Source organism: Corythoichthys intestinalis, chromosome 18 (assembly GCF_030265065.1).
Source record: "Corythoichthys intestinalis isolate RoL2023-P3 chromosome 18, ASM3026506v1, whole genome shotgun sequence".
NCBI lineage: Eukaryota > Metazoa > Chordata > Actinopteri > Syngnathiformes > Syngnathidae > Corythoichthys > Corythoichthys intestinalis.
Genome location: NC_080412.1, coordinates 35,347,732 through 35,454,456, shown reverse-complemented (window position 1 = coordinate 35,454,456; position 106,725 = coordinate 35,347,732). Strand labels below are relative to the sequence as shown.

The window sequence follows — 106,725 nt, the reverse complement described above, 5'->3', positions numbered from 1 at the left end:
GATTTTCGATTAGATTTTTTCGAGTAATCGATTTTTGAACGAGTAATTGATTTTTGAAAAATTGATTTTTTTAGCATAATTTTTTAAACGATTACTCGAGTTTTGATTAGATTTTTTTTGGATGATCAATTTAATTTCAATTAGATTTTTCAATTACTGGGCGATTTTCGATTAATCGCTTTTGAACGATTAATCAATTTTCGATTCGATTTTGAGTAATTGATTTTTGAACGATTAATCCAGTTTCGATTCAGTTTTTTAAAACGATTAATCGATTTTCCATTCAATTTATTTTTCCCTCAATTTTTTGATGAATCGATTTTGGGTGATTATTTTTTTTTTTTTTTTTAATTGCTCAGTTTTTGAAAATTTTTCGATTTTTGGGCGATTTTTCGATTGATTGATTTTTTAAACTATGAATAGATTTTCGATTCCATTTTTTCTCTTCGATTAATCTCTTTGGGGAGATCCTTCGATTTTTGATCGATTTTTCGATTTTTGATCAATTTTTCAATTTTAAGGGTTTTGTTATTGATTGATTTTGGGCGATTTTTAAAATGTATTTATTTATTTTTAATTTTTTTTTTTTTTGATTGATCGATTTTTGGGATTTTTTAAATTATTGACCCATGTTTCGATTTTTGGGCAATTTTAAGCGATTTTTTTTATTGCTGGGTGCTTTTTCAAATTTTTGAACGCTTTTTGAGTTATCGATTTTGGGTGATTTTTCTATTAATTGATTTTTGACCGATTTTTCGATTTCTGGGCGATTTTTTAAATTTTTGCACGATTATTCGATTTGTCGCTTTATCATACATTTTCATCTTACATGCGGAGGCTCAAGAATTCAACTCCCTCTCCTGCGAAGGAAGTCAATTAAATGAGTCATTCACCAATGTAAATTTTATGAACGTTTATTACGTGGCTTGAACTTTTAACATTTTGGGGAGCATTGCAATTGTGATTCAGGGCTGTATTTATGATTGGCAGGGGAGATGTTTTCCCATTTTCTACTTCAGTGTTTCATAAAAGCCTTTTAAGCACCATACAAAATTCATGACATAAATATGACTCAATATATTGTGAGCTTTTGTTGGTCTCCTGTTTTATAGCAGTTGACAGTTCCTCGGAGGTTTTATCAATTGCATCATGAGCAGAATGTGCTTGTGGGCCAAAGGTCCCCCCACACTTCTTTTGAATTATTAAATTCGTTTGGATATCCTCTCAAACAACAAGCTCCAAGTGCTTACATACTGTACTGTAGGCCTATACGTAAATATGATGCATCTTTTTAAAAGCTTAGACGTAACAACTATCCTCACTTAACACCCTAGAGTGGTCGCAAGAGAATTGTAGGGTAAGATAAAGTACATTTATCTTCATTTCTGTCGGTTCATAGCAATAACCGCAATGTTGCAGAAGATTCTATCACGCTGTGGGTGCAAGGTGGAAGAATTCCTATTTTATATATTTACTTTTTGTTGCAGTTATGTAACAGATGACTCAAAACAAGAGTGAACCGTACCAAGCGTACCTCCGTGCGTAGTTACAAAACAACGAGTCCAAACATACTGCACATATTTGAGACGCACAGTGTCCACTTGATGCTCGTGTAATACTAATCCCACCACTTTTGACCAAGAGGAGGCCATCATGCAAGGGCACATTGGGTTGCAATATCCACCAGAGAAGATCAAGATTGAACCCCCCAGCTGCTTGTACAACAGCAAGAGCGCTTATGGAGGCTTAATCCCAGATGATCTGTGCTTTCTAAAAGCGCTGCTGCAGAGAGAGCCGGACGCAGATGTGGCCCAGACACTAGTGCCATGCTGAGGGAACACAATCCCAGCATAAGACACATGCATGAGCGTATTCTCACATTGTCAATGATTGTGACTTTTCTCAATCGGTGGATTTTTTTTTCATTCATCTATCCCAGTGGTGGAAGGTCACGCACTTTGTTTAATCCTTCCTGTCTGACCTTTGACCAGAACAGGAAGTACTTGAAAAGATAAATGAATTGACGTAAAAAAAATTTTTTAAATGACCAGTAAGGGGAAAGCCGACTCACGTTGATCATGATGAACTTTCATGTTAGTCTATCAATTTCAATGTACACTGCTGGCCAGTATTGGCACCCCTGCAATTCTGTCAGAAAAGGCTCAATTTCTCCCAGAAAATGATTGCAATTAACAAATGCTTTGGTAGTAATATCTTCATATTACAAATGCTTTGGTAGTAACATCTGCATTTATTTTGCTTGCAATGAAAAAACAAAGAGAATGAAAAAAAAAAATCATTATCATTATACACAAAACTCCAAAAATGGGCCGGACAAAAGTATTGGCACCCTCAGCCTAATACTTGGTAGCACAACCTTTAGACAAAATAACTGCGAACAACCGCTTCCGGTATCAATCATTGAGTTTCTTAAAATGCTCTGCTGGAATTTTAGACCATTCTTCTTTGGCCAGCTGCTCCAGGTCTGTGAGATTTGAAGGGTGCCTTCTCCAAACTGCCATTTTCAGATCTCTCCACAGGTGCTCTATGGGATTCAGGTCTGGACCCATTGCTGGCCACTTAAGAAGTCTCCAGTGCTTTCTCTCAAACGTAAGGGTTGACACTGTTGTACCCTCAGACTGCAGGACAGCTTGAACTTGTTTGGATGTTAGTCAAGGTTCTTTATCCACCATCTCGCGTCAATTTTTCTTTTCCGTCCACATCTAGGGAGGTTAGCCAGAGTACCATGGGCTTTACACTTGTTGATGACACTGCGCACGGTAGACACAGTAACATTCAGGTTTTTGGAGATGGACTTGTAGCCTTGAGATTGCCCATCCTTTCTCACAATTTTGCTTCTCAAGTCCTCAGACAGTTCTTTGGTCTTCTTTCTTTTCTCCATGCTCAATGTGGTCCACACAAGGACACAGGACAGAGGTTGAGTCAACTTTAATCCATTTTAACTGGCTGAAAGTGTGATTTAGTTATTGCCACCACCTGTCATGTGCCACAGGTTAGTAACAGGTGCTGTTAATTACACAAATTATAGAAGCATCACATGATTTTTCAAAGGGTGCCAATACTTTTGATGATGCTCTGATGTAAACAGAGCTTTACCGGTAAAAATTCTTGTGAATAAATGCTTAAATCCCCCAATTATTCATATATATGGACGTAAAATAGTCTTGATTCTTGGTTAAAAGCAAAAAAAAAAAAAAAAAACAAACAAACAAAAACGCGCAGTTTGCATTCATTTTATGTAAATATTACTATAATGCCAATGCAGTCGTGGCTAATTCCTCTCATTGATTTTTTTCAAGTTTCACAATGCATGTATGGTGCGAAAAATATAATAATTACCTTCAATCCTCGAACAATCACTCCTGAGATAATCCTTCCTGTTCGTACGCGGTACAGCTTTCGAACTTTTTGCGTGTGTTTGTGAATAGCTCCTCTTGATGTGGGCGGCCCCCTACTTCCATGCGAGGCGCAGTGCATGACCGATCTGAGCTGTCAATACATTATTAAGTCTATGATTTAGCTTAGCATGGATAGGTATGAGAGTCATCTTTCGAGTGTCCCAAAGCTCGCAAAACTTTAAAAGAGCGTCAAGCAATCCAGTGCCAGAGGCATAAAAGCAACCCCAAAACATCAGGGAACCTCCGCCATGTTTGACTGTGGGGACCGTGTTCTTTTCTTTAAAGGCCTCATTTTTTCCCCAGTAAACTCTATGTTGATGCATGTTCCCAAAAAGCTCTACTTTTGTCTCATCTGACCAGAGAACACTTTTCCAAAACATTTTTGGCTTTCTCAGGTAAGTTTTGGCAAACTCCAGCCTGGCTTTTTATGTCTCTGGGTCAGAACTGGGGTCTTCCTGGGTATCCTACTATAAAGTCTCTTTTCATTTCGACGCGGACAAATTTTGAGTTGACACTGTTATACCCTAGGACTGCAGGACAGCTTGAAGTTGTTTGGATGTTAGTCGAGGTTCTTTATCCACCATCTTTTGTTGAAATCTATTGTCAATTTTTCTTTTCTGTCCACATCTAGGGAGGTTAGCTACAGTGCCATGGGTTTTACACTCACTGATGACACTGCGCACGGTAGACACAGGAACATTCAGGTCTTTGGAAATTGACTTGTAGCCTTGAGATTGCCCATGCTTCCTCACAATTTAGCTTCTCAAGTCCTCAGACAGTTCTTTCTTTTCTCCATGGTCAATGCGCCGGTACACACAAGGACACAGGACTGAGGTTTAGTCAACTTTAATCAATTTTAACTGGCTGCAAGTATGATTTAGTTATTGCCACCACCTGTTATGTGTGACAGGTAAATAACCGGTGCTGTGAATTAAACAAATTAGAGAAGCATCACATGATTTTTCAAAGGGTGCCAGTACTGTTGTCTGGCACATTTTTGGAGTTTTGTGTTAAATGATAATGATTTCATTTTTTCCCCCATTCTCTTTTATGTTTTTTCATTGCAATATGGCGAGCAGTGTACGTACACAATGAATGGGTTGCCGTGCAACCCTTCACACTAGGGTGCTGCTGGTTTGAAACGGCCTTTAGATTTCTCCAGATTTAAATGCTTGGGATTTGTTATGCGAGTAGACCATTTGCATTCATAGTGCAAACATTAAATGAACAATAAATGATTGAAATAATTAATATGTTAAGTCCATGACCGCCTATATCGGTATCGGTTTGATATCAGTATTAGATTTTTTAAGTTTGACAATATCGGAAGATCAGGTATCAGTTAATGTCAGGTTTGCGATCAGGCAGGTGGTGTCTGGACCCAAGTGCAGGGAAAGGGAAGTGAGGCAAAAAGGTTGTGGAAAAGTAATTTAATTAAAGCCGACAGAAAAACAAAGTACAAACCAAAACTGAGGTGATCCCAAAAACACAGTTGCAAACAAAACCCAGGGTATTGGCAAAAGACTGGTCTCAAAAACTTACTAGGCAGAGGAACATGAGGGCTGTGACGTAGGAAGAGGCAAAATTGACGCTGGCATGAACGAAGACACTGACAATGACGCAACAAGAAGTGAAAAGAAACTGGGTGCTTACACAGACACACACACAGACAAGGCATAATGAGACAACGAGGAACAGCTGGGTAACACAGGAGGATGCAGGTTGGAGGATACACTAGGAGCAGGCAGAACAGGTGAACTCAATAGGCAATCACTGGGACAAGTCACACTAGAAGGAAACCAACACAAAACCTAACAGTTAAAAAGTGTATCGTGAGCTACCCAGAGGTTTCCACTCCTACTCATAAATCTTAAGAAACCACCAAAACACTTCATTGTTCAGTGATTCAAAGATAATGGTCTCCAAACAAAAATGTTGAATTGTTTTGCTTGTTAGCAGCTCATTAACTATCCAACTTTCACGAAATTGTTTCCAAAGGTGAAGGTCAGGATGCTGAGCTGCATCATCTTCGCCTCTTGCAGATTACACGATGGCCGCAAGGGAAGAGCTACTTCATCTGTTTGGTAATCTGAACAAATGTAAGCTGGTGGGGCTTGAGCACAAATCCCTCCATGTCCCTCCTTTGGGAGATCAAGAGAGAAAGATGCGGATTGCTTTTATACCGATCCATTTTTTTATTCAAAGAGGCGCCTCACATCAGCGCCAGCCATTGTTTGCCACTGACAGGTGTGTACTTTGTTGTATTTTTGTCCCAGACGCCGCCAAGGAGCAACCCGCCACTATTTGATGTCTTACAGGGCCTTTAAGTACTTCTTCGCAGACATTTTGATGCCCAACATCCTCCAATCTTCACAAATCTTCATCAAGACAGCAACGCCTTGTTGTTTTGGTTCACTCTCACAAGCTGCTTTTGCCTAAAGTAGCTGACACAACTGAGCTTAAGACTGATTTGTTCCAGTATTTTGCTTCAGGATAACGATGTTCGCAAGTCGCGGCGGCACTGGAGGAGGCAAGGGAGGGAAGTACTCGGTGGAGGACCTTTATGGCATCAGTAAGAAGCCCAAAGCATCTTCCTCCTCGGGGAGTCTTGTGGCCAAAGCGGGCGGAACTCGGAGCAGCAGGACCAGCCCGGACCAGAAGAGTGAGTCTGAGGCCCTGGCGTCGCAGATCCTGGTAGCGGCGCATAGGCTGGTGGAGCGCCGGCGATTGGAGCTCTACCTCAGAGAATGTGGCCTCTCGCTAGCTGACTGCGAGGCGGAGCGCTCCGCCATGTCATACAGGTGAGAGTGGCCTTCTGCCATAACAAAAAACAAAGAACAAGTATTCCAAACTGCAAATATTATCAAACTGTGCCTTACTGCTCTTTGCACTGTATAATTTTGCTTTCTTTAGCATAGATTTTTCTATTCAGTTTAGATTCGTGATAACAAAAACTTTGGGGTTGCAGATTCTGCATACAATAATGTCAATGAATGCATTAAAATTTAATTTGATACATGTAACATGCATTTAATTTTGTTTAATTAGTGCTGTTAAAACTTTTACTCTGGAGAGTAGACGTAAAGCCATAGACTTCACCATCAGTTGACAAGACAGCTCCTGCAAACATTGCGCCACGCCTTCCCGTTGGGGGCCGACCCAGGCGGAGTTGAGATGGGTTTCACTGTGATAAACTCAAAACACACGCTGCGTTCAAACGCCGGATTTAGGTGGAAAAAGGATGAAAGTTTTACTGCATACAAGCAGGCAGGGGTGATTCAAGAGTGATTTGGTTGAGGATTCAAAGTAATTATTATATAAAAGAGCCCCATGAATGCACTTTGAAACGTTGTGAAAAAAAATGCATGGAAAACATAGCCTAAATTCAGCTTGAAATTAGGGTTGTTCCGATCATGTTTTTTTGCTTCCGATCTGATCCCGATTGTTTTAGTTTGAGTATCTGCCGATCCCGATATGATTGCTTTTTTTTTGCTCCCGATTCAATTCCAATCATTCCCGATAATTTTTCCCGTTCAACATACAGTACATAAGTACTGTATTTGTTTATTATGACAATAAATCCTCAAGATGGCATTTACATTATTAACATTCTTTCTGTGAGAGGGATCCATGGATAGAAAGACTTTTAATTCTTAAAGGATGAATGTGACCTTGTATATTGTGACTAAATATTGCCATCTAGTGTATTTGTTGAGCTTTCAGTAAATGATACTGTAGCCATTTAACTTCTGCCCAAATGCACGATGGGAAGTGCAACCATGACTGTGTGTAGTGGTACCAAATGATATATCTTCTCTGCGTTTGGAAATAAAATAGGGTGTTAAGAAAAAGATCAACTACTACCTTTCTTGCCCACATTGCTTCCCACGATATTTCTAATTGATGACAGAGGGATTGTAAGGCTTTAGCCAATTAAAAAAAAAAGCTTCAAAGGCTGCCAAAATTCTCTCTACTCAATAAACGTTGCCTTTTAACTCTATGTATACGTAAAACGGTGCCATTATAGATTGAACGCGACAATGCGTGAGTGGGTAGTGCAGCGCATGCATTAATTGCGTTAAATATTTAAAAGTTATTACCGCCGTTAACGCGATAAATTTCATAGCCCTAGTTTAAGCCAAAACTAAAGACTCTGGATGAGTGAAAGACATTTTGTCTCTAACGTTAAATACAATTAGGAAATGATTTAATTGAAAAAAATATATATATATATTAAAAAAAAGGCATGTCCGATATTTTTTTGCCGATTCCGATACTTTGACAATGACGTGATCGGACCCGATCAATCGATCGATCAGGACATCTCTACTTATAATATTTTGCTCCCAAAGCTGTTGTGGCGGTGAATAAGCCCTCTTTTTCATTCACTTGGACTCGCAATGTTATGCACTGGTGCTAAATAAACAAGTAACATTGTAAAAATACATTTTTACGGTGAAGACGTGAACAGTGAGAGAGTGGGCGTGCAGTTGTTGTGTGCAGCTAACATGACAGGATGTGTCTGAGGAGAACTCTTCTACATGTCCGTCCATGATCAAACGTAAGTAAATATTCTTTTATTTATAGAAAGTTTGTAGTGTTTACTTTGTAACCACTGTATTCACACTATAATTTCTGATGGGGTGCAAAACAAAATTTGACAGCACACCGGTGGCGAGAAACGGGCACGCAGAGAGGGGAGAGAGGGGAATAAACGCTGAAAATAGCGTGTTCTCGGTGGACAAACCAGCGTACGTCGGAGCGGGGGGCTGCTCGGGGCAAAGCCGAGGAAGCATGAGGTCCAAGGGGGGTGTGCGACAAGCCGCCGGTTGTCAACCATGTGGCCTTTTCGGTGGACAGGGAATATTGTCACCCACAAAGTGCAAGCCACTTCCTGATTAAAACATGTGCCATGATCCCAGTAGTTGACTTAATACAAAACACGTAATTTACTCACTTCGTCGGTTCAATGGTCCCACAGTTGTCAGACTTATTTTGGGCATTCTCCATGCGGTGATTGGAAACTTTTTGAAACCCAAAAAGGCTTACACGCCTCTCCCTAGTGCAGCAACAAAACCCTGCAGCACATTGGGCTGGCGTGATGTGGAAAAATAAACAAATTAATCCACAAAATCAGCTGAATCCGCAGCCCTTCTGCATGCTATGGCTGTATTATGAGATGGTGACCTGGATGACGTCACAATCGCATTCTTCCTCCATCCAGGAAGTTACTCATTTTCATGGCAAGGGATTAAAAAAATTGAATAAGTAAATCGATCGCTTCCACACACATCAAAGCAGTCCATTTTATTCAGGAGCATAAAATACTGCGTGAAATACGAAATAAACATGCTTTTTGGCTGTCATAGGCACTTTAAGACTCCTGCACCAGTCATGTTATCTAATTCAAATGCATCTTGGCTGTAAACATTATTTGCATGCGGCCATAATGTTGCGGCCGAAGGGACAGGATTGAGCTGACAGTTGGCTAGTAGGGGTGTGACAAAATATCGAAATGGTGATATATTGTGATACTTTGTATCCCAAAAGGTTATCGATATGCTCCTGTCAAGAATCGAGATATCGTTTTAAAAAGATGTCAATTTATTCATTCATTCATTCATTTTCCATGCCGCTTATTCCTCACGAGGGTCGCGGAGGTGCTGGAGCCTGTCCCAGCTAACTTCGGGCAATTTAAAAAAATAAAATAAAAATAAAAAAGGCTGTCATTGACGGTGCTCGACGCCCAATCCATTTAGACTGGGAACGTTCATTCATTCACAACCAGAGCATTCACAGTCATTCGGTCTGATTTTCGGGGCATTTACAGGTCACTTGCTTTTCATTTTAGGGCATTTACAGGTCATTTCCTGTTGAGTTTGAGTCACTGCCTATTCATTTGGGTGATTCCCAGGTCACTTCCTGTTCTGTAACGCAAAATAAACAGCAAGTGACCCATAAAATACCCCAAAATCAACAGGAAGTAACTGAAAATCAACATGTAAATGACCTTAAATGGCCCAAAATTACTCATTGCCTGGCATTGGCTGCCACTGACGGCCATAGACGTTCAATCCATCGTTCATTCGCTGCGAGATTCGCTGCCACCCTCCCAGTTCAAATCGTATCGTATCGTGAGGTACCAAGAGGTTCCCACTTCTATTGGCTAGTATGACTAAAGCATGACTGTTGCGTGTTTACTGTGGTGGTGGGTTGCGTGGCTGGGTTATAATGGAAAGTTGAAGATTTAATGCAGCTCTGACCCAGAAAAAATCCTCACACGTTTGATGAAATTTCCAAAGCTGAATCAAAAGAGTTTTGATACTTTTTGAAGATGGCTTGTGCTGAAGACTGCTCCCCCATGGTGATGTTCTCACATCACCCTTCCCTTGACAAGCTTGACAGGGTCAGCATCACCCAGAGTGGGGGTGGAGCTTAGTATTTGGGTTTAGTCATACTGGGGGTCAGTGACGCATGTTTTGACAGGCACTTGTAAAGGCTCACTGACTCGCTTGCATCTCTTTAAAGTGCTCAGTGAAGCTATTTTGGGATCTAAGGCCAAACTGTTCTTTTTCTTTCTATTTTTCTTTACTTTCACTTTTTCAAACCTAAAATAAACCTTATACAATATTGGTGGTGGGGGGGGATGGAGGCTTATGGGAACATATTCAAAACAGATGGATGAAATACAGCCAGCATACTTATTAAAATACTGTCCATATTCTATTTTTAAACTTGCAGTACAGTGACGATCAAAACAGGAGTTAAACTGATATAACTATATATGTTACTTTCGCTAGGTGGCAGCATTATCTTGCGCCATCCCTGCACTACTGCTGTGCATTTTTGTCATATCATGAGCTGAAAGTGTAATAGAGTTGACAGTGTAAAGCAAAAAAAAAAAAAAAAAAAATACACGAATGAAATCCAGTAGAAAAAGTTGGCATCCTTTTGTTTAATTTGGGAAACATGCAAGCCAGCTTTTCTCCTGTTAAAATGAACTCAGTGTCCAATTTCATTTGGAACGTAGAGAGAATTCTCCACATTCTTTATTCCAGTTCAAGTCAAAAGCGGTTGTTGAGAGATGCCAGGAGAGTTTCAATAAATTGCACCTGCATTAGGCATGTGCCGGTATGAGATTCTGACGTATGATAACCTTAAGCCAAAATATCACGATTTCACGGTATTGCGTGAAGGAAAAGAGTCGATTTTTCCTTTTTAACAAACAGGAGATGACGCGCACAATTCAGGAACAAAGAGAAAGCATTAATCACCTAAGATATAGACATCCATTAAGGAAAGAGACATTTAAAGCTGACATCTCCCAAAACATCACGAGGTGACCCAAGAAGAAATTGCCCGAATCTCGCAGCGCATACCAGTTATATCGCTGTCTAGTGCTGCCCATATGGCTAGACAAAACAACAAGAGCAGAAGTCCTTCTACTGTAGATAAAAAAAAAAATACAGCTTTGAAAATATCATGTACAACCATTCAAAATGAACAGATATAGTGGTATAAAAAAGTATCTGAACCTTTTAGAATTTCTCACATTTCTTGAAATCACATGCGATTTTCTGCTCTTAGTTGGGGGCTAGAGCTAACTGTTACTATCAGCAGTGATAAATACTCACTTTTTTGGAAAATTCACGCTCTGCTTTGTGTGCGTCAAAGGTACACACACACGCCAGTAGTGCTGTACGGACTGCGAGCAAGGTGTCAGGGAAAACGCAGACCGGATTTTCAGTGATGTGGGCATTCTCTATATGAACAAGTGGAATGGATTGGATAATGACGCACTAAAGGGGCTCTCTGCCTCACCCTATGAAATGAGGGGAAACTAACAGATTTATGATTATATTTACGTTAATAATGATAGGTTATATCTAGGGCTGTCAAAATTATCGCGTTAACGGGCGGTCATTAATTTTTTAAATTAATCACGTTAAAATATTTGACGCAATTAACGCACATGCTCCGCTCAGACAGATTTAAATGACAGTACAGTGAAATGCCCACATGTTAATTGTGTTTTGTGGAGTTTTGCCACCCTCTGCTGGCGCTTGGGTCGACTGATTTTATAGGCTTCAGCACCCATGAGCATTGTGTAAGTAATTATTGACATCAACAATGGCGGGCTACTACTTTATTTTTTGATTGAAAATTTTACAAATTTTATTAAAACGAAAACATTAAGAGGGGTTTTGATATAAAATTTCTATAACTTGTACTAACATTTATCTTTTAGGAACTACAAGTCTTTCTACCATTGATCGCTTTAACAGAATGTTAATGTTAATGCCATCTTGTTGAGTTTTTGTTATAATAAACAAATACAGTCCTTATATACCATATGTTGAATGTATATATCCATCTTGTGTCTTATCTTTCATTCCAACGATAATTTACAGAAAAATATGGCATATTTTATAGATGGTTTGAATTGCGGTTAATTGCGATTAATTACGATTAATTAATTTTTAAGCTGTAATTAACTCGATTAAAATTTTTAATCGTTTGACAGCCCTAGTTATATCATTATTGATTCGAACTAATATCCTGGCAACTTTATAGTGAAAATGTCAGCATTTTTTTGTATATATATATATATATATCCCCAACATTATTCAAAACAATTCTTTAAAAAAAAATCTAGCACTATTATTATAGTTTACTACTATACAGTATTTTTTTTAAAATGCCTTCCTGCTCAAAAATTTTCTTCCCCCAGAAAATTGAGATTTTAAGCTTTCCAATGATGTATCACATATGCATATCGGACAATTTTGAAAGTTGGCTAAATTGGGAGTCTCAGAGCGGAACTTGAAGTCACCTGAGTGTTTTCCGCCATATATATTATATTATTATATTAAATATAAACTTTATTTGAAATATTTAGTATGTTAAAGTTTTCAAAGTATATATCGAGTAGAAAATAATATTTAATCAGACAATGATTTAAATAAAAAAGAAGTATGTGAATACAAAGTAAAATAAATTAAGGGTTATTCAAGGGCCCCTATGGTCCTGAGGCCCGGGACAACATACCCGGTTGCCTCCACCCCCGTCGACGGGCTTGAATATATGATCAGTCTTCGTTATGTCGTTCACTTACAGTACATCCTGTGCATCTCCAGGGGGCTAAGGCCCCCTTGTTCTTAAAACCTAGCGACGCCCCTGCCGTCAATGGCAATCAAACTCCTGGAACAAAGAGTGAATTTCATGTGAGTGGAAAGTTACCAGCCAAGCAAAGTTCAATGCAATCTGCTATGACTCTGCAGAAGGCTCCAAAGCTATTCGTTTGGTGGAAGCAAACTGGCAGAAAATGACGCATGTGCGCAATTTTATATGCAGATGAAGATGTTTTTTTGCTGTTCTTCTGCGCAGGTACTTTACAATAAACGTGGCACATCATTCGGAATATGATGTACCCGCAGATGTTGCAGTGGAATAGTGATGGCTGCTCGTTTAGATAAATGGGTGTGGTGGTGCTGGTGGAGATAATCAGCGGATATGTCTGCGCTTATAGGAAAATAATGTTCACAAATCATGACACGGTTTCATTTATTTCCAATTCTGCCAAGAGGCAACATTGCATAAGCAGCATACACATGATGTGAGGAAATTTGTTCACCCGTGTGATGAATGGGAGAGGGAGGGCGAGAATTGAGAGACGGAGAGAGAGCTTGTGCGTTGTGCCATGAGCATTTTTTGGGGGACCTTCTGGAAAAAGCAAAGAGCAGGAAAAAAAATATCAATTTGAAAAGAATGATGACGGAGTGACGCTGACTATGGGCTTTTGCAGCTGATTTGCGGCTTCACGATGCTTAGTGCGTTTTGCGCTGTGCCATTCTGTGCCAGGGGAACAAGCAGGAGAGCCGCGCACGGCTTGTACAGCTGCTGCCGGCATGTTCGCAGCTCCACACACTGAACAAGGTAATTGGAATAAAATACATCGATGTGGCGTTCCTCCATCGTCTTATTTTTCTCGCCTCGACCCGCTTTACGCATGACGATGCGCTGATTTTTTTTTTTTTTTCTTTTTGATGGAAGCTCGTGTTTTCCCACCTTGCGACAAAAAGATATTGAGGAAAATGCCGTATTTCGACGCCGAGTGTGAGGATGTGTGTGTCGTCGCTGCAGCACGCCGGCGTGCTCTCCGGTTCAAGGCGGGAACGACTCAGCTCAGCTGAAGAGGAGACGCAAACCCCGGGAGCTCATGTTTGGGGTGTCCCTAAAGAGCAGCAGGCAAAATCTACAAGCAAGCATCCTGGTGTGTGTTTTTTTCTAAAGTGGACCACAGCCCTGATGCGGGTTGAGTGTGTGAAAAGTCAGCAAGCCTTCTGCCAGGTTTGCCTCAGCAGACAGGCAGCTCTGCATGTCTGATGTTAGAGGCTGGACATTTGGCTGCACCCCCTCCCCCTGGAACTCTCAGGCAAAATCTTTAACCTGGGCGCGAGCAGCGTTACTGATTCAATTGGACATTAGTGAAGCCAAAGGTTCCACTCCCAAAGTCAACCCCCGGAAAGCAGGGTCAGGATGCAGGTGTCCTTCGCCTGCACCGAGCACAACCTCAAGAGTCGCAGCGAGGACCGACTTTGTGGCCTTCGCACCGCTCCGCCCCCTGGGGGCAGCAGCGGAGGAGTAGGAGGAGGTGGCGGCGGAGGAGGAGGCGGCGGAGGCGGTAGTGGCGGAGGATCAGGCGCGGGAGGTGGCGGTGGAGGAGGAGGGAGCGGGCAGGAGCGCAATGGCAACTACTCGTCCCAAGGGTCAGTCAAGGCCAGGGAGGGACCCGGGTCCCGACAGACCCCTCAGGGTCACGCGCACATGAAGGAAGCTATTGGGCGGCACACTAGTATGAAGTACAGGTGAGTGTGCTACAGATGGAGATGCTTCGGCTTTCAGCAGCGTGTCCTTTTGACCTCCAAACAGTCAACTAGTTACATGTTTGTAATGATGCATTTGAACTGGGCGGTCACTTCCCAGGTCAAATCAATTGAAGTCTATTGCCGTCATCGGCAGGGAATGAATGAAGCTCATAAGTCCATTCAGATTCATCTTTGGAACTCGATATGATCTCTACTGAAATTATAAACTGGCACAATTCAAGGACCTCAATTCATTGAATATTATATAATATTTAACACATTCAGTTGTATTTCACTTAAAGTTACAAAAGAAATACAAAGCAATCTTGAAGTTTTTGACAAGAAAATCATTCTTTTAAACTTAACGGAATACAGTAGTACATCTAGATACGAATTCAATTTGTTCCTGGACTTGTTTCGTAAGTCTAAGTGGTCATATGTCGAGCGGGATTTTCCAATAAGTGTCAGAATGTGGGGTCAAGGTGGACCCAAAAGCAGGGAAACGGGGAGGAGGGCAAGGTGGTGGTGAACTCTAAGAATGTTTTAATGATAATAAACCAAAACACCAAGTACAAACAAAAAGACTGGGGATCACAAAGGCAAGGTTAAAAAAGAAATCAGGTGTACTAACGACAACAGTGAATCAAATTTACTTAATCTAATCAAATCAGAGGACCAGGAACACGAGGGTTTGGACAGGATATTAAGGCTGCAGCTATCGATTATTTCAGTAGTCGATTAATCAATGAACTAGCTTATTCGAATAATTGAGTAATCGGATAATGAACACAAAAAATTAAAGCTGAGCTGAGCCGCAAACGGTATAAAAAAATATTAAATGCAATAAAAGAAAATTGGCTGATTTACATAGCAAAACCGCTAGCTTAAATGCTATAAGATGCTAACCTTGTTTTTTTTTTTTTTTTTAAATTTTTTTTACAATGCTCTTAATACATTTTCCCACAAAAAATGGCTCAATATACCTGCAAAGATAAATTATGAATGCATTTGAAAAAAAAAACATTAGCTTAAACAAAAACTTAGCTTATGTTGGTCTTAACATAGCATAGCTGGATTCAGGCATGTGAAATGAGTTATACCATATTCACTGTTGCCATTAAAGGGCAGTGTATCCACCCAAATCAATAAAACTAAATGCAAACACTTTCAAAACAAACCATTACAGCGCCACTTTAAACGGATAATCAAAGCAGCAAAATTGAATTAAAATCTATTTTTTAAATTGAATTACTCGAGTTAATCGAATAATCGTTGCAGCACTACAGGATATCGACATAGGATAGATACTTGGATTGACAATGACCGAACAAGAATAGACAGCACATGGGGAACTTAAATACAGACATGGGGTAACAAGACAATGAGGCACAGGTGGGTGACACAAGTGGCAGCGGATTGGTCAACACACAAGTAGCAGGCCACAACAGGTGAAATCAATGGCCAATGACATGACAAGACACGCTACGGCACAAACCTAACACAACTTTAATTCAAGCCATGACAATAAGAGTACATTTTATTTCAATTAATTTGTTCAACAGCCCAAAAACCTATGCTAAATCCTTAATAAATACTGCTGGTACAATTACAAATGGCAATTGCACATAGCAAAACATATAAATGATAAATACAAATCAGAACAATAATAATATAATAATTATTATGATAATATTAATGTAACGAATCGGGTTCTATTGTGGCGGTTGTGTTTTGCATGCTGTTCCTGAACGCACCGTGTGACTGACAAGCGTAAGAGAGGTGCGGAAGTAAATTTTTACTTTTTTTTGGGTTGTTGTTGCCATCGGCAACGGTGGACAGTAGCCGTGTTGTGTTGCACAAGTTCTGAAATAAATGATTAAAAACTTGACGAAGTTGGCGACTTCCTTGCCGATGTTACATTAATAATAAACATAAATTCAAAATAAAAAAGCTTTTTTACCATCACCTTAACTTATAGACACTGGCGAACGGAGGTCGGAGGAGACTGGCCATATTGTCGAGCCAGTTCACTCACACGCACACCAAGCACATATTTTTCTATCCTTCTTAATTTCAATGGCAAGTCACCTTTTTCACCACCTGCACTAACCTTCTTGGGACCCATGTTGATTTCTCTCACAATAAAATCAGCCGTGCTGTCATAAATCTTCGTATTTCGAGCAGGTCGTCATATGTCAAGACAAATGACAAGTCAAATTTTACGTCGGATGTCGAAAGGATCGTATGTCTTTTGATCAGTTACAAGGCAGTTGTGCTTGATAATTGATCCAGATCAATGTTTGGTTGCACCCGGATTCTAACGCACAGCAATTTCTATCATACACAACAAACAAATAACAATAAATTCATCGCATTGTGCTTTGTTACCGCTTTGACAGAATGTGGTTTAGTGGGACCACAGCACACAAAGACAATCATGACTCAGCCAGATTTTCATAGGTGTGTACTCTACTGATATCTTCCCTACTTTTCTCCTTGTTATCTCTATTGTGTATTGGAGGATTTGCTATTCAAACGCCCAGCTTAATTAATTGCTCTTTCTTCCTTGAATCTGGCAACAGCACAAGCTTGCATTGGCATCTTGCCGTCACCAATGACGTCCGAGACGTGACCGTTCTCGGTCCTGACCAAACACAGAATAACCTAGAGTAAATATTGAACAGGTTTAACATTCATAATTAAATCCTTTTCACTGCATGAGCACGTCTGAATTTGTGTGCACTAGGCTAAAGGCAAAAGCAGTGTTGTTTTGGCATCCCCTTCTAATTTAGTTTTTGTACGAAAATACTTATTAGTCTAAGTCATATTTTATTTATTTATACTTTTTTTTAACCTGTCCTGTTCAGCTGCTTGACATGGAGAAAGGGAATCTGAGTGTCCTATTCATAGGCGGCTCTACTATTCAGGCGAAGTAGGCGATCGCCTTAGGCCCCCAACCAGTAGGGGGCCCCCAACCAGCTGCCCTTGCCTTGCCCCAACGAGCAAGGGCTTGGGCCACCGGAGCCAGCAGCACCCCCAACTATTCGTCAAGTATAATTATGTCAGCATACCAAAGAAATAAATAACAAAAAAAAAAGAAAGCCATTTGAATGCTGCATTTATATTATCTCTCCCCCACACACACGCACTACAATGGACTGTTCCATGACGACGGACTGAGTATCAATCGCTTAGCTTCATTTAGCGCTGTTCAGCTTAGCTTAGCTCCGTTTAGCATCGCTTAGCTCCGCTTAGCTGTTCGTTCGCTTCACTTAGCTCTCCTGCATTTTTCACGCCACTAAGCTCGCTATTTTTACAGCTCACTTGCTACTTTGCACGTCGGCTATCGTTTATTTCGAACACATGAGCGAACGTGCTCGCCATTATACCCAAAGTGCAGTGAGGGAGAAGTTGAGAACAGGCCACTAATGCCTCTTTCAACTTTCTTCTTCTTCTTCAAAACGAACATATAATACACGGCAGCACACCCTGTGGCGAAACAATGCAGTACAGTTCCAATCAGTCATACAATAATACTCAACAGCTGGTTAACAGCATTTGCTTACCATTTTAAAAAAAAATCTATTAGTGACACCACAAGCAATGATGAACAATGTTTTTTTTACGGAGTGTAAAGCTTTCGGTTAGCGGTTTAGCGAACTTACCTCCAGTGAACATTTCAAAATAAAAGCACGTCCTGTTCGTCATATAAATAACAATTTCTGGAGTTAATCCCACATACTTCAAAATTAATATTAGAATATGTTGAGTAAATACTACAAAATACAGATTCTTCACTAAGAATAGCTTTCAAATGACACTCTTTATGACAAATATGACTGGCAATGAATAATTATTATAATTAGTATACTACTATTATATATAGTAGTATACTATAATAATAATGCTAGATTTGTTTTTTAAGAATTGTTTTGAATAATGTTGGAAAGGCAAAGTGGGTGTTCTGAATCTGTTTACTTTCCATTCTTTTGCACTAGTAAATACTATCAGCATTTAACCTCATTGTTTATTTGTGATTAATTATTGTTATTTACATGATTATTTGTACTTTAATAAAGAATTTAAGTGTTCCAAAATGGTTTTGTGAATTAATAAGTGTCAACAAAAATTTCATTGCTAAATTAGTAAAAAAAAAAGAAAAAAGAAAATTATTAGATTAGTCGACTAATCGTAAAACTAGTCGGCTGACTAATCAGGAGAAAATTTGTCGTTTAGGACGTTGCGAAGTCAACACTCAAATGAAGTAAGGTACAATGAACCCAGAAACTACGGCGTCAGTCGAGGGGCAAAACGCACTCGTTGGCTAGATTTCTAATTAATTTAAAACTTGCCATTGACACCTTGTGGTACATTTCAATCACTACCTTACGTAGTTAAAGACACTGTGGAAGTCCGGCAGGGAGCCCATGTGACGTCCCTCTCGGCGACGTCAACAATGGCGAGCTATTAGTTTATTTTTTGATTGAAAATTTAACATTAATATAAAATTACTATAACTTGTACTCACATTTATCTTTTAAGAACTACAAGTCTTTCTATCCGTGGATCCCTTTAACAGAAAGAATGTTAATAATGTTAATGCCATCTTGTGGATTTATTGTTATAATAAACAAATACAGTACATATGTACAGTATGTTGAATGGATATATCCGTCTTGTGTCTTATCTTTCCATTCCAACAATAATTTACAGAAAAATATGGCATATTTTAGAGATGGTTTGAATTGTGATTAATAATGATTAATTAATTTTTAAACTGTGATTAACTCGATTAAAAATTTTAATTGTTTGACAGCCCTAATGAAAATGTCACACATTGTGAATATTTGATGGAAGCTATGCCGCATTTTCGTCTCGTCATCTCGTCTGATGAAAACGGGCATTTGTCGCATAATGTTTTACTCCCAAGACACGTTTTTAACAAGTTATCGTCTTGTTCTTTGTTGACAAAATATTTTCGTTATCGTCTTTGTTGATGAAAACAACAATGCAGTAATATTTTTCCCTGCCTCAAGGCTTCTGAGTGTCTACGTTAGCTTTAGGGGTCAGAGCACCAGTTGTTCATTTTAAGGGCTCTTGACAAGCTGTGAATGCATTTTACGTGGCCAGATTATGTGGAAATTGTAGTTTTTCTTCATTTTTATGCAGGAGAATAATTTATATGCTAGAAGGTGACATTGAGGTCACCGTCAAGCATTGTGGAACATATTGTGCGGGTTGTCGACATGTGCATTTAGCTCAGCCCCCACAGCACTTGAGTTACACAAAATGTGTACAAAATAAATAAATAATACACTTCAAGCCCCTGCTGGACATGAGCATGTTTTTTAAGCCACACATTACTGAAATGTCCGCCTCAAAGAGGTTTCTCCCAAAATGACCCGCGCCTATCTTGGAGGCTTTAAAAAGCTTTTTGTGTGGCAGGAGAGAAAAAAAACACAACATCAGGTCTGAGTCATAATGTATAAAAACACAGCAACATCCTCTTCTTTTTAGATTGGAGCTTGTTGAGTTTTATTAACCGAATATGTTTGCACGAAAATAATCCCATTTGAGTGCACAATGCGCCGTAGAATCCAATAAGTAGAGGGGGTTCTCGTGATCGTTTTCAATCAGGATGATTGAACTGCTTCCATCCTCTCTTCACTCCATTTGCTTTTCATGTATGAGGTTTTGAAAGGGGAACCAAGCACACAATGAAACCCACTCATGCGTCATGCGCACTTCTTGGATTATTCTTGCCAATTCCTGGGAGAGCGTCACCAATTGCGAGCGCCGTCATCGATCTGGCATATGCTCGTGAAAACACATGGCAATGACAATGATTGTAGTTCATGACATTGCTGTTTTATCAGCCATGAACTGACTGCACAGTCAGTGCCGAGTGTTTTTATAGCATTATGATAGTAATCATAGCTCAGCTACTGTAGACTTTGCGCCACTGACGACGTGTAGCAGAAGTGAGGACTCGGGGGGTACAGATGTGACACGATTCGCACCTCCTCGCAGATGGCACCTGTCATTACCACTGTTTGCTCATGTTTGCTCATCCCCACAGGTTTCCTCATTAACCTGAGTAGCACTTAGCGACAGTGACACCGACAGCATTTTATCATCTCCTTCTGGAATTCGGGTGAATTTGTTGATTTATCATGTCTTGAAACTGGTAAGAGGCGCCTTGAGATGCAATTTAAAAGTTTTTCAAGGCATCATTAAGCTGGTTTTTACATTGATTTGGGAGAAAAACCCTCAAGTGCAATCGCGGGTTATCTGTTTTTTTATTACAAGGCCCATTTGTCAAACTATACATTTTTCGCAGCAGATATTACAACACAAACAGCTGAGCAACACATGTAGACAGAAAATATAATAATAGTTCAGTGGTTCTTAAACTGGGTTCGATCGAACCCTAAGGATTCGGTGAGTCGGTCTCAGGGGTTCAGTGGAGTCTCTGCTGCTGAGGTCGAGACACACCAGCTCATCATGTCTATACGTGACGACATGCCCCGCTTGGCCATCACTAGCTGCAGATGATCATGTGACATTGCTTGGCCAATTATTGCTGCGAAGAATTTAGTGCACTCAGGAGTGATACAACATCTGAAAGTCATCGTAGTACGTCGTATAATTTTTTTTTTAAAGCAGCGAACAGGAAGGGGTTATGGGGGAACAGAAGAAAAGAAACACAAGAGAAGAAAGAAAAACACAAACCACAGCAAGAAATACATTGAACATGTAGACCAATTACTGATATGTTGATGCTATCGTCAGCTAGATGTATTTCCGGTTGACACCATGTGGGGGGCCTGTTGACCAGGGAAAGAGGATGATGGGGGTGGGGGAGTCTATAAGCTAAATGATTGAAAGGGGTAGAGTGTACACAAATCAGTTCTGTGAACTAGAACCTAGTAATCATGTGAATCCCTTGTGACTGTAAGCCCGTTGGCGACCAACCCTACTCCGCCCCATCGCCAATCCCGGCACCGGGACCCCCCACCTGAGCGCGCCATATCACATCCAGCCGCACGCGAGCCCCACCAGGCGCGCGACAGCCACGTAGACGAGCGGAGACGCCACGCTGGCGCCAACCCAGGGCCACGGCCCCCACCCAGCTGGCCCAGGGAAGGAGGGAGGGCGGGCGGGGGCTGGGCTTCAAGCGCAGCCCAGCAAAGGAGCCATCCCCAGTCCAGACCATCTCCGCAACTGTCTTCTCAACATTTGTATGATCATCATTTGTTGTTGATGAGCTGAAGATCCACATTCAAGCGTTCCATCTCCGTTGCCATTGTTGTCTAACCAGATTTTTTTATTTTAGTTCCGCTTTACTTGATATTTCAATAATCGGAATTTGGATGTTTGTGAATCGTTCTCGAATCTTCCACGGCTGAATCGCTCAAGGATGTAATGACGGTGGTTCTAAGTGTTGGATGGTGCGTCTTTACTCACGAGAGATAATTGCTCGTCATCCAGAATGAATTCTTCGGCAATGACTCTTGTTATTCCCTGGGCTTTGGGACTGTCGAGTGCCAGTTTGTCACGCATAGCAAAAGTTTCTGCCAGTGTTAGTTGTGTAGGACCTTTCTTTTTGTCTTCGGTTTTCTTAACATACTTCTTATATTGTTTGTGGTGGTATTTCGCTAAATGCTTGATTAGGTTGGTTGTATTAAAACTTCTTACAGCTTTACCACCACGCTTGACTTTATTGTGGCATATGTTGCACTCTGCCTCTTCGTCTTTGTCGTCCTTTAAGGTGAAATGATCCCACACAGCTGACATTTTTACCGATAGTGTCTCGGTAAATTGGGTGACGGTAATGTAAATGTAGTGTGTTGAAGGTGTGCCGTAAAATGCGGACTGTATTTTAGGGAAACTTAAGCAAAAACTGGAATGGAATATGTAAATCGGTGCACTGGAAAACCCGGACCGGATTTTTAAAATTAAACTGGATCGGAAGTCTGGATCGGAATTTTTCCGTGTTGGCCGATGCGCATTTTTTTGCCCATATCGGCGTCTGATCCTATCCAAATATCGGATCGGGACATCTCTAATTATTACAGCTTAGGTTTTTTAATATTTTATACTCCCATGTGCATTGGGTGAAAAAACGATGCTAAACATATCATGCGAGTGATGAGTGTGACAACCCTTCTTCCTCATGGTCATTTGTGGTGAGGCAGAATTAGTGGGCTGCAATCATTTACGGACCAAAGAGCAATGAAAACATTGGTTATGCAAGTCGTACTAGTCACTCACAGCAACTAACATTAGGTTCTTTCGACCTGTAAAGGTAAAACTGTGCAAAAATGAGAACAAACGAGCCACTATGTAGCTTGTCACTCACATCCCATAATGACCTTGGTAGATAGCAAGGATTAGCTCTCTATCTCGTGCGCGTGAAGAAACACAGCATGACGTAAAGTCAGTGTATAGCTGATGTATAAGTATATGCACATGTAATATGAATGAATTATTGTTGTGATGGAGAAATGAATGGTTGTGACATGACTGGGTCAGTCCACTCGAGCATGAAATGTGCAGGAAACGCTTGGAGCACCGTGGTTTGAATGCAGCAGAGCGCCACCTAGCAGGATGACAATGGACTCATCTCATTAGCGAACTGCATTTTTCCACGGAAACCAGGTCTTCTTTTTTGTAAATGAGTAAGAAACAACAAGCAGTGAAGTCAAATTATTTCCAGCAGAGCTTTACAAGCCACAATTGGCTATTAAAAGTCTACTGAGCGGCAGGACAATTGGAATCCGTCGTCATCTTTTTTGGCAACAATGTCTTCATTTCATTACTCCATTGTGTATTCTACTTGTGTTTTCATGGCTGGAATAAGTTGAGGGGAAAAAGTGCCAATGAGTTTTTCCACAGCTATGGTTACCGTTCACGCTGTATTTGACCCTGCTTTTCGAATCGCTATTCCGTCGTTTGCACGAGAACTAAAACACAACTTCTCAAAGCCAACGTTGTGTTAGAACTAACATGTTTTCCGAGAGTGAACGCCATTTCGCGTACTCGATACATCTGCTGCGGTTAGAAAGAGTAGTGCATTACCATCAATTAGCATTGTGATGGAAGTGCGCTGACATTGAGTCTGCTGCTCTCTCAAAGTGCACTTCAACTGTGCATTTTAAAATGCCTAAACCCTCAGCAGTACAGGAACAAATCACTGAACCTTAACAGCCTTGCTAGATTTTGCACATAGTGCGCTGTGTATTCATTTCCCTTCATTTCATGTCCTTTATGACCTTAATTGGGCTCCTTGAGGACACCATCACGTCCCCGCTCATGGTCATATCTCAAAAGAAAAGGAAATGCAATTTATTCAACCCTGGCCCTTTTTTAATGAATGGGCTTATTTCATGATACAGGTAGTCTGTTCTGGCCATGACAGCCGGTTAAACTTTTCCCTCATCGCCGTCTGTCTCATAAAAATGAATTTTTTTGAGTCTCTGCGAGCTCTGCTCGCGAGCAGCAAAGACTCAAAGGCATCGTCCGCTGCACTAGTGGTCCCGGTCGTTCTGCTCAGTCTTCCAGCGCCTGGCATCCAGGGCGTCCTACCGGTTGTTCTGCTCGGTTGTCCGAAGTCTGCCATCCATTCGGTCGTCTTCCGACAGCGCCCGGCTGTGCGGCTTACCAAATGTGCTACTGCCCTCCAGTGGTCAGTTTTATTGCTTTAAAGTGGATTTTCAGCTTTGTGCTTTGGAGCTAAACTGAATCACGACCCAGAGATGTCTTTTTGGAAAAAAAAAAAAAAAAGTAAAAATTATAAATACTAGGGCTGTCCAAATTTTCGCGTTAACGGGCGTTAATTAATTTTTTCATTTAATCACGTTAAAATATTTGACGCAATTAACGCAGATGTCGCTCAAACAGATTTAAATGACGGTACAGTGAAACGCTCACTTGTTAATTGTGTTTTAGGGAGTTTTGCCGCCCTCTTCTGGCGCTTGGGTGTGACTGATTTTATAGGCTTCAGCACCCATGAGCATTGTGTAAGTAATTATTGACATCAACAATGGCGGGCTACTAGTTTATTTTTTGATTGAAAATTTTACAAATTTCATTAAAACGAAAACATTAAGAGGGGTTTTAATATAAAATTTCTATAAATTGTACTAACATTTTTCTTTTAAGAACTACAAGTCTTTCTATCCATGGATCGCTTTAACAGAATGTTAATAATGTTAATGCCATCTTGTTGATTTATTGTTATAATAAACAAATACAGTCCTTATGTACCGTATGTTGAATGTATATATATCCATCTTGTGTCTTATCTTTCCATTCCAACAATAATTTACAGAAAAAGATGGCATATTTTATAGATGGTTTGAATTGCGATTAATTACAATTAATTAATTTTTAAGCTGTAATTAACTCGATTAAAAATTTTAATCGTTTGACAGCCCTAATAAATATGTCTTTGGGACACTGAAACAATTAAAAATAGAACGTATTTATACGTTTTTGGGAGCAAATGATTTAAATACCTCAAAACTCCCTCTACATAAAAAAACATGTATTATTCATCATTGTACTGTCAATTCAATTCAATTCAATTCAATTCAATTTTATTTGTACAGCCCTCAATCACAACAGAAGTCTCAAAGGGCTTTACAGAGGCAATATGATACACAATTAGAAATGAAGCAACAAAGATGAATAGATGCAGTTCAAGTCCTGGGTATCCCCTATCCTTAAGACCCTCCATGCCGGCAAGGAAAAACTCCAAAAACTCCAGAGTCAATTGGGAGAAAAATGAGAAACCTTGGGGAGTACCACAGTCAGGAGAGATCCACTCCCAGGACGGATAGACAGGAACCCCAGAACGGCTAATGGGAATTAGCAAGCGAAATTATAGTCCGTAAAAATACAGTGGAGTAAAGGAGCAAGAAGAAGTCCCTCATGTCAGATGAGACGTGGGTAGCAGCGAGGACGTCTATCCAGCCAGGGGTCCGGACAGTCAGGAGGCTGCAGCTGAAAAATAGCCCCTCCCCAGAGGGGGAGGGGGGAAAGGGGACACCGGGTGACTAGTGATGAAGAGACTAGACAACTAGATATTAACATTGGAAAATAGACCTCCCCAAGACGGTGGAGCTAATTCCTAGCTAGACAGCTAAGCTCCGAAATGACGATGTCAGACACCCGTGTGGTTTTCTGACTTTATTCAGGTGATCATGAAATCAACACTTGCAGAATGAAACTAAAATAAAATGAAATTAAGTTAGTCTCATCTTCAATAACAGCAATTCAAGTTTGCATTGACAGGTAGGCTAACTGCTGATATAGCAATAACAAACGATTAGCATGTATCAGTTCGCGTCCGCAAACCATCAAAAACAATCACTTAAACTCGCCCCAAGTATTCGACCACGATTGAAAACGCACAATAAACAGTACAAAAGGGGTATATACACTGCTGGCCAAAAGTATTGGCACCCCTGCGATCCTGTCAGATAATGCACAATTTCTCCCAGAAAATGATTGCAATTACAAATGCTTTGTTAGTATTATCTACATTTATTTTGCTTGCAATAAAAAAAAAAAAAAAAAAAAGAAAATGGGGAAAAAATGAAATCATGATAATTTTACACAAAACTCCAAAAATGGGCCGGACAAAAGTATTGGCACCCTCAGCCTAATACATGGAAGCACAACCTTTAGACAAAATAACTGCAAACAACCGTCTCCGGTATCCATCAGTGAGTTTCTTACAATGCTCTGCTGGAATTTTAGATCATTCTTCTTTGGCCAACTGCTCCAGGTCTCTGAGATTTGAAAGGTGCCTTCTGAGATCTCTCCACAGGTGTTCTATGGGATTCAGGCCTGGACTCATTGGTGGCCACTTTAGAAGTCTCCAGTGGTTTCTCTCAAACAATTTTCTAGTGCTTTTTGGGTCATTGTCCTGCTGGAAGACCCATGACCTCTGAGGTAGACCCAGCTTTCTCACCTCATAAAACCATGCACACGGTCAAGCAGTCCAGTGCCAGAGGGAGCAAAGCAACTCCAAAATATCAGGGAACCTCTGCCACGTTTGACTGTGGGGACCATGTTCTTTTCTTTGAAGGTCTCATTTTTTCCCCAGTAAACTCTATGTTTATGCTTTTTCCCAAAAAGTTCTACTTTTGTCTCATCCGACCAGAGAACATTCTTTCAAATCATTTTTGGCTTTCTCAGGTAAGTTTTGGCAAACTCCAGCCTGCCTGGCTTTTTTATGTCTCTGGGTCAGAAGTGGGGTCTTCCTGGGTAGAGTCCAAATTTTTCATTCAGACTCCGACTGGTAGTATGGGTTGACACTGTTGTACCCTCGGACTGCAGGACACCTTGAATTTGTTTGGATGTTAATCGAGGTTATTTATCCACCATCCGCACAATCTTTCGTTGAATTCTCTCATCAATTTTTCTTTTCCGTCCACATTTAGGGAGGTTAGCCGCATTGCTGTGGGCTTTACACTTATTGATGACACTGCGCACGGTAGACACAGGAACATTCAGGTCCTTAAAGATGGACTTGTAGCCTTGAGATTGCTCATGCTTTCTCACAATTTTGCTTCTCAAGTCCTCAGACAGTCTTTGGTCTTCTTTCTTTTCTCCATGCTCAATGTGGTACACAAAAGGACACTAGACAGAGTTTGAGTCAACTGTAATCCATTTTAACTGGCTGCAAGTGTGATTTAGACATTGCCACCACCTGTTATGTGCCACAGGTAATAACAGGTGCTGTTAATTACACAAATTACAGATGCATCATATGATTTTTCAAAGGGTGCCAATACTTTTATCGGACGATTTTTGGAGTTTTGTGTAAAATGATAATGATTTTATTTTTTTCCCCCATTTTCTTTTGTATATTTTCATTGCAAGCAAAATAGATGAAGATACTACAAACAAAGCATTTGTAATTGCAATCATTTTCTGGGAGAAATTGAGCATTATCTGACAGAATTGCCAGGTGCCAATACTTTTGGCCAGCAGTGTACAGCCGTCGCCTGTGGATGTTTCACAAGCAACAAATGTGCGCGCAGGCTGTCACCTCTGTCAATCGGCTGATGGCAGCTCTGTCTGTGCGTGTGTGGGGTGGGCGGGGCTCTTCTGTACATGCGCTCGCTTCCTGCGCCAAAATAAAAGCATGCATCACAAAACAAAGTCAACATTTAAAAAAAACATTTAAAAAAAAAATTACGATACTCGGGCGTCGTAAAGTCGAAATCACGCAAGTTGGGCCCGTCGTAACCCGGGGACTACCTTTATTTTGAAAAGTATATACAGTGTTACCTCTACATACAGTACAAAGTTAATTTGTTCTAGAACCAGTTCCAGGTTTTTAAGTTGAAATGGTCATATGTCGAGCGGGATTTTGCCATGAGATTACATTATAATTCGATTCGTTCCACAGCCCAAAAAGCTTGGCTAAATGTTTGAATAAATACTGCTGGTACAATAACAAAGAGTAATTACACATAGCAAAACAAATAAATTACAAATTCGGATCATAATAATAATGTACGAATCGGGTTCTAATGTGGCGGTTGTGTTTTGCATGCTGTTCCTGAACGACAGTGTGAGAGGTGCAGAAGAGTGGGAATTTTTTTACCTTCTCTTTTCATATTGTTTTTACCGTCGGCTACAGCTGACAATAGCCGTGTTTTGTTGCACAAGTTCTAAAATAAATGATTAAAAACCGGACGAAGCTGGCGACTTCCTTGCCGATGTTACAATAATAATAATTGTCACCTTAACTTAAAAAGACTGGCGAATGGAGGTCGGAAGAAGACCGTCAAGATTGTAGACATATTCTAGCTGTGTTGTCGAGCCAGTTCACTGACGCACACACCACGCTCATATTTCTCTATCATTTCCATCCTAATTTCAACGGTAAGCATCACTTTTTTTCCCCCTTTTTTCTAGAGCTGTCAAAATTAACGCGTTAACGAGCGGTAATTAATTTTTTTAATTAATCCCGTTAAAATATTTGACGCAATTAATGCACAAATGCCCCGCTCAAACATATTAAAAGGACAGCAAAGTGAAAGGTGTACTTGTTGTGTTTTTTGGAGTTTTGCTGCCCTCTGTTGGCGCTTGGGTGCGACTGATTTTATAGGCTTCAGCATCCATGAGCATTGCGTAAGTAATTATTGACATCAACAATGGCGGGCTACTAGTTTATTTTTTGATTGAAAATTTTACAAATTTTATTAAAACGAAAACATGAAGAGGGGTTTTAATATAAAATTTCTATAACTTGTACTAGTTATTATCTTTTATTTATTTTCTATAATTTTTTATAAATATTTATATATTTTATTTATTTATATATTTTATTTATTATTTTTATTTATCTTTTAAGACCGACAAGTCTTTCTATCCATGGATCGCTTTAACAGAATGTTAATAGTGGTAATGCCATCTTGTTGATTTATTGTTATAATAAAGAAATACAGTACTTATGTACCGTATGTTGAATGTATATATCCATCTCTGTCTTATCTTTCCATTCCAACAATTTACAGAAAAATATGGCATATTTTATAGATGGTTTGAATTGCGATTAATTGCGATTAATTACGATTAATTAATTTGTGAGCTGTAATTAACTCGATTAAAAATTTTAATCGTTTGACACCCCTACTTTTTTCACTACCTGCACTAATCTTTATGGGACCCTTGTTGATTTGTCTTACGAGAAAATCTGCCTTGCGTCCGTCTTGCGGGTAAACATTTGCTGTCATAAATCGTGGTATTTCGAGCATGTGTCGAGACAAATGATGAGTCAAATTTTACGTCAGATGTCGAAAGGATCGTATGTCGATATGATTGTATGTTGAGGTACCGCTGTATATATGGGGTGGTGTGGCTCAGTGGTAGAGTAGTTGTCCCCCAACACAGAGGTTGTGGGTTCAATTCTCCGCCCTGATGAACTCTCCTAAGTGTCCTTGAGCAAGACACTGAACCCCACGTTGCTCCTGGTGCTGCGTCACCAGTAGGTGGATGGCGAGATAGTGTAAAGCGCTTTGAGCGCCTAGAAAGGTGGAAAAGCGCTATATAAGTATAACACCATTTATATACTAGAATATGCCATTTCTGGAGAAATTGCAAAGGTAGCTTTGCAGTGATGGTGGGTATATCAGGTCACTTTTGATTTTGAGTCACTTCTTGTCAATACACTTGACGTACATGGGCGTCAATGGGCCCAACGTACATTGGTGTCAATGGAATTGGCGTACATGGGTGTTAATGCATGGCCAGTTGAAAGTCAATGGGCTTTAATGGAAAGTTTTTGGTCAAAATCACAACCGCTGAAAGCGATACAATTTTGGGTGTGCCAATGTAGATTTTTGCAGGCTTTTGCATTGGAAATCAACGGGAGTGAATGATTTTTTTTTTTTGTGCCATTTAAAGTGAATGGGAAATGTTGTCCATTATATATGAACGGGAAAATTTTTGGTAAATTTTGGCCGCACTGTACGTTTTTGTCAAAAACTTTATACAACTTTTGTGCCCCTTAGTGTCCTGAATTTTTGGTTGTGTGAATGATGTGATTTAGTAGACTGTAGACTGTGTTTGGAAATTTCACTTTCTTTATTAATCAAAAAACATGTGTTTTGAGGCTAACGGTCATTTTTGGATTGTCAAACAAAAGAGAGCCTTTGTTGTGCGAGTATTACTGTCGTTTTGGTGTTTGAAAAATGTCAGTGTTTCAGTGTTTTTTGAATGGGAAGAAACCCCATTGAAAAATAGGAATGTTATAGATGGTAGCTTTTTCATTACATGCAAAGCTACCATCACTTATTGGTTCATTGACAAGTCTTATTCTTTTCAAATACCTTTTGAATTTTGGAAAACAGCGAAAATCTATTTCCCACTTTCAAATTCTGGCTGCTCTTGGTGGAAAGCCTCCCATCTGTCGCTGCCATTGATAATTTAATCAAAACACATTCATTGCAGTAAAAAAAAAAAAAAAAAACTGGATTCAGACCAAATGTGGCCCACCTCGAAAAACTAACCTACGGTATTCTATATTTTGAAATCTACAAGAGAAAGCACAATGTACTCAACATACTAAACATCTCAACTGATCTTTAGCTGACTAGGAGATAGCAAGAAATCTCGCTACAGTTGACGACATCAATCACCGCAGCCCCCCCCGGGGCAATTTGCATATGCCAAACACACCCACTAGGATGTTTGAACAGTGAATTAGGGGCTGCCGCTGCTCTGCCTTTGGAAAGAGAGCTACAAGGGAGAGGGTATAAAAGAAAATTATTCCATCCATCCATCCAGTTTCTGTAAGAATTTATCCTATTGAAGCTCACGTGGTGCCGGAGCCAATCCCAGCTGATTTCAGTCTAAAGGCAGACTTTACATGCAGTCGATCTCATGCAGGGTATATTACGAAAACAGCACTGCAAAAGCGATGCGTCCTATTGTCTAGCACTCCTGCGTCACAGTTCTGAGGTTCTTGTTTTAATCTCTTCTCCAAATTTCCCGAGTGATTTCTACCGTTTGATTGTTCAAAATTACCTGCTGTTTGTCTTTAATAGTCTATGTACTGTATGCGATTGGCTGGCAACCAAGCCTTTTCCCACCTAATAACCAGAGCCAAATGCTCTAAGACTGCAAACTATAAAGTAAAAAAAAAAAAAGTGATTTAATGCATACTGTCATTGACTAAATATGCCAGGGGTGGGCAAACTATTCCACAAAGGGCCGCAGTGGGTGCGGGGTTTTTTTGCAACCCATTATGAGGACACCTTTTCACCTATCTGCTATTTTACACGTGCAATCAGTCGATTGCAGTCAGGTGCTTCTCCATTTCTGCTGAAACCTCATTGGTTAAACTATCTGTGCTGGGTCAGTTGGAACAAAGACCAGGACCCACTGCGGCCTTCGAGGACCGGTTTACCCACCCCTGAAATATGCGCATCAACTTTTGTTCAGAATTAGCTTATCCAGGGTTTCCCCTACAAATTAATTATTGTGGCGTACCGCCACATTAAAATAAAGTTCGCCATGCAATGCAAAAGAGATGTTTAAAAAAATTTAAAAATTAAAGGCCATTTCAAACTGACGGCAGCCTAGTGTGAAGGGTTCAGCGGCAACCTATTCATTGTGTATTGTAATGTCCGTAACTCTGCAAGGCCCCCTTAAGAGACATTCGGACGAGGAGCAGTGACGTAGAGGGAAGCGAGATAGCGGTCGCATGTCACGGAAGCCCGCTGTTATTTTGTTATTGTTTTTCTTTATTATTGTTGCCATAATAACGTGAGTAAGCCAATACAGACTCCTCTCTCCTTCTTCCCCCCATCCGGGGCATTACAGTATTTTGGATCGGACTTTTCGGCGAAAGTAAGCAGTGGACGGCCGTCTTGGATGGAACGGCAAGTTTGAATGAAATTGCGCCAAGAGGCAGGGAGAGCGTCGCCGCGCCAATATCAACAACGCGTTCAATAGCAGAGGGGCATGCGTACTTATTATATCTCCTACCAGGCTGTTTTGGCGGACAGATATACGCAATCACGCCTGACAAAACCTTGATATATGCGCTCTTTTTATCCAAGTTTCGCGAGCACTGGGACACTCGAAAAATTGCTCTCCTTGCTAATTGGTACCTCAATGTGCGTTTGTGTGGAAATGGAGTTCACGAACAACAACAAAAAAATATTCATCTTCTCACCGAAACTAGTAAATCTCTTTACACAGCAAGTAGAATTTCCCGAAGGGGCAGCAATGGAGAAGGCTCTGTCCCCCCCAAAATTAGTGGTGTTTCCCCCACCTCCACAACATTATCGTCTTTTTACATGACTTACAGTGGTTGCTGCTGGCCAAAAAAAAAACCTTCTAATATCCTTCCTCTCCGAAAGGGGTGGCATGTTGTCGACATGAATCTGTCGGGGTGGGGTGAGTATGTCTGTGTGTGTGTCTTTGGGGCAGGACGGGGGGCTTCAAGTTATCAGCCAACCAAACATTTGTTTGACAGAGAAAAAATGGACCAGCACATTCAGCAAGTGAAAAGGGATAAATGTAAGTCTGAACATAATGAAAATACTTCACTGAATAATGGTAGGGTCTATTCTATCCTTACAACATATGGTAAGACAATCTGAATCTCCTTATATAGTGAAATAAAGTTGCTTAAAAGTTGGTGGGGACAATCTGAGCATCCTGAAAAGTTGCTAGTGTTTTGTCCCTTCCGTCCTGATGAAAACCTACGCCCTTGCGTAGAGGTATTGCGTCCTCTGGCAGCCACCCTACACAAACATGTTTTACATGTCGGTTGGCTCTCTTCCTCTCAGCCGCGGCCATCTGTAACTTTTCTGTAGCTGAAGTATTCCCACACCAACGACTTTGTTTTGTTCGATTAGAGAAAAGTTCAGGTGTTTCACCTCCTCCAGCCATCCTGTAGCACAGATGACTCTCCGTCTCACTGAGCGGCGGAGGAGAGGTAAGCCCTGCAGCTGCAAGCGTGGCGGCATTTCTACCTGTGGGACAGAAAAAATAGCTAATACCGTGGGAACGGCATGATGGAAAATTTTGTGGTTTTGAAACTGTGACGTTTTAATACCACGGTATACCTTGAAACTGATACCTGGCACGTCTAGATGAATGAACAGTGTTGTTAATAACGGCGTTAGAATATAACGGCATTACTAACAGCGTTATTTTTTTCAGTAATGAGTAATCTAATTAATTACTTTTTCTCATCTTGGCAACGCCGTTACCGTTACTGAGGATGGAAAGGCGTGCGTTACTATGCGTTGCTATATTGGTTGAATGATGCTATAAAAGTCTGAGGGAGGTGGACTCACTGAGACGACAGAGCAGAGCAGGAGTGGGGAGGAGGCAAAAAAGTTGTGACGCCGAGCAAACGCGATGCTAGTTGGCTCCAATAATACCTGACTGTAGCCGATAGCCTACAAACTACGCCCACATGATATGGTAGATATGGTAGACATGGTAGATATCACATATATATAGAACTAGATGCGAAATGACAGACACGGGGACGTTATCAACATGTACAGTACAGGAACTAGACGCGTTAGTAAACAGCCACCATCTTAAAGCAGTAGACTTCTTAGGAAGGCTCTGTTGTAGAGAACCTTCCTAGCGAACCTAAGTAACTTTTTATGTAAAATACTCCTAAATCGGCAAAATCTTGACTTGAATCTATCTTTAAATGATGAAACAGTTTTAAAACTTCCACATGTCAAAAGTAGACAGAAGGGAACTAATGCAATAATGGGAGCAATTTTAACAACTTTTAACGGCTGATTCAGGGTAAAGGGTAAATTAGGGTAAAGAATTGGGCTAGGGCCAATTGTCCCAAAAACCTTTTACACTTCACATAGGGTGACCTAAGTTTTTTTTTTTTTTTTTTTTGAGGAAAAAACAAAACATGAAAATTATTACCAGTTACTTTGCCAAGTAACTAATTACTTTTACATTCAGGTAACTGAGTTACTAACACAATTACTTTTTGGGAGAAGTAATTTGTAACTATAATGAATTCCTTCTTTAAAGGAAGATTAACAACACTGTGAATGAATGATCTGTCTGAGCCAGAATCCCTTTTTTTTTGATTGACAACGAAATGAGTGAATCGGTGATCTTATTTGTAAGACACATTCCGTTGTTCTGAGTTGAACCGGAGACTTTCGTAATCATCCTAGGGACAGTTGCTTTGTTAAACGTGACTAGCGAAAAATCGAGCTTCTATTTCTAGTGTTTTTTTCTTTTGTAGCTGCCTGTGTTTGGAGACTTGACTTCTGGCGCTCTAGTTTCTTTCCCTACCGAGCAGCGTGTGCCGCTGAGTCCCTCCACCATCACAAAGCACTCACAGTCAAACACATGAACTTCCCCTCTTTGAAACACCACCAACCGCCACTGCTAATGACCCTAATGAGGACAAGCAGTAAAGAAAATGGATGGACAACTCTAATATTTGCATATATTTTATCAGGTTGTTCCTGTGATAGAGTAGCCCAGCTCAGATGCTTTCCATCACACAAAAATGCATCAGCTGACATCCTAATGGGCCCACACATGTGGACAACTGCATTCAATCATGTTAAACTCCTTGAGCCGTCCAAGTCTATGAGCTGTAATATTTATGAGGAAGCCAGCTAGGGAAAGTGAGCCGTCATTCAAATGTTGCGCTTCATCGCTTACTGTCCAGACATACAATTTGGCAGGTGGCACTGACCTTCCCAGCCACAGTAAGGAGTGTTGCTAATAAATGAACCAAATTTGAGCAATTCTTAATCATTTTTAAAGCATACATTTAAAAGAATAGGGGGAAAGCACATCTTTGAAATCCATCATTACGTTTATACCATAGAAATTTGTGTGCCTTTGTCCATGACCGTGTCTCTTGGGACCTTTCCAACCACCGTAAAGTGGCTCACTATTTTAATATCAACTGGAGCTGCTCCACTTCATTACGTGAATTTTAATAGGAGGGTCATGACCACTCGTAAAGATGTATTAGACAGTACTTTTTTCCCATTCAGTTCTTTTGCAGCATGCACAATTTTTGTAATTAGGACAGACCTACTTTCTCGACTGTTTTATTGTACTTATCTGAATGTAAGGCGTCACGTTACACAAACATTTCATTGTTAAACACGGTTCATTAATAATAGGTGAAGCATGAAGTAGAGCACTGACAAAAACTACTTACATTTTAAGTGTGAAATACTGTCACTGAAAAAGAAAAAAGAACACAGGAAAATAGCTTGGAGTAGGCTCATTAGATAATGACGGGAGAATAAATTAATGTGATATAAACAGTATGTGTGTAAAGCAGTGGCGGATTCTTGTCTTTCAATGAGAGGAAGCTCAAAGTGTGTCCGCCTGTGAGTGCTTTGTGGCGGTGGAGGGGCTCAGCAGCACCCGCTGCTTAGTAGGGAAAGAAACTGGAGTGCCAGAAGTCAAGTCTCCAACACAAGCAGCCACAATAAAGGCCTTGTCACACTACCGTCAGCCTACGTGAAGAGCACAAAACGGTAGGAGCCATGCAGCCAGATGTAGATGCTGTCAGGAAGTGAAAAGTTCTAAGCATATTTACAGTGGGGCAAATAAGTATTTAGTCAACCACTAATTGTGCAAGTTCTCCCACTTGAAAATATTGGAGAGGCCTGTAGTTTTCAACATGGGTAAACCTCAACCATGAGAGACAGAATGTGGAAAAAAAAAACTGAAAATCACATTGATTTTTAAAAGAATTTATTTCCAAATTAGAGTGGAAAATAAATATTTGGTCACCTACAAACAAGATTTCTGGCTGTCAAAAAGGTCTAACTTCTTCTAACGAATTCTAACGAGGCTCCACTCGTTACATGTATTAATGGCACCTCTTTTAACTCATTATTGGTATAAAAGACACCTGTCCAAAATCTCAGTCAGTCACACTCCAAACTCCACTATGGCCAAGACCAAAGAGCTGTCGAAGGACACCAGAGACAAAATTGTAGACCTGCACCAGACTGGGAGGACTGAATCTGCAATAGGTAAAATGCTTGGTGTAAAGAAATCAACTGTGGGAGCAATTATTAGAAAATGGAAGACATACAAGAACACTGATAATCTCCCTCGACCTGAGGCTCCATGCAAGATCTCGCCCCATGGTGTCAAAATGATAACAAGAACGGTGAGCAAAAATCCCAGAACCACACGGGGGGACCTAGTGAATGACCTACAGAGAGCTGGGACCACAGTAACAAAGGCTACTATCAGTAACACAATGCGCCGCCAGGGACTCAAATCCTGCACTGCCAGACGTGTCCCCCTGCTGAAGCCAGTACACGTCACGTCCAGGCCCGTCTGCGGTTGGCTAGAGATGATCCAGAAGAGGACTGGGAGAATGTGTTATGGTCAGATGAAACCAAAATAGAACATTTTGGTAGAAACACAGGTTCTCGTGTTTGGAGGAGAAAGAATATTGAATTGCATCCGAAGAACACCATAAGCACTGTGAAGCATGGGGGTGGAAACATCATGCTTTGGGGCTGTTTTTCTGCAAAGGGACCAGGACGACTGATCTGTGTAAAGGAAAGAATGAACTGGGCCGTGTATCGAGAGATTTTGAGTGAAAATCTCCTTCCATCAGTGAGGGCATTGAAGATGAGACGTGGCTGGGTCTTTCAGTATGACAATGATCCCAAGCACACACCCAGGGCAACAAAGGAGTGGCTTCCTAAGAAGCATTTCAAGGTCCTGGAGTGGCCTAGTCAGTCTCCAAATTTTCAACCCCATAGAAAATCTGTGGAGGGAGTTGAAAGTCCGTGTTGCCCAAGGACAGCCCCAAAACATCACTGCTCTAGAAGAGATCTGCATGGAGGAATGGGCCAAAATACCAGCAACACTTTGTGAAAAGCTTGTAAAGAGTTACAGAAAATGTTTGGCCTCCGTTATTGCCAACAAAGGGTACATAACAAAGTATTGAGATGAACTTTTGGTATTGACCAAATACTTATTTTCCACCATGATTTGCAAATAAATTCTTTAAAAATCAAACAATGTGATTTTCTGTGTTTATTTTCCATATTCTTTCCCTCATGATTGAGGTTTACCCATGTTGACAATTACAGGCCTCTCTAATATTTTCAAGTGGGAGAACTTGCACAATTAGTGGTTGACTAAATACTTATTTGCCCCACTGTACTATAGTCCCAAGCACCAATGTTTTTATTTTTCAATGTTGCACAAGAAACATCCTATTTCAAGGAGTAAGGGGCATTATGATAGAAGGAGGTGCAACATTTAATCAATTAGCAAATTATTAGACAACTATTTTGATAACCAATTAATTGTTCAGGACCTTCGCCTCAAACCTGCCTAAATTCTTGAAATTATAACATACATACAGTATATTTAACTTCTCAGTTGTAAATATTATCAGGATTTCTTCATTACACTACTAACCAAAAGGATTGGCACCCCTGCAATTCTGTCAGATAATGCTTGATTTCTCACAGAAAATGATTGCAATTACAAATGCTTTGGTAGTAATATCTATATTGATTTTGCTTGCAATGAAAAAACATAAAAGAGAATGGAATTTTAAAAAAAATCATTATCATTTTACACAAAACTCCAAAAATCGGCCGGACAAAGTATTGGTACCCTTTGAAAAATCATGTGATGCTTCTCTAATTTGTGTAATTAACAGTACCTGTTACTTACCTGTGGTTCATAACAGGTGGTTGCAATAACTAAGTCACACTTGCAGCCAGTTAAAATGGATTAAAGTTAACTCAACCTCTGTCCTGTGTCCATGTGTGTATCACATTGAGCATGGAGAACAGAAAGAAGACCAAAGAACTGTCTGAGGACTTGAGAAGCAAAATTGTGAGGAAGCATGGTCAATCTCAAGGCTATAAGTCTATCTCCAAAGACCTGAATCTACCTGTGTCTACCATGCGTAATGTCATCAAAAAGTGTCAAGCCTATGGCACTGTGGCTAACCTCCCTAGATGTCGACCAAAACGAAAAATTAACGAGAGATTTCAACGAAAGATTGTGCTGATAGTGGATAAAGAACCTCGACTAACATCCACACAAGTTCAAGCTGTCCTGCAGTACGAGGGTAGAACAGTGTCAACCCGTACTCTCCGTCGGGACTCTATGGTAGGATACCCAAGAAGACCCCACTTCTGACCCAGAGACAAAAAAGCCAGGCTGGAGTTTGCCAAAACTTACCTGAGAGAGCCAAAAACGTTTTGGAAGAATCTTCTCTGGTCAGATGAGAGAAATGTAGAGCTTTTTGGGAAAATGCATCAACATAGAGTTTAAATAAAAAAAAAAAAACAACAACAAAAAACGAGGGCTTCAAAGAAAAGAACATGGTCCCCACAGTCAAACATGGCAGAGGTTACCTGATTGTTTGAGGTTGCTTTTCTGCCTCAAACAATTTTTTTCCCATTCTCTTTTGTGTTTTATCATTGCAAGCAAAATAAATGAAGAGATTACTACCAAAGCATTTTCAATTGCATTTTTTTCAGAGAAATTGAGACCTATCTGACAGAATTGCAGGGGTGCCAATACTTTTGGCCAACAGTGTATATTTTTGTTAAGTCAAAGCAGCACATGAAAACAATTCCCAATTTTGCCAATTTATAGACATCTTACTATCTAAACTAGCTTCTTAATGAGGCTGCAACAACTTATTAATTAGTACTTAATAATTCATAAATTAGTTACCAACAAATTTGATCATCGATTTTTGCCGCAGCTATGAGCAGTCCTTTTTGGGTCCTTGTTTGTGTGTAATTTGAGGCTGTGCCCGTGCATGCCAGTGATTAGAGCAAGATAGCGAGGGAGTTCACTGTTACACTCAGGTTGGGTTGCTGAATCAATAATATCATGAAATGCTGAGAGTTAGTTTGTCTTTTGTGTTGTTAGATCCAGTGTGCCGCTGTCAGAGGTGTGTACGTGAAGCCAATTGCATGGTTTGTATTCTTTGCTGATGAAACGTTACTACTTATCACGGAGGGCTAAGCTAGTTAGCGATGATGCTAATCAGTGTCCGAAGCGTCCGTTTGTATTTTTTGGGAGAAAAACATATTCGGGAGTTATTGAGTTATTGTTAGATAGTAAAGTTGATAGTAAATTTCTTTTGATAAAGAAACCACACATCGAAAACTATTCATATAACAGTTCAGAGTCTCAACACAAACTCCCATTCAAAATGTAAATTGTCATTCAAGAGAGTGTGCTTTGAAATTGGATTTTGACTTCAATGTTACTTACAACTTGCCTTAAGTTAAACTGTAAGCGTAATTGAAAAAAAAAAAGTGACATTTATCCGATTAATCGTTTAATTGGCCGAATAATATATTATAAAAATAAGTGTGTGTTGCAGCCCTAAGTTTTACTTATTTCAGTGAGGTCATTTTTTTTGTTCGTGAACTATATTTCCACACAAACGCACATCGAGGTACCACTTAGCTTAGCAACGAGAGGTCTGAGAGTCATTTTTGGAGTGTCCCAGAGGTTGTGAAAAAACACGCATTTACCAAAGTTTCGTCGGCCGTAATTTGCGTATATCCGTCTGACGAAACAGCCTGATAGCACAGCTCTAAGTACGCCTGCCCCTTTGCTACTGGATGCGTTGTTGACGTCAGTGCTGTGGCGCTGAGAAAATAGAACAATTCTCTATTTTGGGCGCCGCCCCTGAGTGAAAATTCACTCAAGACGTTCCGCTACGTCCAAAATGACCACCGCCACTTACTTTCACCAAATCCACTCCCACATACACAATGAATGGGTTGCCGCTGAACCCTTCACACTAGGCTGCTTCAAGTTTGAAATGGCCTTAAATATAAAACCCAGAAATAGAAGCTCAGTTTTTGGCTAGGCGTTTTTAACAAAGCCGTGTCGCTAAAATGATTAGGAAAGTCTTTGGTTCAACTCACAACAACAGAATGAAAATTGAAAAATGCCTCCCCTCAATGTTAATACAAGAAGATCACTGATTCGCTCATTTCGCTGTCAATCAAAAAGGGACTTCAGCCTCAGGCAGATCATCCAATAATCATGCAGAGAATCAGAGCGTCCGGGCCCGCCGAGCCCCGCCCACTTCCCATAGACCTCCAGAGACACACAGCGTCCAGTGGGCGGGATAAACCCAGCCTTTAGCCAATGACTCATCTCGTTTTGCTGTAGTGCCGGGGTCAGGAACCGATGGCTCACGAGCCATTTTTGGCTCTTTTGATGAGTGCGTCTGGCTCTCCGCCAACCCGTGATTTTAAATGTGGGACTGGCCGGATTGCTTGACATGGACGAGCTGTGATGAGCTGATGGCGCATTCACTCATTGATCTTGGACACTTCAAACGTACATTACAATGATATGCTTCAATTTGGTGCCCACTGGTGGTCGCGCGTTAAGTCTCCGCTCAGTATAGTGAGTATATATACAAATGCGTAGGGGCAAATTAAACCACGAAAGTGAACTGTGTGGTACCCCAAGTCACACAGGTGGAGGACCGGTTTCACTTTCATGACTTTTTCGCCTGTCAAATTGTCACCACTTCAAGGAGAGTGAGACTCACGAAACTGCTTCCTTTAGAGGCTCCACCTGTCTCGGCCACTGTGTTGCACACGTTCCCCTGGTTGTCCCTGGTTGTGGTTTCCACTTCCAGGAAATAAACACAACGCCAATCCATGTTTCTATTTGTTATTTTCAAAGTGTTGAGTGCACAACTGTGTAACGATTTCAAGTGACGATGTTCGGCTTTCGTTGTTGTTTTCTCAAGATTATCAATCACAACTTGGCGACTATAAACACACAGATAGAAACACACACTCTGTATGGCTCTCTTGGAATCACATTTTAAAATATGTTGAGTGTTTTGGCTGTCTTGGTCAAAAAGTTTCCCGAGCCCTGCTGCAGTGGAACAATGCACTCTCAACTCTGGAGATGTTTAAAGGACTGTGAAGCTGCACAAATGATTTAAAAGCAACCCGAATCGTAACCAAAAGCTAATTCTGAACAAAAGTTGAGCCCGTTGTAGCGCGTATTTAGTCATTTGATCACTTATTTTTTGACATTTAGTGGGAAGCTGAGCTTCCCTTGTAGTCTTAGAGCAGTCACCCTTGGTGTAAAGGGGGGGAAACTGACTCAGCAGGGACTAAAATGTGTGTTATGTCCGGAAAAGAAATTTCAAAAGAAAATGAAAAAAACAATAGAAAGCCACCCCACAAAATTTAAAAAAAATATTTAAATCAGCATAACGTGAATCCTTGTGTCCTGAGTCACTGCATCTTTAATAGAGGCCTCACACAAAGCATTCACAGCTGTCGTTCTCCAATGAACCATGCTTCATTTTTCAGACCATTAAACTAGCCTGAAAAGAAAAACTTAAAAAGTAAAACCACAACATAAAAAAAAAAAACACATCAGCATTGGCGTATAGCCATCCGGCGAGTGCAAATTAAATCAACTTAGTCTTTGCTCGGGCTACACTGTTTGTGCAATTGCATCTATCATAAGTGACGGTGCGGGAATTCGAGTATCAGGAAAAATTAGTTCTGCCTCTAACTGCAGTGCATTATTTATAAGAGCCCAGAATAAAAGACATAAATAGAAACTGCAAATGTGGGACTGTTACAGATTGCACTCTCATTGTAAATTCTTGATCAACCAATCGACTTTAGCGTGCCAAGCTAACACCGCCTCTTAAAATATTCGCCTACTCTCATGAGATGAGTATATTAACCTATTAACGATTCGGTTTGGTCAAGAAAAGATGCAAATACAGTATAATCATATACAGTGGGGCAGATAAGTATTTAGTCAACCACCAATTGTGCAAGTTCTCTTACTTGAAAAGATTAGACAGACCTGTAATTGTCAACATGGGTAAACCTCAACCATGAGAGACAGAATGTGGGGGGGAAAAAACAGAAAATCACATTGTTTGATTTTTAAAGAATTTATTTCCAAATTAGAGTGGAAAATAAGTATTTGGTCACCTACAAACAAGCAAGATTTCTGGCTGTCAAAGAGGTCTAACTTCTAACAAGGTCTAACGAGGCTTCACTCGTTACCTGTATTAATGGCACCTGTTTTAACTCATTATCGGTATAAAAGACACCTGTCCACATCCTCAGTCAGTCACACTCCAAACTCCACTATGGCCAAGACCAAAGAGCTGTCGAAGAACACCAGAGACAAAATTGTAGACCTGCACCAGGCTGGGAAGACTGAATCTGCAATAGGTAAAACGCTTGGTGTAAAGAAATCAACTGTGGGAGCAATTATTAGAAAATGGAAGACATACAAGACCACTGATAATCTCCCTCGATCTGGGGCTCCATGCAAGATCTCGCCCCGTGGCGTCAAAATGATAACAAGAACGGTGAGCAAAAATCCCAGAACCACACGGGGGGACCTAGTGAATGACCTACAGAGAGCTGGGACCACAGTAACAAAGGCTACTATCAGTAAGACAATGAGCCGCCAGGGACTCAAATCCTGCACTGCCAGACGTGTCCCCCTGCTGAAGAAAGTACACGTCCAGGCCCGTCTGCGGCTGGCTAGAGAGCATTTGGATGATCCAGAAGAGGATTGGGAGAATGTGTTATGGTCAGATGAAACCAAAATAGAACTTTTTGGTAGAAACACAGGTTCTCGTGTTTGGAGGAGAAAAAATACTTAATTGCATCCGAAGAACACCATACCCACTGTGAAGCATGGGGATGGAAACATTGTGATTTGGGGCTGTTTTTCTGCAAAGGGACCAGGACGACTGATCTGTGTAAAGGAAAGAATGAATGGGGCCATGTATTGAGAGATTTTGAGTGAAAATCTCATTCCATCGGCAAGGGCATTGAAGATGAGACGTGGCTGGGTCTTTCAGCATGAGAATGATCCCAAACACACAGCCAGGGCAACAAAGGAGTGGCATCGTAAGAAGCATTTCAAGGTCCTGGAGTGGCCTAGCCAGTCTCCAGATCTCAACCCCAAATCAAAATCAAACAATGTGATTTTCTGTTTTTCAATCAATGTGATGTTTTGTTTGTTGCCAAATGAGCACACACTCACATACACCTAGATGTGAGTTTTAATAAAAGTTGAAGGTGTGCTTCCCTTTAGAGAAGAGCTTGCTCAGCACGAGTGTGCCTCCTAAGACAACTGCAGGGAGCAAAATATCCATCATGCGCTCAGGACCATCTGCGTGTATTGTCTTCCTGCCGCCGCGAGTGCGAGTTAACTGGAGGTGTCAGCACAGGTTAAAATGCTGACTACACCATGACGGAGCACCCGTGTGCCTACCTGCCCCCCCGCCATTAATAATGTATCACAACAACCCAGTGCCGTCCAATCACCTCGTCCGGCCTTTGTGATTTATTGTTAAACGGAAAAAAATAATACAGAAGAAACCATGCGGTGCTTCTTATCAAGGACAGAGCAGCATCTGTGTGAACTGTTCTTGAGTGCATTCATGCAGAGCCATATGCAGATGTGTGCCTGCGTTCCAGCTTCATCGCCGTCAAGCGTGAACGAAGCCGTCGACACATCGGGCGGCCACACTCGTGCTTGCAAAGCACATAATGGATGTTTTATTTTTTTGCATAAGATCGCCTGTGACATGAGATGGCATGTCTGTGGACCGCTTGTATAGGAGTGAGTGCGGATTGAGAGAAAAGTAAGGGGCAGGTTGTCAGTGAAAGCCAAGAGTGAGCATGTGCCCCTGCGCACTCACTGATAGTAAATAAGCAGACTGCAGCACTGCAGAGAGCTGTGGAGTTGGGCTCAGTGCGGGAGGGTGCAGATGGAAAAGAAACACCAGCTTACTCCATTGAGCTTGCTTTTTTTTTTCTTTTTAACTGTACGTTTATAGCGTTTATGTAGCACATGTTTAGAACCTACTCCATGAATTCTTGCTGGCCTTGACATGGAGGGTCCAAAGTACAGCAGCAAATAATGACAATATCATGGATAAATAGAACCAGCTAACCATAGCACCACAATTGTTATAGGTAGCATAGGCATGTAATCAAGTATTTCTTCATCTATCCATTACCTACCGCTTAATCAGGGTTCTGGTCGCCGGGGCAGCAGCTTTAGCAGAGAAGCCCTGACTCCCCTTTCCCCAGCCATTTCAACCAGCTCCTCCGGCAGGATCACCAAACTGTTCCCAGGCCAGCCAAGAGACATAGTCTCTCCAGCGTGTCCTTGGTTGTCCCTGGGGCCTCCCGCCGGTGGGACATGCCCGGAACACCTCTCTAGGTAGTAGGGGTGTAACGGTACACAAAAATCTCGGTTCGGTACGTACCTCGGTTTTGAGGTCACGGTTCGGTTCATTTTCGGTATTGTAAGAAAACAAAATGCAAAATATAAATGTGCTAGTTGTTTATTACACACTTTTGTGCTTTCAACAACAGGAACATTAGCCCATACAAAGCTAGAATTCTGCTAAAAAATTAGCAGGTATTTAAAGATAATAATCCAACAACAATTTGCCTTTCAGACCCCGCGTATGGGTCAGTTTCTTTCTGAAAGAAAGAAGAAAAAAAGTCCTGTGCTAAAGAGAAAAGCAATCCCAATGACAAAGATTTTAACATGTATTTTACAAATGAAATGCCTCAATGAATCATTTTTTCTTATGAACGATTTTCAAACGCTTTATTGGTGGATTTTCTCAAGTTAAAACGCCACACAGAAATTAATACATTTAATTGTGTAAGCAGGATCTGTGTATTATTCTTACTATTTAATTACAGGTGTTTTAGCTCATTTCAATTTATTTTATTTAAATTGGCAATTTTTTATTTTATTATGTGTTTATATTTTACAAATGTGATGTAGTATTCATTTTTATTGTATATTTTATGTTGTATAACTTTATTTCCTATGTGAATATTAGTTCCTACTTGTTTTGTTGTGGTAGGAGGGTTTTGTATTGAACACGGGGCCATGTTGGTTATTATTATAGCAGAAGACAGTCGTAAATCAACAAAGACAAGTCAACTGTGCGCCGATCTACCACTCAAGAGATCTGATGGACTCAAAAAGTGGGTTACGATTGCATATTAGTTTGAAAATCGACCGGATCCACTGTATTTTTACACGAGTGACTTCTGGTCTGCCCGATCCTAGCTAGTAGTATTGACGCAGGAGGGCCGCGTCTCGCGTCAAATAATAATCTCTGCCGTTCTTTTCGCGTGCGTCACGTTGAGCTGCTTCTGGGACGCGTCTAACACGTGGCCGCACTGCGACTGGTGTGCATTGGCTGATTGACTTTTACACCCGCGTTTCACTGCGTTCTCGCGGCGGCCACGTTGTCGCGCCGTTGACGTTTCTAGGTTATATACTGTCCAACCGTGTTGGTCCTCATTATAGTAGAGAAGACAGAGTAAATATAATCTACACAAAGAAACTGTAACCCGATCGACTCACAGCCAAGAAAAGTAAGGGTTACATTACATCAGAAACCTGTTCGGTGCGCCTCCGTTCCGAACCGAGCACCCCGTACCGAAACGGTTCAATACAAATACATGTACCGTTACAACCTTACTAGGTAGGCTTACAGATGCCCGAGCCACCTCAACTGACTCCTCTCAACGCGAAGGAGTAGAGGCTCAACACCTTGTCCCTCTCGGATGACTGAGCTTCTCACCCTATCTCTATGGGAGAGCCCGGACACTGCGGAGGAAACTCTTTTCGACCGCTGTTCTTTCGGTCACAACCCACAGCTCTTGACCATAGGAACGTAGATCGACTGGTAAATCGAGAGTTTCGCCTTTTGGCTCAGCTCCTTCTTCACCACTACGGACCAGTGCCGAGTCCGCATCTCTGCAGATGCTGCACCGATCCGCCGTATTTTTTGTTGGTATTTGTTATTCTCCTCTTCTGTCTGATTCCTTCCTTTCTGTCCCCTCTAACCTTGTTCGATGCTTTCTCCTAATAAATAAAACATAATGAACAGCCACAATGGGAGTATATTACACTCCAATGTGATACATTAAAATTTATCATGTCAATTTCAAATGACAATCTTTAGGTAGACATTTATAATATTACCCAAAATATGGAGAGAAGGCACTCAGTTTTTTGTAGGGCTGTCAAATTTATCGCGTTAACGGGCGGTAATTAATTTTTTAAATTAATCACGTTAAAATACTTGACTCAATTAACCCATGCACGGAATGACCTGCTCACGCATCGCCTCAAACAGATTATAATGACACATTTTATACACATTGAGAGTGACGAGAATGCCACCGGCCGCTTGGGAGCAGCGCCGTTCCATACTAATGTTATTCCTTCCAATGTTGGGAGAATTAGTAGTTGTTAGACGTTTATGCTGTTGCATTGTGCTATTTGTGCTCCACACATATTTCTGTAAGTTTACTTTCTTTTAGTGGCAATAATACGTCTCTTGTTGTATTTTGGGTAAAATATGTACAGAGATATATATGTTATAAAGGCGAGTGGACACAGGCGTTCATTGGACCGCGCCGTTTATTGGCTTCGGCAACTCCTTCACAACAAACATAAGTATCATTTAGTGAAGCACAACCAAAATAATATTCCTATCCCTCAAAAAAAATAGTGTTCACAAAAAGAAAATCACTTCAATCTGTAGTAATGAGGTCCTATTCTCACACAGTTAAACAACAATGCAAAGTGAACTGGCATTCCCATTCAAAATAGCTATGCAAAATACACATAAAACTTACTCAGACTTTGGTCACTCTATTATTATTAGTATTGTTATTTTTATTCTTATTACTGTTATGATAACTACTTTTGATTGAAAATTTTACAAATTTTATTAAACGAAAACATTAAGAGGGGTTTTGTTATAAAATTACTGTAACATGTAACTATAACATTTATCTTTTAAAAACTACAAGTCTTTCTATCCGTGGATCCCTTTAACAGAAAGAATGTTAATAATGTTAATGCCATCTTGTGGATTTATTGTTATAATAAACAAATACAGTACTTATGTACAGTATGTTGTATGCATATAACCGTCTTGTGTCTTATCTTTCCATTCCAACAATAATTTACAGAAAAATATGGCATATTTTAGAGATGGTTTGAATTGCGATTAATCACGATTAATTAATTTTTAAGCTGTGATTAACTCGATTAAAAAATTTTATCATTTGACAGCCCTAGTTCTTTGTGAACTTGCGGAAGGAGAGCGGGAAGGACTAAACGGTGGAATTCTAGATTACACTATGCAATCACCAGAAACGCTCTCACCTAAACCCCCCCGCGCCGTTTCTTTTTATTTGGGGGTTGGCCCTAGCAACAGATGGGTGTCTCCCTTAAAGGGAAGGAGAAGCAAGCTAGCGACACCCCTTGTCTTGTTTGACTATGTGTGTGCATTTAGGTGGAATTATATACATGTGTGCTAGTTCATTCCATAAAGCAATTGCATTTAGCAGAAGATAATATGCAACAATATGATTTCTTAAATGTCCCAGACAGTCTAGTTTCTTAATGTCTGCGGCTTGTCCTGGAAGGTGACCTGTGGAAGCTGGGCCGGTTTAAGCTGGCTACAGTGACAAGGCAATTTCACCTTGAATTAAACATGTCGAAGATAATCAATCACAATAATAGTTAATCATAACACATCCTATTCTAGCGAGCATTGATCATTAACTCTGATATGTAGTTATAAGAATACATTAGAATAAGCAAATATTTGATAAACCCTTGATAATTATCTTAACAGATCAGACAATAAGGATATTCAGAATGTTCATTCGCTGCCACTCTCCCAGTTCAAACGGATTGGACGTCTAATGGTGATAAACTCATTCCAAGTCACAGCAGAAAGATTAAAATAGTTTATTTTTCAGTTTAGAAGGATTTCCTGACCCATGTAACCATAATTATTGTATCGCCATATCGTCAGAACGTTGTTATCATGAGCCTTGTAGCGCATATCATATTGTATTGCGAGGTACCCAGAGGTTCCCACCCTTAATAAACACCAGGTCCTGAAGGAATTCGCCCCCCCGGTCAAGCCGCACGGAAACGGCGACAGCCGAACGAAGTGCAGCTCTGCCGATGTCGCCCCCACGCGAGTCAACCGAGGGCTGACATTCCGCGCGTTCACTCCTGTTTTTAACCCTTTGTACTGACACCATGTTCCAAAAGTCTGAAGAAGGTTCACCGAAAACAGGTTGACAATTTATTCGTCGACAATGTCAAAAACAAGGTAAAAACAAACGGAGGGACCAATGCTGGATCCAAAACAAGGCTACATGAAAATGTTTCCGAGCAACGAAGCATTTGTTATCTCAGTGTCCAGTGTTTTTGAAGGCTATGGTGGAGTGGGCCGGGCCAAAGGTGTGTCTGGGTGTTGTTTTGGAATCATCCCTCTGTGGCCGGTTTTGGGCGGTTAGGTTCGTGCGTCCTCCTTTGTGGCTGGGACATGGTTGCCTCAGCGACCGACGCTGGTCTTGACGTCCCAAGCGCCCGCTATCAACTTTGTTATCCTGGGTGGTCGAGACTAGAGCAGGGCGGTAAACCGAAAATTTACCGTCACCGAAATTCTTCACGATGACCGACGTAATTTTGACCATGTCGGTAAATTCGGTAATTTAATAAAACAAGAAAATATAGTCTTTTCATCCCGCTTTGACTCTGTGTTGTTCGGCTATGTTCATTCCCCGTTAAGAAAGCAGACAGTGTGCTTACGTATGGAGTCACGTGGTTTTCAGGAAGCCAAACAAACAGAAGCCCGGTAGGCTAACGCTAGCGGCTAACGCTACAAGTAAACGGGATGGAGTTGGGCTTAAGTTAGCTTCGCCAAACTTTCACCCAACATTAAGTAAACTCTTGGCGGGTTCCAGACGGGCTTTCACCCGCTGTCCTCCCGGTTTCTCACGATTTCAGGAGAGGATGCTTTCAGTGCTTTCTTCTGGTAGCCAAGCCACAGGCTAACGCTAGCGGCTACAAATGAATGTGAAAGAGTCGGATAGCGGCTCTAACCTTGTCGAAACGGCTGAGATTAATGAGTGGACTGGGCACGGACTTCATGTAGCAATCATTATGTCGCGTTATTTGGCATCTCTGTGTGATTTCTCTGAAAGCTTTCATGATGGTAAAGCACTCAGCATAACGTATAATCCAACAGTGAAGCCTATATATAAAATGACAGTTTAATGGCCACAGCTATTTTTCTGTATGTGTTTGCTTTATTCTGCCATCATAAAACCTTAAATGTTTCATTGGCATCAGAGCAATACAGCTTTAATCTGGTTGTGTCTGTGTGGGGGGTGCATGTATTAAAAAATGTTTCGGGGGGAAAAAAAAAAAACTGAAACCTTGACGTAAACACTTGTGTTGAATAATTATGTCACAGCAGCCATTACCAATAAATTGTCTGAAGTGTACTGTTAAAGCTGCAAGTGATTTGTGTTAGAATGACATGTTTGCACAGTCGTCATATTGATTTTTATAATGTTGTACATTTTTCAAGTCATACAAGCTGTTAGAAATGTTCACACTAGAATTCTTTTTTTTTAATACTTAATGTTGAGACTGCATGTGCAATTGTTAAATTGAAAGCTGGTAAATAAATTTAACGAGAAACTGTTAATTTGTATTCATGCATTGATTCAAATTTTTAAATTATATAAAAGTCCGCTTGGGCGAATTCATCGTCATTTATCGTTATCGAGGTAAATCTGCTCAATTTATTGTGATACGTACTTAAGGCCATATCGCCCAGCCCTAGTCGAGACGCTACTTGTTTTAGGATAGAGCGCCCTGCTCTTTGTCCTTGGAGTGGCCAGGAGTGACGCACACGTTGGGCTTCTGTGATAAGATGGCGTTGTGTATGTATTCTGCTTCTTTTCATTAAACTATGGTGTGCTATTTATTTAGGTTTTTTAGAGTAGTACAAACAATTCTACATTACATATGAGAAATAATACTATTCCCTGATTGATTGTATTACGTGTGTTAGAGTAATGCAAACAGTTAGACGGTGCCTACGAGAAACGCTACCATTTTTTCATTTCTCCCTCATGAGCCCCGATAAGGTGATTCACTTTACTGTGTCCAACGGCATGGCGTGAAGTCTGCCTAAACTAAAGTTAGAAGAATGTTTTAGACTAATGAAAACAATTATATGGTGTCTGCGAGAACGGTACCTATTCCCTTCAGTCCTAATATCATCCACTTGAAAAATAAATGCTTCCCCACAAATAGAATAACACTTGGTATCATAAATTGTTGAATGTGGACCTCCCACATACAAATTGATTAGACAGGCAGCCTGTAATGGCAGGTAAATGCATTAGGAACCTCCCGATTTGATTCAAAATCGATCTCAAAATTACAAAAGACTTGCCCTCGCTTACCCTCATTGTGAAGGATGTCGATGACTGTTTATTCCCCGGTATTCAAATATTTATATCTCCGTACCGCCCTATCTATTTTCAGCCAACACAGGTCAAAAGAAAACAATTCTGACATGTGATCAGAGCTTCAGAAGAAGTCCCGTGTGCCTCATGTACGGAATCGCCACTGTTCAAAGCGATTGTGTAGCTGGTCTCGGAGGAGTCACGTCATCATCGACGGCGAGCCGTGATGGAGAGCCGGCCTCGCATCCTAGGAATGGGCTTCATCCCTGCCCACTTGCCTTGTCTTGCATCCTCCTCCCTGCAGCTAAGCAATCCTGACCCTGCTATAGTGTGCTATTTTGACAGAGTCTAAACAATGAGCATTTCACACCCACACGCCACATTCACACCAGCGCCCACGCACACACCCACGCAGCGGGACACAAACGCTTACATGTACAGGAATCTAAAAATAGCTCAGGGGTCAGGCATTAAAAATAGAGCACAGAAAATAAAAGCAAGGCTTGCTAGGCTGAGTCGAAAAGCTCTGACAGACTGTCTTTCTGCATTTGGTTATTTGTGGCGGACACAGGCAGGCAGGCAGGCAGTGTAAAGGGTGGGGGGGTTGGCTGGCATTGAAAAGACAGCAGCTAGTAGCACTGCAGTTCTGATGCTCCGCTCCCACCCTTTTACTTGGCCTCTAATTAGGATTTAGAGCGCACACATGCAGGAGGAGAGCCAGCATCAAGCCATTTTATCTGTACATGCTCCCGTGGTCACAAACGCAGCTCTTTTTTGCCCTTCAAAACTCAGCCGTCTGGGTAATCCAGTGTGGCATGTTGGGTAATAAAGCTCTCCTCAGCTCCTGCTGGTACATTTTGGGCCATTTAGCGCTCAGGCCCGAAGCTCCGGGCTTTTGGCTCGGACTCCATCTGAGCCCGCTTCCCCGCAGCTATTTCACTGAAGCGGACCACTACTGTGAGCTGTTAACATATGAACGGCAGAAGGTCAATTGTTCTCACAACAATTAGACACATTTTAACCACAGGCGCATTGGCACCGAGCAGCAAAGTGGGAGCAACGGTTCACATGTCCTCAAAACTTCATTTGCTTTTATTTATTTAGGAGACTGGATTCATTTTATCAGTTTTTTATCCTATCCTTTTGTATGATATTGTGTGTAGAATTAATAATAATACAATTTATTTCTAAAGCGCTTTTCATGACACGCAAAAATGCTTCACAAGAAACATGGGAACACAATAGCTCAACAACAATAACAAAACAATCATAAAATTAGATCAAAAGCAGGATAAAAGTACCATAGTCGCACCAGCCATAAAATGCCCAACGAAAAGGGAAAAAAAACATAAAAGTCGTACCGGAGTATAAGTCACATTTTGGGGGAAATTGACTTGATAAAATCCAACACATAGAACAGATATGCCATCTTGAGAGGCAATTATAAATAAAAATACAATAGAGAACAATATGCTGAACAAGTGTACAGTATGATAATGTTACATGATGCATGAACAACGAAATGCCAACGTGGCCGGTATGATAACGTAACATAGCTATTAACTCATTTGCTCCCAAAAAACATATAAATACGTTCTATTTTTTAATTGTTTCAGTGTCCCAAAGAGGTATTTATACGTCTTTTACGGGTTTTTTTTTTTTCACAAGAGACATCTCTAGGTTCTGATGCAACTTGGCTCCAAAGCACAATGCTGAAAATCCATTTTAAAGCAATAAAACTGGCCACTGGAGGGCAGTAGCGCATTAGGTAAGACCCGCAACTCGATTCAACGGAAGAATGGCCGGGCCGCACGGCCGGGGCGCCGGCAGAAGATGACTGAATGGACGAACAGGAGGCCAGGCGGCGGACGACTGAGCAAAACAACCGGGAGGACGCCCGGGATGCCAGGCGCTGGACAACCGAACAGAACGACCGGGACCACCAGTGCAGCGGACAATGCTGTTGAATCTGTGCTGCTCACCGAGCAGAGCCCGCGCCTTCGTGCTCGGCCGACCGCTCGCGTCCCCCGCTACCCTCCAGTATCCCGCAACTCAGCCGGAAACGCGCACGGTCAAACCAGTTCCCCCCCAGGAACACAACATGCCCCACACAATTCCCTAGGCAAACTCCGCCACGAGGCAGTGGACACCACAAAAGAAAGACTAAAAAAAATCCATCTTGATGAGCTAGGCGGCGATGAGGGAAACGTTTACCCCGGCTGTCGCGGCCACAACAGCGTCATCTCTCAGTTCAGTAGTTTAGTTATGTGTAAATAAATTGTTACTTTGCGATCAAAAGCTCTATTTGTCTTGTCGTTTATGATATTTTGTAGAACGAAAACATTATTCAGACGTTTGAGATGTCAAAAAAGCGAAAAATAGCTGTGTTAAAGTCAAAGTTATGTTTGAAATGTATGCTTTTACAAAAAGCTCAATTTCTCTGTTTTTTCATCAGAAATTGGAAAATTGCTCAAACTAAGCTATTTTCTAATGCTGATTTCTAAAAAGAGTCTAATCTTTCTTTTGGTGGGTTCCATGTTTATATAGCAATAGAACAGAATTCAGTCAAAATCCAGTAAAACGGCCGGGAAAGAAGGGGGTTGCACCGGTGAAAATGGCTGAGAGTGGATGAGTTAACAGTTATTCAGATAACTATAGAATAAAGAACTTGCTAACAATTTTACCAAACCATCAGTGTCACTCCAAAACACACAAAAAAATGTGAAATAATATAATACTGTGTTAATAATTTCACACTTAAGTCGCTCCAGAGCATAAGTCGCACCCTCAGGCAAACTATGAAAAAAAAAAACTGCGACTTATCGTCCGAAAAATAAGGTAAATAAAAATTTAACAGGTCAAGATAAAAACAAGATAAGGATCATGGTGGATAAGAAAGCGTAAACAGGTGTGTTTTGAGTCTGGATTTGAAAAGTGAGATGCTAGATATATTGCTAAGATCGAGGGGTAGGGAGATCCAGAGTTGGGGGGCACAGTGACTAAAAGGTCTGGAACCGAAGGTGGCGAGACGTAAACGGGAGACGGAAAGGTGGAGGATAGAGGAGGAAGTGAACGGGTGAGACGGTTAATACAAAGGAGATTGCATAGGTAGAGAGGGGCCAGGCCGTGGAGTGGTTTGAAGGTAATGACAAGGATCTTCTAGTTGATTCTTTTTCTGACTGGGAGCCAGTGAAGTTGACGGAGGATGGGGGTGATGTGGTGGGTGGTGGGGTCCGAGTGATGAGGTGTGCTGCTAAGTTTTGGAGGAGCTGCAGTTTCTGGAGAGACCTATTTGAGAGACTGAAGAGCAGTGAGTTACAGTATTCAAGCGGGAAGTGACTAGACTACAGACAAAAGTGGAAGCGGTATGGCAGGTCAGAGAAGAGAGGAGGTGAGAAATATTTGTTGGATGTAGGTTGCTCTGGTGATGTCGCTGATATGGGAGTGGAAGTAGAGCATGCTGTCAAGGACGACACCAAAACTCTTAATCTGAGTAGAGGGAGAAATTGGTACATTGTTGATGGTAATAGAGAAGTTACTGCCATTAGAGAGCATGCCATTGTTGCCTACAAGGAGGACTTCTGATATTGAGCTATTGAGGAGGAGGAAGTTAGAGGAGAACACAGAGTTAAGGCTGGGTTTTGCTTCTGCGGCAGACCTACGCTGCCAAGGCAGACCCGATTTACGAGCCTTTGCCGTAGCCTGACGTGCATTTCCACAATTTTCTGACTGGTCGACTCGTCAACGCGTGGTGAGGTGGCGCAAATGGACTGTGATTGGTCCACTCAGACTGTTGTTTCCGCTTCAGCGCGAAATCACCGCCATTTTAAAACATTGCTTTGCTAGACGCAAAAATGGACCAAACAGACTTCTACAATGTCTCGTCAAGACATTATAAAGATTGCATAAAAAAATGGAAGAACCACCGAGACATGCATGTGTGTGTTCAGAAGCGAATGGCCACCCGAAACGGTGACACAGTCGGCCAAAAACTGCCAGCTTTTTATCACTTTGTCGTATTTTTGGTTGGTGCACTTCATCATTTATTTTGTACATATGTTTGCTGTGAGTCTGTGACTTATTTAGATTTCACACTTCAAGTATATGAAGAATAAAGCACAGGTTTGGTGTCAAAAGAGTTGTTTTGATGTTTAATTTTCAACAACAGTTCACACACTTGATACGTCATCACTGACTGAGAGTGCCTCGGTGCTTTTATGATAACGGATGGGGGGTAGAGGGCGAGGAGTCGATGATGGCTTTCCCCAATTTATTGTGGAAACAATAAAATAAACATATAACAAAATAATAGCGGGCTGCCGCAACATACGACTGCTAACTCTCGCTTTCTCCCGTTCTTTCCACTCGCTTCCCGCTACGTCACCGCTCCCCAGTCTGATTGCCTATTAACGGACCCGAACATAGTTACGGACATTACAATATGATCAACATTTGTTGTTCAATGTTGATGAGCTGAAAATCCACATTCAGGCGTTCCATCTCCGTTGGCATTATTGTGTAACCGGAAGAAAACTAGAGGAAGTCGACAAGAGTCCACCCAAACCGTACAAACACAACGCCACACCCCTCTAGTGGCTTGGCGGTGAATGACAGAACAACGCGTTCCCTTGCCGCAGAACTATCGAATGCTCATTGATGCTGTAGTAGCTTCGCCGTCATCGCAACGTAGAAGCATAACTCAGGCTTTAATGTCCCTTAAACAGAGGGTGAGGGAGGCGGGTACAAGGGAAGAGGTTGGTTCTAAGGAAATGTAAAGCTGGGTGTCATCCGCGTAGCAATGGAAGTGAATGTTGTGTTTGCGGAAGATGGAAACAAGGGGGAGAATGTAAATAATGAAGAGGAGTTGTCCAATATTATCAGGGATCAGCCGATAAAATCATTCTAAAATGATATCGGATAATGTCAACATCTGTTTTTCATTATCGGTTTTGGGCCAATATGCATGTTGCCTTCAAACTGAATGTTGAAGCTTTGTCTTTGTACAAGGGCTGTTCACAGCTTAGCAGAGCAGTTATGCTTATTGACTATTAGAGGTCTCCAAAGTAAGATGCTTTGGATTTGTTATGTGAGCAGACCATTTGCATTCATGGTGCAAAAATTAAATGACCAATAAATGATTGAAAAATAATGAAGATGTTAAGTCCACGACGGCATATATTGGTATCGGTTTGATATCGGTATCAGATTTTTGGAGTTGGACAATATCGGGCTACTAACTCTAATTGTATCGTTTCTTATTGTGTCATATTTTTACTTCTGTATAAATTTGGATCATTTGTGGCAGGAGCAATGTTTTTTTTGTTGTTGTTATAAATGTTATAAAATGTGCATACACAGTGTTGTTTTTGACAGCCCTTTTAATTTTCGTCTTAGTCTCTTGGACGAAAATACTAATTAGTCTTAGTTATATTTTAGTAATTTCAAAATGTGTTCGTCTTCGTGTAGTTTTAGTCGACAAAAACAAATTTCGTCTAGTTGTAGTCGACAATTCTCAAAATGTTTTTGTCTAAAAAGTTCAAAAGTTTAGTCCATGAATAAATACACCAAAGGTTTCCAACAAACTGTAAAGTCTACAAGGACATCAACATTTCCATGATGATAATACACACTCACCTGGATGCCACAAACTGTATGTTTTCCAAGAGTTTAAGAAGACACCGAATCACCGCGCTAAATGCTAATGCTAACTCTACCAGTTAGTTTAGTGTGTGATGATCACTCAGCACAGACCTTTAAAGGTTAAAGCAGCATGGCAAAGCCTAGATAAGAAAAGAAAACTTACCAAGCAGCACCTGACAAATGTGTTTCACAAAAGGAGCCTGGAATGGGGACAGGCTTGTAAGTGTGTGTGTGGGGCGGTGGGAGGTGCGGAATGTCACATGAGTGACACCACCAAACACTGCTAAATGCGTGCTCAGTACACTTACAATAAGAAATTATCACACATTGTGAATTTGTGACGGAAACTATGGCAAAATTTAATCTCGTTCTCGTTTTGTCAGACGACAACTGGCAGCCATCTCGTTATGTTTTAGTCTCCCAAGAAACGTTTTCAGCGCGTCATCGTGGCGTCATCGTCATGAAAAAAATTGTTCGTTGACGAAAACAACACTGCTGAACATTAAATGTCAAACATTTTGAAAATGTGATGGAAACTATTGTGCATTTTAATCTCGTTCTTGTCTAGACAGACAAAAACTGGCATCAGGCTCTTTATGTTTTAGTCTCCCAAAACACGTTTTTAGCTCATTATTGTCTCGTCAACGTCATGAAAAAATGTGTTGCCAAAAACCACACTGATATATAGTCACCTCTTCATATTACATATAAACAATACCCCTGCAATGTGTTTTTTTTTTTTTAATAAATTGCATATTGTCAACACTATCAACAAATTGGAAATCATTCAAGGTTCTGGAATGCAAATGTTAAAGTATACATGCGTTGAATGCATGAGATTTGATGAAAAAGTCTTTGCAATTTGAAAATGTCAAAATAATGGCATACATGGTGATGTGACTTTTCCCTCTGTTCTCATTAGCATTGACTGTATTACTGTTGATCAATAAATCAATACAAACCTGTCAAGTAATTTGTGTAGGATCAATTGTGGAATTTGGTGGGGGAGCAATAATGTTGAGTCATTTGATCTGCTTCACTTCCTTCAAGGGGAATATGGACGCGATCTACAGTATTTCCTAGAATAAGATAGTACAAAATATATCGTGACATTAGTTTTGTTTTAAAAGACATAAGAGCAGAAATCATGATCATCCCCATTTATCTTTTCTTCTCTCTCCTCGTAGGAACCTCGGAAAATCCGGCCTGCGTGTTTCCTGCCTCGGTTTAGGTGAGTTTCGAAGCATTAGAAATAGTCTGATTTTTTTTGTATGGTCAAATGTAACACCCACGACTCTCCATTTGATCAGGCACATGGGTGACGTTTGGGTCGCAAATATCTGACGAGGTGAGCATCCTTTTAGGGCGGGGCAAGATTATTAATAAATCAATAGCCGCAGACTGAGTATTATTTATCATGTGGTCAGATGCAGAGTGCTTGCTACACATCCATTGCTTTCTCGGTATTTTCTTTTCTCTCATCAGATGGCAGAAAACCTGATGACCTTAGCATATGAGAACGGAGTCAACCTATTTGACACCGCAGAGGTTTACGCCTCAGGAAGGTCAGAACTCATATATGACAGACTCTGTTTACTGTATGCAGAAAAATAACAATTGCCTTCCTTTGAATTTAAGTGAGTCATTTTTTTATAGGGTGCCATTTGGACGTAACAGAGTGGACACTAACAGAGGGAACATTTTGTGCTGAAGTTAGCCCTCAGCTTAGCTCTGCTAGCATCATAACTAACATGACTTTGGATACTTGATGAGAAATCTATAATTTTACGAATAAACCTTTTGAAATTATTCAATTCAATTAATTTCTTGGATATATAGCTTTAACAGGGTGGACACGTTATGATCAACCACACTGAACGTACGTCATAAAACTGCAAAATATGACTTTTAAAGTAGGTAAAAAAAAGTAATTGCTTACCACAGTTGAATTTCCTGCCACTGGTTTGATGTTATCGCAAGAGAGTGATGTCATTAATAAATATTTTTTTAAAGGGACACCAAAACAACTTAACAGAGTGGACAGTGACACTGGGGACAAACAGAAAACGATGAGATAGATTATCCAGGACAATAAAATCATGATTATTTAGGATTTTTTTTCTACTCAAAGTGGGGCAAATAAGTATTTAGTCAACCACTAATTGTGCAAGTTCTCCCACTTGAAAATATTAGAGAAGCCTGTAATTGTCAACATGAGTTGACAATTACCATTACCATGAGAGACAGAATGTGGAAAAAAAATCAGAAAATCACATTGTTTGATTTTTAAAGAATTTATTTGCAAATCATGGTGGAAAACAAATATTTGGTCAATACCAAAAGTTCATCTCAATACTTTGTTATGTACCCTTAGCTGGCAATAACGGAGGCCAAACGTTTTCTGTAACTCTTCACAAGCTTTCCACACACTGTTGCTGGTATTTTGGGCCATTCCTCCATGCAGATCTCCTCTAGAGCAGTGATGTTTTGGGGCTGTCGTTGGGCAACACGGACTTTCAACTCCCTCCACAGATTTTCTATGGGGTTGAGATCTGGAGACTGGCTAGGCCACTCCAGGACCTTGAAATGCTTCTTACAAAGCCACTGCTTTGTTGCCCTGGCTGTGTGTTTGAGATCATTGTCATGCTGAAAGACCCAGCCACGTCTCATCTTCAATGCCCTTGCTGATGGGAGGAGATTTTCACTCAAAATCTCTACATGGCCTCATTCATTCTTTCCTTTATACAGATCAGTTGTCCTGGTCCCTTTGCAGAAAAACAGCCCCAAAGCATGATGTGTCCAGCCCCATGCTTCACGGTGGGTATGGTGTTCTTCAGATGCAATTCAGTATTCTTTCTCCTCTAAACACGAGAACCTGTGTTTCTACCAAAAAGTTCTATTTTGGTTTCATCTGACCATAACACATTCTCCCAGTCCTCGTCTGGATCATCCAAATGCTCTCTAGCCAACCGCAGACGGGCCTGGACGTGTACTTTCTTCAGCAGGGGGACACGTCTGGCAGTGCAGGATTTGAGTCCCTGGCGGCGCATTGTGTTACTGATAGTAGCCTTTGTTACCGTGGTCCCAGCTCTCTGTAGGTCATTCACTAGATCCTCCCGTGTGGTTCTGGGATTTTTGCTCACCGTTCTTGTTATCATTTTGACACCACGGGGTGAGATCTTGCATGGAGCCCCAGATCGAGGGAGATTATCAGTGGTCTTGTGTGTCTTCCATTTTCTAATAATTGCTCCCACAGTTGATTTCTTTACACCAAGCGTTCTACCTATTGCAGATTCAGTCTTCCCAGCCTGGTGCAGGTCTACAATTCTGTCTCTGGTGTCCTTCGACACCTCTTTGGTCTTGGCCATAGTGGAGTTTGGAGTGTGACTGACTGAGATTGTGGACAGGTGTCTTTTATACCGATAATGAGTTAAAACAGGTGCCATTAATTACAGGTCACGAGTGGAGCCTTGTTAGAAGAAGTTAGACCTCTTTGAGAGCCAGAAATTTTGCTTGTTTGTAGGTGACCAAACATTTGTTTTCCACTCTAATTTGGAAATAAATTCTTTAAAAATCAAACAATGTCATTTTCTGTTGTTTTTTTTTCCACATTCTGTCTTTCATGGTTGAGGTTTACCCATGTTGACAATTACAGGCCTCGCTAATCTTATCAAGTAGGAGAACTTGCACAATTGGTGGTTGACTAAATACTTATTTGCCCCACTGTATATTCATAGACTTCATAATGATATTGACGGGTCAGATTCGACCTTCACTGCGCCACGCCTTCAAGTAGGGGGCCATCACACAATCCGCTTCAGTTATTCGAGGTGGTCGCAGCAACACATGCAGCGATCCAACGCCGGATTTATGTTTGTATGTATTGTATTTATGTATGTAAAAAATACGAAAGCTATACCGCATACAAACAGGAAGGATTGTCTCAAGAGTGTTTTGTTCGAGGATTCCAAGTAATTATTTTATTTTTCATTTTCTCACAAGACTTTTCAACGTAAAAAGCCCTTTGTTGTAAGGCTGCCGCCACATTGTCTAACAGACAAGCATCGTACTTCAACATATTTACGTAAATAAATGCTAACTGCACGTTTTTTGTTGTTGTTGCTTTAACCAAGAATCGAGACTGTCTTACATCCATATCTATATAGAATTCAGGGATTTAAGCATTTATTCAAAAGAATTTTCAACGAAAAAAGCTCTTTCTCTGTGATTCCACTCGTTCAGCTTTGACAGCCACGCCAACAATGCAGCCCCCCTATTAATCAGCCCTGCACCCAGTGTCCCGTCAATATCATTATGAAGTCTATGTTATATTTGTTATTTTATTGATTGAATTTGAATTAAACACACTGGAGACATAGCAAAACTCCATAACCTTTTCCCAGAAGTGAATTAAATTTTAAAAAATTGAATTTAGGAGCCTGCACCCTTGAATTTATAATAGACAGCAACGATAGTACACAAAAAATAGGTTGAATGAGTATTTGTCCAACTCTAGGGAAAATACAGCTTCATTCATACTGGGGACACTAATGGCACCCTATAAAAAATAATCCAAGTCATATATCAAGTCAGGTGTGTCTGTGTGTAAATGTTTATGTTATGAATTATTATTATGCAATTAAATAGCCTTAATGTGTCTCTCCACAGAGCAGAGATCACGCTGGGAAACATTATCAAGAAGAAAGGATGGAGGTCACTTACTACTACTTATCTCACTAATGCATGTGAAATCCATTCTCAGTGGCATTGTCATTTGCGACAAAGCAGTACATTACAGCGGTGCCTTGATTTACAAGTTCAGGTCATCGAAGAATCATCTCACTGCATGTACAGTATTATCCGTAGCATGACTGAAATATCAGCATTCAAAAATCACAGACACGTGGCAGCAAAATAGCTCTACAGGAGACATGGAAGGGAAAACTTGCTCAGAAACAGACAACCTGAGTGGAACTACTGCACATTGTTTTATATAATTACTACATGAGACTTGCATTGATCTAAATATTGAAAAAAAAATCACTTTTTAAATGTTGTAGGCATATGGTAAATATTTCCTTCAAAGCAAAGGATTCAATAATTTTTTTATATTCTTCTAGACGCTCAAGTTTTGTAATCACTACAAAGATCTACTGGGGAGGCCAGTAAGTATTTAAATTTTATTTTACAGCACAGTATTAACCCTTTCATGTACGAATCAAGATTTTTTTTTCCTAAAATGTTTCTATTACATTCATATAGTAAAGTGTTCTCGAACTTGCGGCAGAGGGGCCAATTGTGGCACAAAGCAATATTTTGTGAATTTCCCCATTTGACATCCAATTTTAATAATATTAGTATTGCCCACATGAATTTCTCACATGGCTTGACTCTTTGGCGGCTATTGACAGCAGCAAACGTCCAATCCATTTTAACTGGGAAGGGCTTTTAAAACTACCACAACACATACTCTGTGACCTGGGCCTGCAGTGAATGAGCCTTTTGAATAGATGTCCACTATGGTGGCTACTAGGCTTGCCACCCGTCCCTTGAAATACGGAATCGTTCTGTAATTGGGAATTAAAAGTTGCGTTCCATTCCATATTTCACAATTGTCCCATCATCTCATGGGGCGACCCCGCGCGACCAGCAGCTTCGGTGTTCTGCCCCGGCGGCGGGGAGTGGCGGCCAGCGGTGCGCCCAGCCCATGAACGTCTGTCACACACAAACACACACCTGCGCTTATGAGTGACCATTGAGCCAACAATAATGAACAAAAAGGGCCGGAGATATTAAAGACAGCAAGATAGTTATGTGCCTGCCCGCTGCTGTCTGCCCTGCACTGCGCTCCACTTCCTGGTTCGTTGCCTAGTTACCTCGCTCGCTCTGCTCAGTGCACCACCCCGCGCGTTTTCAAAACTAAGATGTTTTCTTCAACAGCAGAAGCTCAGGACACCCCACCTCATCCTAAAATAGGGAATTGTCTCCAAAAAAAATAGACTGGAGTGGGAAGCGAACTGCAAGGCAGGCAGGAAAGTTTTTGCAGTGTCTCACGGAGGTGTAAAACAGCATGCTGCAGGGGACCTCCACAAACGGAATATAAGATCCCAGAAGAGCCTTTGTCACAATCTTTTGTACCTGAAACATCCCCTGAGCTTGATTTGGTATGTTATTATGCTATTGTATATGGATAACATATAGGCTATATTTATATTTACCTTCATACATCTTGAATTGATAGGCGGCTTTTTCAGTTGCTACTATGGTTGATTATTTTCAGGAATGTTGATTTTTTTTTTTTTTTTGAAACATGCATTTATTATCAATCAATATGGAATGAATTTATGTACCCATAAAGAACATCTTATTTTGTCACGCTAACTAATGCTCCTCATTTGGAATTATTCCTAATAGATTAACAGCAAATGTACACTGAATAAATAGTCCTCCTGCAAATATATACTATCTATTGATTGATTAATAGTGAATTTGCCATAATCCCACTCCTACCCTCTAAATTACTGCAGCTGAGGTGACACAGGTATACCACACAGTAAAACGTAGCCAGCCAGAGCTACAATAGTGCTGACTGTGGACACAGGCTCAATCAGAATGTATCATTATTAGGGTTGTTCCGATCCTGTTTTTTTGCTCCCGATCCGATCCCGATCGTTTTAGTTTGAGTATCTGCCGATCCCAATATTTCCCGATCCGATTGCTTTTTTTTTTTTGTGCTCCCGATTAAATTCCAATCATTCCCGATAATTTTTCCCGATCATATACATTTTGGCAATGCATTAAGAAAAAAATGAATAAAACTCGGACGAATATATACATTCAACATACAGTACATAAGTACTGTATTTGTTTATTATGACAATAAATCCTCAAGATGGCATTTACATTATTAACATTCTTTCTGTAAGAGGGATCCACGGATAGAAAGACTTGTGACTTTGTATATTGTGACTAAATATTGCCATCTAGTGTATTTGTTGAGCTTTCAGTAAATGATACTGTGGCCATGCCCAAATGCATGACGGGTGGATGTAAATACACCTTTAGCAACCATGACTGTGCGTAGTGCTACCAATTGATATATCTTCTCTGCGTTGGGAAATAACATAGGGTGTTAAGAAAAAGATCAATTGCTACCTTGCTTCCCCACATTGCTTCCCATGATATTTCTAATCGTAAGGAGAGGGATTGTAAGGCTTTAGCCAATTAAAAAAAGGCTCCTAAGGCTGCCAAAATTCACTCTACTCATTTTACGCTGCCTTTTAGCTCTCTATATAGGTAAAACGGCGCCATTACAGATTGTGCGCAACAATGCGTGAGTGGGTCGTGCAGCGCATGCATTAATTGCATTGAATATTTTAACGTGATACATTTTTTAAAAAATTAATTACCGCCGTTATCAGGATAAATTTGATAACCCTATCTTAAGCCTAAACTAAAGACTCTGGATGAGTGTAACATATTATGTCTGTAACGTTAAATACAATTAGAAAACGATTTATTTAAAATATATACATATATATATATGTATAAAAAAAAAAGGCATGTCCGATATTTTTTTGCCGATTCCGATACTTTGAAAATGACGTGATCGGACCCGATCGATCGGGATGCCGATCGATCAGGACATCTCTAATTATTATTATTATTTTTTAGGGCTGTCAAACGATTAAAATTTTTAATCGAGTTAATTACAGCTTAAAAATTAATTAATCGTAATTAATCGCAATTAATCGCAATTCAAACCATCTCTCAAATATGCCATATTTTTCTGTAAATTATTGTTGGAATGGAAAGATAAGACAAGATGGATATATACATTCAACATACGGTACATAAGGACTGTATTTGTTTATTATAACAATAAATCAACAAGATGGCATTAACATTATTAACATTCTGTGAAAGTGATCCATGATAGAAAGACTTGTAGTTCTTAAAAGATGAATATTAGTACAAGTTATAGAAATGTTATATTAAAACGCCTCTTAATGTTTTCGTTTTAATAAAATTTGTAAAATTGTCAATCAAAAAATAAACTAGTAGCCCTATTCTGTCCTCAATGTGTGTGAGTACACAAATTGACAGATAGCGAACATAAGTTCCAAAAAGAAATCAGACGGTGTGGCAAAGTTGCATGGGCTTTACTGAAGTCTTCTCTTTTTGACAGGAGCACGTTTCTTGTATTTTTGTAAAACTGAAAATAACAAGGCAATGTGTCAATAACTTGCATAAATCACAAAATAACATTAAAATGTACACACACGTGTCGCACTAGCCAATTAGCTCACAAGCATCTAACAATGTAACTGCATTTCACCATATATGTGAACAAATTAAAATACACATCATCAATAACTATCTAATGCTCATGAATATAAACAAAGGAGGAATATAACTCACAAGCGATGCATGTATTAGACACAAACAGTGTGATGGGGCTATGAGAACTGCCACTGAATACTGGATGCGGACGTTAGCTGGTCTGAATAGCACTGTCTATTAGTGTGAGTTCGCGTCGACGTATAATCACGTCAGAAAAGCGCTCCGAAACCCAAATAATCAGCTGCACTGAATCGCCAGCAGAGGGCGACATTACGCCAAATAACATATGCAAGTCACACCCAAGCGCCAGCAGAGGGCGGAAAAACTCCATAAAACACAATTAACAAGTTGGCCTTTCACTGTACTGACATTTAAATCTGTCTGAGCGGGCCTAGTGCGTTAATTGCGTCAAATATTTTAACGTGATTAATTTAAAAAATTAATTAAAGCCCGTTAACGCGATAATTTTGACAGCCCTATTATTTTTATGTGATGCCAAAATGGTGAAGAAAATGACTTTGGGGAGAGCAAAGCAAGAGGCACTGTTGAAACAAGTCCTGGGTCCAAAGGCAGTGGGTGATGTGCTCAAGATCTTAACGTCACCCACCCTATTCTCCATACAGACCAATGCCTCGAATAAATTGAGCAGGAAGATGTTTCCCGTTGCTGTCCAGTACTTCAGTCCAGAGTCTGGTCTCACCAACAAAATGCTGGACTTCATAGAGAATGCAGATCAGTCGGCTGCTGGAATTGTAGCTCTTCTGGAACATTCCCTTAAGAAATTTGGCTAGTCAGTGGATCACGTGACCGGATTCAGTGCCGACAACACAAGTGTTAATTACGATGTTCACAACTTCGTTTTCACTAACCTGCAGAAAAAAAAAACAATCTGCTGCAAGGAAACTGCCATGCCCACATAGTGCACAATAGTTTTCTCATCTAAAAATAGATACATTTCTATGCATTTTAGGAGTTTTGGGGATGCCCCTTTTTTTGGCCCGTAAGGCTTTGGGCATGAGGGGGGCGTCCCTTATTTCTATTTCTGAAAGGTGGTAACCCCAGCTACCCTGGCTACGGTTCACGAAAGGGCTAATATGCGATTCAAATCTGTACGTTTCCTAATTATCTGTGCTAAAGTTCAAATAATCAGTGTGCTATTTTCAATTCATAGAGCAGAGACTGAGAGAGGGCTCTCCAGAAAGCACATCATTGAAGGTAAAGCATCAACCCATTGCTTTTTGTATGACACTATCTGGTAGGAATTCACCACTCAGGGTCAGCCGAGGGTAAAAAAGAATACGATGAAGCTCCCATGGAAAATCCACCTCGGGATCATTGTTTTTTCAGCCGCTTAATCGTCTCTTCCCGCACAACCTAATCCGAAAGAAGGCTACTTTTGTTTGTTTAGCGCACCGCGTAGCGTGGCCTCGGGCCCTCCAATTAAATAAGGATTTGAATGGGCGTCATTGTCGTGAGCCTTTTGATTTGAGGTCATTACGTAACAGGTCAAGTTTTTGCAGCTTTTAACGTTTGCACGGCATGCTGGGACAGCACTCATACTTGGGCTTTTAGTCCGCTTCGGGCGCGTCACTAAAATGCGGGCAAAAATGATGACACACACGAGGTCAGAACGCAGGATGAACCGTGACATTTGAAAGGAATACATAACAGACGGAGTTTAAGTTGACATATCCCTTCTAAAAACAGATTTGTTTCCGACCTCGCGGCATGCTACGGTATTGTTAAAAATTGTTTCTGGCTCAGAAGTTTGCTTTGATTCATGTCCTGTTCATGAGTCGCATGGCTTAGTTCAAATAGGACTTCAAGCATCATCATGAGGCTGACATTTGTCATTTGTTTTTTTAAATAACTTGGCAACTGTCACGCAAATTGCACATGTGTCCTTACGAGATGTGCAACCATAGTACCATCTCCAAACAACTCAACCAAATAATGCTAATATAAAGAAGTATTTACATAAGCGTGGTCAATTTAGTGATTGTAGTTTTCAGTAAGGCAAAGAGGAACTAAACAAGCGGGGTAAAACAATGGTGTTGTATGAAAATATATCCAAGTGCTGATGTCGATATGCTCCTACCGAGAATCGATATCATTTTAAAAAGGTCTCACTGTTCGGAGACAACAACAAAAATAGGAGTCAACAAGTTGCTACCACAATCGTCCACTCGAATAGCGTCTGTGTTAGCCCATTGACGGCGCTAGGGTGCACATTCACAGCCGGTCTTCCTGGTTTTGGGGGCATTTATAGGTCACTTCATGTTAATTTTAGGGGATTTACAGGTCACTTCCTATTAGGCCAGCACAATATATCGTTTGAACATCGCCATCTCAATGTGCGGATGCGCAATAGTCCCATCGCAGGACGTGCGATTGTTTTTGTATTTTTTTCAATGTAAACCTTTGTCTACTTCATCAAAGCAGCAATTGTGGAGTTAAATGGCTTCCTGGATCCCTTTCATATACAGTGGGGCAAATAGGTATTTAGTCAACCATTAATTGTGCAACTTCTCCCACTTGAAAATATTAGGGAGGCCTGTAATTGCCAACATGGATTAACCTCAACCACGAGAGACAGAATGTGGAAAAAAAAAACAGAAAATCACATTGTTTGATTTTAAAAGAATTTATTTGCAAATCATGGTGGAAAATAAGTATTTGGTCAATACCAAAAGTTCATCTCAATACTTTGTTTTGTACCCTTTGTTGGCGATAACGGAGGCTAAAAGTTTTCTGTAACTCTTCACAAGCTTTTCACAAATTGTTGCTGGTATTTTGGCCCATTCCTCCATGCAGATCTCCTCTAGAGCAGCGAAGTTTTGGGGCTGTCGTTGGGCAACACAGACCTTCAACTCCCTCCACAGATTTTTCTATGGGGTTGAGATCTGGAGACTGGCTAGGCCACTCCAGGATCTTGAAATGCTTCTTACGAAGCCACTCCTTTGTTGCCCTGGCTGTGTGTTTGGAATCATTGTCATGCTGAAAGACCCAGCCACGTCTCATCTTCAATGCCCTTGCTGATGGAAGGAGATTTTCACTCAAAATCTCTCGATACATGGCCCCATTCATTCTTTCCTTTACACAGATCAGTCGTCCTGATCCCTTTGCAGAAAAACAGCCCCAAAGCATGATGTTTCCACACCCATGCTTCACAGTGGGTATGGTGTTCTTCGTATGCAATTCAGTATTCTTTCTCCTCCAAACACGAGAACCTGTGTTTCTACCGAAAAGTTCTATTTTGGTTTCATCTGACCATAACACATTCTCCCAGTCCTCTTCTGGATCATCCAAATGCTCTCTCTAGCCAACCGCAGACGGGCCTGGACGTGTACTTTCTTCAGCAGGGGGACACGTCTGGCAGTGCAGGATTTGAGTCCCTGGCGGCGCATTGTGTTACTGATAGTAGCCTTTGTTACTGTGGTCCCAGCTCTCTGTAGGTTATTCACTAGTCCCCCCGTGTGGTTCTGGGATTTTTGCTCACCGTTCTTGTTATCATTTTGACGCCACGGGGTGAGATCTTGCATGGATCCCCAGATTATCAGAGGTCTTGTATGTCTTCCATTTTCTAATAATTGCTCCAACATTTGATTTCTTTACACCAAGCGTTTTACCTATTGCGGATTCAGTCTTCCCAGCCTGGTGCAGGTCTACAATTTTGTCTCTGGTGTCCTTCGACAGCTCTTTGGTCTTGGCCATAGTGGAGTTTGGAGTGTGACTGACTGAGGATGTGGACAAGTGTCTTTTATACCGATAATGAGTTAAAACAGGTGCCATTAATACAGGTAATGAGTGGAGCCTTGTTAGACCTCGTTAGAAGAAGTTAGACCTCTTTGACAGCCAGAAATCTTGCTTGTTTGGACGTGACCAAATACTTATTTTCCATTCTAATTTGGAAATAAATTCTTTAAAAAATCAAACAATGTGATTTTCTGTTTTTTCCCATATTCTGTCTCTCATGGTTGAGGTGTATCCATGTTGACAATTACAGGCCTCTCTAATCTTTTCAAGTTGGAGAACTTGCACAATTGCTGGTTGACTAAAAACTTATTTGCCCCACTGTACACTAATCTTCATCATTCACAGATGAACCCTCTTAACCTGGATTATTCAGTAGTATATGAATACTAGGGATGTCCCGATCTCATATTTTTGTACCCAAGTCCAAGTCACCTTATTTTCAGCTATTCAAGTCTGGTGAAAATTCTTCTAATTTTAATATCGCAATATATATTAAATATAAAATATTTAATATATATATATGAAATTAAAATTATCGCAAACCCCCCAAAAATCGCAATTTCAGTTTTTCCAATATCTTTCAGCCCTACTTCCTATTCATTTAGGGACATTTTCGTATTCGGTGAGCCAAAATCATCAGGTAGTGAGCCATAAATTCCCAAAAATCAACAGAAAATGACCTAGAAAAGCCTCAAAATCCAAAACCAAACCTTTTCAGTAGCCCAAAATTAACAAGAAGTGACCTGTAAATGCCCCAAAATCAGCAGGTAGTGACGTTAAACGACCCAAATATGAGCAGGAAGTGACCGAAAACCATTAGGAAATGACGTGAAATGCTCTAAAATGAACTCATTGCCTGGCATCGGCTGCCAGAGAAGGCCGTAGACGTTCAATCCATTTAAAGTGGGAAGGTGGCAGCGAATGAACACCCTCCTAGTTCAAATAGATTGGACGTCTACGAGTGATGAACTCATTCCAATTCACAGCATAAGGATGAAAATAGCTTGTTTTGTACTTGATGAAAGATTTCCTAACACTGGTATCGATAATTGTTGTATCACCATAGCGTGAGATAATCGTTATCGTGAGCCTGATCGTAAATCGTATTGTGAGCTACCCAAAGGTTCCCATCCCTGTTGTATGGTATGGCATTATATCACTTGATACAGAATTGCTTTTTGGGGTATTTTCATAGCTTAACATTACGTCATATTGCATCACTTTCTTCCATATTTTATGGTCTCTTCTTTGGCAGGATTAAGAGGATCCTTATCAAGACTTCAACTGGATTATGTAGACATTGTCTTTGCCAACAGAAACGATGTCAACAGTCCCATGGAAGGTGACATGCTTAAGATCACGTTTGCTATCAAAGAAGTTTTAAAGGGAGCCATGAATAGAAAGACTTGTAGTTCTTAAACGTTATTATGAGTTAAAATAATTAGATATTAAACTCCTCTTGATGTTTTCGTTTTTATACATTTTGTCAAATTAGTTTTAGGTCGCCATTGGTGTTGACGTCGCAGGCGGGACATCACTGGGTTATGCTGCCGTGGTTCCAGAGTATGACTCTAGCAACATAAACATGTCAATTGTTCAGAACTTTCAATTTGAACCCGAGAGGAACATTAATGAGTACGACAGCACTGTCGATATTTCACAAAACGAGCAGCAAAAGCGAAATGAACAGGAAAAACGGGATGAGACGAGACGAGAGTAGGACAAAATCCATGTTCTACCAAAATGTGCTACACCAGCGTAACATCTAGAAGAGGCGAATTTGATACCCAAAGTACTAAAGTGCGCTTTTAGCTTGTTTTGTTTAGATGCAAACAGACAGAACATACTAAAGATGCCTTAAGAAAATACTTGAACGTAGTAATATCAAATAAGGGTGGTTTAAATATGTGACTTACCGTATTGGCCCCAATATAACACAGTGTTTTTTGCATTGAAATAAGACTGAAAAAGTGAGGTTCGTCTTATATTCGCGGTCTAGATGTTATACCCATTCATGATGCTAGATGGCGCCAGATATCATTGAAGCGATGTTCTGTCATGACAGATCTCAGCTACTCTCAAGTTTAACCAGTTTGCTTTATTTTATTGCAATGTTTTTCCTTATTCAGATTTGTTTCAAGACTACAGTTACAGTTAGACTTCACTTTGATGGTTAATGCAGTCATTGCAATTTTGTTGTTTTATTACAATAGATTGGTTTACTTACATTTCAAAAACCAGAAGCCATTCATTTACGAATGTGATTGCACTTTAGTTTACTTATTTAAATGTTCAGAATTTAAGATTTGAATGAGGCAAAATAACATGCTTTTTCTCTAAAATATATTGTTATAATCATTTGTTTCAGATGTACTGTAATTATTTTCTGTATAAAATTAATTTGGTGTTCAAAAAGTCTTTTTTCAAACTTGAGTCTTGAAAAATAGGGGGTCGTCTTGCAATCAGGGCCGTCTTATATTCGGGCCAATACGGTATGTTGTCAACAGATCTGCTTTAAAGCTACCAAAAGAAAACACAATGCTTAAAAGTATGAGAGGGAAACACATGCAAAACGTATTTTGAGGCAATGAAAAGCTCATAAAAGACTATAAAAACACAAATAGTAACTACTCGCGCTTTTAACCGATGTGCGCATGTGTTGGACGTCTCGCCGCGTACAAGGAATTGCAGAACACCGGTAGTGTTCGTTTAGTGACGGTGTCAAACTACGTAATCACCCCAAGCGTCCATTGCGTGCATAAAACATGGCGCCTTCCGTAGGTCAAAACATCTACTAAATATTAAAGATTTTTAAATCAATGGTAATATTTTATGTGTTTCTAATATAATATTTTAGTAAAAGAAAATAATTGTAGCTTATTAGAGCCTACAAGTCTTTTAAGTTCAAGGTTCCCTTTAAAGTAACAGGTTTTCAATTTACATTTGAAATGGTTCTTTGCAGAGATCGTGCGGGCCATGACGTTTGTTATAAACCAGGGCATGGCCATGTACTGGGGCACCTCACGCTGGAGTGCTATGGAAATCATGGTGAGCACTAATCAGAGCTTGTTATTTCCCCGCAGTTCATCCACACAGATTGGTAAACATCTTATTTTTTCTCATTTTTCCTAAATTAGGAAGCCTACTCAGTGGCCCGCCAGTTCAATTTGATACCACCTGTGTGCGAGCAGGCAGAGTATCACTACTTTCAGAGGGATAAAGTAGAAGTGCAGCTACCTGAGCTCTACCACAAGATCGGTAGCAATTTAGAGTGATCATGTTTCCGTACCATTGAATGCAATAGACGTCCAAATCATTTGAGCTGGGAGAGTTTGGCAGCGATCGAATGATCGATACCAGCCTCTCCCAGATCGAATGAATTGGACGCCCATCGCCATCAATAGCAGCCCATGAGTTAATTGTTGAATAAGCAAATGTTACTGTCTGTTTTTGAGGTGTCGGCGCAATGACCTGGTCACCACTGGCGTGTGGATTAATCACTGGCAAGTACAGCGACGGAGTACCAGAGTGCTCCAGAGCAGCAATGAAGGTCAGTTTGATTTAAGAAGCCCTCCTTTGGGATTCCTAAGTGTAATTTCCCACCCAATCACTGAGGTGTTTTCAGCGAGAAATCAGTAAAGACGCACTTTTACCTCACTGTTTTTCTTTCTTTCTGTATTTGGCTTAAGGGCTACCAGTGGCTGAGAGAGCGAGTGAACAGTGAGGAGGGGCGCAGGCAGCTAGCTAAAATCAAGGAGCTCCACCTACTGGCAGACAGGCTGGGATGCACCGCCGCACAGTTGGCCATCGGTACCGCCCATATAACACTGCAGATGTTTTTTTTTTTTTTTTTTTTTTTAAATCACTTTCTAATCTGTTGCTATAGAGCAGGGGTCGGGAACCTTTCTGGCTGAGAGAGCCATAAACACCACATTTTTTTATACGTAATCCCGTGAGAGCCATACAATATGTTTAAAACTAAAAATACGAGTAATGTGTGCATTTTATGTAATTTCAACATTTTTAAAGTAGAATAAGTCTCTGAATTCTTCTCAGTAACATTGTTATGCTGTTGCTAATCAATGATGAATATTTCTTACCATTAATACTAGGGTTGTTCCGATCATGTTTTTTTGCTCCCGATCCGATCCCGATCGTTTTCGTTTCAGTATCTGCCGATCTTTCCCGATCCGATTGCTTTTTTTTGCTCCCGATTCAGTTCCAATCCTTTCCGATAATTTTTCCCGATCATATACATTTTGGCAATGCATTAAGAAAACAATGAATAAAACTCGGACGAATATATATACATTCAACATACAGTACATTAGTACTGTATTTGTGTATTATGACTATAAATCCTCAAGATGGCATTTACATTATTAACATTCTTTCTGTGAGAGGGATCCATGGATAGAAACACTTGTGACTTTGTATATTGTGACTAAATATTGCCATCTAGTGTATTTGTTGAGCTTTCAGTAAATGATACTGTAGCCATGTCCAAATGCATGATGGGAAGTGGAACCATGACTGTGAGTAGTGCTACCAATTGATATATCTTCTCTGCGTTGGGAAATAACATAAGGTGGTAAGAAAAAGATCAATTGCTACCTTGCTTCCCCAAATTGCTTCCCATGATATTTCTAATCATAGGGAGAGGGATTGTAAGGCTTTAGCCAATTAAAATAAGGCTCCAAAGGCTGCCAAAATTCACTCTACTCATTTTACGCTGCCTTATAGCTCTCAATATAGGCAAAACGGCGCCATTACAGATGGAGCGCGACAATGCGTGAGTGGGTCATGCAGCGTATGCATTAATTGCGTTAAATATTTTAACGTGATACTTTTTTTTTTTTTTAAATTACCGCCGTTATTGGGATAAATTTGATAACCCTACCTTAAGCCTAAACTAAAGACTGTGGATAAGTGTAACATATTATGTCTGTAACGTTAAATACAATTAGAAAACAATTCATTCATTCATCTTCCATGCCGCTTATTCCTCACGAGGGTATATAAAAAAATATATATATTTTTTTTTGCCGATTCCGATACTTTGAAAATGACGTGATCGGACCCGATCACATCTCTATTTCTAACCATAGAAAGGGACAAATTCTGCAGTAGGAAGGTGCTCCATCGCATACTTCAATCTCTACCTCAAAGTTCCTCAAGGCAAAGAAGATCAAGATCCTCCAGGACTGGCCAGCCCAGTCACCAGACATGAACATCATTGAGCATGTCTGGGGTAGGATGAAAGAGGAAGCATGGAAGACGAAACCCAAGAATGTTGATGAAGGCATGCAAGACTGCTTTCTTTGATGTTCCTGATGACTTCATCAATAAATTGTATGAATCCTTGCCGAACCGCATGGATGCAGTCCTTCAAGCCCATGGAAGTCTTACAAAATATTAAATTTGGATCTCACAGCACCACTACTTAATTCGCTTATGTTATAAAATGTATTTTTCTATTTGAAGTACATTTTTTGTTCACTTTTGACACTACTTTCTATAGGCGACAAAACTTTTGTCTTGCCAAAATTCGACCTTTATGTCTCCTTTAAATGGTAAATCTTTTTTCAGTGAAACAAATATATTTTTTGTACATTCAACATCATTTGGGAGGGTCTTGGCTTTCATAAGAGCCATTTCTGAAAACAACTTAATAATTAAAAGTCAGGTTATTAGCAATTGTTTCTACAAAATGGATAAGCGACAAGACTTTTGTCAGGGACTGTAGAGAATAAGATAAGATACACCTGAATATTTGAGAAATTAGAAGAATGTCTCTCCTCACTCATGTTGACGTGTGGACATATAATTCCAAGTTATTACTTAATGAGGCGACCAATAAGATCATAAGAAATCACATTTCCTTTGTTTGTCCCCACAGCATGGTGTCTTCGCAGTGAAGGAGTCAGCTCGGTGCTGTTGGGGGTTTCAAATACAGACCAGCTCTTGGAGAACCTCGGTGCACTGCGGGTAAATGCAGTTTTTAACTTCTACATTCATCAAAGACATTGAAATGCTGACTCACGGTCATACTAATAAAAATAAGCAGTAGGAGAGGAGTAACTAGACACGTGCCGGCAGTAGGAGAGGAGTAACTAGACACGTGCCGATGACGAGTTTCAAGGTATATCGTGGTATGAAAACGTCAAGGTTTCAAAACCGCAAGTTTTCCGTCATTCCGTCCCTACAGTATTAGCTATTCTTATGTCCCAAAAATGCATGGAGAAATCCCTCGCTTGCAGCTGCAAGGCTCAAACCTCCCCCACCGGTTGTGGCTCGGTCAGTAAGTCAGCTGTGCTATGCCACGATGGCTGGAGGAGGTGAAACTCCTGAACTTTTTCCCCCCATCGAAGAAAACAAAATCGTTGATATGGGAATACTTCGGCTATAGAAAAGTTACAGAGGGACACAGCTTAGAGGAGGATTACCAACCGACATGTAAAACATGTTTGTGGAGGGTGGCTGCCCAGGAGACAATACCTCCAATATGAGTTCGCATTTATACAAAATTAAAGGTCAGTAAACACTGACGTGAACGTTTCCCACCAGCTACGAGAGTTAACTCTAGCATGTTTAGTGTGTCTAGAGGTGGTAAAACATGGTGTTTTTTTCTCTCTGGCAACGAAAGAGTGTGTGTATGATGTAAACATGGTACGAGTCATACGCACGTGCTTTTATGGAAAATAATCCAATCATTTTTATTCTGATGGTAATAACGTTGACCTATGGCTGTGGGTTTAGGCTCACCTGAAGGATTGCATTTATTAGAATTTTATTTAGAATATTTTGCTATCTTTTTAAAACTTATTTTAACTTAGCATTTTACTTAAGTTCCAATTTGCTAATAAGTTTTGAGAAATAAAAATCCTGTTTAAAGGAAAAAAGTTTAGTTTTTTGTTTTTGTTTTTACTCAGATATCACAAAGTAATAGATTTTAGAGCTGTAATTGCAATACCGTGATCCCGTGAAGCCGCGATATTTTGGCTTAAGGTTATCATAAAACTAGCAAAGATTAATCAATCACCGTGATTTTCACACTATAAGGCCCACCTGACTATAAGCCGCCACCCACCAAATTTGACACGAAAACGACTTTTGTTCATAGATAAGCCGCACTAGACTATAAGCCGCAGCTGTCGTCACCGTATTATGGGATATTTACACCAAAAGATATTAACCATTAACACTTTACTTGACAGCAGCATCATACGACTGTCATAAGACCATATGAACCACCATGAAGCTTTGAACCAATTGGCTGCAAAGCTTCATTGCTTCAAGAAACTTCATTTGGCCATCACTGCTCCATTAGGGGAGACAGTAAACCTCTGCTGCCACCTGCTGTCAACACTGTTGTTGTCCAACATGCCTCCTAGAATGCATTTCAGCACTACAGATGTACATAACAATCAAAGTTAATGTTCTGTGCACATCATTTCTTCAGTTACTGTTCCAGTTATTTCATTAATTGCTAGTTATGGCATTTGGCAACACTTTATTTGACAGTGGCACCATAAGACTGTCATTAGACAATCATAATTATGACATGTCACTGTCATGAGCATGAATGAATGCTTATAACAGATGTCATTTAGTGTTATTCGGCAAATTATCTCACTTTTGAATAGATGTAAAACATCCGAGCTGGACATAAATGGAGTTAGTGACATAATTTGCCGAATGACACTTAATGACATGATTTGTCATAAGCATTCAGTAAGGCCCATGATAGTATCACATCATAATTCTGACTGTCTTTTGACGACGCTGTCGAATAAAATGTTACCTTTTAACCCAAATAAATCAACAAATAAGCCGCACTGGACTATAAGCCGCAGGATTCAAAATGAAGAAAAAAAGTAGAGGCTTATAGTCCGTAAATTACGGTAACTCGAGTAATTCGATTAGAAAAAATATTCAAATTAAATTTTGCTGCTTTGAGTATTCGTTTAATTGTTTGTTTTATAAGAGTTTGCATTTAGTTTTATTGATTTAGAGTGGATACACTGCGCTCTCATGGCAACGATGAATATGGCATAACTAATTTCACATGGCTGAATCCCTGTAAAGACCAACATAAACTAAGTTTTTGTTAGAGCGAAAGTTTTTTAAATGCATTCGTTTTTGTGGGAATACGTGTTTGAACCATTTGTTAAGCGCATTGCAAAAAAAAAAAAAAAAAAATTATAGCTATTACGCTAGCAGACTTTTGCTATGTAAGTTAGCCCAATTTGTATTTTGTTGTACTTAGATCCCCATTTATTTTTGTGTACCTTTTGAGGCTCAGCTCAGGTATTTTAACTGTTTATGTTCCTTATCCGATTACTCGATTATTCGAACTACCTTGTTCATCGATGAATCGACTACTAAAATAATCGATTGCCGCAGCCCTATATCATACCATCGGAATCTCATAACTAGCACATGGCTAGTAGTAACCCATTACATTTACGCCATTACACTTACTTGAGTAACTTTTTGAGAACAATGTACTTCTATGAGTAGTTTTACTAAGCCAGACTTTTGGGCTACGCTAGGCTTTACATTTTTCCTCTTTATTCTACGTATTAGATTTTGATTTTACTTTTTTTTTTTTTTTTTTTTTTGCCAGCGATGCTAACAATAGCTCTACCAGTTTCACCAATGTGACGTCTCAACTATAATCACATGATATCTTTGCAGATTTTATCCCAAATGACCCCACAAACAGTCACAGAGATGGACGCCGTGCTGGGAAACAAGCCACACTCAAAGAAGGAGTCTCGAGCTTGAACATCCGCCGTCCGAGCAAGAGGAAGAAGAACGAGCAAGAAGACAAAAAGACTTTGCTTTTTCTCTGCTGTATACTCAACAACTTGCATGTCCTCAGCAACATTAAGCTTCCAGAATGAGCGCATAAACCATTGTGCGCAGTACATTGTATCATGTATGGGTAAAAAAAAAAACTTGCAGTTGTTAATCAGAACAAAAACTGGTCATTCTAATAGTCACTGACAGGATAATTACGTCTCCAGTAGAGGAGCTCAAAGGCTAAACGTGGACTTTTGATGCAAAAAGGAAAGTCAACGACACCATGAAAAGACTGTTTTAGTGGTGAGTTTGCTGTTGGTGGGCATTTATGGCCTCCGTACTATCTGATCTGTTGTCCTGACGACAAAAGAAGCAGGAGCAAGAAGGGCGGAGCTTAGTTCTCATGTGCCGTGCCCAACATTTACATTAGTGTGCATGCAACTGGTCAGGCGAACGTTCACTGCTTTACCAAGGTGGGCACAGCGGATCACTTGAGTGGTTAAAATAAAAAAGATGACATCACATGCTTTTTAGAAATAGGCAGATTACTCAGAGGTATGAAAAAATGCACTAAAAACATGAGATTATAGTTTACAAAGTTTGGCTGGGAACTCCTGCTCTTAATGAAAATGAATGCATTTCAAAAAGTAGCTGAAAGATTGAAGTCTATGGATTATCATAAGTATCTTCATGCATTATTTCGAAGGAACACGTACGTTTTCCAACCTTGCTAGTTTCTTGGCAGTGTCTTTTTTGACTCTTCTGTTCCTCAACTGTGCGCATGTCCCTTTAAGAGAGAAAAGCCCCAACAAGGTTGTCAAATACGGCATGGCTTTTATCGGCGGATGTAGATTTGCAATAGCCTTGAAACCCTGACTTTTACGGTAAAAGATCATCTGAAGCTCCACGTGTGATGTTTGAATTAGATGTAGAAAATCAATTGTAAAAGTCTTGGTAACACGGGGTGAGATTTAGCAAATGTATGCTGTTTGTTTGTTTGTTTGTTTTTTTACATGGAAGCCTTTTATAGCTTCTTCAATCATCTCTCTGGGAAATTCTGTTTTTGTTTTCATGTTTCTGAGCATTGAATACTCTTCTTTTCATGGTTTTTCTTTTAGTTTTCTATGACGACTTCTACGTAGAGTTAGGGGCTGTGTTCCTTTTGTCGTTTCCCATGAAAATAACCACTTGTGTTTTGATTTGTTTAGGTTGGCACGTAACGTGTATATAGGCCTGTCTGTTTGGCAGCAAGGCTGAGAGGTTCATTTACAGTAGGAATCATGAAGGAATCGCCCCGTTACTCTGTGACCATGTACAGTCTGACTGAGTGTTGCGTCCAGTGTACATGAACTATTCAATCCAAACTATGAAAATGTAAACTTTGCCTGCATTACTTCTATTTTACTGTCTTGCAACAAAGAGAAAGAGGGATGAGGGGCAACAATTCATGCTGAATGTAACGTGTCTGTTGCTACGTCTATAGGGAAAGCACATTACATGATTTAAAAGGTCCCTCTTGTTTTTGTGTCTTTCTTTAATGGAAGCAATGCTACACAGGGCCTGCAATAAGACTGTGTCCTGAACAGAGATGGGTAAAGTACATAGCTAACAATTTTACTCAAGTAAGAGTAGCATTACTTCAAAATAATGTTACCATAGACTCCACCATCAGTTGACAGGACAGCTCCCACAGACATTGCGCCACGGGTTAGGCACGTCTCAATGGGAAAATATTGCCGCTTGTTTCAAAAGAAATTTCAGGATATGGAAGGGAAAAATACAGGATGGCTGGTACTTGCAGGTCCCAGAGTTCACTGAACGCAACATACATATAGCTGCTCTGCCATTGGCTATTGCCTTGCATTCCTGGCATCCAATTGGCTAACCTCCATTGTATGTGAGTATCCCAGCGTCTTCATTCGCACCTCATGTTTCGACAGCTTTACATATTACATTATGCACAACTCTGATTTTACGTTTACTGTGCAATAATATAATTGTAACATGTATTCATTACATGTTTTGATGCCTTTTCATGCATTATAAAAGATTTATGTCTGAAATTTGTGGGGCTTAGAACGGATTAGAGCATTTACAGTGGGGCAAATAAGGCTACGTTCATACTACAGGTCTTAATGCACGAATCCGATTTTTTGTCATACCTGTTTTTTTGGCGTGCCCGTTCAGACTGCCTTTGTCCATTGAGACCATTCAAGTATTACGCATGCGCACTAATTCGTAGTCTGACAAGCGCTGAGCAAGACGACCCGCATGCGCAGAAGCATCAAAACAAATGATCACACATGCTGGCTGTCATCCGTCATTCCAGGGATATCATAATTTGCTTTTTAAAAAGACACAAATAACAGACATAAATAATCCCAGTTTAGACTTATATTCAAAGTATATGGATCAATAGCATGCACGCGCTGTCCGTGCATGTCACACACACACATACGTGCAGTTTGCCCCGACTCTCGGCCGTGTAAGCAATGTTGAAATATTGCTTATATGGAGCAGAGAGAAAAAAGATCATTCTCAGGCTTATCCTCAACCCATTTTTATTTTTTCTATGACTGTTGTCAAGTCTGACTCTTCCTAAAAAGCCGTGTTTAAGGCAATCTAGGCGCTAATAACGCACAGCTGCACCGCTTCCCTGGCGTCTCTCTCGCTTTTTGATGACGTAATTGCAGCATGAATTCCGATTTGAGAGACTGGAAAGTACAGACCGCCGCGACAGTCTGGAAAAATGTGGCCTATCGGATTTGAACCACATACAAAAGTGACCCAGATCGGATTTGAAATGGTCCAGTTCTATGCGACTTTTCACGTTCAGACCGTCAAGTTAATGCCTCACTCGAGTCGGAAAAACACGAAAAAATCGGATTCGTACATTAAGACTTGTAGTATGTAAGTATTTACTGGTAGTCAACCACCAATTGAGCAAGTTCTCCTACATGAAAATATTAGAGAGGCCTGTAATTGTCAACATGGGTAAACCTCAACCATGAGAGACAAAATGTGAAAAAAAAACAAGAAAATCACATTGTTTCATTTTTAAAGAATTTATTTCCAAATTAGAGTGGAAAATTAGTATTTGGTCACCTACAAACAAGCAAACTGGCTCTCAAAGAGGTCTAACTTCTTCTAACGAGGTCTAACAAGGTCTAATGAGGCTCCACTCGTTACCTATATTTAATGGCACCTGTTTTAACTCATTATCAGTATAAAAGAGACCTGTCCACAACCTCAATTAGTCACACTCCAAACTCCATTGTGGCCAAGACCAAAGAGCTGTTGAAGGACACCAGAGACAAAATTGTAGACCTGCACCAGGCTGGGAAGACTGAATCTGCAATAGGTAAAACGCTTGGTGTAAACAAATCAACTGTGGGAGCAATTATTAGAAAATGGAAGACATACAAGACAACTGATAATTTCCCTCGATCTGGGGCTCCATGCAAGATCTCACCCCATGGCGTCAAAATGACAGCAAGAACGGTGAGCAAAAATCCCAGAACCACACAGGGGGACCTAGTGAATGACCTAAAGAGAGCTGGGACCACAGTAGCAAAGGCTACTATCAGTAACACAATGCGCCGCCAGGGACTCAAATCCTCCACTGCCCAACGTGTCCCGCTGCTGAAGCCAGTACACGTCCAGGCCCGTCTGCGACTCGCGAGAGAGCATTTGGATGATCCAGAAGAGGACTGGGAGAATGTGTTATGGTAAGATGAAACCAAAATAGAACTTTTTGGTAGAAACACAGGTTCTCATGTTTGGAGGCGAAAGAATACTGAATTGCATCCGAAGAACACCATACCCACTGTGAAGCATGGGGGTGGAAACATCATCCTTTGGGGCTATATTTCTGCAAAGGGACCAGGACGACTGATCTGTGTAAAGGAAAGAATGAATGGGGCCATGTATTGAGAGATTTTGAGTGAAAATCTCCTTCCATCAGCAAGAGCATTGAAGATGAGACGTGGCTGGCTCTTTCAGCAATTACAATGATCCCAAACACACAGCCAGGGCAACAAAGGAGTGGCTTTGTAAGAAGCATTTCAAGGTCCTGGAGTGGCCTAGGCAGTCTCCAGATCTCAACCCCATAGAAAATCTGTGGAGGGAGTTGAAAGTCCGTTTTGCCCAACGACAGCCCCAAAACTTCACTGCTCTAGAGGAGATCTGCATGGAGGAATGGGCCAAATCACCAGCAACAGTGTGTGAAAAGCTTGTGAAGAGTTACAGAAAACGTTTGGCCTCTGTTATTGCCAACAAAGGGTACATAACAAAGCATTGATATGAACTTCACATATTGACCAAATACTTATTTTCCACCATGATTTGCAAATAAATTATTTATAAATCAAACAATGTGATTTTCTGTTTTTTTTTTCCACATTCTGTCTCTCATGGTTGAGGTTTACTCATGTTGACAATTACAGGCCTCTTTAATATTTTCAAGTGGGAGAACTTGCACAATTAGTTGTTGACTAAATACTTATTTGCCCCACTGTACATGGAAAACACGGCTCTACTTACAGAACTTCCAAGTTACGAAACTATTTCCAGAACCTATTAATTTCGTAAGAAGAAGTACCGGTACTACTGCAGTTCCTTCATAGTTCATATTATGAAATTAAAAGGATCATATCTCTGGTTGTCCGTGGTCAATCGATGTCAAATAAAAACTGGGAGAGAGGTTAAAATCTGCCCTTTCGAGTCATGTTGAGGGCAGCGATCTATGTCAAATAGTGCTATTTCTGCACTATAAGGCGGGCCTGACTAAGAGCCGCTACCCACCAAACGTGACACGAAAACGGCAATCGTTCATAGATAACCACACTGGACTATAAGCTGTCCTCACTGTTTTATGGGATATTTACACCAAAAGATATAACCGTTAATTTTTATTTTACAGCGGCATCATACAACTGTCATAAGACCAAATGAACCACCATGAAGCTTTGAATCAAATGGCTGCAAAGCTTAATTGCTTCAAAAAGCTTCATTTGGCCATTGCTGGACCCTTGGGGGAAACAGTCAACCTCTGTTGCCACCTGCAACAACACTGTTGTTATCCAACATGCCTCCTAACATGCATTGCAGTGGTCCAGATGTAAATAACTATCAAAACTCATGTTATGTGCTAATTATTTATTCAGTATTGTTTACTGTTGTTTATTGTTTCATTTGACTCACTCTATTTCACTCTATTTGACAGTGGCACCATAAGACTGTCATTAGACAATCATAATTATGACATGACACTATCACGAGCATTAATGAATAATGATAACAGATGTAATTTAGTATTATCTGGCAAATTATCTCACTTTTGAATGGATGTAAAAGATCCGCCTGGACATAAATGGAGTTCGTAACATAGTTTGCCGGATGACATTTAATGACATCTGTTATAAGCATTCAGTAATGCCCATGATTATGTCATGTCATAATTATGACAGTCTTATGACGTCGCTGTCAAATAAAGTGTTACCAAATACCATAACTAGCAATTAACGAAACAACTGGAACAGTAGCTGAATAAATGATTAGCACAGAAGATGAATTTTGATTGTTATTTACATCTGTTGTGCTGCAATGCATGCTAGGAGGCACGTGTTACCTATCAACCCAAATAAATCAACAAATAAGCCGCACTGGACTAAAAAACTGGACTTCAAAATAAAGGAAAAAAGTAGCGTTTTATAGTCTGAAAATTACGGTACTTAATTTTTTACGGTGCTTTAAAGACGCCATGTATTTAAACAGGCCGGCGTGACCACAGAAGCTAGCAAGCTTGAGTCTGATTGGTTTTCTCATTCAGCTCTAATGTTAAATACATTAGTGTACGAATAAAACAGTATAAATATTGGTTTTAATGAATTCCTCATTTAAAGTAACCATCAAAAGTCATATTAAATCTTTCTAAAGCTACAGTTTTTAATGCATCTTTTAGATTGTGTTCACACACGCTCAATTTTATCTGCTTAGACAGTAAAAAATGACTGCAGAGACATTTGTCACATCAACAGCAAACATCTGTTAAGTCATTACTGATGAACCTCACTGAATATCAGAGCAAAGATGACGTGTTGTTTGTGTATTTTGCAGTCACTCTATGATACAAACGACCATATGTGCTGAAAGATTGCGACCAAAACACTCAGCAGAAACTAAAAAAGCAAATTAAAATGTGACTCATAATGTGATTCATCCAATCTGGGAAGGTGCTGGTTTGGGTAAAGTGATGAAAAATAATAAACAGGGAATGAACAGCCAAATCTCCAATAAAGTGTATATTGCTTCAGGACAATTTCCTTAATATCCTTCAGCGCACACAGTGATTTGTCCAGCATTTCTCTCCATCTTCATTATTTCTGTGAAATCACAGACGGTGCGCACAATTAAACCGTGGTCTCTCACATCATTGCTCATTAACCATTCATTTCATCTAAGTTATATATAAATATTCGCATTTCATCCTGAATTTCCACTAATACTTTTCAAAGAGGGTGGAATCCTTTGCATGATTTTGCACATGAGCAGCTCTTGGCTATGTTTTGCTGCTGAGGAATTTGAATGGCACAAGTGATCAATTGTTTTTCACGAGTTCACAGAGGCGGAAATAAATTTCTGGTACATTAATTCTGGGTTAGCAATCATGGTTAGCAATAATGGTTACGATGAAAATAAGAGAGTGCTAAACACGTTTGGATACTTTATAAACAACACTTTTTGATTATTTAATCATTACACGATACAATTTGCAGTTCTTTCTCAAAGCTCAATAAGTCTTTTTGTAATTGGACTGAAGAAAAACACACACCCAACGAGAGATTTCCTGTTTGGCCGGTTAATGCTGGTATGCAGAAGAGAATATAAAGGTCAATGTTGGATGAAGCGTTTAGCTAGCATACGCGATGAAATATTTGCAACATTCAACATTGTTTTTATGATAATAATGTTAAGATTTACAATACAATGACAGTGTTGCCAACTTGGCGACTTTCCAAAGCCTCTTGGCGACTTTTTTTTTTGTCATAAGCGACTAGCGACAAATCTAGCGACTTTTTCTGATGTATTTTTTTACTCTTTTTGCGTCTCCCACGTTATTCCTCTCTTCTTCATAATCCATTACAATTACATGCCAATTGACAAATATGTAAATTAATTGATGACATCATCTACCGACTTTTAGGACAGCCAATAGCAATTTCTTTTACTGGGGAGTTGGCAATACTGACAGTGATCCCTCACTACTTCGCGGCACAATTTACGCACCCTCAGTTCCTCATGGATTTTTAAAAAAGATAATTTATTATTATTAAAAAACTGTTTTAAAAACGTTTATATGCACTTTATTTACATATGAATGTAAACTTTCATACACATATCATATGAGAGAGAGAGAATTAAAGGGCAACTGAAGACATTTCCGGATTTTGGTGTAATTTTACGAATATAAACTTTGGACGAGTTCGTCAAAACAACCATGACATTATCAACACGTAATTGCAAGGATAGTTTGCGTTTTTTTAGTTTTTTTGCACTCCATTATGGGTCCCTTCCCAAACCCAGAAGTGTGACGTAGATTCCCCGACGCAACAGAAGACTAGTATCCACAGCTAGCATAGCAGCAACAACTATATCAGTGATATTTCCACCAAAGGTAACCATTCAGGATCACTCTTTCGTGACGCTACTGATGGCAACGGCTCCCAGGAAAGATGATCTACAAATAATCCCTACATGTTGAAACCTAAGGCGTCAGATGACGACGATTTACTTGACACAGCGGATGTCGTCATGACGCCAATTGACAGCTCGACACTTCACGAACGGGAGAGTGAGTGGTAAGCCTAAATCCAGCATTGTGATTTTTCTATTTGAGAGAATACGATTACATGGTTGTATATATTTTCCATGCTGTCCACATAGCTAAAACTGGATATTAGGTTATGGGATAGCTCCTACCGATCTAAAGATGGTAAAGCTAGCCCAAATGTGGCTAAATAAATGATATATGTTATTGATTTTTCAAAATAAATGACAAAACGATTTTATTTTCCAGGTGTTGCTGTACATCTTTAGTAATTACCCTTCCAAGAGTATGCCTGTGTCGTCAGGAGATCCCAGACGTGAGAGCCAAACTTGAGGAGGCTGAAACACTGACAGGGGCATGAATTACATTTAAAAAATAAAACCATAAATTGTAAACAACATTGACATATTTTGTTGACTTTTAAATGTATTCTATTGGTATATAATACATTGTAATTATATTACATTCTGAAACAATATTCAATAGGCCACAATAATAAGTGATACCAGATTTATGTTGAATCGGCATCAGCTTTCGCTGTCAGACTGTGACACAACAAAGTTATACCAAGCAAACAATGGCACAAATCAAAGAACATTTTAAATTAAATTTAGTAAGCAACACAAAGTTAGGATAGCAACGGACTAGCGCAACATTGAAAAATTATAATGGCAGTGGGAAATATGTATTTACTCTTTTCTGTAGCATTAAGTGTTCTCTATACCAAGATAAATCATTATTATTAAAATATGAAGGTAACTAGATTTTTCTTTTAAAAATGTGTACTGTGTATATGACTAGTTTATGATTTCATTTCATCAAAATTTGCTACATTTATTTCTCCTGTCATCATCATCTGATGTCGCAGACGGAAGAAATTCAGCATCTGGCAGGCCTCATAGGATCTCTTCAGTCGTCATCGCTGGACACCGCATCACTTGGGTCATCATATGACTCGACCCACTCTCTCTTGATTTTGGGAAACTGGGTGGCGACTGACTTGCAACCCTTTTTTCATCCTGTTGAGGGTTTCCGCCGTTTAATTTTTTATGTTTGGCTTCCTGGGAAAAAAAAAATCACAGCAGCATGAAAATATTGGATGAATCCTAATTTTAATTTAATAATGTTTAATAATAATTTCTTGGTGATCAAATAATAATGCCCCAGTCAAAGCAGCATCTATTTTACGCTATTGTTCCCTCTTCAAACAGGCAGGCCTTGATGTTGATGCTGTAGTACAATAGTCATTGTTTTATTGAGATGTATTTGGTACATTAGGGCCTGGCAGGTGGATTGTTTTATATATAGGCTTTACATTTACCCTGTGACAGGCCAAAAAACAACGAGCCAAGGACCTATTTGGTGCTGGGGACATTTGAATTTACATAATACCTATTGATATAGTAATAAAATCACATGAGTAGACGACCTGTCACGTATGACAGGCCAATAGCAACAACAAAAAAATGTCGCACTTCAACAAACAGGCAGTAGGAGTCCCCCTCGTTTATCAATAAAAGCCAGTAATGGTCTACTTACGTCTTTGTAAAACCAAGGTTGCATTGTTGTAGGTTTTCAAAGCTGACGTCACTGAAATGCTGAAAGCAATGAGCCGATTGGGGACCTGTTTGCATGCTCACAAAAATGGTCCAAACCTTTGCAGGAGAAGTTTTGGACCACTCATAGAGTCTCGAGTCTTCCTGTGAGCAAATCATCGCTTCACATCGAGATGGCATGATGAATCTAGCGAGTAAAACCCAGAAAATGTTTGCAATATATGGCGAGGATAGCGTGGTGCTATATTTCCGTGTTCAGAGTGGTGGCGACGCGCCCTGGAAGCTAAGTCATCAGGTAGCGGTTGGCAGGGCAGCGCGTCCCTCGTTGCTATGGTGTTGCTATGGCCATAACTCAAAAACTACGTGGTCAGTTATTATTATTTTTTTTTATGTGACTTTTTGAGACAGCGAATGATGCATTTAATACAATTCAACCGAGTAAAACACTCAAGAACAAAATCCGAAAAGCTCTTCAGTTGCCCTGTAATATACAGTACACATTATATTATTTATACACTATTTTATTTACCGTAATTTTCAGATTATAAAGCGCACCTGACTATAAGCCACCACCTACCAAATTTGACACAAAAACGGCATTTGTTCATGGATAAGCCGCACTGGACTATAAGCCGCAGCTGTCCTCACTGTATTATGGAATATTTAAACCAAAAGATATTAACCGGTAACACTTTATTTGACAGCGGCATCATACGACTGTCGTGAAACCCAATGAACCACCATGAAGCTTTGAAACAATTGGCATCAAACCTTCATTGCTTCAAGAAGCTTCATTTGGCCATCACTGCTCCCTTGGGGGAGACAGTCAACCTCTGCTGCCACCAACTGTCAACACCGTTGTTGTCCAACATGCCTCCTAGCATGCATTGCAGCGCTACAGATGTAAATAATAATCAAAATTCATGTTCTGTGCTAATTATCAGTTACTCTTCTTGTTGTTTCATTCATTGCTAGTTATGGTATTTGGTAACAATTTATTTGACAGTGGCGCCATAAGACTGTCATTAGACCATCATAATTATTACATGACGCAGTCACGAGAATTAATGAATGATTATAACAGATGTCATTTCGTGTTATCCGGCAAATGATCTCACTTTTAAATGGATCCTAAACATCCGAGCTGGACCTAAATGGAGTTAGTGACATTATTTGCCGGATGACACTTAATGACATCCGTCAAAAGCATTCAGTAATTTATTATGTCATGTCATACTTATGACAGTCTTATGAAAGTCTTATGACGCCGCTGTCATCAATAAATCAACAAATAAGCCGCACTGGACAATAACCCGCAGGATTCAAAATAAAGAAAAAAGTAGCGGCTTATAGTCCGAAAATTATAGTATGTTATTAATCTTATATTTCATTTGCCTACATTTCAAACTATTCTTTAATATTCTAATGATAACATAGGGTTTATATACACTTATTGATATTATATACACACAAAATATACACCCCAGAAATAAAGTACATTGATATATCTGATATTTTAGATTTGAAAGTTTTATGTGGTTCTTAAACATAATATGAAAAAAGTTTTTTTTTTTTTTTTTTTTTAATTATTTTTGTATACCGGTATGTTCTCTCGTTTGTATCATAAATGATCCATTAACTCATTTGCTCCCACAAACGTATAAATACATTCTGTTTTTAATTGTTTCAGTGACTTTTACGTTTTTTTGTTTTTACAAGAGACATCTCTTGGTTGTAATTCAATTTAGCTCCAAAGCACAAAGCTGAAAATCCATTTTAAAGCAATATAAATGGCCACTGGAGGGCAGTAGCGCATTTGGTAAGACCCGCAACCCGATATAACGGCAATGAATGGCTGGGCCGCACAGCCGGGGTGCCGGCAGAAGACGAACGAATGGAGAACAACCTAGAGGACGCCCAGGATGCCAGGCGCTAGACGACCGAGCAGAACGACCGGGACTATCAGTGCAGTGGACGATACCATTGAGTCCGTGCTGCTCACCAAGCAGACCCCGCAGAGACTCAAAAAAAAATCCATCTTTATGAGACAGGCGGTGATGAGGGAAAAGTTTACCCAGCTGTCGCGGCGGCCACAACAGCGTCATCTCTCAGTTAGTTATGTGTAAATAAATTGTTACTTTGCTATTAAAAAAGCTCTATTTGTCTTGTTGTCTATGTTGTTTTGTAAAAGGAAAACATTATTCAGATGTTTGGGATGTAACTGAAGCAAAAAAATAGCTGTGTTAAAGTCAAAGTTATGTTTGAAATGTTTGCTTTCACATAAAGCTCAATTCCTGTTTTTTCATCAGAAATTGGAAAATTACTTTTTTTTCCTGCTGAAAGAAGAAATATTGTTTATATAGCAATAGAACAGAATTTTCTGTGGGCCTTGCAAAATCTGTGAAAATCCAGTAAAACGGCTGGGAGCGAAGAGGGTTGCACCGGTGAAAATGGCTGGGAGTGAATGAGTTTTAAGCGTTACATGCAGTTTTCATGGTAAAATATAACTAAAGTGAGACTTTAAACAAAATTTGTTGTTTTTTCTGCAATAAGGTCCAGAAATGCTTGTATCCATTTTGATACATTTGGCAAGACAGGGGGTGACACTACTTTGCCATTTTTCACTTCACGTGGTGTATGTTTACCTGTATTCTATGCATAATGGTAACAGCCAGGAAACCATTTGAGATAAAATAAAAAGATACTGCAAATGATTTGATGAATGTTTTTATTTTATAAAAAGACAATTGCCATGCAGCTTTTGTCACTTTTCACAACAGCCAACAAAAACACACCGACAGTGGTGTACACTCGATAACGCAACCAGGTAAAGGTCCTAAAATGACATTTTAGAGATATTTTTTTAACAAAATATGAGTACCGTATGTTGCATTAGGATATGCATCTTTTTTTGTCATGTGGGGGTTTACATACAGTACGCAGTAAAGTAACATACATTATGCTGGGAACTGAAACAGTTACATCACGTAATATAGACAAGACGCATCGACAGACACAGCAGTTTTTGCATGGTTTCCTACCAAATTCTTGTCAGATCATGATTCATTCCAGCAGTTTATAATGATATTCACAGTTGTCATCTTCTAAACCTCACAACAGAAATTCTCAACATTTATTTCGGGAAACAGATGGTGAATCATAAAACTATCCATTTTGTTTCAAACAAATTATATTTGGCGCGGTTTGATTATCTGGATATGACAAACTAGTTCTCGCTTGAAGACGGAAAGGCAAGTGTGAATCACAGTACAATATACTGAAATTAGAGGAAAGCTGAATCACATAAATGCTACACTCTTTAATTGAAGGCAAATCAGACGAGATTGGAAAAAATCTGCAACTATAGTGTTTCACAGGATGCTGCAAGGAACACTTGTCAAGCATGCGACGCAAACAGTCAGTTAATGGCAGAGCAGCATGCTTAAAATTAGCCAAGAATTCCTTATACCAGTATAGCGTACGTGCTCAAACAGTGGCTTTCACTCCAATTGACAACGTCCATCCAGCTCTCGAACAAATAATATAGTCCTATACTAATATGCAATAAGTAAAAAGTACAATTGTGCGGCAAGTAAAAACCTGAATAGACATCAGAGTACAGCTCGCATCTTGAACAAAGCAACTCTTTAACTTATAAAAGTGCCTGAAACTTATCTCCTGGCTTGCATATTAACCAGAAATAAAATCATCTCACACATGTACAAGTCTCAAGTCCATTGTGTGCAAAAACAATATAACACCCGCTTTTAAATGCTAGGTTTTTGTGATTTAAAAGAACAAACCGCAGGTGAGTCATTTCTTAAAAAAAAAAATTCCACCATTAACATGGCGTTTAACTATTGCAACTCAAACACCAAATAGTCAGAATTCTCCATTGTCCACACATCAGCGTGTACCACTCTTCGTGTATCACTCTTACCTGACATACAGTTAGGGGTGTGACAATATATCTAAAAGGTGATATATCGCGGTATTTTGTAGCCCAAAAGGTTATCGATATGCTCCCCCAAAAAAAGTAAACAATACGTAGATTGTTACTAAAACCTTCCATTAGAATAGTGTCTACGTTAGCTCACTTACAGCCCTAGACATCCAATTCCATTTTAACTGGAATGGATGTTTAGCGTCATCATTGGCACTTAAACCAGAGCATTCACAGCATTTTGTGGGCATTTACAGGTCATTTCCTGTTCATTTTAGGGCATTTAATAATACTTGACTTCAGCCGACAGCCGCTATAAACTACGTCCAGTTGCTACAAACTACGCCCACATGATGCTACGGTAGCTATCACGTGTACATACAACTAGGTTCAAAATGACAGACACGGCAGCGTTAGCACATGTATAGAGAACTCGATGCAAAATGACAGATTCGCCAGCGTTAGTAAACAGTAGGGTTGGGCATCATTTGAAATTGAACGATTCCGGTTCTGATTCCAATTTCCACGTTTCGATTCTGGTTCCTAACGATTTGCGATTCCAGTTCTTTTAAGAGGCAGGGTAAAAAAAAAATGCAAGGTAAAAAATGGATAATTTATACGGGGGGACCTAGTAACAAAGGCTACTATCAGTAACACAATGCGCCGCAAGGGACTCAAATCCTGCACTGCCAGACGTGTCCGCCTGCTGAAGAAAGTACACGTCCAGGCCCATCTGCGGTTTGCTAGAGAGCATTTGGATGATCCAGAAGAGGACTGGGAGAATCTGTGTTGGTCAGATCAAACCAAAATAGAACTTTTTGGTAGAAACACAGGTTCTCGTGTTTGGAGGCGAAAGAATACTGAATTGCATCCGAAGAACACCATACCCACTGTGAAGCATGGGGGTGGAAACATCATGCTTTGGGGCTGTATTTCTGCAAAGGGACCAGGATGACTGATCTGTGTAAAGGAAAGAATGAATGGGGCCATGTATCGAGAGATTTTGAGTGAAAATCTCCTTCCATCAGCAAGGTCATTGAAGATGAGACGTGGCTGGGTAACAAAGAAGTGGCTGCGTAAGAAGCATTTCAAGGTCCTGGAGTGGCCTAGCCAGTCTCCAGATCTCAACCCCATAGAAAATCTGTGGAGGGAGTTGAAAGTCGGTGTTGCCCAACGACAGCCCTAAAACATCACTGCTCTCGAGGAGATCTGCATGGAGGAATGGGCCAAAATACCAGCAACAGTGTGTGAAAAGCTTGTGAAGAATTACAGAAAATGTTTGGCCTCCGTTATTGCCAACAAAGGGTAGATAACAAAGTATTGAGATGAACTTTTGGTATTGACCAAATACTTATTTTCCACCATGATTTGCAAATAAATTCTTTAAAAATCAAACAATGTGATTTTCTGTTTTTTTTTTTATTCCACATTCTGTCTCTCATTGTTGAGGTTTACCCATGTTGACAATTACAGGCCTCGCTAATATTTTCAAGTGGGAGAACTTGCACAATTAGGTAGGTTGACTAAATACTTATTTGCCCCACTGTATATATTCTTGGCAGGAGGATATCATTAACCTTTTGGATTACAAGGTCACCATTTCGATATATTGTCATACCCCTAGAATCGACCCTTAAATGCTCCAAAACGGAAAGGAAGTGATGGAAATTCAAAAGGAAATGACGTGAAATGCCCCAAAATGATCTTATTGTCTGGCATTGGCTGCCACTGATGGCTATAGACGTCCAATCCGTTTAAAGTGGGAGGGATGGCATTCTTCCCCTCCCAGTTCAAACGGATTGGACATCTACTAGTGATAAACTCATTCCAATTCACAGCAGAAGGATGAAAACAGCTTGTTTTTCTGTTCATTAGTTGTAGAAATATTCCCTGACCAATGTATCGATAATTGTTGAGTTTCCCACCCCAATATACAGTATTTGTTCAAATAACCCCAGCCACTATTTGAGGAAACATGGTTGTACATTAGACTTAATTACATTGAAATGTAAATAAGTAAATACCTAACCAAAGGACTCCTGCATGCGTGTGCACTCCTACAAAGAGGAACACGAATAAACATAAAGGAACATTACCATCTCATAGTTCATTTGATTTCAACTCGTTCACCACCGACGTTAATAGAACCAGAGCTCCTCTAAAATTGAACAATTCTTTAACTGATCACAAAGTAATGTTGTCATATTAACACTTATAAAATGATGAAACCCATCAACAGCTTTCCTGTTGTTCTAAAAGTTTTAATATTATTATAATTATGCCACCCTGGTGGATCCGCCCCTGACTAGGAGGACATCTATGGCCGTCATTGACATCAAAACATGTTCATTTAATGGCAGAAATCCCATTTCAAATGGATTTCACGTCAATCACTTTCAATGGCAGTGAATGAGTTAGGCTCGTGTAAGTTAAAGCGGTCATTTAGCATGTCTTTCTGTGTCCCTGCATAACTTCTCTGAGCGTGAATGACATGAATGCAATCTGCTCAAGTTCACTTTCCTTGCCGCACTCCATCAGGCACGAGAAGCGATCGTTGTCCCGGTTGTAGGCCAGGTCTGAATAGCCACTGGGCCCGCTGTGGATGATCCTGGGCCTGTCCCAGCCTCTGGAGTGCAGCGGGGATCGGTTCAAGTACACGCCCATGTCCCGCCGGCTGCACTTTCTAGTCGGGTGCATAAAGAGGAGCCAGGTTTGGGTATCCGGGGACAGAGGGGAGGCTTCATTGGTTTTGCTGTCCGTGTCCTCGCTGGGGATGAACTCGGGCGCGGGGAAGCCGATGACGCTCCCTTGGCAACCTTTGGGTTGCTCCACCAGTTCTGGAGCCGTGCGAGGTTTGTCGAAACAGACGCCGCTGTTTTCGCTCAGCGCCTCGCATCTGTGACCGCCGGTGTTGCGGGCGTTGCAGTAAAGGTGACTGCGGCCTTCGTGGTCTATGATCTCCGCCATTTCGCACTCGCACGACTTTTTGAGGAGCATTTTGCCCACGTGCCACGACTTGCCAAAGTCTGCGCTGTAGATGGTCAACGCGCGGGGGTAAACGGTGTACGGAACAGGGAACGAGAAGCAACGGTATGGGATGTAATAGGCGTAGGCTGGGATAATCAACCTCCCGTTCTCAAGTTGGACCCCGTGGCCGGGACCCACGGCGAATGTGGCCCACTTGTGGATAGCTTGCCCTATCACGCTCTCCGTTAGGTCCTTGACCTCGCTCCAGTTGTGGCCGTCATCACCGCTGCTGATGTAGCAAAGACGCGTCTTGTTCTTACCTGTGCAGATTTGCCTTTGCTCTGAAGTGTTACCCAGGATGCAGATAAAAAATAAAAACAAGGTGCTGGTGTTTTTCTCAAACACGGGGCAGGGGTTCATGCTGCGGTGGTCCGGCAGGCACGCGGTTGACAGCTCCTCACTTGACAGCCACTGGAAGGAGAAGATTCTTAGGTATAGCAGCAAGAACTTTTACAATGTCAAAACATGACACGTCCAGCCATCACTGTCAATGGCAGCCAATAGGTTATTTTATTCAATAAGAATAAAGCAGTTACAGTAGGAAAGTTGTGGATCTGTTTCTTCAAGTTTGAGTGTTGTAAGTGGTAATATGCAGATGTTACTGTGTAGTCAATATAAACTAAAACAGTTCTATTAAAATGTAGGAAAGACAGAAGTGATCACCTTGGCTCAATGTCAGTTAAAACTACAAATCAAGTCAGAAATCCTGGTGTAATTATTAACTCAGACCTGAACTTCGACAGCCGTCTAAAATTTATGACTGAATCTGCCGAGTGCCTCAAAGGGAAAAAATGCCAGAAATAAGGGGCTTCTGTCAAAACAAGCAAGGGCGTAGGTTTGGTCTCAATATTGGTAGGGACGATATAACAGCATAACCTCCATGTACACTTTTTGCTTGAAACGGAACATTAATAAGACCAAGCAGATTGGGTGAATCGCGGTCACCGCTACACTTCTCACCTATGTGAACTAAATTAATTGATAGGCTAAATTATTAATGCAAAAACAATCAATACAAATTTATTTAACTTCTGCACTACAAATTTATAACGTCTTAATCTGATATTTTTTTCTTAAATCTACTCGAATAATTTTCTCCATCTTGTTCTGAGTGTGAAAGGCTGGTTAACAGATTAATGCGTCAGATTCTTCCACTTACTTTAAGTAAATGTTACTACAGTATTTGTTCTTATTAAGGCCATACAACTCCAAGTTGTTCATTTTTCCCCTAAATCAAGAAAAAAATGCTCTCAAATAATGTTTTTAACAATATCAATTCTTGAATTAAGACCATTTCTGACAAATAGTTTTTTTTTTTTTTTTTCTTTTAATATTAATTATACAAACGTTTTGGTTAGGAATGTAAGAGGCAGCTGAGATTTGTTGATATTTCAGACTATTTATGTTGCCTTCCACCCTGCAGATCTCTCGCACACCCCATACTCGATGTAACCGCAGACCATGATTTTGCCACCACCAAACTTCACTGTTTTCTGAGTGAATCTCGGATCCATGCTGGCTCCAGTAGGTCTCCTGCAATATTTGCGGCGACTGTGGTGTAATTCAATGGAAGATTCATCTGAAAAGTCCACCTTTTGCCACTTTTCCAGCGTCCATCCTTTTGACAGGCCTTGGGCCTTGGCAAATGCCACATGGTTTTTACATTTACTGCACCCTGAGAGATAAATAGTCTAAAATATCAACAAATCTTAGCTGCCTCTTACATTCCTAACCATAAAAAGGGACAAATTCTGCAGCAGGATGGTGCTCCATCGCATACTTCAATCTCTACCTCAAAGTTCCTCAAGGCAAAGAAGATCAAGATCCTCCAGGACAGGCCACCCCAGTCACCAGACATGAACATCATTGAGCATGTCTGGGGTAGGATGAAAGAGGAAGCATGGAAGACGAAACCCAAGAATGTTGATGAACTGTGGGAGTTCATCAACATTGATTCATGTTTGTATGAATCCTTGCCGAAGCCCATGGAAGTCATTTAAAATATCAAATTTGGATCTCACAGCACCACAACTTAATTCGATTATGTTATGTAACATATTTTTGTATTTGAAGTAGAGCTGAAACGAATACTCGAGCAACTCGAGTAACTCGAGTTTAAAAACTGATCCGAGTAGTTTTCTTCACCTCGAGTAATCGTTTATTTTGACAGCTCTAAGCATCACGTTTTGCTCGGACTACTTTTAATGCAGGACAACGCGCTGATGTCACGTGCGTAGAGGAAGAAGCAAAAAAAAAAAAAAAAAACTTACTGCAGCCGACAACCGCTACAAACGACGTCGACGTTGCTAAATACTAGCCCGCACATGCTACGTTAGTTGCAGCTAGCGTCTGATGAGTCTCATAGAGATCACATGTATGTTGAACTAGATGCGCAATGACAGACTAGGCCGCGTCTGGGCAGCGTTAGCAAACAACCGCCATCTTAAAGCAGTAGAGCGCTAAGCGCTAATAAAGAGCGCTAAGCGCTAATATATAAGATTAACGTTACTGTCACTACTAGCTCATCTTACGTTAGCCCTGTGGAGGGCTAGGTTTCAATCAATTAAAACCACTTTCGATGCGTGGCTAACGTGTCTTACATTCAGGCTTTAACATAACATAGCGTTGTGGAGTGATGAGGGTGTCAAATAAAAACTCAATAATGCTAACTATCAATTTTAGCTCAGTAGTCATTGCTGGATAAAACACCAAGTAGCACTAGTCCCTAATGTGCTCCAATACAGCCTGTATCATACATTTATTTTGAACTGTGAAAAAACTCAAAATCCTATCAGGACTTACAGTTAAAATAACTTAAAACTTAACTAGAACTTAAAAATGGCTTGACACAAATAGAAATTCAATTGAAAAACGTGGGGGAAAATCTTAACTTTTAAGTGATGTGTGTTATCAAGCGTAAAGGCATTTTTAGGTGTGTGTGTGTATATATATATATATATATATATTATATATATATTATATATATATATATTATATATATATATATATATATATTTTTTTTTTTTTAATAAGAGCTAAAGGTTTTTTGAGTGAAAGCAGTGAATTTGTCTTTTTTTTTTTTTTTTTAATTCTAGTTACATCTGAGATGCAATTGTTGGCTGTTTTCAACAATATACATCAAAAATAAAGACATTGATTGACTGAAAATTATAAAATGTCTTGTTTTCTCATGTATATCTATAATTGCTCTTCACCTAAAAATATAATTGTTTTATCCGATTACTCGATTAATCGATAGAATTTTCATTCGATTACTCGATTACTAAAATATTCGATAGCTGCAGCCCTAATTTGAAGTACATTTTTTGTTTAATTTTCACACTACTTTTTGTAGGCGACAAAACTTTTTGTCTTGCCAAAATTTGACCTTTATGTGTCAATTAAATGATGCATCTTTTTTCAGTGAAACAAATATATTTTTGTACATTCAACATCGTTTGGGAGGGTCTTAGCTTTCATATGAGCCATTTCTGAAACCAATTGAATAATTAAAAGTCAGGTTATTAGCAATTGTTTCTACAAAATGGATAAGCGACAAGACTTTTGTCAGGGACTATGTGGACCCGACTCACCGACGTCACAAAATGACGTGTCGCTGTATCCGGCCGCCATATTGTCCGTCATTTTTAAGCCCTATTCTCAGTGGTTTCAATTAGTCGTGCAATTCATAGAGCAATTCATGGAAGCCCCGGTGTTATCTGACGCTGTTAACTCATTGGATGTGTTGCATAAAAGGCGTTATGTGGAAAAGCTTCAGTTTATCCATTCGCCAGATCCATATTTGATGCCTAAATCGATGTTTTTCGACCAGCTGTCTTCGCCTGACATCTGCTATCCTGATATTTACAACTATCTTGTCCACACAAAATCAGCCTATTCTCACGAAAGTTTGAAAAACTTTAAGAGCTTGGAGGCTTATAAATACTTCGTTGCTGGTTGGGTGAAACAGGTCCTCGTCCACGAAAATTCGGCAGGAATCTATCTTGTGCTCGGGATGGTGAGTTACGAAATTTTCAATTCAAAATCTTTTGTTCTTGCTAACATCCACTGTCAAGTCTAATGTATTTCATGTCATTTGTCAATGGAGCTAGGGCTTTTAATGTTTATATGGTTTATCGTTAGCACTCTCACTACATACATATATAATATGTAATAAATATGAAGTGCGATAGCACTACTCCAGGTTGTCCCTAGTTGAATTTATTTTTTGGCTTTTGACCTCAATAGTGAAATTGTAAATTAATTGCATGACAACTGTCTTATTATCCCCTTATAATTATATATTTTCAGGTAATTCATTCACAACGTCTGAGTGTATGTTGTCGGCGATTAGCCTAGCAATGATCTTAATTGTGGTTGTCAGCCCAAAACCCTCTAAATATATATTAAATGCATCTTACCACATATAAAATGACTACTACATAATCTGTGGAAATCATTTGGAGCCCAGTTTTCTCGTCGAATTGCAGCTCTCCATCTCGCTCTCCTCTCCGGATCTCTCGGAATACGGTAGAACTTCAAGTCTCTCCGTCTATCTTCTCTGTTATTGCAACCGACCGCCACACACGCCTTCACCATTTTGATTATTAATGTTAACGAGCCGAATAACACGCCATAATAGGAGGAATTTACGTAGCGGTAATGCGTCAACACGACGAGTTGACGGACAATATGGCGCGGGGGCGTGGTTGTGACGTCATGTGAGTAGGGTCTATAGTCCAGTGCGGCTTATCTATGAACAAATTTCGTTTTCGTGTCAAATTTGGTGGGTCGCAGCTTATAATCAGGTGTGCCTTATAGCGTGAAAATTATGATACTCAAGTAAATGTAACAAAGTAAATGCAACGCGTTACTAGTCACTTCTGGTATAATAATTCATAATGAGATTTCTCTGAAACTTTTGAAGTGGGAAACTTGTACTTTGTATGGAATGTCAGGAATAACTGATAGCTGTAGCAACTATCGAATAACTTACCTGAACAGATCCGTCATCACTCTGCACCCCTCTTCTCATCACCAGAAGTTTGGCATCACAGTCACGAGAAGATGTCCTCTTCTCTGCAAAGGCAAGAAAGGTGCCACTGTGCTTCAGGTAGATGAGAGCAGGGATTCTGTACGTGATGCCATTTGGCTCCCTTTCAAATAAAGTTGTTTTCGGTGGTTCCTCTCCGCCGCCGGTCTTTGATGGCTTGTTCCCCATGATGCACCAGCTCCTGTAGGGAGCATACAACACCTTTATTACCAAGTCACAATATAATGACTGCACACATTATGAAGCGCAGACTCACACGAAAGAGTTCACACTCATACGCATTGAGTCACAAGAAATAAAAAGTCATTTACCTTTTCTTGTCACTCTTCACATTTGTCAACCTTGAGCTGATCGACACACTGCTTCATTTCATTAAGTGCACCAAAGAGCTCCGGCGATCATGACGCTGACGCCGAGGGACGAAGTCGAACACAAGAGAAGAAGACGCGGAAAGGAGGATTACTTCCTACACACTTCCGTGTTCGCTTTAACGCCGCGTTCCCAAACGTACCCACAAGGCGCCATATTTGTTGTGTATCAAACTCAAAACTACTATTCATTCAAACTACAGAACATATGCAATAATTGAAGCTAAAAGAAATGAGGGTCAAACGATTCGAGTAAAGACGCTATTATTGCGCATGCGTTGTGGCACTTCTCAGAAACGCCCTCTTACTCATAGATATCACAGATGTAGCGCTAGATAGAAAGTCGAGTCGGCCATCTTAAAGCAGTAAGTAGACACGTGAACGAGAGGGTGGACAGATTGGCTCTAAACGGGTCTTTTCCAATGAACTGAAGGTTTTTTTCCCCATTAGGATACTATTGATATGGTGAAATAATTTACGAGTTTAGTTTATGATAAACCACATTAACATGGCGTTGGAATTTATTAAGTTAATTTGCTGTATGTCGGACGTTGATGGAAAAATGAAGCCGTTTAAAAACTAATTGAAAATTGATCAAATTAGAGCTACAGTGATCCCTCGTTTTTCGCGGTTAATGTGGACTGCATCCCCCCTGCTATAATCGAAATTCGCGAAGTAGAGGTGTAACTTATTTACATTTTTAAATAAAAAGATTTTGGGGGGGTGCTCAATGTATTTATTCAGATTTAGCATTGGAAAGGCATGATTTTCCCCTTTTTTCACCAAAGTATAATTATTAAATTCTTCATTGAGTGAGTCCTCTCAAATCAACTCATGCTACCAAGAACAGCACATGACACAACACAATGAGTTGACATAGTGACTACAGTCAATGTTTAGTTGCCTGGCCAGTTCACAGCAGCTCCCTTGTCACTCATCATTTACTTAAACAAGCTGCAGCTGCCTGGTGAGAAAGAAACCCTTCAGGAGGGAGGGTGAGAGGCTTTACATAATCGGATGGGACATCTCTATAAAATTCTGCATTTTTTAAAAAAAAATCCACGATGGACTAAGGGCGCGCTGTATAAAGTGCGAAGTAGCGAGGGATCACTGTATTTCAAAGTACATGCTCCATTGTGTGTAATGTTGTCTCAAATGGCACTGACACAAAATGGCCGACAAGTAATAACGGCTTTACGCATATAGCGCTCTATACATGTGATATCTGTTTTTTCAAACAATTTCAAGCTAGCGTTGATATAAATAGTCCACCTATTTCAACATAAATATTGAAGTACTGTGTAGGCCCAGATTTTACATTTTTCCAGTCTTTATTAAATATAAACATGAAAAACAACAATAAATGCTCGTCTCCCTTCAGTTGCCAATAACTGTCACCACCAAGTGGACGGGAGGTATACAGCTCACACATTACGGGTTTTTCTGTCTTTCAAATTAAGTGCAGGCCCATCATTATCACAAAAAAAGTTTTCTATAGCATGGACCTTTAAATATAAAGTGGGTGAGTAGGACATTGACTGACCAAGGGAAAAAAATATACTGTTTTTAACACTTTTATGAACCTGAAACTTGGGTTCAGATAAAAGGGCCTTCCCCAAATTACGAATTGGTGAATACAGAATTGTCAATAAATGGGATGTGAAGGTGACATTTTACAATGCATATTTTGGCCAGCAGGTGGTGCGCAAATGTCAAAGGTAATATAACAAACCAACAGTATATTCAATGTTCTGGACTGTCGATTTTTTTTTTTTTTTTTCATGGTATTGTTTTGTGCAAGCGCTCTGGATGCAACATGCAGTTTAACACCCAGGAGGTCCTGATGTTCTGTGATAATAAACTCCCTTCTGATGTCCTTAGAAGCTTCTTCAACCTTGGGAGGTCACCATGTGGTTTGTTTTGTAAACTGCCTTCACAAGTATTTCGACGTTAGAATAGTTGGGTTTCTGTTCTAACTGTTCTATAGAAAAATGTGAAATCAAATGAAAGCATGAACTTTTCAATAAATTATAAACGCAATTCCAATGAAATTGGGACCTTGTGTTTAACAGATAAAAACAGAATGGCATAAAATTCAAATCATGCTCAAGCTATATTTAACTGTGATCAATTAACAATGATCCCTCGTTTTTCACGGTTAATGGGGACCAGAACCCGCCGCATTAAGTGAAAAACTGCGTAGTAGCACCCCCCGCCCCCCGCCCACAATTTGTGTGTGTGTGGTTCAATGTATTTTTTTAAAAACTGTATATAAATATTTTGCATAAATGTTTTTCAAGCAATTTAAATTGGATAATTATTATACGTTTTAAACATGTTACTGTCCCACCAAATTATTTTCAAACAATAATAAAGTAGAAAAATGCTTGTCTTTATTAAATAAGTGATTCCACCCAGAGCCGTTCGAGCTGCTCACTTACACACAATGAGTTGCCACAGCAACTGTTGAACAAGTTAAATGATGATTGACGCATGCGACACATTGAAGCTTCGGCTTCCAGGAATCTGTGGCAAGATCAACTCTTAACGTCTGTCAATCATCATTAACTTTAATAAGCAACTCCAGTGCACTGCCTGACTAACAAAGAGCAGCAGGAGGGAGGGTGAGACTACGTGACCGGCTCAGGCCGGTTCATCCGTATTTTTCTTTTTTTTTTAATTGAAAAAAAAAAATCCGCGATGGACTGAGGGCGCAAAGTTTGAAGCGCGAGGTAGGGAGGATCACTATACACTACAAAGATATAATAATTAATGTTCGCACTGACAAACTTTATTGTTTTTGTTTTTAGCAAAAAATCACCATGAATTTATGGCTGCAACACATTCCAAAAGGGCTGAGACAGGTGGCAAGAAAGACAGAGGAACTTGAGGAATGCTCATCAAACAACTGTTTGGAATATCCCACATGTGAACAGGATAATTGGGAACAAGTGGGTGCCAAGAATGGGTATAAAATGAGCTTTCCTGAATTGCTCAGTCATTGATTGAAGCAAAGATGGGGCGAGGTTCACCTCTTTGTGAACAATTGCAGTACAGAACTGCAAGGAAATTATGGATTCCTCCATAATATCATCAAAAGGTTCAGAGAATTTGACAAAATCGCTACATGTAAGCGGTAAGGCCGAAAAAATATAATGGATGGCCATGATTTTGGACCCTTAAAAAGTACTAAAGTCCAAGGGTGTAGGTTTGCATAGGGACAAAACACTACCAATTTTTTAGGATGCTCAAATTGTCCTTCCCAACTTTTAGGAAACCTTGTTTGCACCATATAATGAGTTCAGTTATAAAGGTAATTTTGATTATCTTCCCATATATTGTAAGGATAGAATAGACCTTACCATTATTAAGTGAATTATTTTCATTATGTTAATTTTTTTTCCTTGAAATGCACGTTTGATTGGCTGATGACTTGACCGCTCCCCTCCCGCCAAACAGACACACACTCACACAGCCCTGACAAATTCATGTCGACAACATGCCGCCACCTTCTCTGCCCCCTTCAAAGAGGAGGGATATTAGAAGTTTTTTCAGCCAGCAACAGCCACTGTATGTAATGTAAAAAGACCTCAATGTTGTGGAGGTGGGGGAAACACCACTAATTTTGCTACTGAAAGTCTGACCTACATCAGAGATAGCATCACAATAAACTGTGTGAACTTGCAAACCTGCAAAACTACTGCGGTCAGGCCAGCCTCCACAAGGAACAACAAAATCAAGCTAGCTGTCCCTCATTTGGATCATTGTTTGCATTATGTGCATTAAGGTAATGCAACGCGGTGGCTTCTGAGTGCAAGTCCTTTTACTTAAAAAAAGCGGGAAGCTATCCAAGAATGGGTCCATTTCAGGGGGACACTGACATGAACATGAGCAAACATGAAAAGAAAAAAAAAAAAACAGGAAACGAAATCACACATCCGAATTTCAGTCTTGGGGTAGTCTATTATGCCTCAGATTAAGATCTGTCCTTGGATATCTCAGATTTTTTTTTCATTATTTTTTTTCCCTCATCACTTTTATATTACAATAAATTAGTTGGAATCTAGGGCTCCTCCAGTGTCCCCCATTCTTGAATAGCTCCCCGTTGTTTAAATAAAAGGACTTGCACTTCAAAAAGTTTCTTTGGCAGTTTTTGAAAACAGAAGTTTGAATCAAATGTTGTATCACATGAACCAATACATATGAAAGTTAGTAACTTAGTATAAGTCAATACATATTTTGCATTGATCATTTTAGCCTATCAATTAATTAGGTTTATATTCGTGAGAAATGTAGCCCTGACCCCCGTTCAATAATCTGTTTAATCTTTTGATGTCCTGTCCCCAGCAAAAAGTGTACATGCAGGTTATGCTGTTATATATCGTCCCGATCAATGTTGAAACTCGGCATGTGCCAGTTACTGGTTTCATGGTTTACCGTGGTATGAAAACGTCACGGTCTCGAAACCACTATAATTTTCCCTCATACCGTCGTCACGGTATTAGTTATTTTTGAGGTCCCAAATATGTAGCGAGAAATTCGTGGCTTGGAGCAGCAGTGCTCACCCATCCCCTTCCAGTTGTTGCTCTGTCCTGTGTCTGTCAGTGACACTACACCTGAGCTTTTTCCACCCGCAAAAACAGACAAAAGTCGCTAGTATGGGAGTACTTTGGCTACCGAAAAGAAACAGACGGCCGCGGCTTAGAGGAGGATGGTCAGCCGATGTGCTAGCAACACCTCCAAAATGATTTCACATTTACATGACCATCATCCATCACTTTACACAAAATGCAAAGTAAGTAAACGCTGTTATGAATGTTTCCCACCAGCTACGAGAGTTCACTCAAGCTGGTTAAGTGTGTCTAGCGATGGCAAAACAAATACTATAAAGTAAGCTTGTTAACGAAGCGGACAACGTGGCTAGTTAGCATGCCAAGACAGCTAACTATAGTTTCCTCTCTGCCATTAGCCTACTTTTGTAAAGTCTTCCACCGTTGTAAACATCTGCCAATTTTCAAATATGTTGTGAAAAATAAAAGAAATCCTGTTCAACTGATTTTTTTAACCCATACATCTCAAAATAACACATTTTAGAGGTATAATTGCAATACCCTTATACGGTGAAACCGCAGTATTTCTGCTTAAGGTTATACAGTGGTACCTCTACATACGGAGTTAATTTTTTCCAGGACCTTGTTTGTAAGTCGAAATGGTCATATGTCGAGCAGGATTTTCCCATAAGAATACATTATAATCCCATTAATCCGTTCCACAGCTCAAAAACCTACACTAAATCCATAATAAATTTTTCATAAAATTTCAGCTTGTCCAAAACGCAGCAGCAAGACTTTTAACAGGAACCAATAGAAGAGAGCACATCACCCCTGTGCTCCAGGCCCTTCACTGGCTTCCAGTCGAGTTTAGAATTAAATTTAAAATCCTCCTTCTTACATTTAAGACCATTAATGGGTTGGGGCCATCTTATCTCACCGATGCTCTGGTTCCATACCACCCCAACAGAACACTCCACTCTCAGAGTGCAGGTCTACTGGTAGTTCCCAGGGTTTCTTACAGTACTGTCGGAGCTAGAGCCTTTAGCCACCAAGCCCCTGTTCTATGGAATCAGCTTCCAGCTAATATTAAAGAAGCCGAGACAGTCTGCACATTTAAGATTAGATTAAAAACGTTCCTATTCAACAAAGCTTATGGTTAGGCCAGTTGAAGTCGGAGTAGACTCAAAGTTTAGTCTAAATTGCACTAGAAGATATAAAGCTGGGGGAAGTACAGCCACTGAGTTCTATCTCCTTTTTCTCACTCTCCCTACCACTTCTCTTACTTTATCTCTATTTTCCAATGTTAATATCTAGTTGTTTAGTCTCTTCATCACTAGTCACCCGGTGTCCCCTTTCCCCACTCCCCTCAGGGGAAGGGCTATTTTTTAGCTGCAGCCTCCTGACTGTCCGGACCCCAAGCTGGATGGACGTCCTCGTTGCTACCCCCGTCTCATCTGGCTAGATGGACCGCTTCTTGTTCCTTTACTCCACTGCGAGACAACGTTGTTGTGATCCAGGGGTATACAAATAAAATTGAATTGAATTGAATTGAATTAAATACTGCTATTACTCTTACAAATGGCAATTACACAAAGCAAAACAAATAAATAATAAAAAAAAAAAATCTGAATAATAATGTAATGATAATAATAATAATTCCTGTAATAGTGTAACAAATCAGGTTGTAATGTGGCGGACGTTTTTTTCTGTACCTGAACACACCGCGTGGCTGACATGACACAGAGGGAGCGGAACGGCTGAGAATTTACTTTCGCTTTCAAAGTTTTCTTTAAAACATCGTCAACTTTGGCGGTCAGGAGGCTTTTTGTGTTGGATAAGTTCTGAAATAAATGATAAAAACCTGACGAAGCTGGCGATTTCTTTGGCGATGTTACTACAAAAATAATTGTCATCTTAACTCATAAAGACTGGCAAACGGTAGTCGGAGGAGGACCGTGGAGATATATTGTTGAGCCAGTTCACAGATGCGCACCCCACGCTCATATTTTTCTAGAATTTGCATCTTCATTTCAATAGTAAGTGTCAATTTTTCCTTGTTTGACCATCTGTATAAACCTTTTTGAAACCTGTTTTGATTTCTCTCACAAGAAAATTTGCCGTGCGTCCGTCCGCGGTGCTGTCATGACGTCGTATTTCGAGCATGTCGTCGGATGTGGAAACAAATGGCAAGTCAAATTTTACATCGGATGTCAAAAAGATCGTGTGTTGAGGTGATCGTATGTCGAGGTACTACTGTAATACCATCAAAATCTCATACCGGCAAATGCCTAGTTGAAACCAAACCTACCCGCTTGCTAGAGGCTATTACGAACAGCAATGCTATTAAGGAGATCACAGGAAAAGCACAGCAATACTTTCAGAAACCCTAGTCGGTCAACACAATTCGCCGTACCATCTCCCATTGCCTGATGAAACTCTACAGTGCATAGTGTAAGGCCTTTTTAAACAGAACCCAGAAGCAAAGGCATTTTCTGTGGGCCAAGGGTCATTGGAAATGGAGTATGGCAAAGTGTAGGTCAAGGTTTGAATAGTCCAATTAAAATTTCAGGGCAGTAACAGTGCTTTGTAACATGCAAATGTTTGTTTGTCGTCCAGGTCATGGACATTCCTGAGGATAGTAGCGAAAGTTCCAAGTGACATCGGGCTGCGCATGAGTGATTCTCTCCCAGCACTTGCTAAATCAAATCCTGATGTGGTGCAGCCTGTTGGTGAGGTTGACTCGTGGCTATTTTTATTCTGGCAGAATTTTTCCCAGGCTCCAAAACACTTTGGCTTGACAATGGCCCCATGGTGAAGAGGAATGCCCATATTCTTTTTAACGGGAATTCAAACAGCTGCTCAAACGCTGGAGAACACACTGAAGAATCTTAATATTTACAGAGGCACCAAAGCAAGACTTGATCGCATCCAGACGCCGAAACGGGTTTGGCCACACTACACACAAAATCCTCTGCATGCATGCTTTAAATTACAAACTGGAGATTTATGTTGAAAACTAAACATTTCCTAGCATGAATTAAGGATCTGCCACTGTTGAAACCAAGAAAAACTCCACGTGAGATTGTTTTAGAAATAGCCAAAGAAATGAGAGCAAGTACAACACTATAAGAAGCACTATTAAGTGTGTGTTGTGTCCCAACACTTTTAACACACACGTCACTTTCACAATTTTTTTCTCATGAGCAGGAAGTTTACAACGTGATAGTCAAATGAAGAAGAGAGAACACAAAGAGGTACTTATGCCGCTGAGGGATTTGGAGACAAAATCACAGATGCCGAAAAGCCAAAGTGAGCTGAAAGAGTTGTTTGAGCAGCATCCAAGGAGAAAACAACAAAAAGACATCTCATTACTCGTGTGGATGCAGTGTTATTTTCGTCAACGATGACTATAACGACAATATTTTGTCGACAAACAATTTCTTGGGTGTCTTGGGAGATTAAGTTTCCGTCACATGTTCACATCGTGTGACATTTGATGTGTAGTTAGCCTGAATCCTAGCAGTGTCTGGTTGAGTCACTCATGTGACGTGCTGGACACCCCCACCATCCCCAGCTCACCCGCTGGTGACCTCTCCAGTCTCCCCGTTGCTTGTTTTGACACACACACGGTAAGATTTCACTTATCTTAGCAAGAGAGAATATGCAATGTTGCATTAGCCTTCAAAGTCT

At 40.2% G+C, this 106,725-nt stretch overlaps 2 protein-coding genes across 4 annotated transcripts; one reads left to right on the top strand and one right to left on the bottom strand.

Moving 5' to 3' along the window:
- The first annotated feature begins 5,581 nt into the window (after positions 1 to 5,581).
- Positions 5,582 to 77,364, top strand: LOC130906390 (voltage-gated potassium channel subunit beta-2). 3 transcript variants are annotated; one of them, XM_057820691.1, is made up of 15 exons: positions 12,329 to 13,355; positions 13,473 to 14,287; positions 56,988 to 57,031; positions 57,111 to 57,148; positions 57,286 to 57,365; positions 60,469 to 60,513; positions 60,921 to 60,965; positions 65,315 to 65,358; positions 69,155 to 69,241; positions 70,862 to 70,947; positions 71,037 to 71,157; positions 71,355 to 71,449; positions 71,589 to 71,709; positions 73,799 to 73,887; positions 76,600 to 77,364. In XM_057820691.1, exons 2-15 carry the CDS (start codon positions 13,959 to 13,961, stop codon positions 76,687 to 76,689), a joined length of 1,314 nt encoding a protein of 437 aa, XP_057676674.1. In that variant the 5' UTR covers positions 12,329 to 13,355; positions 13,473 to 13,958; the 3' UTR covers positions 76,690 to 77,364. The 3 variants fall into 3 exon arrangements, with proteins under 3 accessions (XP_057676676.1, XP_057676674.1, XP_057676673.1); XM_057820693.1 differs by lacking the exons at positions 12,329 to 13,355; positions 13,473 to 14,287 and adding an exon at positions 5,582 to 6,220; XM_057820690.1 differs by having other exon boundaries at positions 12,329 to 14,287.
- An 11,506-nt stretch (positions 77,365 to 88,870) lies between these two features.
- LOC130907081 (sialidase-3-like) lies at positions 88,871 to 98,741 on the bottom strand. The gene is made up of 3 exons (XM_057821941.1): positions 98,426 to 98,741; positions 98,058 to 98,295; positions 88,871 to 93,472 (listed from the first exon to the last, which is right to left on the bottom strand). The coding sequence occupies exons 2-3, from the start codon at positions 98,280 to 98,282 to the stop codon at positions 92,477 to 92,479; spliced, it is 1,221 nt and encodes a 406-aa protein (XP_057677924.1). The 5' UTR covers positions 98,283 to 98,295; positions 98,426 to 98,741; the 3' UTR covers positions 88,871 to 92,476.
- Between the last annotated feature and the right edge of the window lie 7,984 nt (positions 98,742 to 106,725).

What these genes read in the sequence shown, in the direction of transcription:
- LOC130906390 (XM_057820691.1), top strand. Translation starts at nt 13,959, where the DNA reads ATGCAGGTGTCCTTCGCCTGCACCGAGCACAACCTCAAGAGTCGCAGC. An exon ending in TGTTTCCTGCCTCGGTTTAG is followed by an intron (nt 57,032 to 57,110) that starts GTGAGTTTCGAA and finishes CCATTTGATCAG; the next exon opens with GCACATGGGTGACGTTTGGG. An exon ending in TGTCAACAGTCCCATGGAAG is followed by an intron (nt 69,242 to 70,861) that starts GTGACATGCTTA and finishes GGTTCTTTGCAG; the next exon opens with AGATCGTGCGGGCCATGACG.
- LOC130907081 (XM_057821941.1), bottom strand. Translation starts at nt 98,282, where the DNA reads ATGGGGAACAAGCCATCAAAGACCGGCGGCGGAGAGGAACCACCGAAA. An exon ending in GTGATGACGGATCTGTTCAG is followed by an intron (nt 93,473 to 98,057) that starts GTAAGTTATTCG and finishes TTCTCCTTCCAG; the next exon opens with TGGCTGTCAAGTGAGGAGCT.